A 126,308-nucleotide genomic window follows, 5' to 3' on the forward strand; every position below is an offset into this window, starting at 1 on the left:
TTAATATGAGCCACACGAACCCAGAGAGTTTGACCGTCTGAGAATTGCTCTCAACAATCTCCTTCCTCTGGATGCCTCAGAGAGATTAAAATGTAAAATACTCACTGACCACCTCAAGACTGAAGAGATTGACCCCTAAAGTAAGTCTAGCCATCCCTTTGCAGACAACGCTGTACCCCCTTGGTAACCCTCAACTTACAATGTGGACAGACCCACCAGCTGATAGATAGCAAAACTCATGGATGGGGCCAAACGTTGTAAGCTGTGACAACCAGAGGCGTCTGGATGTGTGTCCTCCATGTGGCCCCTTAGTGAGTATGTTGGAGCAACTAGGAAGAAAAGTTGAACTAGAGAGTGGCTTACATGTGTCTGGCCTGTAAGGAATCTCTCCCATGACCTACACTCCAGTTTCCAAAGCTTCATTCATCCCTTCAGGGTGCTCTTACCAACTCTTTGACCTGGCTGACTGGCAAGAGTATAAGCTCCAAGTGCAAGAAGACACCACCAGGTTCAGCAGCAGCTCAAGTAGTGAGAGGGAAATAAAGATCAAAGTGCAAAATAAAACCTCAAAGTTTACCATGGGGATGGCAGAGCAGACAGGATGGAAGCCAGAGCTCATTAAAACTCCCCTCACAGCCCAACAGAAGAGGTATTATACATCATGTTGACCACTAAAGGGCCGCCTTCACCATTTCCCCAGCATCTGAACCACACCGGTTTCTCTTTATCAACCAAGCATTTACTTCAAAACGTCTCAGTCTAGCTGAGCACACACATTCAATGGAGGACCTCCAGAAGAAGTAACCTGAGAGAGATACCCTTGCAGTCATTGCACCCTGTCTGCCCAGTTCTACTCCTTGGGACTCAGGGACTAAGACATGGTCTATCAGAGTATCGTGTTCACATCCATTTTGTCACCGCCAGCAGACATTTACAGCCTCTGTGAGGTTTTAGTACAGCAAACGTTTGGATAAGAAGAGGGAGTGGGATGACACATCACTACCTAAAGATCACACCAGATAGGAGTGGGAGAGTGAGAAGATGCACTCTGAGAACAGCCAGTGGGTCTCTAACTATGTCCCATACCTATGGACAGAGAATGCAGAAGGGCAAGCCTCTCTCAGAGCCACATCTTGTGTAGACCCTAAGAGACAACAATCTATTCCTTGCCGCGACCTGAGAGTAGCATTCACAAGAGCAAAACCAAAAAAGAGCTCTCCCTTTACACCCATGAGATTATATTGTGGACCGACTATGATGACCAGCTTTACCATCCAGGAAATATTTTCCCAAGATAAGGAGCAAATATTGTATTCTTAGAGGAACGGAAGCTGTTTGACAGAATTATTGCATTGGATGCAGAAAGCGGGGTGGAAGACCACAAGTCCCTCAAAGAGCAGATCTCCTCCTGGCCCGGCTGAAGTAATTGACCCCCTGTCAAATAAAAGGCAGGCTTATGGAGACATCTCCATAAGCCTGCCTTTTATTTGACAGGGGGTCAATTACTTCAGTCCCTCCACCATAAAGCCCTTCCGGCTACTCTCTGACCAGGGCACACATTTCAATAGTGGAGATTGGGAACTACAGGGGACCCTCTCTTCACTGCAGTCAGACCTACACGCTCAGCTTGCCTCAAACAGATCAAGTTTAACCCGCCAATTGCTCCACATTTTGGAGGCTGTTAGGAGAGGGAAATAAGGACACTCGAACAAGCTTTTAAAGTCATCATCAGGACGCAGTTCATCATTGAAGACGTCCTTTAGACTGTGCTTATAGAAATTGAGGGTATCCTTAATTCCTGCTGATGGGGCTGGGGAAGTATCACAGCTCCGGGTGGGGAGTCAGAGTTCCTCAGCAGATGTCGGTGGAGCCATAGCTAACTGCTGGCGACCACTTCTGGAGGAGTTTCATCTGATTCTTCTTGCCCGGTCCTTCAGATGTGACAAAATGGCATTGTGACCTTCCAACAGGCTTTCGACTGATCAATCAGACTCTTTCTGCACCTGCCGGTAGACTAAGGAGTGTGGAAGTAAAGTAGGAGAACGCTCTTACAACCCGGCCAGTATACAGCATCTGAAGCATTCTGAAACTGCCAGACTGTTAAAGACTTGATTTCCTACAGAAATCTGGGGGCGGCTGTTACAGCACCACAAGGACTATTCCAGTGGTAGGCTCCGCCTCCATCCATAGAGGGGTAGGTTGAATAAGACCAAAACTTGTGTTACTGTCTTTCTTTGACCGATGTGTGCATCCATTGAACTTTAAGTAGATTAAGTTACAAATGTATATGGTTTATGTACAGTATATTCATCTCTTTTAGGTCATTCATTTCTGCCACTGTTGGACATGATAATTAGGCCCACTTAAAAAAAACTGCAGTGTCTCCTGTGTTAGCATCCTCCTTTGTAGCGTAATGTCACTACATTCAATGGGCCTCTGTCATTGCCCATTTGTAAATTTGAGTATACATATTTTGTATGGAAGTTCTATCAGGTACTATGCCCATAGGATAGTATTTATTGTATTCACAGTCTGAAGTCTTGAGGGTTATGTAACGTAATATCTTCATTGTTGCCTAGCTGTCAGCTATTCCCTTTCATCTGATGATTAAGTTTAGGTAGCTGGCACCATAGTGGCCTCATGGTTCCACCTTGTGGCAGTTCTAGGAATAGCGGTGGTTGTCATTTGGTTCCTCACAATACTTGGGTTTATTGGTGTCCATTTTGTTTTCATACTTTTCGAAAAACCAAACGCACACACAAACTGCAACGGTCCGAACACCCTGTCTAGCCAAACTCAGCAATAAAGTTTTACTTACTGGAACTGCTGGATTATTTTCGAGTTAACCAGTCACTTCACAGGTGAGGTGGTCATTTTTTTCGCAACCTACATTTTGAAGGAAGCCACTGGCAGCCATCTTTTTTCTTCAAGGCTTCTTTCAACATATTATACTATGACTTTATATGACATTTTTTTTACATACCATACTGAGACTTTTTTTCAACATACAATACTATGACTTTTTGTGTTTTGTTTGACATACTATACGATTACTTTTTTGAAACATTGTTTTTTCTTTACTTTCTCAACGTACTATTATATGACTTTTAGGGCTTTTCTTGGTGTTTTTTTTACGCAATATACTATAACTTAGAAGGGTCTAAACTATGGCTTTTTCCCTTTGCCAAGAGGATCATGCGATCGGTAGGCTGCGTCCATGAAGGAGTGTGCCCCTCTGTGTCTGTCCGCGGCTAATCTTGCATTCTGCTGCAGCAAACTGCGTTACATTTTTGGTGCCCAGTTACGGCTGCTTGCTCAAAGACCTCTCATGGTTGCAGTGATTCACACTTTTTCAAAACACCCTTCATTGCGCACTGACATTGACTGCCTGCTGACTGCTCACTCACTACTCCGGCCACCGCTACTGATAACACAGCTGAGTGCATCTCTGACATCCCCATCCGCTACTCTGTGCCCACATTGGGGGGATAACAATTTGTGTTTGGCTAACAGCTGACAGAGAAGAATGAGGGGGGGAGGGGGGCTAACAGCTAACAAATCTACCAGTACACACACTTCTGCCTACGTCCAAGCCACTGCCAGAGACAGATTGCTTCAGTGGGTTTAATTTTTATTTTGGCAAGGTTGTATGAAGTGTATTATATGATGTCATCGTTCAATTGCTTGCACTGCTTGTTTTTGAGTTTGAAGTGTGTTTTTAAACACTTCTCACCCCATTGGTTGCGTTCATCTCCAGTTGTTAGTTTGCTCACTTTTATTGTTTGTATGGTGTTGGCCCACCGCTAACATTTCCCCGTCCAATGAGTGACCAAAATACTCATGCTCAATGGAGGAAAGCAGGACATCTTTACATCGGGGAGGGTGAAAACACCATCCTCTTACATTCTTGCATGAAAAAAGACTTTAACTATCAATTGATTATCAAAATAGTTGGCGACTTTTTTTCTGGCGATAGACCGATGGCCCAATTATTGCAGCTCTATAAATAAGCAACAATAAAATACAACTCCATGTTCAACTCCAATTTGCCAGACGCATCTTAATACATTGTATTCTAAAGAAATTAGGTCCTCATTTTAATTGAGTTATGGTGATTTAGTTGGTGATTCTCAGGTTCACAGGCAGTGTGGTGATCCCCAATATGAGGTTGGTTGATCCATAAGGATCAGGCTTGCTTTTCTAATCTAAGGGGGTAGATTGATTCCAAATCAAGGTAGAAATAGGTTTGTCCAACTGCTTAAAAATATATTTGGGTATGAATATGGGGAGAGAAAGATTTGTCCAGCGTTCCCCTTGGTATGCTCTAAACGTACTTTAAAACAGTGCTTTAAATTAACTTGTGACAGATTGGCGACGGCAAAAGTTTCAAGTGCAATATCAAAGAAACTACACTATGATATTTGTGACATTTTTATGACTATTTTGATTATTTCAAGGCACACCATCACTTTCTAAAAATATGGCTAAGATACAATGTTTTTTTATATTCTTTTGTCATTCTAACACTTTTATGACTATACTATGACATACTATACTTGGAATCTTTTTTATAGTAGTATAATATTATACTAAGAATATTTTTTAATGACATACAATATAAATGATTTAATCATTTTATGGCATACTGTGACTTTGATTGTACACTAGTGTATCATTTGTATAAAAATGTCAAAGAGCTATAGTAGACATGCTATATTATTATTAAATATTATTATTTAATTATTTTAAATTGTGTATGGTATACTATTACTATAACATTTACTATAACATGACACACTCTTGGGACATTTTTATTATAAATGTATTAATTTGTATTATTGTCGGCAAAGGCCTCATACGTCCAGAGATAAACGTAAAAGGTTATTATTTTTGGAGAAACTTTAAAAAATGGTGTTTTTCTTTTCTCACAACGGAGAGGATATTAAATGAATACAATAAAATAATAATAAACAGTACACCTAGGTAAACAGTTTTTTTTTTTTTTTTTTGCGTTACTTGCTGTGAGCTTTTGTTTGAATAACTAGAAGTCATCATAAATCTGCCATCTGTGCCCTTCAAAACAAGCGCTGGTCCACACAGCTTGAATGCAAACACAAACACACGCACACACACACACACACACACACACAGGTCTGCAGACGAGCAAGGTTGCGTGCCTCATTGCCTGGGTTTGAGAGTTCACAGTAGTGAGCGACCACAGACAATGTAGGTCATCGAGGGCCAGAGAGCGGTTTGCATGAGTGAAGGTGTGTGTGTGTGTGTGTGTGTGTGTGTGTGTGTGTGTGTGTGTGTGTGTGTGTGTGTGTGTGTGCTATTTAGAGAAGCTCCATTAACAAATAACATCTTGGCACACGTTCAACTCAAACTTTCACATCAGGTCTTCTGTCCAGCTGCGGAGTCAAAGCAGGACGCACAGCTCGATAATGGCCTGGACGCTTTCCAACAGAGGATCTGTTAGGGTGGGCGGGGGGGCGGATTGAACTCATTTAAGAACAGTAAAATAAAAAAGGACTCATGACTGATTGACATTTCTTCCCCATTTGCAGACACAGAAGTCCTACTTGAATTCCTTAACTTTTGTACTTTGCCTTGCAGAAACATGTAGTTGCTGTGAGCCACATTTCCCTGTCAGCACTCTAACAACAACGCATGATGTATGATGAAGAATGAAGTGTAACGTACATTGTGGTTTGCGCCAGCATCTCTCGCTGCAGAGTGGCTTTTAGTTTATCTTACAGCTGGCGAGGCCAATTATTACTTAACCCCATAAAACAATAAAACACTATGACACGGTTAGTGGCTGAAAACACTATAAAACACGGCTATAACGAGCAGGTCTCATGACAGTGTAAGCTGCAGCGCAGGTTGCACTTGGCACATGTGCAATCAACGTGCTATGTGTAAATACATTACACATGCCGTATACATCGTGGATTAATTACACATGAACGAACGGCCTGCTTTAATCCTATTTATATGCGTTGATCAGCTGGCAGGTTACTTGAATTGTGGAAGTAAATGGGATTTTGTTGATACTGCTCACAGCATTGGAAAATTACATTCATCGTCTCTTCGATGAATCTCATCGACATTGAGATTCTTCTTCTCTCCTGTGAACAGAGCAGCTGTGCGAGCCAGAGTCCACACCACCCTTCCAATGGGATGCCGTCATTGACCACAGGCGGAGGGTTATGATGGCGGCGACAACTCTGCTTTGTAGCCTTGTGCTGCCCTCCATGTTGCACCCAACCTCCACAAACTGTTAGCTCTCCCGCTGCCGTTTTCTCCAAATAATCCTCCGTCAACAGTTTTCTTTGGGACAATTCTTCCTTCTATTTTTTTTTTCTTTCTTGGAAGTCAACTGAAAGCTGTAATGGTGATTGAGTTCTGAGGATTATCCAAAGTAACATAGACTGTAAATAGAGATGTTGGGGCCTCAATTTCCATTTTAATTTTTCAATACTGTGTGCACCACGAACATGACATCTGTCATCGTTGTGTTGGCGTGGCAGCAGTAATGTCAGACACAAAATATTATATCTGTAATTCATGTGAACCGACCGTTTACATATGGGAGTTCCAAATTCATTACAATTACACAAGACACGAGATCTTGTCTAATTCCCTGCCAACACCATAAAAACATTGTTTATATGGCTATCAAAATATTAGGGCCGAGTGTAATACTAAACACTTTGAGCCGACCGATGAGAGCAGTCGTGATGCCGGGGTCCGCGGCGTAATGATGATTTTGAACAATGCCACCGCGCCGCCATTCTCGTTTCGCATACATTATTGTGCTTATAGGCCAAGACGTGCGGAATGCTTTCAACTTTTATGATGCAAAGTTGTGCCAAGAGTGTTTTTTTTTTTTTTTTCTTCCCCGCCGCTTCCCTCCGAGGGGATTTCAAAGGGAAAAGCAACACATGCTGTCATTCATGTCCGGCCGTTCAGATGGACCATTACACTCATATCAGATCGCCGTGATTGATGTGCCGAGTGACGGAACAAAATAAATAGCGAGCGCAAGTCTGTGAAAGATTTGCAATGCAGTGCGTTAATTAACGAAGGGCTATACCAATTAGGCGCCCATGATTGGTGTGTGAATGTCATTGCAGTCACGCAGTTTGGGACTCGGCGCAGAGTAACACCACTGTTTACTGAACACAAAGAGCGTAAACAAGAGCTGGCAGCGAGTACACTGGCAAGTGTAAATAGCTGGGCTTTTCAAAGAATTCAACCATATCTCAACAGGGAGAGAAATGTAGTTAACGAGTATATTATTATTGAAATATTACCGTTGAAGGCAAATAACAAGGAGGGCTTCCTTTTTTTTTTTGCACCAAGAATAAAAATCAGAATCTGCTTCATATAAAACCTTTTCGGCAATAAACTTGAAATATGTGGAAAAGGTGATCGAGCTTTTAGATGCCAGCCGACCAACATAGCTCAATTAACTGGTTTTTTTTTTTAAATAGGATGGTATAATGTGGAGCTCCAGCTCAGGACATTAATTGGCAAACATTTTGAAAATGGATTTGAAGCATTTAAAGTTATTTTACAAGCTAAATGCCAAACAGTCCTTAGTTTAAACTTCTCAAGTGTGAGGAATTCATGTTTTTCATGGTTCTGAATGATGATAGACTAAATATTTTTGAGCTTTTGGACTGTTTTATAGAACGTTAGCGTTAGTCGCAGCCCAAGTATTAGTAGTTCCACAGACAGGATACCAAAGAAAATCAGAATCAAGTTGGTGTTGCAGGTAGTGATGTTCACATTTTAGGTCAAAGCTCAGAAAACATAACCTCAATGCACAGATGTCGTAAAAAAAACTAAAAACACCTTTCAGTTTTAATGCAGCTCTGGAAACACTGAACCAGTCCAGGTAACAGGAGAGAGCACGCAGGAAAGAATGTCTGTGGTTTTGGCCTCCAGATATGTTTATCCCGGTGTTTAATCTGCTGCTAATTGTAATAATATGTTCCCCACTTTTTCCCTTTCCTTTTTTTTGCTGTTGCACAATTTGACTCAGAGAACAAACACTTCATTAAATCGGATAGACGATGTTAAGTAGTCAGTAATGAGGTGAATGTTTGAAGAATAAAGCGATAAGGACCCAAATGTTTGGTTCACACACGTAATTATGAATTTATTGACAAACGTGACTCGGGTCGGCTGTGGGACCAACTGACAGATGGGGGTCTTCGGTTTACTTAGCAGACCTCCTGGTCCTCTTGTCCCAGGAGAAGTTTGCTCCGTAAGACTTCACCCGGGGCTTCGCGGTCCTCTTCTCTGTTACATCGTAGCTCCAACCTGAAGTAAAAACATCAGGGTAAGTGATGGGGGGCGAGAGCGTCACGTATATTCACTTTGGATGCGTTCCAAACACAATGGGGTGTTTTGTAGACATCAACAGGCTGTGTGAAGTCAGAACTTCACTAATCACTCTCATGGTGCAATAAACAGAGAAAGCCAGTTCCTTTGCTTCGTTTCAACAAACTTTCCCAGATGGTTCAGTTCTCGGGACTCAAAGTGAACCCTCTGTTGAGCTTTTGCTGGACAGAAAACTAGAGCAACTGTGTTTCACCTCACCAGCGCAGCACTGTTGCGATCCCGTTAGTGCATCAAAAAGCTACCGCTTGATTACGTGTCTCATGAGACGTCTCTGCTGCCATAAATGGATATAAAGGTGCCGTTTTACGACTCATTATCACCTGATGTCAATCCGGGTTTGAAAGGTTTAATAAGGTGCGAACATTGAAGGCACGTTTTGTACACCGGCGCGTTTTTTCTTTTGTGTGCGGCAGTATTTTTTTATTATTATTGTTGTTTTAGTCGCGAGTGCTTTTATACAGAATGCAAATATTGCGCCGCGAAACCAGCAGCGTGCCTTCTTTTCCCGGAACGAGGTTGATTGTTTTTCAGAGCTTTTTCACCACGGATAAGCGTCCAAACTAACGGCGTCCAACGAATTCCTTACAACCTCGACAAATAGAGATCAACGGCGTCCGTTCTTGCCGAGGGAACTCAAATTCACGAAAAGGAAACGGCGATAGTTCAACTTGCAACGTTTTTTTTGTGCCCGAAAAGGGAAAACCGCTTTTTTTTGGGTCACCTATAGCTTGAAGGAACAACCCTGAGTTGTACCCATCCACGCAAATCGGTTTGAACCTGCAGTAGAGTATTTTGCATTTTCTTTGTCGTTCATTAGTTACGCCGCCGGTGTGTAAAAGTATATATATATATATATATATATATATATATATATATATATATATATATATATATATATATATATATATATATATATATATATAAGTATATATATTAAATGATACTACCAATATCCCACTCATGATGGTCCAGTGCTCCAGTGATTTGCATTATGTAAGAAGCTGTACCTGACTCTATTTAGCATCACAACAGTAACAAACTACTACTACTAATAATAATACTACCAATACAACTAATAACATTTTTAAATCTTTAAAAAAATAAATAAAAATAAATAAATTGTGGTCATACATTTTTATGAAACTTGAAGAACTGTGCGTGTGTGTCATTACTCTGTTATGTCATTTTAAAACTGAGCCGGTTGGCCAGGAGGAGCAGAGGCATTGCACTCACTGTTTACATTTAGTCTCACTTTAAAATGTCTCCCTCAAAGAATTTGGAAGATTCTTGAATTACCATTTTTCTCGGCGAAAGCGACAGCATCTTCCTTGGAGGAGAAGGAGAGCACCATGTTGGACAAGGGATCCGCCCTGAAAGGCCAAAACAGAGCCGTCAGCCATACAAAAAGTCAAAGCATGCGATTATCTGAAGGAATATTTATTTCATGATCCAATCTCATTCCCTGTGTCATGTACGTGGTGTAGAAGCTGTACGAGGTAAGAGGCTCTTACGTTGAGGCCCAGCCCATCAGCGGGTTCTCCCAGCGCTCCCTGGTGTCGAAGTCCATGCTCCACTTCTTGGTGCCGTTGACTCCCGACTGCATGGCCGTTTTGGCCGGCACAAAGATGTGAACCGTGCGCGTTTTGATGTGCTCCTCTGGGGCTCCAGTCAAGCTGGTGATGTCCTGAGGGACAGACGGAAAAAGGTCCTACTGTAAGAAACTGTGCTGAGGCTGACAAGCACCAGGAATTAAAAAGGGGTGGGCGATTTGTTTTGAGGGTTTTTGCAATATCATATCACCAAAAGATTATTTGGAAATGTGTTTAAAAGTTCCAAATACGAATTAAAAAAGAGGGCCGTGCCGACATGCGTTTTGGGAGCAGCAGCTTGCCCCATGATGTAAATGTCAAATTGGAGTCAGCCATAATGAATACTTTAAACTTTAATGGAAGAGCCAAGAGGGAATTGGGAATAAACACATGAAAGACTTAATGAAAATACAGTGTAGAAGCTGTCAGATTGTGCAAAAGACACAATATGGGCATTGCGTCAAGAGAAAAAAGCCGCGGCCAAACGTGCCGATGGGGATGCAACCGGCATTCCGCCCATCCCTAAATCAAATATATAATATTATTAAAAATGGACATGTTTTGTTTGTTTTTTGTTGCAGAGCAACCGGCGGTCTTCCAGAAAACTGACTTTGGTTTGACTTTGTGACCGATGTCTTTTTCCCTTCCCTGCACCGAACAGGAGGCCATGCAAAGATATATGTGCGTGTTTGTGGAGAAAGGTCATCTGACAGTTAGCTTGCAGGTGTTATGAAATACAACTTGAAGCTCTGACAGCATGTCTTTAGTGTCAGAAAAATGGAGTTCGGAAAATGCTCAGTGGCTATAAAAAGTACTCATTTATTATCAATCTGGAGAGATTTATTTCCACTTTTTAAAGATAGGGTTCAAAAATAGCTCAAATACATGCTCAGTGTCAGAAAAACAATAAAACGTGAAAAATCCAAAGAGTACTATTTATAGGTGTTGTAAAAAAAAAAGTTTGGATTGTATTTTTATTGTTTGTTGAGAATTTGTTCCTCTGCCAACTACAAATAAACCTTCCTGTGAACCTGTCAGTGTGATCTTTTCATTTTTTTACATTCTTGAAAAATGTCCATCAGTGTTCAAGTACTTCTCTGAGGCAAGGGTTCAGTGTTCACATTTTGGGGTTTTATACATGAAATGTGTGTACAATTTCAGTATAACTGAAGAACAGCATTTTAAAAACAGAAAGAAACTATAGCATAAAAAATAATAAAAGATTTAAAAAAAGTTAATGCTGGATTCAAAAGGATAAATACAATATAATAGCCATCTTTATGCTGTTTTTTTAATTAATACTTGAGGTGATATATTCCACACCATCAGAAAGTAGGCCAGCGCGACAAGAGGAGGAGGAAGAGGAAGAGGAAGAGGAGGAGGGGCCTATGGGTGTACTAAATGCATATTCCTGAGCAACTGGAGCCCCTTCAAGCTCCTATCAAAGATCTGGTCCAATTCTTCAGGGAATTAGCAAACAAGCAATGGGAAGTCGGCGACAAAACACAGACCAACCTCTCAGCACGCAGGCACCAGCCACCCAAGACTGAGGGCTTTCCAGGGCGCTCTCCTTTCAATGAGAGATTTTTACACATTTCAATGGCCATTACAACTTCAAAGGATCAAATTTTCATCATTGTCTGTCTTCTGCCAGTTGATTTGTAGAGGGGAGGTCGTTGTGCGTGAACTCCACACAAAAGCCTGCCTACCCTTTTGGCAAAGGAGCACCCGATGGTATTTAAGCGTAGTCGTTTGCACGTCCAGTTGCTAAACTCTTGCTCGTTTCGGGGAAACATCTTGTGCCATGCTCGGAGGCCAGACCCGGCAGAATTTAATCATAAACGAGATCTGCACGTTGAAAAGATTGTTAAAATGAAAGGGAAAAAAACGAACAAAGGGGGGGAGGGAGGGGGATGGGGGGGACTTCACAAGTGCTTGGTAATTATTTCCGGCTGCCCTATCTACTTAACCTTAACAATTCCTTCTCGTCACAGAGAGGAGGAAAACATGTTCCTCACCCAAAAGGGGGTTGTGGTGGACAGTTCATGACACAATATAACACAGGACAGAATGAGTTGCCGGGTTTTTTCCAATCCAAATTTTTTTTTTAAACATTGCATTCTGCGGGATTTGTGTTTTTAAAAAATATATATTTTAATGGGAAACGATCAAAAAGTGAAGTTAGAAAAACTTCCTGAGAGTTTTGGAGGAAAGACAAGAACCATTAAAATACTTTACGCACGTTGGACCATAACACATTTGGAGTTGTGACTCAAGTACAAAAAGTACCTTCTGAGTTGAGGTAAATCAAATCTGCGGTCAGAAACGTTTAGCGGCTCTGTTGTCTGGTGTCTTCTGGGGGGATGGATGCATGGAAATCCCTCTCCGAGACGCATTCGGAATTACACCCTCGGGATTAGCAGGGCAGACTATGGTTACGCGTATGTACGTTACATAAACCATAACTGACACATGAGGCCCATGTATGGTGAACTGGCGCAATAATTTGTCCAGATGTAGCAGGCCTTAAATCACATCTTAGGCGTGGATGAGCACAAAAGGTCCTCCATGAATGAGGGAGGATGTGTCAAAACAAAAGCTCTGCCAAATCACTGAAAACCCTCTGCTCATTATCTGGCATTGTTTGCTAAAATACGAGTCTAGACTTCTATGATACTTGCATGCATAACACTGAAAGCCAGGAGGGTTATCGGCATAACAGACTCACCCACAATACCCGGATTCACAAAGAGAATGATTGTGACTGGAATGTGGTGTGTTCCCAGGAAGACTAGAGAGGGCCATCACAAAAGGAAAACCCACACGGTGGGCACTTTTTCTTCTGCCATGTACAGGAAGCAAAATGAGAACTATCAAGTTTGACACTATTCACAGGGCCTTCACGGGGCCCTACAATACCTGGCTGGGCAGGCAGAATGCCGGGCTTAAGAAAGGGGGGACAAGGGCTGGCAAAGTCCCCGTCACGTGAAAGCGTGTCGATATTTCTGACACCTCCAGGCTACGTGCCAAATAAAGAGCATAGGGACTTGTTGCTGTGGGGCCGCTGGGCCCACCAGAATGCTGAGAGCTGGTACCCCTAATACTCCCAACCGAGACCTGAGCTGGAAGATTTCTGTGTAAACAAGATTCAAAGTCCTCGATGTGCGTCAGTGGTGAAACATTAAGGAGATAACTAGATATCAGGTGTCAAAAAGCAAGAAAAGTACAAAGGAGAGCATAACGACTCGTTGTCTTAGGGTTAGATTGTGAATAAAACCACCCATTTTCATCTTGCTATTCATTTCTCCCTTTACAGAAGGGTCCTACATATTTGTAAATAAGCTGTGGTGTGAATTATGAAAATCAATGGTGATGTTTTTTTAGTTGACAGGATGTGATGTCCAACTTATTCGACTTGGTGGAATCCATTTTAAATCGTCGGAAAACCATATGCTTTAATGTGACAACGGGTGAATTGAAACTTGGGAATGAACAGCGCAAACACAGAAGGCTAATGTGAATAGAACCCCCCCCCATCACATCAGCCATATAAATATACTGATTTAAAAGGAATACACTAACATTTTGGGAAAAGCACTTATTGGCGTTCTAGGTGAGAGTTAGATGAGATTCCACTGATATTCAATTCAGTTTATTTTGTATAGCCCAATATCACAAATTGCAAATTGTCCTCAGAGGGCTTTACAATCTGTACACATACGACATCCCTGTCCCAGGACCTCACATCGAATCAGGAAAAACTCCCCAAAAATAACCTTTCACAGGGAAAAAAGGGAAGAAACCTTCAGGAGAGCAACAGAGGAGGATCCCTCTCCCCGGATGGACAGATGCAGTAGATGTCATGTCTACAGAATGAACAGCAATACAGAGTTACATAAACACATTACATGAATATGACAATGTATGTCTGTCCATTAGGTGTGAAACAGCGGGCAGGAAACGGGTAGCTAAGCATAAAGAATGGAAACAGCTCCGTCCAAGAGTTTAAACCAGACTACAGGGCCGAAGTCCTACAACTGAAACCTACACATTTGCTACCACTTGACAGCTTTACTGTTCATTTCTTCTCCGCTCCGATCGCCACCAGCTGTCTGCTCCGAGCGCATCCGCCATCGCAACACTCGCAACGCCCACTCTGCTCTTATAACATATGCGTGGAACCGTGTCAGCGGCCTACAAGCATACGATCGAAGCACCGCGCGCACAAGACACATTTACAGGAAAGGTGTAAATCTATACAGAAAGAAACTAAACTGTGGCTCCAGAACGTCTCGAGCGAGGCTTTTCGGTTTGATCGTGGAGGCGAAGGCATCATCAGCTGAAACAATTCGTTTTGAAAGAGCGAGGGCCAATAGGGAAACACCCAAACACAACTACATCCACACTAACCTCCGTCCATCCGGGTGTTTCAGCATCGTTTGACATGTATCACATGAACGTTCACGTAGGCTGGGCGTGCGCGTGACGGTGTGAACACGTGCAGTTGGTTTAGTTGCAGAAAACACTGCGGAGGATAAACGGCGATGGCGAAAAGTGGGACCAGAGATTTCTTCGCTCAAACTGTTGCTGCCAGTCATGTGATCGGGGCGTGACGAATCCGGGAAGCACACATCGCGACTGCTAAGACCCAATCGATCGCCCAAGTCATTGGTTTTCAAAGCTTTAAAATCTGTGAATGTCCCTGCAGTTAAAAAGGGGTTTTGAGCGCACAATAGACATCATCTTTTTTTTATTCATGTATTAATTTGACTCTGTTGGATAAACAACAATTTGGGCACTCTGGTTTCTGTCTATTGGCCAACCCTATTGTCATTTAATTTCTGGATATATTGTACTTGTGTGATGTGATGATTGGGTATTTACTCCGTAGAGTGATGCAGGTGTGTCTACATACAGATGTACAGGATATGTGTGTGCGCTTAGGTACGTATATGGAGACGTCTGGCTCGGCGAAATGAGGTTGTTGTCTGTTTGTATATGTTAACATAAAGATGAAAAACAATGGAAATATCAGTTAAAGCACACGTTTACTGTGTTACGTACCTGTCAATAGTGTTTTGCAGGAATTTCATATATAATGAAAACTAGACGATCCTTGAGGAAATGGTAAAGTAAAAACAAACAACCAGAAACATTTTGATGAAAATATCCAATGCACAGGCAGGTCTGAAAAGCGGTTCCCACTGGTGTACTTTGGCTAAACGTGGACAAGAACTTCAAAAACAGGTGAGTATGAGGACCTGGTCTTCTGAACACCTTTTCTGCTCATTCACTTAGTGAGCGGAGGAGCTGAATATCTGTTCCACACAATTACCCGATACTCCCTTTGTGTTTATTTCGAACAAGAGGATAATTTCAAACCTAAAATAAACCCCTAAGAAGGAAATTCACATCTGTTCTTGCAATGATCCCGGCTCTGATTAACTTCAATAAACCAGAGAAGTGAGACTTGTGTGAGGCAGACGTGAAGTGAATTTATTGATTTAAGATTATTTGAGCCATCAATGAAGGAAAAACGCCAAACATTCTCTGGTTACAGCTTCTCACATGTAAGGATTTGCGGTTTTTTTTAATTACTATTAGAAGCTAAATATGTTTGGGTTTTGAACAGTTGGTTGGACTGAGCAAATCATTAAAAAAAGATATCACCATGGTTCAGGAGGTTAGTCGCTATTTTCAGGTTGTTTTTAATCAACAGATTAGATCAATGACGCAAATATCCCAGAACATTGTCCTTGAATTAACTGAGAACACGCTGGTGCTGGTGGTCTTGTTTTTAAGACTTGTAAGGGTTTACAAATCTAATCGGAGGCCTCCCGAGTGTATTCCTGTTAGTGCAGTTACTAAACAGACAAACAAATAAAGGATGTTTGTGCATGACTGGCTCAGACAAAACATTTCTAGCGTCACTACCACAGTGGTATGGGTAACGGTGGACACTGTGACACAAGTACAGTCCAGTTCATCTTAGCACGAACACCCCCCAACCCAACCCCCACATGCCAAAAATTGCGCCTTGGCAGCCAGGAGGGGTCACGAGGTCAGCCGAGCTGAATCATGTTGAGTCAGCATGTGGTGAAAGCCCAAACACATCACCCTTAACCCCCCACTGTCGAGCCCACACCCAGACCGAGAGCCTCACTCATCAGCCTCGACCGGTTCCCACCTTCAGACCTCTTTGAAGTGGAGAAAAGCGTGCCAATTACTGATTGGACATAGAGAGAGGGGGGGGGGGGGGGGGGGGGGGGGGGTCTCTAATAGAAACAAATATTATGTTGCTTCCCTCATGTGTGGGAGTGGTTTAACACTGGAGAACGCAAAGCAGCTGGCATGAGGGTCATCTCAATTCTCACATTACGCATACCGGTGAAGAATCGGAAAGGAGAGGATGGGGGGGGGGGGGGGGGGGGGGGGGGGGGGGGGGGGGGGGGTGGGGGGGGGGGGGGGGGGGGGGGGGCGCTTGTGAACGCATTGACTGCAAACACACTTGTTTGTGTGTGCTGGGCAGCATTTCAAAAGACGCCGCCAGTTCGAGTGTGTTTTCATGGCTATTCATTGTGAATAACCCCAGAACTATCATGGTTCATCAAACAAACGAAAAACGGATCATGGTTCAAAGTTTGTCTTATTTGAGGACGCGCTCATCCGCTGCATCTCATCTTGGCCTGTTAGACGGACAACCGAGCAATATGAAGAAGGTCCGACACATTGACGCTCTAACGATTCATTTATTTTCATTGTTAAATCAATCGATTATCCTACCGGCCGCTTAATCGTTTGGTCTGTAGGATGTCAGCAAACGTCAAAACATCACAACTTCCTCGACGTCTTCCACGCTGACGTCTTGTTTCGTCTGACCAACAGTGCAAAGACGAAAGATGCGTTCAGTGTGTTCGCTTTCTTTTTTGTTGTGGCCGACAATATAAACGGGTCAGGGTAAACATTAGAAGCCACTTCTGGATTGGGTAGGACAAATCAGAAAAAGAGTGTGAATAAATTGGAAGTGTAGGCAAAGTAGCGGGTCCATTTTTATCCGCTCCGCGAGGACGACACTTAGCTGCCAGACACTTCCTAAAAGTACCCGGCACTGACGGGGTCTGAGGAGTCCTCTTAAGAGGCTTAGTCTCTGTGGAAGAGAGTGTTAACGAATGAAATACCATTTAGTGGATGATACATAATAAAGCCTCTTGTCTGGCACTCTTCAAAGACCAACATCCTCTGACCCGCTACTCCAAACTTGAGCCGAGGGGAGATTTTGCATAAGCGCGCCGCCGAATGAGAGGCCGGACCAGACAAAACAGACACTTAAGTTGTCTATGTTGTGCGACGGAGGGAGGAAGGGTGGGAGAGGAGGATGAGAGGGAGGGTTGGGGGGGATGGTGAATGTAGTCTGCTTCACTGCAAGTAACTCTGTGTGTGAGGCCAGACAGGCTGATAATATACACTTAAAACAGTGTGTGCTTGAATATATCCTCATAGTTAGGGTAGTTTTTTATTTTCTTGTCTTTGTTGCATCTGCACTATTATTTTCTCGCAATAGACAAATGTGAAAGCAAATACCCGTTCCAGGTCGCCGTGGTCAAAAGTATCCTCCTACTTTGGCCAGCAACACTCAAAACAATTCAGTGGAAATTGAGTTTTCAAGCAAAACTTCTGTGTCTAATTGAAGACGCCTGACCGAGCTGATCTTGAGAGGAGCCGGCTCCCTTTGAGCGATTGTGCATTCGGGGGGATTCTCTGATATCTTCCGCGCGATGAATCCTGATCGACGGACTCGGGGCTCTTTCAATCTGATTCCAATTTAGGCCTTTGAAAAACGACTGGCGACCTGCCTTCAGACACAACAACGTTGCCGCAATCAAACCCCCGACATCTTTTGTCCAGATGTGTCACGTTGCCGCCTGATCAAGCGCTGGGCTTCGAACACACGGGAAACCAAAGATTTCAGATGAGCGAAACCGCAACACGCCGAGCATCGGAAGGTCCTACCAATTTAATGCTCTCCGTCCCGGTCTACCTCCCTTCTTCCCCCCGCACTCTAAGAACTGTCCTCCTCTGTCTCGTAAAAAAGCCCCTAGTGCCTTTAGAGAACTCTATAACAAGGCTTCACGAGCGCTTTAAGATTATGGTGTTGTCTTTATGTGGAGAGGGCGCGCACTTGGCCAAGGCCGAAGCGGGAGCGGGGGGCTCAGACACTCAGACGCGAGTGGAGGACATCGTGTTATGGGCACACTAGAGCAGCTGCCGGGCTTATAACAGCGGTCGTTTCGGCAAAAAGGGGACCCGGGAGCGAAGCGAAAGGCCCGACTCTAATTGAAGGAGGTCACAGACGTTTCGTGTAAAGCCGTGTATCACTGGCCAGCCAGCCGGACCCTGGGAGCTGCCCAGCATGCTTAATCAAACAGTAATTATGAACAAAGGCAGGTCGGCGTGGGCACTGTGGGGAACAGCTTTGGGCACAGGAGCTCCATCACGCAGGTCTTTTTATTCATCATCATTAATGACATTCAGACAATGCCTGCAAAGATTTTGCGCATATTTGAAAGCGCACAAAAATCACAAACTCAGCGTTAAGTTTGACATTTGTATGAGGAAAGCATATGAAAGCAGTTGTTTTCAATATTTAATCTGCCGTTTTGTCCGGGTCAAAACGCACAAGATATTTTTCACGCGAGACAAACACAAGCGACACATCCTCATAATTTAGAAGCACGCAAAAAAAAAGAAGGAATTTCTGATTTAGAAAAAATTACTTTAAAACTTTTGTTGTTTTCTCAGGTCACATTTTTGAACACAAAATATGATGACCTTTTCAGAAGATATGGCAAACTTGTATGAAAAGAGCGTTGTTTTCATGTTTACTTGGTATACGGTGGTCCAAAATTCCCTCTTCTTTTAACGCCAGTGTTTGTCTCCACTGAGGGAATTAACGTGCTCTTAATCCGCTAAAGGCTCCACTACGGAGACCACCTAGTTGCTAACTTTGTCTATCTGCCGTTTTCTGTTGGACAGGAAGTGTGCAGTGGGTTTCACAGAGCTTTACTGCCAAAACAATGAGCTGATAAACACACAAAGCTGAGAAATGGGTCTCTGTTGTTATATCCCTGGAAGTCATTTGATCCATCGTTATGAAAAAAATATATACTATGATTAAAGCCACTTTAATGATTTATCAAATAGTAGGACAGTCTCTTTTTTGTCCGCAAACAGCCGCGAAATTGTTTACAAGTCCCATTAAAAAGAAAAACTTCTTCCCTGGATTAGCTCACATTATTGACCCGCGAGAGGACTCCTGCCCTTCATCGCTTTATTTTGCCTGTAATAGAGACGGCCTAACACACTGCGGAGACGCACGTTCCTGCGAAGGTGTGCATTTTTTGGTGACAGACGAGACCTAAGGACAAGATAACGGGTGTCGCAGAAACATCCAGTCAGATTTTTCTTTTTTTGGAGCGAGTTCAAAATATCATTTACCCAGGCCAAAATGCAACCTTGTCCAAATGAGGTTATTCGGAAATGTGCACGATAGAGAGCGAGGGGACAGCGTGCAAACCCGGGGTAACCTCTGAGCGGATCGAGACCTTTGTTTGATTGGTCGAACCAGAAAGCAATTCGTACTTATTGACGGCCTGATGAGTGACTAGTGTGATGACATATACGCCCAATGCCCAAGAGGGAGAGTGCTCTCGTTGCCCTCTTCCATGTGAGACGGGGCCCACTGTACTGTAAACAGCTGAGGGCCTCTCTTTTTTGGCCCGTCTGGGTGCGCATTAGAGCACTTCCCGCCGTCGCCAGCAACAGCATGCCACAAAGGAACCTCTGTGGCCGACAAACACTGAAGTGGCCACTGTCTTTTTTCTTCTTTTTCCTTTTTTTATCGCGAGTCTCAGGGTGTCTCACAAACTTTTTTCCATGCAAGCTTCTTTTCTTTCAACCCCCTCCTCATTTTTTTTTTTTTTTTAGAGGCCCTTTTTTCTCTCTCTCTCTCTCTCTCCTCCCCTCTGCTGTTCCTCTCAGTGGCCCCTACTGAGAGGACGGGACAGACACTCCGCTCAGCCAAAGTTTGTCTGCCAGTACGGTCAGCTTTGGTCTGGAACAAAAGCGTACTGACGCTGCCCACACACAGAACCCCCACCCCCCACTCCCCAAACAAGTCCACAACAGACTCCCACATTCTCCCCAAACTCCCTCTTTCTCCGCTATCTCCTTCATTCTTTTAATGACGAGGCGTTCACTTCAAAAGATCATTCCTTGTTTTGAACGGTTGGTAACCTTGGCCACTTCAAATGCATGCTTACCGATGTTTAGGCGGTGCTTCACCACTTAATGAAAAGAGGCCCAGAGGACCCGGTCTGATGAAGTATAAAGCTATCCACAGCTGTACCACATCATTCACAGAAAAAAAGAAGAAGATAATTCTGAACTTTTAATCAAAGGATGATAGGAGTGCCGACAGAAGATTAGTGGGAGCTGCGAGCACGCACAGAACTACCTATAATAACTTTTACCCTCATATTGTCACAAACGCCTAATACAAGCTCATTTTGGCGGAGTTTCTCTTGTAACTATTTTTCCAGGAGGGTAATTGGAAGACAGCAGATCAGACAAACATCTATCTGTGCGTCACGTTGACCTCAGAGGGATACTCACCAATTTCTCATCAACAATAATAAGTTGCGTGTCTTGTCCTGGTTTCTCGGCCAGCCTTGATGTTGATGTGCTTGCAGACCTGAAAACCATTAGATGGACGTTACACGCCAAGCACAAACTGTCAAAGGCGGCCCAGAAACAAAAGAAGTACATTACACAAACAAATTGCACTCTGCCATCCCCCGACCATCTTGGAGGCAGCGGCGGCGGGGCGAGGATACGGCGAACATAAGAGACAAGGAGGGAATCCCCCCCGCCACCTATTAGTTCTGTCTGGTGAATCTCTGGCAGACTCCCGCTCTCATCCTAATGACAGGACGTGCTTAATGCTGGCCGTGGTCAACTGGCAGGCGAGGACTGTGTGGCTCTTTGTGAATGTGCAGCCGTGTCCCGTCACAAAACAGCAACGTGCCATCGAGGCTCAGCGAGTGAAGGGCCGCTCCAGAGAATCACTTTCCAGATAATAACCCTGATAAATCGCAATTATAGATTTATTTGGATTGTTTAATTACCCCGCCGATTATCTCATATTTGAATTTAAACATAAAGAAGAAAATTAAGGATCTTTGTGACAAACTTGGTTTTCCGGTGTGATATTTATTATATATTCTGTTCCCTTAAGTCATCGCTTGAATGAATCCTTGTTTTGTGCACTCAGGTACAGAAACATGTTTAATAGATACAACTGTATCTGATGATGCTTGGATGACCAAAATGTACAATAGTTTCTGTGCTGAAACTTTGTTCATCAACTGATTAATGAATGGATGGAAAATTACTAGATACCACTTCTGATCATTAGTTTTAGTTCCATTTAAAGATGAGAAAACAAGAACGCCAAATGTTTGTTGGTTTGAGGTTTTTAAATGAGTGGTTATCTACGACTTACATTTTATGGTATTATCAATGAAATGTTTAGCGATTTTGACTGCCAATCCGATAAATGCATAATTTTACAAGGCTATATATAATATTTGAGAAAGCAACCGTTAACCAAAAGAAGATGAAAATTGTTATTTGTATTATTACTCAACGGGCAACAGTTTGTCAAACTATTTGCCCAACTATTGATCTTCCTTGTACCTTACTTCGCCATAGTCTTAAACGCCATTGATATCAGCCAACAAACCGTCAAATCAAATATTAATTTCTTAACATCGGTATATTTATAGGCGCACCAGGCCGTGAAATCAATTTTTAATTCATGCATCTTTCCGTTAAGCAATGCAATCAAACCCGTCATCTGAAATGTAGTGACCTCATTGCACGATGTTGCCAATGTCTAAATATTAAAGCGGAGGAGGCCTTGTATTGTGTAAAGAGTGTTTCACATTGTTCAATTCTGTAAGCCTGCAAGTAAACAAAAACATTCTTCACTTCATAGGTGGCTTGGTCACCATTTGGGGGACCTCTCTAACGGACAAAGAGACACTTTGTACTTTAAATGATTGCTGATGTCTGGAGGGCCAAACGTTTGACTATATGCTGACTAAAATTAAATATTGTAATATTGTCAGTACATCAATAAAATATAATATGGTGGCTAATATAGTTGCTATTGGTTTCTCAGACAGTATATACAGTTGAATCATTGTATCAAAAGTTATGGGTCGTATCTCCCCACATTGCCTATAAAAGGTTTTGAAACAAGTATAGATCTCTTGTTCCGAACCAATTTACCGCAGCTCATTTCTGGATGAGTCAGAAAAGATTAGATAAGACCTTTTTTTCCCCCTGATACTGTGGGGGATGTTTTAGAGCTGCACGGGACACAGGGTGGGGGATAAAGTAACATCACAGATAGTACAGCTTGCTGGAGCATTAGCCATGTGTGCAATAGTGTTTAGGTCACACAATATGACGTGGCCTTTGCTTACCATGAATGAAATAGGAATATGTCCAGCTACGTAATATCTTATATAAGACCAACTGTTACCCACAATGCAGAGGCGCATCTGTTACTGCAAGAAACACATTGTGTCTAAACCTAAAAACCGTAGACTGGCTGTAGGGCTAGCTGTGACTTAGCAAGTCAGACAGCGTGACCTTTCCGGTGAGGTCCGTTAGAGAGGAAAGTCCCCGTATGTTGGTCGCGGTCCAGTCCAGCAGCACACGCAGTGAGCAGCGTTGACTGTCGTTTGGCCTGAAACTGATTTATAACGGCTAAACCTAGCTTTAGCTAACTAGCTAGCTAGCCTAGTGCTGTAAGGACACGGGGTGAAGGAGACAGTCGAGTCACCTTAAAGACGTAACGCACGAGCAAGGACGCAGCCTCGTATGTAAACTCACATATCGAGCCTAAATAAAAAGCGAAAACCTTTAACGTGATTTATTTCAGTACTTCACCTCCGGCTAGCTTGGAGTCACTTCCTAGCCTGTGACCTGCCACACACACTCACACGGCCTGCTTGCATCGTCTTTGGTCGACACTTTTCCAACAAAATGACTCGCACGAAGATAAAGTTAATAAGCACTTCATGCCGAATTACCTGATAGGGTTCAGGGCCAATTTAAACGCTGCATTGACCACAGATGCACGTCCCAAACCGAGAAGTGACATTGAGGACGCCATGATTGTTGTCAACAATGACGTACGTAGACCGCGGAGGAACAAACCGAGCGAGCGAGCTGGCGGGCGAAACAGCTGGCTGAGAGATGGAGGACTGGTGCCAGCAGCCGAGATTACTTTACATGGATGCCTTACATGCAGCGGGACATGTCCAGACATATCTACCGTCTATTTACGCCAAGGATGTTTGTTTCATAGCACAGATAACGAGGAGGATGGTGTTAGTGGAAAGAAACTCAGCACATCCATAGGGGAATTAATTTTTGCTTCAATAATAATAATACTTCGAATTTATATAGCGCTTTTCTAGAGACTCAAAGACGCTTAAAAGTACTGTAGAAGGCTTTAGAAATCATCTTGGGTTTTATCAACCCTTTTATTCTCAACTTCACTTTTTGCTTGGTTTTCTATCAGACTGTGGTGCAAATATGTCTCATTGGTTTATTAAAATAAACCATATTGTTATGCTTCATTAAATAATAATAATAATAATAATACATTTATTTATATAGCACCTTTTAAAAACAGAGTTTACAAAGTGCTCTACATATAAGCAAGGTAAAACATAACATTTATGTTATGTTTTTACCTTGCTTTTACCCGTATAAAAGAATACAAGTAAACATTTCAGAAAATACATGAGGCAATGAACACAATAGAGGAATAGAAAATTACAAATACAAAATAAAGCAGAACAGACAAACTAAGGACGACATCACTTAAAAGCAGTTCTATAAAAATAGGTTTTAATAAGTGATTTAAAAGAAGCTACTGATTCTGCTAGTCTTATCCTTATATTTATATTATAAATTGGTTTGATGAGTTTCATTTATTATGAGGGTTATTCCACCTGATTGTGTAACTGGTTTATGAATTTAAAAATGCTAATCCACAGTTTATGGGGTGATTGTAAGGGCCATTATTGACTGTATTGAACATTCTATACCGCTGGTCTTCAGTGTTTGTGTCCGCAGGAGTTAATACTTTCCAAACTGTTTTAAGAAATATTATGTATACATTTATTTGCCGGGTTAATGACTCAATGAATAAACAGAGTTTAATACTTATACCAGTCTCAGCTGTGGAGGTAGTGTTACAGCTGTCTCTTTATAAGTCATTGGTCAGTCTATGTATTTTAATTGTGCTTGTGTGTTGTTCTGTTTGGGGACCCTGAGTCTGAAATAAAGTTTGATTGAATAGCCTAATGAACCCAGAGATATAAAAGGATTGATTCCACAGTATAAATAATATTTCAACAATCTCTCACGGTAGATCAATTTATCTCATCTCACGTGTACTTTGCTCAACCCTATTCTGCATGTAGATCTACAAATATGATTTAGGTCCCAATTTGAATTAAACACATCTGCATTTGTGACACGCTTCACTACATGTTATTCCTAAAGGAATAATACAGCAGGCAGAAAAAAGTATAAGGAAAAAACTTTTATTGTTTCACTCTTCATATCTGTACAAATACCATCAAACTTTGTATGTACATATGACATTTACATAAAAAATACAAAACTATATATTCATAACAGAATTTTGTATTTCTCTTGTGATGTTTGAAAATAAAAATGCATTCTGGAAAGAAAAAAAAACAGAAACAAAAAAGGAACAAAGTGATGACGTCTGATATAGCGAAAGAGTACTGCAGTACGTTAGTCCTATTTTAGCTCTGCGAGAGCAATATGGAGCACATTGGCAAGAAGACAGCACACAAAAATGTTAATGGCACATTGTTTCCAAAATAATCAAGTATTGTCCAAAACTTACCTCTGCTCTAATGTGGTCAGACAAAATTAACGCTATTGAATAATGTCAAGTTATCGTCTCCGTTCGGAAACAAATCTAAAGGGCTGAAGCTAAGAAGTAACCAAAGAAATAAAAAAAGAAATACAAATAGCTTATTTTTAGTTGTTTTTTTCTCTTCCATTTCATCACTGCTGTGTTATAACCTTTTTTTTTTTTGCAAAACCATTGAGATAATCCCTTTGGTCAGTTCTCGTGAGTTGTAAACAAACCGGAAACACTTCTGTACATAAAATGATTGATATATTCCCAATAAATAAACACACAGCCTAAACATGCATTTACGTATGTGTGACATAAACATCTGTGATAGAGATTTGACAGGAACAAGCATATTTTTTACAGCTTTAGGGAATGCAATTTACAGCTTGTAGAGAGGACTTACTTACACGGTAACATGACAAATAAATAACACTGCTTCTCTTTGGACAAATATATTTCTTCATGATAAAAAAAAGAGAGAAAGGAAACTCAAAATGGACAACAACAAATATGGGGGAAATGAGTGGTAACACAATATATCATGGTAGATAGTAAGCCTGACATTGTAAATGTATAAATTATAAAACACACAACAACAACAAAAAAAGTATAAATAAACATCTAGCAGACTGAACTATATGTATACTTCCTTTTTCTTTAAAAAATAAATAAGCATACACATAATGTACAGTATGGACATGATTCCTTGCCCTAGGACGTTCCCCTAGTGACTGGGGCCTATCCATCCAGTATAGAAGATATACGGACATAGGCCATGTAGGCTGAGTCCTCATCTTCCTCATCCGCCTCCTGGTCTTCTGTAATGGCTATATGGGAGAATATATGGTAGCTGTTGTATGAATATGGACCACGACAGTGCAGAATATCAATGAATGTTCTATTTTTTTCAAAAAGAAAAAAAAAGCTCACAGCAAAGCCACTGGCACACAGCCTCCCTTTCGTTTCTTTATGTGTGTGTATGTGTGTGTGCTTTTGCATCTCTCTGTGTGTGAGGAAGGGTCTGTGCGGCTTGGCATCAACAAACACTGTGGCATCCTCAATCATGAAACTTAATAAGTCAGGGCTGAAACAAGAGAAAAAATTGTGGGGCGATAGAAAATAAGGGTGCAAGGAAAAGGCTTTGTAGGGGAAAGGGGTTGTTTAGGGAGTCACAAGGTGGGTTAGGGGGCACTGGATGGGCTCCAGTGGCTCGGTCTCTTTTGGGCATGATTCCCTGAAAGCAGACACACACGTGACCCAAAAGAAGAAAAAAAAGGAAAGAAAAAGGTGCTCTTGTGTTCTCGGATTTGCTAGTTTTCCTTTGCTCCGATTGTTATTTTCTGGCTCAAATGCACAAGGAGGAGCACTCTGTGTCACCGCCTGACCTTAGCAAGCAGGTCAGAGAGCAGCAACACAGTTCTGAGGTATTTTCTTTTTTTTGCACAGAAGAGATTTACATCGGACACGTACAAAAAAGAAAAAAGAAAAGAAACCCACACAAAAGCGAGAGCTAATGACAATACGAAAAAGAAAGAAAAGAAACAGGCAGTCCCTCATCAATGCAAATAGATTTGTCATTTCTGATACACATTCTGGTAGACAATACATTCACTGGAAACAGCACGCACAGTAAAAAAAAGTTAGCTGGTGAGTGTCTTTTTCTAACGGTGAGATGAGAAGGAGAGCGTGGTTCTGTACGAGCTCACGCTGTCAAAGCATCACATTTATATTTAGTTCATGAGGTGATCATAAAGTTGGTCCCCTTGGATTCCGCCGCATACCATATAGGCACATCACATCAAGGTACTCAGTGGTGGGGGGGAAACTAACGAAGAGGGAGACACTCTTTGACATATCAACTCGGAATGTAAAATGTCGATGCTCCCTTTCGAGGCTATCGTTCGTTTTTTTGATGGTTTCCGCCAAAGTAAGTCCAAAATCCATCGTCTGCGTCGCTAACGTGGCACCAATGTTACAATCACCTCATGCACCCTGTATGAGCGGATTGAAAAGCCTCACTGACATGTGAGTGAATGTGTGGTGAATGTCACAAGAGGCAAGGCATTTTGAATTGATTGATTACAGCCAGAAGCAACCAAAAAGGGGAAAAGGAAATAATAATAATGATAATAATAATAATGCAAAAAAACACAAATACACCATTACCATGAGATTAGCAAATGCGACCGTGGAATTTACAAGCTGTAAAAGATATGACCACTGTCATAAAGATAAGATTATTTATTTAATTTAGAAACTGCATGAGATTTCAGGCCAACTAGCGTGACCATAACTTTGATTTTTAAATATTAGGATTGTTCCACTGCAAACCAAATGTATTATTTGAGTTAGCTTTTCCCAAGACTCCTAGTCTTAAAAGTCTGCTGATCTACAGCTATATGCTTTTGTTTGCTTTTACCTCTCGGTTGTTTTGTTTTGCAGAAGATTTTAATAAAAATAAAAAAACTAAAGAAGAAGTCAAATCTAAAAAAAAAAAGAAAAACACAACAAGAACACAAGAACAAAAGGCAGCGACAAAGACAACGTCATGCAAGTTCTTCTCTTCCCAAGTCCTTTTCTGCTTGCTTAAGCTGTGCTTGGTGGTGGTGGTGGTGGTGGGGGGGGGGGGGGGGCAGTCTCAGGGGAGGTTTGTTTTGATGGGGAAGCAACCTGGAATATCGTCATTTTGCTTGGGGGGGGGGGGGGGGGGGGGTCGTGGGGGGATGCACTCTCAGGGGAGGTTTGTAACCTCAGGGGGAAAGCAACCTGGAATATCGTCTTTTTGCTTGGAGGGGGGGGGGGGGGGTCATGTGTTCATTTTCTTTCATATTTCTGTTGCTTTTCGTTCCCTACTTACAGTTGCACGATCCCGAGTGCTTGACCTCCAGCAGCACCCCCAGAGAGCAAGCGGCCTTTTTCATGGCGCACTCGCTCGGGTACGAAGCGTTGTCGCTGGCGCACACCGCCTCGCCCGTCCTGCTCTCCGGGCAGCTCTCGTCACACAGCGAGCAGCGGCCCCGGCTCATGCGAGCGTCCCACAGACACTTCTTGCCCCCGCTGCACTGGATGTCCTCACACGACTTGGCCTCTGGAGAGAGAGAGAGAGAGAGAGAGAGAGAGAGAGAGAGAGAGAGAGAGAGAGAGAGAGGAAGGAAGAGGAAGGGGGAAATCTTTGATTAGATGCTTTTCAAAGCAGAATCAGATGAATGCGGAGGGGGAGGGTAAAGTAAGGTTGTGTCCTGCTTTCTGGATAAGAATCCATGTGACTATTAAATAAATAAATATTAACTTTAAGCATTTCTTCATGGCCCCCAGCACGCCCCTGTTTTGCCCCCCCCCCCCCCCCCCCCCCCCCACCCCTCTACTTCCCTCTCTCTCCCATATGGGATAGTGCTGCCAACATCAGGAAATAATAAGATGTCTATCATTTCTTGAGCAAACACAAGCAACTACCAAACCAAACCCTCTCTATCTCTGTCTCCCTCTCTCTCTCTGTCTCTCTGTCTCCCTCTCTCTCTCTCTCTGTCTCCCTCTCTCACTCTCTCTCTCTCTGTCTCCCTCTCTCTCTCCGAGATCCCCCTCCTCAGTGGAATGTTGGCACACACAAAAAACTACCAGGGAATGACTGCAAAGCTGAAGCAAATGCACTCAAACCAGCAGTCAAAGCCAGGGGCCGAAGCCTCGCACTCTCTCGCGTTTCCATGTGGCAGACTTACTGATGCACTTCCCCTCGTACGCCACTCCGATGGACCGGCCGAGGAGACAGGTCGCCCGTCTCAGGTGGCACGCGCTCGCGTAGACGATCCCGTCGTTTCCGCACAGGTACTGCTCGGGCGACGTCACCTCGGGGCAAATCCGGTTACACGTCACGCAGTACGCGCTGTTCGTCTGGTCCACGACGCACGTGGAGCTGCCGGGGCACAAGACGTCGCGGCAGGTTTCTGTGGAGACAAAGAAGAAGAAGAAGAAGAAGAAGTTTAGACGTGACAACAAGTACGACAAGTGGGGAGAGGTTACACATCGCGCGTACTTACTCTTGCACTTCCCCTGGTACTGCACGTCCAGGTCCGGATGGCCTTTGCATTTGGCCTTGAGCAGTGCGCATTCGTCTTTGTAGGTCTTTCCGTCTGAGCCGCAGACCGGTCCTTTCCAGGTGATGTTGGTGCAGTCCGGTGCGCACACGCAGCGCGGCTTGCTCCTCCTGTTCATCTTGCACCTCTTCCCGGGCCCGCAGTCAACATTATCGCAGGTTTCTATTAAAGAAAAAAGAAAAGAAAAATCCACGTTGGGTTAGGTGATGCTGGGGGAAGATGCTTCGCTTCGTGCGTAAAAATGACGCATAAAGTGCGGAATCATTGATACGCAATTCGGAGCGCGCAAAGATCACCGCTTTTTTGGATTTGTTTTAAGCAAGAGTGACTTGAGGGTGTGTATTGTGAAGATAACGAAGGGAAATGAGTGCACCTCCACCTTTGCAAGGTATGCAATTGGGAGCTCCGCCATTGAAGATCATCCACCTAAAGAGCGTGCTGTTGGGGACGTCCTCTTCGGTCCAGGACGTCCCCAGTCTTCCGCTCCGACAGCACTCCTCCCTGCTCATCCCGGGCATGTAGAGCACCTGGCACCTCCCGTTTTTCCCCTGCTGCAGCCAGCAGTTCCCAGCTGTGAACAGAAGAAAAGATTAAAAATCGAATGTCGCACGTCTGAAGCCGCTGACCCAGACGGACTAGACACACACACGCATGCAGCCATATTATCCGAGACCCCCCCCCCTCCCTTTCGCCCTCCCGGCTGTATTTTGTCTGACATTTTTTTTTCTTTTTCAGAATTTTTTTTTTTTTTTTTTTTTTTTTTTTGCGAGACAGTTAACACTTGCCTTTCCCATCTGTGACTGACAGCCATTACAATGCAACCACAAACCCCCCCAAAAAGTGAGAAGAATCTATCCTGGGGATGGGGGGGGGGGGGGGGGTATGGGGTTGTCCTTTATTCCGAGAGCCTCCTTGTTATCAGCGGGCAGAAAGTGGAGCGTCTAGACAGCGTTAAATAGCAGCCAATCTCCTTCAGAAAGCCTCGGTTCTTTAGCTCTGAGCACACCGCCTCTCCAACGGAGAACAATATCCCAGACAGACAACGCCTTGCTTATTAACACGTCAGTGTAAAGTTGATTTTAATATAAAACAACAACACACAAACAAATGAATAGTTATCCCATTTCTTGCGGTGCAAAAAAAATAAAAAAACACCCTTTGATCCAGACTACAGCAGGATGTCTGAACCGACAACACACACACACACGCGCGCGCGCGCGCCCATACACGCACACACGCGCATGCCATGAAGTGTTCACGAGCTGGTGTTGCTGCTTATATCGAGGACAGATTTCTATGATATCTATTTGCACTACAAGCTCCCGAACGAAATGCTATGTGCAAAAGTATCCTCCTTTTCTTTTGTATTAAAGATGTAAAACTGCAATCCTCCCCCCCCCCCCTAAAAAAAAAAGCTTCGTTTTTTTTTTGCACACGGACACACTGCTGGGTAGGATTTGTGCTGGGTAAAACATATTCATAACACTCCCTTTTAAAGAACTCACAGTGGATGTTTCTAAAGTTGTCGGAGACGGCACCGCGAGCCGCTGTCGCGCTCATCCAGAAGTATCGGCGCTCAGGTGGGGAGCGCGCAGAGCCACGAGCACGGCGTGGCGGCTTCCACGCGCGTGCCAATAATCTCTTACTTTGAAGTGGCCCACATACGGCACCTGTTTTTGTATACGCTCACGCACCGTCTGGTGCACAGAGAAGTTTTTTTAATTTTTTTTTATCCCTACAAAAATAATAATAAGGAAACTCACTTTGAAAAGTTTCTCGGTTGCAGAAAGTATCCGTGGGTTTTTGTTGCGTGTGTAAATGTGTGTGCGTGTGTGTGTGTGTGTGTGTGTGTGTGTGTGTGTGTGTGTGTGTGTGCGCGTGTATAGCTGACAGCACGTCGGAAGTTTTAGTTCTTCTTTTCTTTCTTTTTTTCTCCAAAACGAAAAAAAAAAGAAAAAGATGAATGAAAGAAAATACTTGAAGAAAGCTTACCGTCAACTTGTTGATGTTCCATGAGGTGACAAAGCCATACGAACAAGAGAAAAAAGCCCGGGTGGAGGTGGTGTTTCAGCATCCTGAACATGATGGAGAGACGCGAAGTGAGCTACGTGTTTGACACAGGCAGCGCAAAAAGTAATCTGCTTAAGGTGGCAGTGTTGAATAAGTGTCAGTCTGAGAATGCAGCCTCTCTTTTTAAATCTATAAGGGGTCTCGGGTTGACTGTCTCTGGTGGGCGGTCTCCTCTTCTGTTGGGGGTGGGGAGGTTTTCTTTCCTTTTTTTTTTCTTCTTCATTTTTTTTCTTCTCTTTTTTTTTTTTTTCCTTTGCCAAAGTTCTTTCAATCCCAATCAGGTGACATCGTTACGAGAAACTTTCTCTTTGTCACAATAATCGGAGGATACTGAAAGCTATAAATGGCTGAATTTGTAATAAAAAGAAGAAGAAGAAGAAGGAGAAGAAGGAAAAAACGCCGCACTTCGTAATGACGCGGCTTTTGCGCGGAAATAAAAGCACAAACAGAGACTGTGTCAAGTTGATGTGGATTTGTGTTTTGATGGAGAATATTATTATTACTGTTTCATTTTTTATTAATTGGTTATCATCGTGTCACGCGGGTAACTCGCTTTTACGCACGTGCGCCTTTAAAGCTGTCATACATACAACAATATATATGAATATTAATGATAATAATAACAGCCATAATGAAGGTCATTTTGTACTCATATATCAGAGGCTTTGTTACCGTCTGATCAAACGGGCCCACAGCCAGCACGCCTCTCCGGTCGTACAGTCAGTCCTTTAAATTAAGGGGCACTATTTGTCGGTAACTGATATATTCTTTTCCACCAACTGCAGACAAAAGTGTAAATCTTTTGATAAGAGTTGCCTTTTTGGTATACATCCGCGCCCTCAGACAATAATAGAATTCATAACAGTCCCGCAGCCGCGCGGCTAATATTAGAACAGACAGTTGTTTGGGTTTCTCTCCCGGGTCAAGCTTTTAAATATAATCAAACCTGTTTCCGAAGAGGCTTCAGACAGAGGAGCGCGGTGTTGCGTTTCATTGAATGAAACACACACACACACACGCACACACACACACACACACACACACGCGCGTGGGGGCGCACTAACACACGCGCACACGCACGGCTCTCCACTCACTGACGCAAAGGCTGAACTCCGTCAGAAGTCCTTGCGCGACCTCTTCAGCGGAACTCTGGTTACAGCTCTCCGGAGTAAAAGAGCAAAGTGTGAATCAGACACCGGGGAGTTCATTATCTGTCTGCGGGGAAGAAGACACTGCAACCCGGCTGCGTTCTTCTTTGTGTGTGGCTATATTCCGGTGAAACGCCACGACAAAATATGAGAATACATGCAATACAACCTGTGGGCTGTGTTCTGAGACAGATCATACAAAAAAAGCAAAAATAATATAATATATCACCAGTTTGTGTTGCATCCATCACACTTGTATTCATCTTGTTAGAACTTGTCTTGCACTCACTTTATTTTGATTATTGATTTGATTTGATTACAAACGAGCATTAACACAAACAGAGGACTAGACGTCACAAACAGAAAGTGATTCTCCAATAAAAAGTAATCTACTAAAACACAGAATGTACGATGAAAAAATATCATCATTCAGTATCATACACGGTGCAATCATATTCCCGCTGTTACGATTCAGCATAGGACCCACCCATCTGCTCTCATCTGACACCCAAAGGGAGACGCTTTGAAGCCAACAGGTCACCTGCAAACACAAAGGTTTGCAATATTTATTTTTATTCAAACGTGTATACCTCAGTACACAGAATATGAAACTGCACTCTCGTGAGCTTCTTTTAAATGATCTTGCGGCAAATATCGGCGCACGTGCGGGCCCCGCCGTTCTCGGTGCTGACGCGCAGTCACACCGTACACCGGGGGAACTTTCTGCTGCAGAACGCACTCTCGAGGACGCGCTTTCTGGCCATGCGGTGATTATATTATATCCTCGTGAAATGTCTGAAGATTTGACAATGTGTTGACGCAACCAGTCAGTAAAAAACGATCCGTCCGAGGGGCGCATGCTGCACTTGAATGCCACACTCGAGGAGGTCCACTCTCCCAATTCGGCTATTTCTAATCTGCAGTGAACATTTGGTTATTGTTTATGCCATGTCGTCGTCCCCCACTCCTCCTGCCGTGAGTTAAGAATTGAAAACAATAGAATGTCAAATTGGTGACCATAAACATTTTATGAGCAAAACCAAACAAGGAGTGTGTATAAACCTTGGCATGCAGTTTCCATGTTTGGGAATCATCACGCCGTTACCTTTTTTTCTTTTGACAAAATCTACACAAATGTTATGAGTTATGTCTGGCAAACGACGCAGCGTCTGTGGCTTGTGTCTCTGTGTGTGTGTATTGTGTGTGTGTCTGTGTGTGTGTGACTTGTGGGATCAGAGTCTTTGTGGAGTCGGAGCTTCCATAAAAACACTCCATTTCTGCCTCCGCTGTATCAAGTTTAAAGTGCTGGCTGCGCTCCCTCTGGAGCCATTAATGGCACCAGCAGCGGGGACAGGCAGTGCTGCGAGTCCCAGGCTGCGCAGCTGACTTTTGATCAGAGGGACCCACGCGGCGCACGTTTTGACGTAAACTGTCGCGGATTATGACGCAGCAATGATTGGTTGATGCTAATAGGGGAGGATATCATTTTTTCATTTTATTTATTTATATATTTTTTTGCGCTAAAAAGCCTCAAATTCCATTCTGCTCAGAACATGCATGACAACATTATTGTTTTACATCAAATGAAATAAATGAGAAAAGAAAAGTTAATGACACATCTTTTAAAAAGGATATGTGTAAAAAAGAAATAAAAATAAGGATCACAGTCACGCCAAATAAAAAGAGACAACAGTTATCAAATCATTTACTATGACATCATCTTTTTGGGTGTGTGGGGCGGGGGGGGGCAATGTGTGAGCATTCATCCCATTGTGCCACGGGTCAAGTTTGTTTGGCTGTAACTGCCAATCATCTGCGGGGATGAAAGGTGTTTTCACACACTTCCCCACCTGTATCACATTTCATCAACTATGGAAAAAGGCAAAACAAAATAATATGTTACTTATTAGAGATACATCGCATATGTCCATCCTGCCAAAAGTGAATGCTAGAAAAGATGCTGCTAGTTGGCCCGTTTTGAAAAGTAAAGGCAATCATTCACACTCCGACACAGTCGAGGGACGGACCAACCAACCCGACTGTGGCAGAACGCGACAGTCCAAACAACGCGAGGAAGTTAATGGAGTTTGAGAGGGGAATTAAATTGTACTTGTGCGTTTATTTTGGAGGATAAGTGGTCCGAAGAGAGTTAGTTATTACAGGAGAAACACAATCCGAAAATGGGTCTTAATATATTGATTGATATGAGGGGGCTCGAGTCATCGCCAGAGCAGTGGGAAAGCCAACTTGTCATCTGTATCATGCTGCCACCTTGTGGAGAAGGTCCGCCAATACACATGAGATGTGAATGAACCTGTTGGGTGACACGCGTCCTCTCCGACACGTTTCCCCTCTGCAGCGAAACGATATTAAAGATGAAGCAACTGCTTTGAGTTTTTTTTTTTTTTTAAACGTGAGATCCAAAAAAGCCAATCTTTTTGTTTTTAAACGGTTTTCTGAAATTGAATAGGCAAATAAAACATTAATCAAGAAACAATCATCTGCAGATAATGAAAACACAATATGCTACTGAAATGTACACACCTGACAAGTTGTGCCACTAGTGGTAAACAAAAAAACTCATCAATAACAAAAACAACAGCTATTCCATTGACCCATATTGCCTCTAATTTTTTCATATTATAAAACCCAATATGAACGATAATCATTTTATCTTACAGAATGTACAGTACAAACACAGCGACAGATTTCACTCGTCACAGGATAGCTATTGTTTCGGCAAGAAAAAGCCCCGAGTGCCAGAAGAGACAGCAAAGCAGTTTGTGCTACGCATTTGCATTATAAAAAAAAAAAAAATGCTATTTCTCAACCATGTTGCCCTGAAGTGTTCAGAGCAAAAGGCACTGGGTAAATTAGATGCCTTTACAGTGTAAAACTAAACTTCATCCGCGAAAAAAATACAGTTCTTACAAAGTCAGTGCAGAACAGCAACCAGTCAATGTACAGTCCACAAAGCTAAACAAACAAAACAAAGTAATAATAATCCCCTGTAACAAACAAATGGAACCCTTGGACAGAGGTCCAAATGCTAGTTATCCACAAACTGAAAAGCCTCCATTTAATCAGCCCGACGTCCAGTGATTGAGCCGCAGTCCGTTTGCAGAAGCAGTGACGTGTTGCCAGTGTTCCTCACTGGTTACGATCCAGTGAGGAGAGAAGGCTGTGTGTGTGTGTGTGTGTGTGTGTGTAGGGGGGGGGGGGGGGGTCTCCTCAGCTCACAGCACCTCGTCTACATGCGGGTGGCTCTGCTCGTCTTCATCGGCCTCCATCTGAAGCTGCTGGTACTTTCTTTTGAAAAACCCGAACTAGAAAAGTAAAAAGGGATTCAGTTTACAAGTCAAGATTTCTTTTGAATTCATAGACATGAAGCTGCGCATTTCTATGAAAACACAGATCGGGTTTATTATCAGTGTTATTCTCTATGAATATTCACTTCATCCTGTACATCACCTTCCACAGCAGCCCAACGGCCAGAGCCAGCAGCAGCAGTCCGGCGATCGCGCTGCCGACGATCACTCCCACTGGAACGTCGGCTTTCTCTCCGGGTTTGCTGATCGTCACCACCACCTGGACAGAGAGGAGGGCCGGGGGTCATGGTCTGTGTCACGCCTGATGCCACATGACACTACGCCCACTCCGACAGAAGTCTCTCCCTTCTTCAATCTTCCCCCGATGCGAAGCACGGAAATCTTACCGGCAGCCGCTTGAGGCCGATGACGAGCAGATCGGGGTTCGGGGTCTCGACGTCGACATCGGAGGTCAGCTCAATGGTCTGATAGGCGGCCTAGCACAAGTGAGAGCGCCATTAAAATTAGTTTAGTCGATGCGAGCAGACAAAACAACCAGCAGTAAAGAAATATATCAATAAACATGTATCATTGGACATATATATATATATACCGAGATAAACGTGCCACTCCAGATCCTCGTTTTGACCTTCACGAAGTACTCGCTTTTAGTTTCCGTGTCCTTGAGGATGCATTTGATGTACTTGCATTCTGCGCTCTTGCAGTCCTGCAAGTTCAAAAACACAACAACAACAAATCAGTACACTACAACAGTACATTACAGTGCAATAATAAATTAAAAAAAGACTTTTATTCTGCATCGGGGTTATTTAAAAAAACAAGACAACAATGTACGTTCAACTTTTTGATATTAGTTTAAACTATATGAGTTGAGCTGATTAATGAGGTATACAAAGGAGAGGTATTAATACAATCTTAACTAAAATAAAGTAAAATATTCAACACATAAAACATGAAGATGAATAACAATGAACTCAATGATTCATTCAGTTTGATAGAAAATATAAAGCGAATGAATATGCATCAAACCACAGATATAGGAGAATATAATATAACATCACTGTGCAAAATATTTCACCGCGTTATCGAATCGCAATATTGAGAAATGAGCTCTAGGTTTAGTAGTGCGCCTCGCTCGTGTCTCAACGTGAAAATAAGTTGACATAAATGTGCGTCGGTGAGAACATCTGACCAGCTTCTCCGTGCCTCTCAGACTCTCCTCGGAGAAGGACGCGGTGTGGCTCTTCACGCCGATCTTCAGAGGATCCACCAGGCCGCTGGAGTCACAGCTGACGGCTCCGCCCTGCAGGCGGAGAGTGTTCTCCATCACCACATGACACACTTTGCTTAAAAGTCAAAGACATTTTCTCTTTTTTTTTTTTTAAACTAAACTTGGCTTTAGATATTTATTTGTGGAGCGTCAGATTATAGAATAGTTTTAAAGTCTTTAATGTTTGAATTACAGCTACAACATTAACTAGGGCATTTATGAATGCATTTATAAATGTATGTATTTAAACTCTTTAAAAAGCGCCTGGTGTTTGGTGAATCCCGGTAACTCACTGCTTGCGTGTCCACACCGGTGACATAGAGGAGCGGATTTCCACCTTTCGTGGTCACCGGCAGAGCGATGGTCAGATACAGGAGGCTGACAGGGAAGTTACTTGTTGAAACCTTCAAATGCAATTTGTTTTAATTGATATATTTCTTCATAACGAACACATAACAAATACAATGAGGAATTAGATTGCGACATTCATCAATCGCACCTTCACAGTGAAGTTGAACTCTGGGCCGATGTCATCGAGGCTTTTCACCGTTGTTACCACGGGAACGGCGGCATCTGCCACGTAGAAATTGATGTTGGACTGCCTGGGACCAAGAGAGCACAGCGATCAGGAGTTTGATCAACGGTGCGATTAAAATGAGGAAAAAATAAAACACAAAATGGAAGTAACAAAAAGCGGAATCACCTCGATAAAACAATGCCCGCATCATATCGCACAGGAATGGACATGTCCACCGTGTTGTCTGCAGGTCTTTCCTCTTTACCATCACTGTAGAGAATTAGTTTAAAAAAAAAGAAGAAAAAAAAAGAAGGTACAGAACAATATCACAGAGTTGACCATTTTGATTAACAGTCACAATCTTTTATTGCATTTATAACTATATAAGCGTACCTCTTGGCCTCAAACTTCACCTCGGCTCGGTTTTGCAACTGTTCAAGATTGTAATCGAAATTCATCCGAAATTTCACCTGCAATTGAATGACAGTTAAACACATTTGCATGGCCAAAAAGAAATCCGTTCAAAAATATGACTATTTGTGTTTTTCTCGCACTTACCTCTTGGTCTGTTTTTAATGCCGGGTATCCCACTTGGCAGGTGACGGTCTGCGTTTGCGTTGCGGTGCATTTGACTCCGTCCGTCTGTGAATCCATAGATCTGAACAGTAAATAACTGCCATGTGGCTTTATCACACAAACAACACGTGAGGGGGACGGGGAAGTGCTCACGGATTTGGTGATCATACATTGATTTAGGGTGTGATGTGCAACTTTTTCCACTCACGGGAGGGAAGACAGAGGAGTAGAAGAGGTTGCCCGAGTATGTCGCCAAGACCTGAGTGTTGTACGCGTTCTCCTTCCTGTTCTTCACGACGACATTGAACGACAGCTCCTGGTTGTTGGCGCTGACCAGGACGGGAGCTGAGCTGCAACACAAGAGCTCGGCTTACAGTATCGGAACAAGAAGGAACGTTCAAAGTGATCTTTCCCCAAAGTTCACTCAAAGATGGGACCCACCGTGAGCTGTGGGGGATTTATTTGTATTGTTTTAAAGATTGTCGGCATTTGTCTTTCTTTTTTTTCTTCTTCTCATCAGCATCCGTAAATACAGTGGAGACACGCTGTACCTGAAAATGAAGTTGACCGGACGAACCCTAAAAAAGGCACAATACGTCCTTTAGCACAAAAACGCAACACGCGACCAAATCCACAGACATTAAAACTCCACGGCAGCTACAAAACCACATGCGATCACTGCACTTTAATATTAGCTGGTCAGTACAGCCTATGGGAGGTGCTTTGAATGTGTACCACGATGTACAATGTCAGAGTAAATATGGGATGGATCAGGGTCGTCGAGAATCATTATAGCATCTGACTTTGATGTAAACAAAAAATCAGTTTCACATCATAGTAATTCAAGCCCCAGGAAAAAAGAAACCTATATGTATTAAAATAGTTAAATATTTGTGACGAAGTAAGCAACACTTAAAAGTTAAAGTTCAGAAGAAAAACAAACATTCTTGGGTATAATTTATTGACTGTACTGTTCTAACTGGCAGACAATGTGATCTGTGTGCACTGAGAGGGCGTCGTGTGTGCAAAGTTATGGGTTGGTAATCTTCTTCAAAAACATTTGTTGTATTTGTTGAAACTTTCATGACATCAGCAATCATTAAATCAAATGCTCTGACAAAAAAAGTATCATCTGGTATCTGTGACTGTAAAAAGACTGAATGAGGACCGGATTAAATAATTACCATATTTGGAATTCTGAGGAGTGACTTAGAGACGTAGCCCCACCCTAAAGCATACTCTGCTACCAGATACTTTTGCAATCAGAGGAGTCGCCCCCTGCTGGCCAGTAGAGAGAATGCACGTTTTAAGACACTTCCACATTGGCTTCACTCGGGCAGAACCAGAGGTTGCCGCCTGGTACTAATAATAATAGCCATGTTGGTTGTGTTGACGTTCATAATGATGATTTTGGGGGAGTGCCTTCGAAAGGGAGGCCTGAAAGGACCTGAAAGGGTCTGCAAGCAAGCGCTGCTAACTTCTTTCATCGGAAAAGTATTGGCAACTCTGGGCCAGGTTTTTCTGTTGGATAGTGTTTAAAAAACGATCACCAACCCCGAGCTTTACGATAATCGATTATCCTCGCCTCACAAGGGACTCAGAGTAAAGCAAGACAAAGTCACAAGCAGCATTATTTCTACAACAACAAAAATCCTTTATCCTGAAGAACCAGTACCATCACACAAGCGAAACCATGAAACATATAGTATTATCTTGTCTTTACATCTAAACTGTACATATAAATGGACAGTAAGTATGACAGGTTACATCTTACACAAGCAAGGTCAGTGATTCTCACCTGGAAGCTTTCGTGTCCGTCTTCACACTCAGCACCAGATCACTGACACACACTTCGTCAGAGCCGCAGTCTTTTGTGAATGGGACCTGAAAAGGACAACAGAGCAGCAAACTCACATCACATGAGGGGAATCCATTATCTATTTACTGGATGGACTTTAATCTTGTGGCTGGGAAACACAAGCTCACGTGACTTCACTGAATCACTTTAAACGTTTTGAAAAGCCAGTAATGATCACACACCGTGTCATTTTAAATGACCGCGCAGACGATTCTGCTACATAACAACTACGTTTAAAGTCTTCGTCCCCTGATCGGTTTCCTGTGGACCTTTTTGAAGACCAAAACAAAACAGCGATTCAGAGAGGTGGTGTACTGTACAAGTCACTTACAAAGAACTCCCAGGCACTTGGAGACGACATATCGAGGACGGGGTTCACATCTGCATTCTGCTGCTCAATCTCTACTTTCAGACTGAGGGAATTGACAAAGTCTGGCGCCTCCTGTTGAAGAAACCATACACGGACAAATCAGCTGGTTATATTCCAAATACCTTTTTTTGGGGGGAAAAAAACAACAAAGAAATATGAAGTAATATCTCTACATGCCTTATGTCTTATTTGCTGACTGCAAAACAGATGATTTTCATCCCTTACCTGAACATAAACCTGGTAGTCCAGACACAGGGGCGCAGAGGATATTTTTGCTTTTTCTGTGAGGAGGCGTTCATTGTTCTTCGTGAACAGTCCTCTTGACGTCACTCGTGAAGCCTGCAGGTCAGCGTCCAGAGTCAGAGTGTAGGATATATCTGAAAGAAGAAGAGTGCGATATTTCTTTAACCTTCAGACAGTGCTGGGCTAGCTGTTTCGCCTGCTTTCAGTCTTTGTGTTATGCTAAGCTAACCAGCTTGTGGCTCTTGCTTCGTATTTACCGTACAGACACGAGAGTGGTTTTGATCTTCACATTGACTCCCGGCAAGAAAGTAAACAAAGCAAAGTGTATTTCCCAAAACTGTAATTCAATTTCCCAAAATTCAGGGTTGTGGGATCAGGACGACGCTACTTGCGCTAACCGCAAGAGCAAAGTGGCGGCGATTCGCTAGCCAGTGGAGCACGCTGGGAGTCACATGCACCAACATGGGCGCACGGCCAGACCAGCTACGGAAAAGATGAAGCTTGGATTACAACAAACACAGAGGGAGAGGGACTTCATTCTTTTCTCAGGACGCCACTACTTATACATCCTTACATAGCAAATAGTTGTTTGCTGAATTTAGCACCTTTAAGTAACAGGAATCTACTTATTCTTGAGAAGGGGTAATCAGATTTACCAATGGGTCCCACGGGCTCCTTAGGCCTGAACGCAGCTCTGAAGCAGAGGTTGGTGTTGAAACACGTAAGCTTGCGTCCATTAAGGTCGCAGGGTTTGTTGAAAATGTTGATTTTATTGGGGTTGAAAGAAGCTTTAGCCGAGACGGACGCCACTCCTCTGGACCTAAAAACCAAGTACAGTTTTAAATGATCACAAACATCCTTGTCGATTCTATGATATAATGTGGCCAATCATGACATTATTTACCCACTTTCTGATCACTCACACTTTATTACAGGTTGCCAAACTTACCAGAGTTGCACCACTTTGCCATATGCGCCAATGGAGATGTCAGGGATCGTATCATCATTCAGATCTTTGTAGCTATCTAGGGACCTTCCAAAATACTGCATCTGAGGATCCAGTTTGGAGCCAAGGATTCTCTGGAAGAGATTATCAACAATGATCATCGTTCAAAATAAATAAATAAATAAATAAATAAATATATATATATATATATATATTATATATATATATATGAGATAGTTTATAGTTTGTTTAGGACAAACGGCCTTCTCAGTCAGTCAGATACGAATTCCTCTCCGTACCTGTGAGAACTGTTTGTTTAATGCCTTCTTCTCCCCGTTGTAGATGTAGATGACGCCTTTCCCGTCGTCCTCTAGCGGAGCTCCAACCACAACGTCATTGTAACCGTCCAGGTCCAGGTCCGGAACGGCAGAGATGGCCATCCCAAAGCGCGCGTTCTCAGTCGGGGGCGGACCACTGAGGAATCCTTGCTCGTTCAGTATACCCTTCAGGTCATTACAACAGAGAATACGATGGATATGGCGCTACAGTTCCTTTCAATTCGAGAAAACTACAAATTAAATCCAGCTTTGAGAATATCTTTACGATAAGAATATCGCCCGTTTTTTTTCACCTTGGTGACAGAGAAGAGGTAGACCCTGCCTTCCTCTCTCTTCAGATCGCTCATGAACATGGGCGCACCAACCAGCAGGAGGTCCGTCACCCCGTCTCTGTCCACGTCCAGGGGGCACAGGACGCTTCCAAAGTACGACCCAATCTAGGACAAGTAGCAGCCGTTTACTGGCGAGGAGTCTAATTTGTTTCGACACGTACAAAAGTAGGTTCCAGGGGGACAAAAACGTGAATACCACGTCCCTCTGTTGTCAGTACCTGTTTCCCTCTCTCTGAGTCGATGATGGCAGGTTGCTTCTGGGCGTTGACGGTGTAGACGATAACTTGTCCGGAGTGGTTGGAGCGAGGTGCGCCGGCCACAAAGTATTCTGTGAGCCTGTCGCTCAGTGTGGTGACAGAATAACCTGAAAATGACCGTAAATACCACATTTAAATAGCCGACATCTGAATTTGGGACAACTTTTTACTTAAATAGTGGCAACTAAATGTATTCAAGTACTGGTCTCTATAGAGCATTTCCATTTTGTTATGCTACTTATACTTTTTGCTCCTCCATTCAATTTTTGTATTCTGTTTTATTTTTTATAATTAGTAGTTCATTTACACCTACACAAAAGGTGTTGACACACACACACACACACACACACACAAACACACATTACTCTGACGAGGCAGGCGTAGGCTGGGTGCAGCTATTCTGGGAAGTAAGCGATTTCACTAAACTCTATAACAAGAAAAATAACAGGGTAAGTGTTCCTGCTTCAACACGTACAATGAGGTCAACAACAGCGAGACCAAGAAGAGCGGTTTATACACGCCTGTGTATATATATATATATATATATAATAAAAATTTTTTTATTTATTACGACAGGCACCAAACTATGATGTTTGTACGTAGTTATCAGGTCTACCCCTGCAAATTACAACATCAAAATGCTGCTTATACTTAAATGAATCAGGAGTAACAAATCAGTAATATGATAATAACAACAACAACAATAAACTGACAGTCTGCAATCTACACAACTCATATTTTTGATACTTTATGTAATTTCTTCTGACATATTTGTGTACGTTTACTTGATTTTTTTTAACTTATGTAATATTTGGAATGCAGAACTTTTTATTGTTGTGTACATTGTAACATGTAATGTTACCATAGTATTTACTTTTATATAAATAATTAGTGCATAATCTGAACACGTCTTCCACCCCTCTACTTAGGCCAGCCCTTTTAACAGTGTCACTGCAGTAATATGCATCTGAACGCACAACGCGTGTATTTTAAGTTTAATTTAATTAATTATAATTTTAAAGGGTTCAGTAATTATCCTAACAATCCAAAAAGGGAGATAATGTATGGTGTTAGAAATGTTACAATATATATATATTATATATTTAAATATCTGGTAGCTCTAACCCTGAAGCTTCTACTGAATATTTCTATAGAATAATCAGAAGAGATGCTGCAAACATCTTTCTAGGAAGTTCTGCCTCTGGTACCGGCGGTGAGCCGGCTGAGAAGCTGGCGATTTCAACCAATCAGTTCCCACTTGAAAAGGCCACAGATCTTTAGAGAATAGAGTTTTGTTGAGATTGTACATTTGTACAGAAACAAGGCTGAGAGGGTGGCTGCAGGTTCCAGCAGCCACCCTCCGCTAATGTGTGGTTTCATGCAAGGATTTTCAAGGAACCGGATCAAAAACGTAAATGCAGAGGACAAACTGTAAATGCATACCCAGTAATGAGCTGTGGTTTCTGTCTTGTAGCGTTCCCTCAAAGGCCGAGAAGGGGAGAACGTCCGCTTTCGACCCCTTTTGATGGACGACAGTCCCGCTCCAAGCATAGGCCCCCACTGCTCCCAGCATCATCACATCCTTAAACGGCACAGGTCAGAGACCAGTCAGCGTATAACATACCAACACAACCGCGGATCACAGCATTCGTCTTTTTGGTTTGGGTTTTGAAATGCATCAAAAACGGACGTTAGTCCACAGAGTTTTCCCCAGTAAAAACAAAGGAAATTATGAAAAACCACAAAAGGGCGGGCAGTGTGAGAACAGAACATGTCAATAAAAAAAAAAAGGGCCGCTGAGAAGGCCGCCTTGGTGCAGCTGTTGTGAAAGGGGTCGCTGGTGCGACTCCGTGACCAGCTTCATTGTCGTTTGAAACCCGCCGGCGGTGTTTTGATAGCTGCAGGGGTTACTGTTCTCTATTTAATCAGTATCACGTATTTTCATAGCTTTGATAGCATAGACCTGTGGCCCAGTGGTGTATGAGTCTACATGTGGAACATGACATTTATTCCCCCGCAGTGTCAGAATCACCGTATGTGATGTGTGGCAGAATATAGATTAAAAACAGACAAACATTATATGTGCCGGCAAAATTCTTGTTGATGCTTTGGCCTTCACACTGGACTTCCTTCTTCACGCTTTCCCACTAAACCACGTTCCTCATTGGTTTTTGATTGAAAAACAAACATTTAGAGGCAGCGCTCCGTACCTGTTGGCTGGCGTAGTGAGCGCTGAATCCGACCTGGGACATCTCCATCTCGAAGTTGTCGCCCCCTTTCCCGGTGCCTTGTGGGAACAGAGAATCGTGTCAACGCCAGAATCAAGTGCAGTGGGGCAGATCCAGAATCAGACAAAGTGAAAAAGACAGACATTTCCTTTTGATCTCTCTTGGAAACTTCGGCTGTGACCGACATGTTGTGACTCGCTTGGGTGAGGAGCTTTGGAAAGAGGGTTTGAAGGAGCATGCGGTGTCAAGTAAATTACACATTACGGGCCGTGCAACAGCAAGAGGGGGAATATTCCCATCATGCACCTTCTATGTTGAAGATTCGGCTCCCCAGTGCTCCCGTGATGGTGGAGAGGGCCGCCTCTTCCGACACATTGAAGAAGTACTTCTCTTTGGGTATGCTGGCGATGGACTTGATTTCTTCTATCAGGTTGTCTGTGTTGATGTTGTTTCTGGTGTAATAACCCAGGACCTAGGTAGAAAAGATGAATGAGGAAACACCACAAACTCAGGATAGCAGCGAGAAAACAAGGAATGGGTCCTGTCATGCCCTCCTCCTCACCTGCCTACTCCCTCTCTATCTCTCTCTTGGTGTGTAGGTGGCTAATTGCTGATGTGAACCTGGTGTGCTGGAGTTGGGGCTTGATTGACCAGCTGCCTTCAAAAGCTCCACTCCTGCTCTCAGTCTGCGCCGGACTATAGACTCAGTTCGAGTTAGTTTTAGCTGCCGCTAAGACGTAACTATTTAGATTCTGAAAACGTCCTGTTGATCCCATGTCCTAACCGTGCCTGTCTTCTTGCTCAGGACCAGCAGCTGGATTATTGCCCCGACTCCAGCTCCAGAGTTCTGCCTGCCTGTCTACCGGCCTGCTTACGCTATTGGACATTTCCAATGAACCTCTGACTTTAACTCCCATCTCAGCCTCTGTGTCCAAAACCTGGCCACCTTAACAGGTCCAGGTGAAAACATTAAACACATCCAAACATCAAACCAATCAGAAATGTATGCACATGTGAGATTTTGGCATAAGAATGATTATCAGATTATTAGAAGTGAACTAATGGCAGCAGGGTCGCCAGGGTTCATTTTACAGTCGTCCCACTGTAATCCACTTTACATTATATTACTGTAATAATGCAACATGCATATTTACAGTAATTTACTGCATTTTCTTGATTGGACCCTAGAATACTGGCAGCAGAGTTGCCAGTACATTATTTTTTTTCTGCAGTTTATTTACTGTAAATGTAATGTTACTGTTATACTATACTTAAGCAATAAGGTTCGAGAGACAGTCCATAATGTCCATAATGTCCTGTTCAAGGCTTTGCCTAACAACACCCTTGAACAGGACGTTATTGACGATACAGTAATGCCACGGGTACCTTATTGCTTTTATAATACAGTTGCCTGCGACATTATAAATAATAAGTAAATAGTAAGCTCCCTTTTAGCACAAAATAGATGTAGCCACCAAATGTTGTGTATCGCATTTCAGTAGCCTAGAGAAAATAGTTCCCGGGACAGCATTAGGAACAGCATTGGGAACATCACTTTTGTTAGCCTAGCTAGATCTCGCACCATCTCATTCATTCACATTGCTCATTTTGTAAAAGTTGACATTAAAATAACAAAAATGACAATGGGACACTAACTAACGGCCGCGCAAAATCCACCTGTTATTTTGAGTGTGCACTGATATGGAACGCTCAGATAAATATAGGACTTTATGGCGTTTCTCAATAACAGGTAGATTTTGCGCACATACACACACACACACACACATATATATATATATATATATATATATATATATATATATATATATTTATTAGGTACTGCTCGCGCATGAAGTACGTCTTAAAGGCGTTACGCAGCATTGAAACAACCAGTGGATCGCAGCATGAGGAGCGTCCTCATGCTGCGATCACACCAAACGTGTTGCGAATATTCGCAACACGTTTGGTGTGATCGCAGCATAGGAAACTACAAAGATGGCGGCGGGGTCAATGTAACTGCTTTATTGTTTCAGAGGCTTTACAGACTAAAAAGTCCCCTGCACAGTAAATTATAGCTGTGTTTTTTTTTTGTGCTAGAACTGTTTAGAATTTTTTTTAAACAGATTTATATTCTGTATGTTAACTTGCTGATGCTTGAATTTTGCGCATAATGCGATTGATCGCAGTTAATCACAGAAAAACATGCGATTAATCGATTAAATTTTTTTATCTTTTGCCCAGCACTAATATATATACACATATATATATATATATATATATATATATATATATATATATATATATATATATAGAAAATTGGTAGTAAATGGCAGAGCATCACTTACAGCGATACCAAAGCGGGTGATGCCTTGCTTCTCGCACTCGGCAAGGACATTTTCTCTGAAAGACCTGTCGTGAGACTCCCCATCGGTGACGACCACCATCACCTTGGCGGCGCCTGGTCGACCGCCGTTGCTTTCATGGAAACCCCACTGACTGAAGAGAGAAGACAAAGTGGGCACTTTTGAGTTACTGTTTGTGGTTTTATCATTAAAAAGAAATAATACAAATTGTGAATAAGAGATTTTAAAAATGCAGAACGAATGGAACAGCATAGTAATTATGAGGAGAAGAAGTAAACAGATCAAACCCATGAGTAAACAAATAACCAGATATGCAGAGAAGGCCGTTTTACTGCAGCACCAACCTGGCGTATTGGATGGCGTGGAAGGTGTTGGTAGAAGAACCGTACATTTGTGTGATTCTGGACACCGCAGCCAAAACCTCATCTTTGGTTTTAAACTCGTTGAGTTTGAGTTCAAACTTGGACTCGACGCCGTACTGAATGACGCTGACCTGGCGCGATGAAGCACAGACAGCCGTCAGCACAATGACCACGAGGACATCCCCTGCTTGATCTATCCTTGAATCTCCCCGTGAATGAGACGTGACGTTACCTGTGTGCTTTTGGGCCCGATGTCGAGTGCAGGTATCAATTTCCGGAGGAACTCGTTCATTGGAGCCCACGGGTAAATGCTGTTGGATCCGTCCAAAACTATCACGATGTCCATCGGCCCTCCGCATGCTAGAGAGACACATAGTGAAACATTTGAGCAGTGGTGAGGAATGGAAAAATATAAATATACATTTAAATACAGTATAAAAAAATAAATGCCGATATATACAAATACATACATACACACACACATATATATATATATATAATTACATATAAATATATGTATATATATATAAAAAATATATATGAATGGAAGTATAATAATATAAATGCATATACATAAATATATATAGAAATATACATATATAAATATATACATATATGTATAATACATATCTATATATATATAGATATGTATTTAAAAAGTCCTATCTTACACTGGATGGCAGGAGAGAAGGCGGGTTGAGGTTGAAAGAGGGGGCTCAGTCTTGCACATATTCCTGGGTAGAAGATCTGATCGCCACAGCGTTGTCCCCAAAGAGGGCCGCACATCTGTATCAGACGAGAGGAGACTTTTAAAAGCTCCCAACACTATCTCACATCTGGGCTCAACAGTGAAATGAATAGTTTTTGATTGCAAGTTGGACTTATGTCATATTCAAAGTGTTGTGGTCAGTGCCGTGGCTGAGTGCGACACTGCTTGCTGCTGCAGCTATTCACCAAAGCCGCAGGCACACCTCTTTCCACAAGGAAAAAAAGCACTTTAAGTGAATTTCAAAAAGGAGGCCACGACTTCATCCAGGAGTCACTCAAAAGGCTGCGTTACTAAACATGCACTAACAATTTCAACGTTCCACCAAAGCTGGTATCATCATAAATCGTACCATCAAACCATTGACTGCAGGCATCCGGGTCAGAGTCAAACCCAGGCACATCTCGTCGTTGACGTTTTTAACATCGGGGATACTAACGGAATCTGTGGATGACGTGTCAAGGACAACAAATTAGCTCTCACATTAAAGTTCAGATTGTTTGAATCTGGAATGTACACACTCATCATGAGCTGTGTGAACAAAACAACACGAAGAGAAAGCCAAATGTCTGGAGACCTCCTGGATTTGTTTTAAGGCACTGCTCTGCGGAGGCATTTTAAGTGCACGGCCAATGTTTGGTGGGAGAGGTCAGAGGTTAAACAACAAGACACCAGACTGTGTATACCTTGAAGGTCGAGCTTGTCACAGCTGTTTCTGGAGCCCGAGACTTGACACTTGTAAACATTCCCCTTCCTGTTTCGGCTGAAACCACTCCACGGGGCGCTGACCAGGAGCCTGCAAAATAAAACATTTCAAAAGTCTCATCGCTGAAGGTTCCTGTGCGCAGTGCTCGGCCGTCTGCCCGCGCAGCAGTCCGTGAGACTCATCCACAATCCTCCGATGCGGTCACACAAAGTCTAATCTACAGATGCTGACTCGTGGTATTTGCTACTTTGAAAACGTCACCGCAGTGGGCCGATCGTAACGCCAGAGCGATACAGAAGATCAGCATTAACATCACTCTGGAACAGGAAGTGTGTGCCAACGAGTCGAACGTGTGATTCGTTTAATGTTTTAATAAACGGCAAACAAGTTTCTACGAGTTCACAGACAGGAAGAATCAACTTCAAACACTCTACCCCCCCCCCCCACACCTATTTAAGATTGAGACCAAATTCAGAACCACCGGTGAAGGAAATACGTAAGACCCAATAATGCCATGAAGACGGCCTCTTCCCCACAGTGTCATCACTCTCCCCTCCCCCCCCCCCCCCCAACAGGGTCAAACAAGGTCAAACGAGTCCAGACAGTGACAGACAGTGACTCAGACCACATACAGACGTCCCTGAGAGGCTCGGTTACTGTTCACTGAAATGTTGCTTCAAGCGGGGCAGTGATGGTTTGTGTGACGCGTGCTCAGGTCAAACAGAAACAACGGAGCAAAACTACGCGTTTCTACAGTTTTGTACACCTTGGAGTCTTTGTTATTCCATGTTATTCAGCAATGGATGAATTTATTATTCATTACATTTTGTATTTTTGAGACCAAAATAGTAGTGGTTGCGCTGTATGGAAGATCATTATTTGATTGAAGTACAAAATTTAATAAAATAAAAAAAAAGGTATAGTAAATAAGTAATCACACAGTAAAAGGTACAATCAAAATTTTTCAAAAACTTCAATATCATGTAATCGGACTGAATAATTGCGCACTGGATTGCAAAAATTATTGATATTGCACAGTGGCTACGTTGGATTTATATTGCACATAATTGCAATAAGTGACTAAAATACATTTCCTGACAGTCTTAAAAAAGGAAAAGAAGGGTTTGGAGGACTTTGTGGAAAATAATCTTTGTGAAGAGCCAAACTAACAGCCGAGTTAGCATCTCTTTTTTTTTTTTTAAACCATGGTGTCCGTTGCCAAAAGCAACAACACGAATAGGTGGCGATTAAGAGAAGCAATGGTCGGCTCCAACGTCGCCACCAGTTCGGGCTCAGTGGTGGTGTGGCATAGCACAGTGGTTTGCAGAATACCTAGACACTGCTGATAAGCAGGTGCATCTCTGCACGGCGACACGCCTTTCATTTTCCAAAAATAGGCACTTCTACAGGAAAGGAACGTGACACAAAATGCACAAATCAGCTGAAAGATTCAGAAACATGCCGGTTGCTTTACACCAACAACTTGCACAGCCTTGAGATGTCAACACTGTAGACTAGAGCATATTTGGGGTTTTTTGTTCTTCTTTTTTTGCAGTCAACAGCTTGAAACTCAGTCAGTCTGGACCAAGACTGATCCCTGTGAAGAAAGTCCACACCTTGTTTTACCTGGAATTCCACCCCCGGCCTGGTGCACAGGCTTGTATTGACGGGTTGGCCCTCTGAACGTGTGTCTGCACCTTGTTTGCTCGAGAATAAAACTTCTCTCTGCGTAACATTCACGTACCCTGCGGATGTTTATTATCTTCTGCCCCTTTACTGCTCTTTCAAAGAAATATTAACTCAATGAATGATTAACCGGATTGCCACTTGAATGCTTTACACCGCACCATGGACAAGACACATGTTTGTGAAGGAAATGCAAAAAATTAAGCAAAGCATCAATACCATTTGCCTTGGTGGTTTGTCGCTTGTTGGACCGCGTAGCCAAACTCCTCCTCCGCCAGCCCGCTGAAAATCTTGGCGCCTGCGGTGCCGACATTAAAGGAGTGTGAGGGCCGGATTCTGTCCGCTGGTGGAGAAGAAAGAGTTGCATGACAGTGACACTGAACAACATCAAAAAAAATAAAAATAAAATAAATATATATATATATATATATATATATATATATATATATATATATATACATACACACACACACATAAAAACACATACATACACATAAATATGTATACACATATACATACATACATATTTATATACACACATACACACATATTTGTATGTATACATACATATATATGTATATTTACATAAATACATATACAGACATATATACATATTTGTATAAATACATATATATATAAACACATATATACATACACACATACAGTAAATATATGTATGTATACATACATATATATGTATATTTACATAAATACATATACAGACATATACATATTTGTATAAATACATATATATATATATATAAACACATATATACATACACACATACAGTAAATATATGTATGTATACATACATACATACACACACACACATATATATATACACACACACACACACACACAAAATGCACAATACTGATATATACAGTATTTAGCATTTTTGCATGGCTATTTGTGTATCTGAAAGTCAAAACAAAACTGTTATCAGGACTCTGGTTGTTTATGGGGAGAGGTTTCATGGTTTACCTTTCAGCATTCAGCAACAACACCAGCCATCCAGACTTCCTCTTTTTGAGTGAAGTGGGTGGATTTTAGTGGCTGAATCATGTACCTTTTTTCTTCTTTTTTTTTTAAACCCACATCAGCTTGACTCATGGCAGCTCACTAAAACCGGACTCATCATGGAGTGTTGCAAATTGCCACAATAGACACTGCGCATCCCGGAACTCTTGTGGAGTATAGATACTAAAGTGAGTGAGTCTTCCTGCAGAATCACACACACAAGCCCGTACAGGCAGAGCTCAGCTATCACCTCCCCCCCCCCCCCCATCACCCCCCTCTCCCCTCCCTCCCAGCAGGCGGAGGAATGTGGATGGGTGCTGGACTCGAGAGACCTTCACTTGCACAGCCTGCCTACCTGCAGCACTTTGCTCTGCAACAACAACAAAAACACTTCCAACTTCCAACATGCAAATGAAACGTCTCGTGGAGTAGTGGGCATCACACGCCACGCGATGCACTCTGGGACATGAAGCATTCTATCCGTGTGGGTTAACTTTGGATCGGGAGCGTGTACAAAAGCAGGGTGGAAAAAAAACACGAGAGGTGGACATGTCCAAACAGATGTGTGTTCAGTAGAAGGCTGCATACCGGGGCTGCTCTGCAGGTGCGTGTAAAGTGTATTAAAAAACCCATTTCATAATCACATTGAAAAGTCCCAAACAAACCGAGGTTATGAAAACTATATCAGAATCTTCGCATTTTCGTTTGGCGAAAATGATTTGCGTCTTCTTCTTTTTTTTAGTTGTACTCTTCGGGAGGATCGAGGCTCAAAGTGTGAAGAACAGAAGTGAGAACTTACTAATGATGATCACGGTGAAGAAGACGCTCCGCCAGGAGAACTCCATCGTCGTCCTTAGAGTCCATTAGGTGTGAGCCGATTGAATGGAGCCGCACGCACTTGTCAAAGTCGTGGCATGCGCAACGCGCTGGGAGTCGGCGGCGGTGACGCGCCGGACGCGTTCTCTAAATAAGGACACGCGCTCTGTCCTCTTACCTGCCGCGACCCACACTTTGACCCCCCACACCCCGTAGGTGTGGCCGCAGGGCGTGAAGGGAAGGCTGCGAGTAGAATCGGAGGTGGTTTAAACAGTAATCTACTGCGTGAGGTCGTCATTCCGGAGCCACAACATGAGGACAAACAACACTTAAATCAACATGTTTTTTTAAATTTATTTTTTATTCAGCCATGTTACACAATACAATAAGTATAGCCTATATATACAATCTAGTATATGGCTGAAAAGGCATGGGCAGAAGCATAATGTTTATATAAATCCTATACATTCTTATCAATTTGGCTACCCTCAAGATAATAAAATATATATAAAAAAAGAGAAGAAAAATACCCCCCCCCCCCCCAAAATAGTTTGACAAATAAAATGAAAAAATCCTTTTGAAAACCAAAAATTTGTTTCACATTCTATGTATATGTTAGCATTGATGCATAATGTATTCCAATAAAATAAATCAACATGAGACTTGTCTCGTGTCTCATCCTCCTGAATAAGTTATGTATTTAGAGACCAGTTGAGAGACAAGAAACAAAAAAAAAAATATATATATATATATATATATATGATATGAAGAAACAATAGGTATATTATGAGATATGTTAGAAGAATAAACAAAGTTGTTTTTTTTCCGTCTCTGGAAGCCAATGATTTTTAATTGGACCATATGTGTTAAGGACTTGGGCGGGATGGTGAGCGAGTTGAAGGGCATTTCATTTTTAATCAGTGGTTTCATTCCCAAAGGCTACTTTGGAAAGAAGTTTTGTTGCCGACCAGACAGATTATTACACCCTATGATGTCACATTGTTTGGCCAGCACGTAACTCCAGTTCTCAGTAATTTCAATGTTAACATCAAAGGGACACTAGACACAAAGTTTAGTAGTCACTGGAGATACTGAGAAACTGTGTGTGTGTGTGTGTGTGTGTGTGTGTGTGTGTGTGTGTGTGTGTGTGTGTGTGTGTGGCTCTGGAGGAAGTCTGTCTGACCCCAGTGACATCATCTTAGATATTTTTAACAGAAAGCCCGCATTGTGAACTGAGGTTGTGGAATTTTGAAAGATGGTGGGCATTTACCGGGCCGGGAGGAGGTCAAACTAAAAGATGCTTTTGTGGGAAATATAGAGTTTGCGCTTTTTGAGCTTGAAAAATGGTCATTCTAAAAGTCTAGATATTACTCAGAAGTCATTATTGCAGATATATGACAATACTAAAGAAAACTCAGAAGTTATTCCTTTAATTAGATTTGTATTATTGTTTGTATTTTAAGTGGATAGTTTTCATTACATTTTGTTATAGATTGCTACTGACTGTTTTACATTACATGGAGGATGCATGAAATTCTTCTTTGATATCTTTTAAGAAATCTTAAATATAATATTGTGCACCTATATAACAATGTTTGCAAAAAGATGTACCTCTACAATAAATCAATGTCTTTGTTGTTTTTTAAATTGTGTTTTTTTCCTGGGCACCAAAATATCATCTGTTCTTACATAAAATAGTACAAGGAGAGCTCGAAACAGGACAGAGCTAAGATCATTTGTGCCTTAAACTTGCATTCTCCTTAATGGCCACCAGGGGGCGACTCCTCTGGTTGCAAAAAGAAGTCTGGTTGTATAGAAGTCTATGAGAAAATGACTGTACTTCTCTCCTGATTTATACCTCTTACCACGAGGTAAATGAAAACCATCATCCATTTCTAGGCTTTCCGATGCCGTGTTGTCAGCTACGCGATTAATTACTTGATTCGATGGGTTCGGGGGGCCCCGGGAGCAACGACGCACAACCTCATTCAGCAGTTGAACCCGCACCTTGAGAATTAATAATGAGCCAGTAACAAACAAGCATTCACAATGAGCCAGTAACAAACAAGCATTCACAATGAGCCAATAACAAACAAGCATTTGTGTGCACGGCGTGCGGTGACGCGGGTTCGGTTCCCAGAAGAGGCCGACCTTCTTTTACGACAACAGTGTTGACCCGAACTGCTTTAAGAAACCAATCCATTCACATTTCAGAAAAGTGTTAATTAAAAAAAAAAAAAAGGAAAGGTAATAGCGCGTGGTGCTACTTAGACAAAGCCCCGATCCCTCCCTCTGCCTTCAAGAGCACGCTGCATTCCTTCATCCGTACACATTCTTGGCCTGAGAGTGTGCGGAGCTATCGGGAACAATCTGAGGACGGATCTTCAAGGAGCAAAGTCTGCGCTGGGTTTTTCCTGGTCAGGTCGGTGACACAATGGGGCCGTGTGTCATTCAAAAAATCCCCACAGAGGAGGGCCGTGAGTCATGTGACGTCTGGACACCATTCACAATCACAGGACAAGCCGCTGTCTTCTTCTTCTTTTTTTACTGTACAATATAATAAAAAAGGGGGTTTCCCACTTGCTCCTGTTGCCATTGGCGTGTTTTAAATTTTTTTTTTACAGTTTTTCTCTCCAGGTTTTGACTGGATTCATTTGGAAGATGTACTCTACCTGTGCTGGATGATCTACAAAAAAACAGTTTTCACCGTTTCTATGAACGCTGCTCATACTGAGTTTTAGGTGTCGTGTTTATTTACTTTTTATCTTTTTAACAAATAACACAAGGTTCACCAAAGTGTTGATCATAAAATATGGACTTCTATGTTACATTCCACTCATCTGGTTAAAGAAAAAAAGAGAGATAGAGAGAGGTGAGTGGACTGCAGCAGGAGCTAATCCCTCTCTCACACCCATCTGCTGACCAATGGGAAACTAAGGCCCCTGGTTTTCCCTGTCGCATTGTGAGCCGGACCAGTGGGCTCAGAGGGGGCTCACGAGTCAATGACTGCACCCAGACACGGTGGTAACGTAACAGGTGGGAGAAGCTACTGTCCTGTCACATGACCCACTCAACCCCCCCCCCCCCCCCCCCCCCACACACACACACACACACACACACACACACACACAATTTGTTTGATTTGTATGTGCAGTTTTACCCACAACCCTCAAGGGAAGCTCACAAAAATGGGAGCATGACGCTGCATTATTTTTCCGCGTTATAAATTGGCCAGCCAACGGTTTGCAGATTAAGATATCTGTGGCGTGCTGTGTGCTTCCTCGACATCCGTTAATGGACAACACGCACTCGCTCAAATCCTTTCTGTTTCCCCAGATAAGGAACGAAGATGCTGCCGTATAAAACATTTACGGTAAAGAGCGCGGGGATCGGCCCTAGAAACTGGCGGATGCTAACAGTTTACGCACCGCGAGCTCTTTGTGTGTCCACATTGCTAAATAAAAGTAGAGCGACACAGTATGCTTAAAACCTGATATCTCACATCTAAAATATGACGGGACAACCACGCTAAAGTATGGCACCAAGCTTTGGGACTTTAGTTTCTGACACCCGGCGTGAGAAGGTTTGACGCACAGAAAAAAACGTCCCGAGCGGGAATGGAACCAGCGTCGTTGTGTTTTTTTTGAGGGGGGGGGGGGGGGGGGGGGGGGGGTTTTAAATCGGGGGCCTCAGTGGACTGTACTTCTGTTGAACATGAAGGGAACACAGATCTCCTATCACGGAGGAGAATGCAACATTCCTAGATGTAATCAGAAACCCGATGCTATTTCATCATTAGTGTGTGCCAGGTGCTGGTGAATTGTAGCGAGGAAAATAGCTGTGGTGCGTTCGAGGTCATGGGCACGGGTCAACCGCCGAGACACTTTTCAAGGCCGCACTAAACAACACTTGACACATTACAATTCATCCTTTCTTTCTATGGAAAACGACTTGACCCGCATGATGGGACTGTAAATAAGTTACTCCTTTATTCAATCAGCAAAATCGATCAAAAAGTCAGTTATTTAGATTTTCACTAAGTTGAATAATGTATTAATTAAATTTGTATATTATCCATCCATTTTCAATACCGCTTATCCTCATTAGGGTCGCGGGGGCGCTGGAGCCTATCCCAGCTGACATAGGGCGAAGGCAGGGGACACCCTGGACAGGCCGCCAGTCCATCGAGGGCACATGTAGGGACATACAACCATTCACTCTCACATTCACACCTATGGGCAATTTAGAGATCAATTAACCTGCAGCATGTCTTTGGACCTAATTTATTTAGTTATGGCCATGTTTAGAAAGCCCCCCCCCCCCCCCATGTAAAATAATGTGTAGTTATTATTGTGAAAACATTATACAGATGTGTTGTTACTCAACTTCGCCAGTAGGTGGTGGCAGAGGCTTAAAGATCATGTGAAATTTTGTGTTACCATGTTTGATAGAATTGTTGTTAAAAATCGTAAAACCTGATTAAAATACAATTTAAACATTCGTAATGACTCACTACATATACATCCGAAAGTCTGACGTTAACTAAAAAACTAAATAGAAACAAATTATTCAGTTATTTAAAAAGAACTGCATCTACATTTGATGTTTATGTATACTCCTAGAATGAATTATCAACAAAATCAAGATCCATGTCATCAAAAATGACCATAAATTAAAAAGTAAATATTCATGATGTTTTCATTGACACACTGATGGTATCAGGAAATAAGACCATAAGCTTAACATAAGTTAGAACTACTATAAATCTAATGTATTAAGTGGTTCCGGTGTACCTAATAAACTGGTAACTCAGTGTAAGTGCCTGTGATTGCTTCACAATGAAACCTCTGGCCGTACTCAGGATGGACCGCGGCTTACATCTCTTTGCACCTCCAGAAGGCTCGAAGACAAATCGGGCAAATAAATAATAATCTCACATTATAAAGAATTTATTGCAGGCAAACAATACCATAAATAATATGTACAAACTATGAAACAACATTCCTTTGTAGGGGCTTCATGGATTGCTGGTAAACAGTCTTTCTGTCTTGGGAGAACTGTGACTGTGTTACAGCTCACTGACCGCCGATTCTCAGAATTGTGGACATTTTATTGAATACTTTTTAAAATGTTGACTTTAGCCCCATAAAAAGGTGTGTGTGTGTATATTTAAAGAAAACAAAACGTTTTGTTCATATTCACTTCCCAGTTTGTGACTAAATCTAAGTATTTACTTCTCGCAGAGTTGCTGACCACTTAAATGAACTGCAGCCGGACTAACGAGTGAATAGCCTGGAATATAGTGTTAAATATTGGAAATCTGACAAGAGACACTAGGACCTCATGCTCGAGGATGAAGGCTGTATGTATATGCATTGCGTATGGAATAAAGCAACCGGCCCTCTACAGTGCGTTTTACATGAAGATGATGCATCTCTGACAATGAGTTGTGGCCTGTACTCTATATGCATGGGGCAATAATTAGTATTTCACAAATTATGCACACGTTTGATGAATCTGCCTTTCAGAAAAAAAGAAGGAAAAAAAACACAGCACACTATTTCTCTCTTGGCATTTTAGTTTAGGCGTAAAGGAATTACGTTTTTAAAAACAAAGAGAACATTCATGTCCAAAAAAAACACCTTAATACCTCGAATATTTTGAACAATTCAACCCTGTTGATTGTCCCCATCCTCTAAGTGGACGCCGACTGAGAAAACTGCGTCAGAAGTGCAACTATAAACATCTTTTTCCGTTTAAAAACACTTGCTTGCAGTAAAATGAAAGTTTGAACCTATCGGATGCTAGTTTCCTTTGCGTTTTTTTCAACATTCCAGCAGGTTGGGGGGGGGGGGGGGGGGGGGGGGGGGGGGGGGGGGTATGCGCCTGTCGGCTCTCGCAATGGATTCTCACTTGCCGCGTCATTGCTGCCGTTTCCTCTCGGTTTCTAAACAAAAACTCTCAAAGGCTTCTTCCATCTCGGGCTCCATCTCGTCTTCGGAGTCGTATCTGTGAACACAGCAGAGCGAATGGATTTAGACGAATGTGCCAGAGAGAGCGAGAGATGGGGCGGGGGCACATGAGTGAGCTAAACCCTCTTTCACATTCAGCTGCTGACTAAACTGAATCAATGGCTGACCCTGTTGCATTGTGGGCTGCTCAAAGCACATTCACCGAGCGCAGGGGCCCACAGGTGAAGTCGCTATGCAGTCACGTGACCAGAGATGCTCCGGCACGGGGGTACGGGTTGAACTTTCACAGGTGTGAGACCAACACAAAACCATAATGTAGGGAAGAGTCACCCACACAATGACTGTGATATCAGACAATAATAATAATATTTATGGTGCACTATAAGCAAATAACACTTCACAAGCATCCCATCCCTATTTTATGTCGTACTTTATTGGATCTTGTTTGCCTAAAAAAAACATTTTGATTTAAAAATATATATATATAATACCCATGACTATACTAAGTAAGTGATGTGTTCAGTGTGAAAATTATTGTATCTGTGAAGAAACTTCCCAATGATTTGACTGTCGCCGATTCAACTAATTTGGATTATAGCTTCAGATGTTTATACAGGTGCCCAGTAAAGTAGGTGTCTGTGACCTCAAAAAAAAAAAAAGACCCATCTGTGTGGTGTCAACCCGCATTATATGTACTTACATTTCATCTTCGTTTCCATTTTCTCCATCCAGATCGTGGAAATAATCCTGCCGGTCCAGGATCTCTTGGTATTTCTCAGCGTAATCTGTAAAAAAAAAAAAAAAAAAAAAAAAAGAAATAAAAGAAACTGACGTCAATGCACGAAAAAAAGAAAGAATAGCGAATCACAACTACTTTCCTTTAGAGAAGGAGAGCATTGCTTTTTCTGTCAATCTAACAAACATCTTATTCAATGTCTGAGAAGAAGAGGAAAGGGGTCATGCCTAGATGCTAATTCATAACAATTATTTGTGTCTGAAACTATAATGATGATAATGTAGAGTGGAAACATCCACGATTAATGACTCCCCCATTTCCTTCCCAGCATCCTTTACTTATGTTTAAAATAAATAGTTGTGTAATTAGAGAATAATAAACATAGCAATGCTTTTAAGAAAAACACTTTTTACCTGACATCTGTTATATGAATATGAAGTTGTCTGTATACCGCTTCGTGTTGCAGAATCTATTTCTAGTTCCAGTCGTACAAACAGCTAATCGTTCATTCTCAAAACAGTCTCGTATAAAACGATGAACAGCTTAGAGTTAAATTTATAAAACAGATTAATTTTTTAATACAGTTACTAGGGTTGTCACAATACCAAAATTATAACTTCGATACGATACCTTCCATAAGTATCATGATACCCGATATCAGAATTCGATACAATACCAGAAATCGATATACAGTAATACCACAAATACGATACTGGTATATTTATCTATAATAGTAATAAATAAAACATCTGTATGGTTCCCTTTTTACCAGCTTGTTCCTGCCCAGCCTTTTGAACACTTAACAAATGTTAACGTTAACTTAACGGATGTGTAGGCCTTTTGTCTGTATCTGACCAGATGAATACATAGTTCCTTCAATAAGTATGAGAGTTACATAATGGTACAGATGTGTGTTTGAGGGGAAACCCCCTTGGTCTGAGTGGCTTTGAAACAAGTTTTGCAGACGTGTCTCTGTCTGTCAGTGGGCTTTCCTTCACTGTCTGTATGTCAGTGGGCTTCCCTTCACTGTCTGTCTGTCAGTGGGCTTTCCTTCACTGTCTGTATGTCAGTGGGCTTTCCTTCACTGTCTGTATGTCAGTGGGCTTTCCTTCACTGTCTGTATGTCAGTGGGCTTTCCTTCACTGTCTGTATGTCAGTGGGCTTTCCTTCACTGTCTGTATGTCAGTGGGCTTTCCTTCACTGTCTGTATGTCAGTGGGCTTGAAGCCACGTCTCCTGCACTTGAAGCCACGTCTCCTGCGCTTGAAGCCACGTCTCCTGCGCTTGAAGCCACGTCTCCTGCACTTGAAGCCACGTCTCCTGCACTTGAAGCCACGTCTCCTGCACTTGAAGCCACGTCTCCTGCGCTTGAAGCCACGTCTCCTGCGCTTGAAGCCACGTCTCCTGCGCTTGAAGCCACGTCTCCTGCTCTTGAAGCCACGTCTCCTGCGCTTGAAGCCACGTCTCCTGCACTTGAAGCCACGTCTCCTGCACTTGAAGCCACGTCTCCTGCACTTGAAGCCACGTCTCCTGCACTTGAAGCCACGTCTCCTGCACTTGAAGCCACGTCTCCTGCGCTTGAAGCCACGTCTCCTGCGCTTGAAGCCACGTCTCCTGCGCTTGAAGCCACGTCTCCTGCGCTTGAAGCCACGTCTCCTGCACTTGAAGCCACGTCTCCTGCACTTGAAGCCACGTCTCCTGCACTTGAAGCCACGTCTCCTGCACTTGAAGCCACGTCTCCTGCGCTTGAAGCCACGTCTCCTGCGCTTGAAGCCACGTCTCCTGCGCTTGAAGCCACGTCTCCTGCACTTGAAGCCACGTCTCCTGCGCTTGAAGCCACGTCTCCTGCGCTTGAAGCCACGTCTCCTGCACTTGAAGCCACGTCTCCTGCACTTGAAGCCACGTCTCCTGCACTTGAAGCCACGTCTCCTGCACTTGAAGCCACGTCTCCTGCACTTGAAGCCACGTCTCCTGCACTTGAAGCCACGTCTCCTGCACTTGAAGCCACGTCTCCTGCACTTGAAGCCACGTCTCCTGCACTTGAAGCCACGTCTCCTGCGCTTGAAGCCACGTCTCCTGCGCTTGAAGCCACGTCTCCTGCGCTTGAAGCCACATCTCCTGCACTTGAAGCCACATCTCCTGCACTTGAAGCCACGTCTCCTGCGCTTGAAGCCACATCTCCTGCGCTTGAAGCCACATCTCCTGCGCTTGAAGCCACGTCTCCTGCGCTTGAAGCCACGTCTCCTGCACTTGAAGCCACGTCTCCTGCACTTGAAGCCACGTCTCCTGCACTTGAAGCCACGTCTCCTGCGCTTGAAGCCACGTCTCCTGCGCTTGAAGCCACGTCTCCTGCACTTGAAGCCACGTCTCCTGCACTTGAAGCCACGTCTCCTGCACTTGAAGCCACGTCTCCTGCGCTTGAAGCCACGTCTCCTGCGCTTGAAGCCACGTCTCCTGCACTTGAAGCCACGTCTCCTGCACTTGAAGCCACGTCTCCTGCACTTGAAGCCACGTCTCCTGCACTTGAAGCCACGTCTCCTGCACTTGAAGCCACGTCTCCTGCACTTGAAGCCACATCTCCTGCACTTGAAGCCACGTCTCCTGCACTTGAAGCCACGTCTCCTGCGCTTGAAGCCACGTCTCCTGCGCTTGAAGCCACGTCTCCTGCGCTTGAAGCCACATCTCCTGCACTTGAAGCCACATCTCCTGCACTTGAAGCCACATCTCCTGCACTTGAAGCCACGTCTCCTGCGCTTGAAGCCACATCTCCTGCGCTTGAAGCCACATCTCCTGCGCTTGAAGCCACGTCTCCTGCGCTTGAAGCCACGTCTCCTGCACTTGAAGCCACGTCTCCTGCGCTTGAAGTGCACTTGAAGCCACGTCTCCTGCACTTGAAGCCACGTCTCCTGCACTTGAAGCCACGTCTCCTGCACTTGAAGCCACGTCTCCTGCACTTGAAGCCACGTCTCCTGCGCTTGAAGCCACGTCTCCTGCACTTGAAGCCACGTCTCCTGCACTTGAAGCCACGTCTCCTGCACTTGAAGCCACGTCTCCTGCACTTGAAGCCACGTCTCCTGCGCTTGAAGCCACATCTCCTGCGCTTGAAGCAACGTCTCCTGCACTTGACGCAACGTCTCCTGCACTTGAAGCCACGTCTCCTGCACTTGACGCCACGTCTCCCCAGCGATCACTCGCTGTGCGGGAGTGCTTGGAAGCCCCGCCCCCTTGCGTGCAGGCAGCATGACAGGGAGCGGAACAGTGCGTGCGCTCTTATCACGCGCTATTTTAATGAAGTATCGATACTAAAAATATGCAAAATCGTATAGTTATTAACGTACAGGTACCGCCGTACCTTTTTAGTATCGATACACCGTGCAACATTAATAGTTACTGGTATCAACACAGTTATCATAAGCTATCGCAGGAAGAAGAACAATTGAGTTTTCAGACATTGTATTTTGGTCGACTAGCTTTTCTTGCATGTGCGTGAACTACTTCACATTAATCTGGTGGGGATTCTTTACCCAACGCCAGAATGACCCGATAACCCCGCGAGACATTGAACTCACCTGGGTCTGCTGCTGTAAAAGGAGTCCCGTCTTCTGTGTAGAACGTGGGCTCATTCTGAGGAGGGAAAAAAAATTCAATGAAAAAGAAACAAACATGTAGCGAGATGGGGGGGCGGGGGAATCCGGTTACGGTAGTCGACGCTCACCATGAAGTAGTTGGGGTCGTTGTCTGGCGTGGCGTTGCTAGCTGCTGAGGCAGAGCGGACTCTGCCCCAGTCGCTCGATCTCAACTCCACCAGTTTCAGAAGCATCTGTCTGACATCTCTGGTGACAGATGAAAAACACCCATATCAAGAAGTATGAAAAAAACGTAACAACAATATATATTATTGATTGCTTTTGTCAAAGAATATCTAATTTTCCAAAGTGTTTTGAAATATGATTGTCTTCCGACAGATTTCCAGCATGTTTCAAACGTTTTATTTTCTTTTTCATCTAAAGTTACCTTTAGCATAAACCTTACATAGCAGCTGCACACAAAAGAGCACACACACAAACACACACACACACCGGCTGCAGGTGGCATCCAGTAGAATAGTTTCTATTCTTCGGATCAGTTCCTCCATGTGTGGTTTTCCACTCTCTTTCCACGCGTCGTCCAGGATGGAGCCCGTCAGCTGTGAAAAAAAAAAAAAAAACACATTCTCATTACCGGCCTGATACAAGTCTTCCACCCAAGTCTGTAAAATGTTCTAATTGAGATTCCAAACCTTCAGCAGTTTGACGGCGCAGATGAGATTTGCATCCACAGGCTTGGAGAACAGACTGTTCATCAGGTCTTTCAGAGCAATGAGGAGGATAGCGGCTCGATTTGGAGGTCCTTTCGCGCTCTTTACCTAAAAAAAAAGAAAAAAAGAAAAGTAGAATGGTATGAAAAGTAGTGTCCTGGTGTTGCAGCAGCACCAGACATCCTAAACGCAGGCAGCAATTCAAGAAGGGCGCCGCAGAAACAAACACGTGTGACAAGATGAAACGTGTAACCACAAATATAGTGTTTATAGGTTGGTTAGCTCTTGGGGGGGGGGGGGGCAGCTCTATAAACACCAAAGTCTCTCCCCAACTTACTGAGCGACGAGGAGTTGGAGTGATGAAGTTTCCCCTGATTGCTGTTGCTCTTTCAAAATGAATGAGACGCGGACAAAGTCCTCAATGACGTCCTCTGGGGGCATTTACAGCTGTCAAGTATTGACTCAAACGCAGCTTACCCATTTCACGCCATATGCTACTTCCCGCCACTTTGGGAACGAATATTACAGCGACCACGAGGAGAAATTGCAGATGGACATATAAAATAAAAGGAATTCACATTACAGACACCATAACTGCCCATCTGTCGTAGGCAAATCTAACAAATGTATTAAATTAATGCATTTTGACAACGGTAGGAATGACAAACATAACGCGGTCTCAAAGAGAACCTCTTACCTCCAGATTAAGATAGAGCTCCCCCAGAAAGAGCACGAAGGAGTGGAACTTCTTCTGAGTCTCCGGGTCTCCTCCAACCGCTGCATCCCTCTGTTCGAACTGTGTTCGACATCTACGACAGACAAACAGTCTTCCTCTTATTTATTGGAACTTTGACCCGAGCATCGGTCCACGCTGCTTTGCCTGTAGACCTGAGCGGCAGTTTGTGACGCAAAACATTTTTCTGCTGCTCGTGTGATACCGCTTCAACCCCTTTGTGAACCATTAGCCGAAAAATCAGATTTAAAGAAAAGATGAGGAGATGTGTATTTATTTATTTTTTTCAAACCCCTGATGAAAACCATTAAATCCAACTAGACAAAAATAAATTACCTTTTCAGGAGAAGCTGACGAAAGTTGCCACTTGGCGGGCTGACATGGAGATGATGGGACAGGTAGTTACACAGCCGGGCACCAGTGTAAGCAAAGTTAGGAATGGCAGTAGACTGCAATGAAAAGTTGTGTTTTTGGTCAGAAACACGTAATATTTTGTTCCCGTTGATGTCATGTTTAGAAAAGTCTGGTTTAAAAAATTTAAAAATGTAATAAACACAAAAAGCTAAATAAGGACTGATCCCTAACCTGTGTGTAGATCAGTTCCACCAGCTCGTTCAACAGTTCTTCAGTGGTGACCCAGGAGTTGAGCATGCCAGTTATGTGTTCCACATCCAACTCAAAGGACCCCGGGGAGGAGCTCAGGTGGCCGAGGAAGTCTGCGACCGTTTCAGCCAAGGTCGGTTCATCGTAATAACCTTCGCTGTCGTCATAAAACAAGGGGTCCTACAAAAAGAAAATCACAATAAATATATACACGAATAACTACATCGAAAAAAATCCAGAGCCACTTTGTCTTTCTATTGCAAGGCCATTTATCATTTAAAATCGTATTCAAATGCAATGAGGGATGCGCAACTGAGACAGTTCCTAACTTCTCCTTGGAAACGAACGTCAGAAGTGAAGAGAACCATCACAATACAATGCCATCTGTGAATTACTCTTACTTCGTACGAGCTCATTGCAGAGGGGACGAACTCTGGGGCACTGGCTGAAAGCTTCGACGACTTGACCACGGAATCCACTTCGTTAAAACCTCGGGGGGCAGGCGCACTGTTGGCATTTGCACTGTGTTGGGGTTTGCTCTGTCTTTTAAAATCTAGGACGAAGAAGAAAGGCGTTGTCAGTCTTTGTTTTGTGCGACACTACTAATCACACTTCAAAAATGTAGTCTGCCACGACAAACAGAACAAAATACTATGCAGCACTGTCCTGCGGTGCACACAAAGCACAACAATTCAATTGGAGAAACTGATGTTAGTAGAGTGCAGGGACGCAAGACAGCACAACACACAGTACATAGATGCACATGAACCTAGTCACAACAGGGCCTCCGATTGTCAACACATCAGAATGCGGTAATACGACACTCTCTACCATCTCACTTCCATGTTTTTTAGTGCCACTTCAACAGAAGTGAAACCGATTCTTCCGCCTTTTGCTTAACATCCAGGTTGGCTATGGGTTTTAGCTCGCCGGGGTAAGACCGCTTTAAGTGACGCACGTAACTAATCAGCTGTGTGACATCTGAGCGGGAGCTTTATTTAGCTCACACGTAACAACAATCACGACAGGTGCAATGTCGCAACGCCAAAAAGTAACGGCTAGCTAACATTAATGGTATTTGAAAGCTAGCTAGCTCGCTAATTACGGCACCTGATTTAGGACGAGGTTAAAGGATCAGACCCGTCGGGAGGACTCGTGTTGCTACTGTTCAATTCAGCCAAAGACAGCTTGCGTCTCCGAGGAGGCGTTTCAACGTTAAACGAAATCGAAAGTGATGTGAGCTCGTGCATTAGCCGCTAGCTCGGTCGTTGTTCGCTAGCTTGACGGCTCCATACCTCCACCGGCGACGGAGTCGGCCGCGCTGATGTTGTTCTCGGCAAAAGGCGGGGAGGTCTTTGGCTGCCTCAGCGGTTCCCTTTGGTTAAAAAGCACGGCTTTGGTCTCCCCGCCGTCCTCGGGGTTGTCAGCGAGCCCGGGGTCCGCGAGGAAATTTCGGGTTCTCCCCGCTCCGGGAGCTCGGTCGAAAGTCTCGTCCATGACTGCTCGCCTCGCTCTCAAAGCAGCATCAGAAGAACAAGAAGATTAAAAACAATACCGATGCAGAAATGGCGTTCGCTGCCTTTTGTTTTTGCGCAGCAGCCGTTGCTTGTGTTTAGCACAACAAAGCACGACCTATCTCTCTTTCATGATGGTTTTCTCTTATTTCCCTCTAACGGCGAGTATCGGTGTACACACAACTTTTATTTTGTCCACTTCCTTTCACAACAAACTCGCTGTGGCTGATTATCCATGGGAGTGTGTGATAACCAAATAAACGGCCTCCCTCTAGTGGCGTGGAGTGGAACTACGCTATAAACGATGCAGACTGGAAGTACAGCACGGTGTCGTCGGATTTTGCATACATATTACTTCATACGTAAAAGTCCTGCATTCAGAACTGTACTCGAGTACTGTACACAACTTATTGTTTATTCTGATCAGGGTCTCTTCATTCTCCTCACAGGTCAATTCTTCCCTTTAGAGAAATAAGTGTGCAATAAAAACAACATTAACTACCGTTTTGCTTTTATAATTATTATTTATTGTTTTTTATGAAAAGTTAAATATCTCCACCCTAATCATTTTCGTACTGTCCCTAAACAAAAAGTATTACTAGAGAAATTAACGTTAAAGCACTCATCATGCAGAAAATGTTTAATATTTTTCATATTGTATCAATTACATGTGTGTATGTAGCCATTTTACTGTTGTAGTTGCTCGAGGAAGTAGTTCATAAGATGATTTAAATCAAAAGGCTGTACAATGAAAATTATAAAATTGTTGTGGAAGTATAAAGAAGCATATATTGAATACTAATTTAGGTATTTTCATAAAGATTTCCTTCCTGACAAACATTCATTATAACCTGCTGTGGAGAGGAAATCTGTAAATCAAATCTGATCACATTATATTTAATAATTCACCTGTTCCAAGTTATCTTAAAACATCTTATCGGCTACATGATCTCACCTCATGTTGTTTTGTGTTTTTACCTCACTGGTGGAGAAATAATAAACCTCTTGATTTCCATTTTAGTTAACTTGTTTTGCCTTCGGTAACGGTCACATTTATTGAAAGCAATCTTCCGTTTTTTGCCTTAAAAAAATGAAGAAAAAAAACAACAACGCAGAATTGTTTGAATTTATGGAACTCCTGCTTATGAATGTAAAGATTTCCAGAAAGAAATATATGTAGACAACATCAATTTAACATGGTTAAAATACCTAATACTGTTTTAAAATATGTTGTGCATATCACATTTAAGATTATGGACCTGTGCAACCCCTTTAGAAGTGTCTCTCTCACCCCGCACACTCGTAGCTGCCCACTACAAACATGTGTTGCACATTCATTAGTTGTTTCAGCCTCCAGTCATTTTCCACTTGTTTCCCAAAGCTGGCTCACATTATGCCACGGAGAATTCCTGTTGCCAGAAAAGCGGAGACCCACTCTGATAGACTGATTACTGCCCCTATTCCCTGTTATTGCTGCTCCACATGCCAGTGTCTTTAAGGGGGTTCAAACATTCACAAATGTCAGGAATGCACAAGGTGACACATGGTGTTAAGAGGAGAAAGGGGGGTCATGTGCACACTTGTCATGTGACCTTTTGTAAACAAATCAAGGCACACGCAATGCTACTGTATGTGGGGTGTATGTTTATTCTAATGCCCAAATCAGGAGGTACGGTTCATCCTCATGACGCTGTTGCGAACCCGGGCCTCGGAGCAGAGAGAGAGAGCGAGAGATAGAGAGAGAGAGAGAGAGAGAGAGAGAGACGGTCATGAAACACTATCCCATATGTTGCCGGTGGCCCCGACTGTCATGGGGGGGGATGCACCAACGGCATTCCTCCGCGTTAATCATTGGTCGTCGCGGCCCCTTGAGCGGTCGTTAAAGGACGCCGCCGCCTATAAAAGGGAACGCTGCCCGGACTCCTGCGGGGGTCACGCGCTTTATTCTTCTTCTTTTTTTTGTTGTCGCGGACCAATCTGAAGTCCCAACTGCTGGACGCCGACCGAGATGCATTTTGGGAATTCGTCCCGACCTATTTGTTTATCCACGCGCCTCCTGCTGTGTGACGGGACACTCGGGAGAGAGAGAGAGAGAGAGAGAGAGAGGGGAGGGGTTGGGCTGGAGGAGCACGTGAAGCCCGGAAGGAAGCCTGTGGTGTTAATGTTCTCCCCGTGTCCCTTTTGATCTGGCATGAGGCAGCTGTCATTGATTAGTGTGTTTGCAGATGATTACTGAGGGAAGTGGGTGGTCAGACACAGGTCATATCTCTCATTCACATGTTATGCCTACTCAACACACACACACACATACACACTCCCCTTTGAAAGGCCCTCCGGAAGCCTGTTTGGCAGTAGTGGTGCAGACCAACATGACGAAGGTTGCTCGCGCTCTCAGCACCTTCGTCGCTGCAGCTCCGCAGTAATCGGCTGGTACGATATTAGGAAATGGTGTCAGCATCTACTGGGCCACACTAACGGAAGTGGCCTCCCCCCCAATGTGTTGTGGTGGGTCTGCGTGTTTGGGAACTAATCATTAGCGCAATGGTTGCCACATGGAATATCTGGCTCGTTGCCAGAGATAAGACTCACCGTGAACCTGAACGTTCGCCGGTGTTTCTGACTGCTTGTGAGAAAATGTTCCCCACCGGCAGGTTTTTTTTGTTGCTGTTGTATATTCTGAGGAAGTGAGACGAGCGCGTCGCAGAGGAGAAAAAAAACTGTATTTTATTTCCACGTGACAGAGTTTCCTATAAAAAGTAGAGAATGCAAAAGGATGCTCGCCTTAGGTGTCCCCCCCCCCCCCCTCCAGTTAAATATTTCACAAAATAAATAAATCATTACAATACAGTCAAAACGCAGTGGTTAAGTATCAAACATTTGCTCTAAAAGTGTCGCGTCCGACGTTGTTCACTTGCTGTCGTGACCGACCGCCTCCTGCATCTACCGCGGTACGCTAGCCGGGACGTCCACGTTGCACACACATATTAGTCCAGTTGCAAACTGTTTGGCACAGAAATAAACCCAGGAGGAAAAAAAAGGATAAATATTGCATCCCCGTGCCACAGAAAAACACAGATATCATCATCTCGCACCAAAATAAAGTCTCAACCAGCAGCAGAGGCCGTATTTCTTTCGTTCTTTCTCTCGTTCTTTCTTTTTTTCTTTCAGTTGTTTGTGCCTGGTTTCCAAACGAGAGATTTCTCAGCGTGTGTCTTTTTATTTTACAGCTTTTAATTATTATTTCTTTCTTCCAGTATCGAAAAGTCTGTGTCCAGTGCTGCATGTCGTCGTCGTCCTCCTCCTCCTCCTCCTCCAGTCGGAGTCCCCGACGTTTCACGCCATGATCGGGAGGAAGTGGGTGGCCGTGTTCTTCCTGCGCGTCTTCTTCCCCCTCAGCGGCTTCCCGTGGACGTTCAGGCCCACGAACATCTGACGCTTCTTGTTCCTCCACTCAGCCGACGCGTACGTGTTGTAGCCGTTCTCCTCGATCCGCTCCTTCAGGGTGCAGTCGACGCCGAACTCTCTCTGCAAGCGGAAAGGTTCAGAGTTATAACCCGACCCGTCGTTTACAGCCGATCACAGGTCATTTGATGGTGCAAATCAAACCGCTCACGGTAGCTCGCTTATTCCCTGAACTTCCATCTACATCGCAATGTATAGAAATCAACCCGGCGGCCGGAGGAGTAAAGATAAGGAAGGCCTCCTTCGATAAGGACAGGAGTGTCCAACACTATCACTATCTCTATCTCTCTCTCTGGAGCATCACGATTGACCCCTTGACCCGGATACTAACCGCTCCGTACAGCTCTCCCCTCCTGCTGATGGCCAGATAGTGGTTGCTGTTCAGCCCTTTGATGGCCACCACTCCCACGTCCACCGATGTGATTTCCAGAATACCTATGGGATGCAGCAGAAAAGACACGTCACGTCAATGCGCGCCGGCATCCGACAGCTGAGCTGCCGTGTCATTTTGCACGAGCGGAGAAAAAAAGCAGAACTCACTGAGAACAAATCACTTTTTTTCCCAGACAAATGGAAGACAGAGAAAGGTGATAAAAAAAAAGAGTTTAATCTTCTTTTCTGTTTTGCCCCAACTCATCGATGCTAAGATTATAGAAGAATCAACACCCTGGGACGAATCAAGTTTTATTTGACAGACAGGGTAACTATGATATGGGCAACATGTTGCGTGCTCATGTAGGAATGCGCAGTTGTGGGAATACTGCATATCATTTTTGGCGATATTATGAGGCTGCTTTACAGCTTGCACCTGTGCAACAGATCCCAGCTACACAGGCCGTTTAGCTGGAGAATTAATAGGTGGATTGTTTACGTCCCGCGAGTCCCAATGCGAGCGATCCGGGCTCCTCACCTAGGCTATTAGAGGGGGCAATTTATACCACAGTTAACGAGGGCATTCCTGGGCCGCAGACAGCTGTGGTTATTTGTGTGGCCCCGGTATCAGAGGTCAGAGAGATATAACTTCCTAATGTGTCCTTTGACCACAGAACCCACTTGTCTCGTCCTACGCGTGCGTGTGTGTGTGTGTGTGTGTGTGTGCACAAACAAGCAAGTTAACCTCCCCTGTTCCCATGACATGTTTGAGTTCATGCCTCCTCCCTCCCCGACTTCCTGCAAGCTGTCGTTATTTCATCCAGATAAGCGCGTGCACACACACACACACACGCACACACACACACACACACACACACACTGATGACTGTTTGTGTGTCGGGGCCCTGCTCCGCTGTCAGACTCCGGGGGGCTCTGAGGCCGCACAGCCTGGTGCGTGAGTGGACAGCGGAGGGCGTGCAGGTGTGCAGGTGTGCAGGTGTGCTCCCCCCCCCCCTCCTCGTAAAGACACAGTGGCTTCCCCTCCTCGTCCGTGAGTTTCTCCACCGTATCAGTTTTCCAGTTCAAACGGTGGCACCTCGGGGCGGCGAGGAAGTCCGAAGCGTCCAAAGCGTCTTTTTTTTCTTTTTCGAGGGGACTGTGACACAACGGCCATTGAAGATCTGAGAGGCTGCTGGTTCCTTTTATGGGATCGGGTGTCGGTGTACGGAGCGGGGATGTAAGACTATCCACGGCGGTCCTCTGGCTGCTCTGTAAACATGGGGAGGGATGAAAGGAGGGAGAACAGAGGAGGACAGAGGAGCCATGACAGTGAGACCTGGGGTGGGGCGAGGATTAGTAAGGCTGTAATGATCACTGATCAAAGTCAGCCACCGGAGGCAGGGGCGAGACGGGGGTCGTATGTACACACAGCGGAACACACGCACACACACACACACACACACACACACACAGAGCTGATATCATGGCAGGCGAGGGTGCACTTGCACGCGAAACCATACACAAGCTCCATTCGCCGCTCTCCCTTGAACGCTCCACAGGTGGCGAGCAATGAGCGGCTGGCAGCGAATGGGAAAAGGCCAACCCCCCCCCCCCCCCCAGATATGACGACTGTTCTTGGTACGGGGGTCCATATGTGTCCGGGTTTGGCCGGAAAGGTTTTCAGCAGCAAAAGGTGCGTCGGTGGTGAGATGGAGGCGCACCACGCCGGCGTGGGGGTGTTTTTTCCCCATTGGGATGCAAAAAAAAAAGAAGTGTTTTGCAGCTTTTATTGTTTCTCACTCTTACTTTGCTCCTTTTTTAAAGAAAAAGCAAGAATGTTCAGGAGCAGCACGACATATTCATTTTGACAGGTGAATAAGGATGTACATTTTTCATTCTAGGTTGCCATTCCCATGCAGAAAAAAATTGGGGCATAAATGGAATAAGGGATCACACTGAGGGTATTTACAAAGACGCGGTATTTACATCCACCCTCCCCAACCTCGGAGGGAGGCTATACATCTCTTTTCCTCAAACCTCCATAAAAGCACCATCTGTTGTTCTTTAGGCCACTGTTTTGATTAAAGAAGATTAACTCTGCACAAAGAAACACACATTCACAAAGATATATTCATGTCCAGAAGTGTCTTGCACAACCCGGTTTCCCCAACACACACACACACAGACATATATCCACACACATACGATGTTGCCAAGACTCGCCCTCTCACACCGTCACAGCCGCGGTGAACCGCTCGAACCCCTTTACCGCTAATCCGTTGCCTTACTTAGAGATATTGCACCCTGAGCTGCAAAGTTCACGCAGATATAGCTACTTAAGCTGACTTTAACACAACCTTCCTCTCTGTAACCTCAGCACAGGCTCCCAGCGGGCTGGAAAGCCATGTGGGACAGTTTTGCGCTGGCATCCCCATAAAATCTGCAGGAGGCATGGATGCTGGCTTTAACAGACAGTGAGCCCGGGGTCCTCGCAGGGGCCACAGGCAGCACCCAAAGAAAATCCTCCACGTCCCAGACACCTCTGGGACACAACATGATAAGTAATATAGATTTGTAATGTGTCTTTTCTTTGCAACTTCTGGCTCTAGAAAAAGGCGAGCCATCCTTCACTCATCGCCAAAAAAAACTTGATATTTTCTCACTTCAATGGACCATCGAGGGTTCTACAAAGGACGTCAGCCCTGGGATCATGTCCAGCCCCAGGGGGCCAGAGCTGAAGACCCAATCTGCCGTTGTGTAGTATCCTTTACCGTGAGAACCTGATACGGGGGGCACATAATCCACACACAGTGTCCTCAGACCCCCCCTCGGGACACAGCTTTTTGATGGCACCAACCATTGATACTGAAGACGCGCGGGCTTTGATGTGGCCACAATGATGCTCATCCAGTGTCATTCATGAACTTGTGCCTCCAGAGAGAGTCCCCTATGTGCGCTCCCTTTTCCCACTCCCTCCCCCGACACTCAGTCGGCAGTAACTCCCCCCAAAAAAGAAAAAAGGCAACAACACGCTCTTAAAAATGAGACGTTTCAGGAGGTCAAACAAAGAAGACAGGAGGCATAAATCGTCTGCCAAAAGTACATAAAGTTCAGGGCGAATTCACACGCCACTAATACGATAGATTGAGTCAGACTTCTTTGTTTCGCAACTCTGAAGAAACTACACACAGAAAAACTGGTTCTTTAAAAGGTTGTGTGTGGTTTCACGGAGAACCATCAACCACTAAATAACCATATTTCATCTATTGGATGGTTCTACATGTTTGTCATATGGTGCTTTTGGATATGAAAGGATTCCTAATTAATGTTTGAGTTATTTGATGATGAGGGAAACATTTATTTTTAAAAGGTTCTTTAGAGTACTTTAAGTTCAGAAATGGTGCCTCAAAGAACAATTTATTTTATGGCTCCCGTACCGGTTCTTTGAAGTTCACTTTGAAGTTCCTTAAATGTTTTCTTTTAAAGAACCGTGTCAGAAATTGGTTGAAAGAACCTTGGTCTAAAAGGTTCTTTGTGGAACCGGAAATGCTTCTTCTATGGCATCACTCTAAAGAACCATTTTTTGGTTCCAGGCGGCATCTTTATCTTTCTCGGTGTCCCTCTGCTACCAACGTATGGGCGGCAGGAAAGTCATACACTCAGTAAATAAAGTCGTCTCAGTCATGACCTTGTCAAAACAAACATATCCCCCTGACATTCCCCCCCCCCCCCTCCCACACACACACACACACACACATTGATTGAACGTGTGGTTTGAGCTCTCCCAAGAGGAACATTAAAGGGTTCTGTATACACAGACTGAGGTTGGGAAGGGGGGGACAGGTGGGAGAAAAAAGAAGCTGTGAGAGATGTATATATTTGTGTGTGCGTGTGTTTGTGTTTGTGTGTGTGTTTGTTCGGGTGTGTGTGTGTGTGTGGGTGTGTGGGAAATAAGCGGGCACATGTGTTGTCGTATGTGATCACACACCCGCTGGAGCATGTGAGTGCCCGCTGGCTGATATAGGCACACACACGTAGCTCTGTTGGGAAATGCTGGGAGAGACACACAGAGAGAGAGATTGAGAGAGAGAGAGACACAGAGATAGAGAGAGACACACATAGAGAGAGCGAGAGAGAGAGAGACACACAGAGAGAGAGATTGAGAGAGAGAGAGACACAGAGATAGAGAGAGACACACATAGAGAGAGATTGAGAGAGAGAGAGAGGCCAAAAGAGTCTAAAAGCATCAATGAGACTGAGCATATCCTTCAACCCCCACCTCCAAGGCCTGTTCTCTATGTGGTTGGTTATCAGCGCTGTTTACCCAGGGCTGTGAAGACTGTCTGATAATGGCCGGGTTATCTGCCCCTGGTCTTTTTTTTCTTTTTTTTAAGCCATCTGAGAGCTACCATCATTGTGTGTGAGTGTTTGGACAGGGGAGATATCAGCGGGACGTCTGCTTTAAAACAAAACAAAACAAAAAAGACAAATCCAATCGGGGCATCGCCTCATCCAAGCTAGCGGGCCGGCGGCCCTCAAAAATGAATTATTTTGATTTCAATTAAAATCGTGCGTCAAGTCGTGTGTATTCAATTTATATATTTGTGTTGGTGGTTTTTCGGTTTAAAATAACTGAACATTTTGACAGAAACGTTCCCAACTTGAAGCAATCAACAGGTGCTTTTTCTTTGTTCATAAGTGCAACACTCCAAGGACGTGAAATGCTGCCGGGAGCTTCGGCTGCAGAGGTTAACGCTGGCAGTTTGAAAGGTGAAAACTGTGGTTTTAAAGCTCAGATGAGGCTTGGTTTGTGTCACATTAAACTTAAGCTACAGCAGAGATCGCCTATGAGGTCTGACTCCTGCTTTGTTTTTGTTTTTTGGGTCTATCTTTGTACATTCATCCACACAGCTAGAGCTACTTACTGAGGGGGTCATCCTTGCTCTTGGTTCCGTTGACCTTTCCGTTCTTGTCGATCCTCAGGAAAAACTTCTGGAAGGAGAACAGCTTCCTCCTCCGCATGTCCCCTTGGAGGTGGTTGTAGCTGCGCACGTGCCTACCCTGCGCCCCCCCGGTCCGACCCAGGGGGCCCCCGGTGGCCCTGGGCCTGGAGACGACCTCAGCCTCAGAAATGTTCAGCGGGACCCTGAGAGTCCGCGGGCTAGCGAGCCTCAGTCTGTCTCTGCGGAGCTGGTGGCATGCCGCGCCGGGCAGGGAGGAGGACAGAAACAGCAGCGTGACCAGGAGTGGCAGAAGAGATGGGGGGGGGGGGCGTCGTCGTCGAGGACCTCAGTCTGGAGCCGGCCCCGCGACCGGAACGAGCCCCCAGCCCGGCCCCGGAGCAGGACGAGGCAGAGGCGGCCTTACTCCCTCCAGCAGTCCATCTGATCATGGTAGTGTGCTGTGTGGAGGACGAGAGGCAGCCTCGGAGCCTGGGACATGCTGCTGGGGGCGAGGTGAGGCTGGGAGGGCAGGCAGGGGAGCCCTCCGCGGTCCAGGCCGGGCGAGATGGTCCCCCTGCAGAGTCCGGATTCCGAAGCACCTTGATGGAATCCTGAGATCCCCTATTTGGGATTGTGGGATACTGTTCAACAAGCCACCGTGTTTCAAGCTGGTATTCCGCTGGCTTCTCTTCTCCGCTGTTCAAGGTTAAAGTCTTGATAGTTTTAGAAAATAAATTAGCCTAAATGAACAAAGATTACTTAAAAAAAATTATATGTATATATATATATATACTGTATTCCAGTAACAAACCTGCTTCCCCACCTCCCTTCTGTTTTTTTAACTCGTTCTAGGTTGTTGAGGCTGTTCTTGGCTGCTCCAGTGTGACCTTTGTATTTCCAGGTGGAAAAAAAAAAAAGAACAAAAAAGGAAGGAAAAAAAAATCATATAAAGTTCACTTGACCATACAGGTAGAAAGTTTGCCAATGCGTAAAAAATAACTCCTTAGTTCCAGTGGAATCCCTCAAAACAGAAAAAAGAAGCTGCACCACACACTCTACCTTTGCCTCGCTCCACGTGTGCAGGACAGCATTTTTCAGATTTCACTGTGAGGAGAAAAAACAGGGGTTGAGACTTAAAGAGGGACGCTGGTCACTCCGGGCGCATGTCAGGTAATCCATCTGTCCTCTTCTGTTGCACCGCTGCTCTCTCCTCATCTCCCCCTCTCCCTTTATTTCTCTCTCTCTCTCTCTACTCCCAAATGACTCCACCTTCAAGCAGCATCGAGGTAACGGTCCGGGGAGGTCTCTCTCTCTCTCTCTCTCTCTCTCTCTCTCTCTCTACTCCCAAATGACTCCACCTTCAAGCAGCATCGAGGTAACTGTCCGGGGAGGTCTCTCTCTCTCTCTCTCTCTCTCTCTCTCTACTCCCAAATGACTCCACCTTCAAGCAGCATCGAGGTAACGGTCCGGGGAGTTCTCTCTCTCTCTCTCTCTCTCTCTCTCTCTTGTCTCGGGGTGGGGGGTTGAGTGAGAGTTCTTCGCCTCCTGTTCGCCAGCTCCTCTCTCATGAGGAGGACTCCCGGTGCGATCTCCTCACCTGGAGGCCGATCACAGAGAAATGACTGGTGTGTCGCGTTGTGTACTCTGTTCGTTATTTGATCCCTCCCTCATTTTCTCAACTCCCCCCCTCTCCCACATATGGGAGCAAGTACTGCTCTGCATGTGTGTGTGTGTCTGTCTGTCTATCTGTGTGTGTGTTTGTGTGTGTCCATGCCATACGAGCACATCTTAACTTATGAGAGTGGGTGAGCGGTGATAGCAGGGTTTATCTGAGTCGATGCAGCAGGGCAGGAAGAAGCCGTCTGGTTGTGTCGGTTCAGTCCCTTTTTTTTTTTTACTGTGTACACACGTGCCGGCTCTGGTATGACAAATTGAAATGGACCCACTCATTCCTCATTAAAATTAAGGGATGATCCTGACAAGTGGCCGTCCTCCTCGATCCCATCAGATAGAAATCATATTAAGTTACTGTTTGCCGGTTCTAGTCTGGAAGCCGGGCTTAACGCCGTCATCTTTGCCCTCAAGGCACGCCGCAATGCAATAAAGCTCTCCCGTTTTCACTCGGCAAGACCTCCACCTTCCTCGGGGGGGGAACTCAGGTGTCCGAGTGGCCCTCGGCCAACGAGACTCTCCTTCTTTCTTCCTTTTTGACGAGCCACTCGCTCCTCGAGGCGAGGTGGATGCGAGATATTCAAGGTATGGTCGCCAAGTACACCGGACCAGAACTTGATTTTCTCCTATTGAGTCAACGGCACACGAGTTTGGAAGTAACACTTCAGACACGGATTGTGCAAAGAGGGCTGCAACCCAACAAGCAGCAAGACATTCTGGGGCTTATTAGGAGGATGGATGATCAAGAGCCGTGTAGTGACATTTCTAACAATCTAGCGTGATAAAGGAAACTTGTGCTGGCCGTCTTATCTGCTCCCCCTGATCCTCGTGTCTTTAATGTCGGAGCCCTGTGCTGTTCCTCACTCTCCTTGCCCTAAGTCAGAGCCTTTTTTTAGTGCCTGCTTTAATGTCTGTCAACGATCTACGGCCAGAGCGGCGGTCTGGTCTTAACTCTGGTCTTGGCACAGCTTTATCTGGCGATACAAACAAAGCTATCTTATCACCGCTTCCTTTGTGGTGTCCCTTCCCGCTGTGATAGCCCTAAATCAGTGCAGAGGAAACAGAGCTGCGAGGAGCAGGCATCATTCGTATGGATTACTGTTGCAGCAATAATAGTGGAGTCCGCTTTTTTTCTTTAAAAATAATTCATTTGCAATACTTCAAATAACTTAAATGGTAACTATAATTTAATCAACATTTAAATGTACATTTCTTGAGCTACATTCATGGTTTCGAACTTCACAAAAGTACAATTTGTGTTTTTTTCTAAATATTATACATCCACTTTGTCCGGAGTCTCTCTACAAATATTGTGAGAAATAATAGATAAGGAGCACATATGTACCAAACGCAAAATCGTCTATTTTAAGTAATTGAATCTAGTAGAGGGATTGTGTTGTATTTCTCTTCTTGAAAATAAAATCTCCCACTACCAAATACTTAAATAGCTGTGTGGTTTTTACTTTCTAAAGTCATTTAAGTGACACAATTAATAAATAAATGAATACATACATACATACATAAAGATTAAAAAGAATATTCATGAAACATGTTTCAGAAAAATACAATTTTACCTTGTTATGGAGGACACTTTGCAACTTGGAGTCTTATGGAGTATCTTCTGCTCACTGGTCCTGAGCGCTGTGCTTCCCATAAGCAGCGTGAGAGCTAAACGGCCGTGACATGACTCGACTGACTGCCTTTGAAATGACTTCACCCTGATGGCAGCTTCTCAGATCGAGGCGTGTTCAGAGACTGAGGAGTCTTAAACCGCGCAGATACACTCTCGGCCCTTAGTGTTCTCTCCACTAAGACAGTAATGTCCTCTGTAGTTGCTTCAGAGGAATGTCGGCCTGCAATGATGCTGACAAGACTCGCAAGATTTGCAGGATTTCTTTTAGAGGCCAAGGAGCAAATTCTTTATAGACGTAGCCCTGCCTGTGTTTTTTTCCCCTAAATGCAATATAAGTGAGATTTGCAGGGGTCTGGATGTGGACTCATCTCCCTCCCTTCTCTACAGCTGTATCATGCAGTGTATTTTTATAGATCCATCCCTGAATTGCATTTCAAAGTTCAAAACAATAGGAAATAGAAGAGCCAAATGTGCTTCTGATCCCTCCCTACAGGCTGTGGCTCTAGCCAGGTTCTTACTTAAAAAAAAGTAATCGCAGTAACGGCAATGAAAAGTCAAATACCGGAAATTGACCCGCACCAGCGGAGATTTGATTTCACACAGTACCAATTGCCAGAAAGAAAAACGAATCAAGGACGGAAAAACACATGGGAGGATTCCTTTTATTCCTTTTAGCGTGTAATGTAATTGAACTGTTTTCTTTTCCACATTTGTCAGGTGTCGTCGACTTTTGTTGTATTCAGAATGGTAATAGTGCTCAATGTTGAAGAGATCACGTTTACGTTTTCATTTGAGTCACAGGCAAGCGCAGGAACAAGTTAGTGAAATCCTTGTGTTTTATGGTCTTGTATGTTGTGTACACATTTGAGACACCTTGTAATCACAGATCTAAAAGGCACTTCAGAGATGCAATTTACGGACTTATTGTCAAGGTTGTTGAACGACATCAGAACCAAATAAAATGCTGAGTCTCATTAAAAGTCACTGGTAAAGGTCCCAATCTGTCTTTCATTTTGAAGGCATACATTATTCGCTCATTACAGAACCTATCGACTGATCCCTATCGACGACCTTTGAGTTTCTCTGGCTGGCATTTCTTTCTCTTCCTGTAAAAAGCCATGATGGCATTGTTGCTCATGCAAGCGAATCCGTTTGTTCTTTTTCTACTGCCGCTGCCCGCCAGCATAACATGTATCACTTCCTGTGTGTCATGATTTTCTTTTCTTGATAAGGACCTGCTGGACCCCAAACGTTTGGAGTAGCAAAGAATTACTCAAACTGGGGTTAGTTTGAAGCAGTCAATACATCAACCGAAGCCCCCCCCCCTCCCAGTCTTGACACTAATTGGCTCTAAGGCGTTGCAAAACACATACATCATTCAAACACCAGCGATGTACGCCTCAAGGTCAACGTAAAGCACATCTCACCAAACTAGTGGTTGAGTGGCAGCGATGTACTGGTAGTTCTGTTAGCGGTTATTTGTTTGCCATTAGCTGAAACCCCCCACCCCCCACCCCCACTGTGTCTTTGGTGGCAGACACACAAAATGGTATACAGTTCTGCAGCAGAATGCGAGATCAGCCGTGGACGGACACTGAGGTTCACACTCACTCCTGGAGCAAGCGCATAATCCTCCCGGCGGAGACAGTAATGGAAACAGTCAGCTTGTTACTGAATATTAACAATTATTTAGCAGTTGCTTCTTCCTGATCCTCGTGGCAGCAGGTGCATCAACGCAATCTGTCTGCCCAACATACTGTATCGCATTAGAGAGCTGAACCTTGGAAATCCACCTATTCATGTCATGTGTCTCTGATTTCGCTTGGCCTCATTTGAAGTATATTGGCCCCTCCCTCTTGGTACACTATCATTAAGCAGATGTTTTACAAAGAAAAGCACCACTCTCCCGAGTTACTTCAACTGAAATCCATATGTGGCCCACGAGGGAGTGAAACTCACGACTCACAAACAACCATACTGACCTATGGGAACCATGTGTTTGTCTGTCTGCATTCCCTGGGGGCCGCTCTGTGTGTGCTGGGTCAGAGGAGGCCGAGGCTTTAATAAAGGAACAGGCCTGGTACGGGGATGCCAGTCTGACTGCCTGGGGACATGCAACCTGATGGGGTCCAGATGAGAGCCACCAGACCGGACTGCTCCCTACAAACCAACAGCCAGTTAGTGCACGGATCCACTGCCTTCTTCCCTGAGCCTCTCTTTGGGATATGAGGGGGGAACCGCCAGATTAAAGTAACATTCTCCATTGGTACTTCAAAGTTTATTAGTGATCACAGGGATATGTGTAACCTCACGGTCCAAAGACAGGACATGCAAACGCATGCTCGACTCACACTGGAGGCCTCTTTCGCCTCTTTTCTTTATGTTGGTCATCAAATGTAAATATTTAATATGTTCCTGGCCGATGTGTTGGCGGGTGTCTGGTAACCGACAAGATGAGGTTGCCGTTTCCTGTATTATAGGGATCCATAGATGTTCGTCATGTTATCTCCTGGACAGGCACTTCAGTGTGGGTTTCAGCTTACTGACTGGTCGGTCGCTGGATCAGCTGATGCACTGCGACCGTCTTTCTCGTGACATTTTACAACCAAACTTTTTAATACAACAAGTGTAATAATAGGCAATTTGACAATATATCCTATGAGAGAATATACATGTCAACCACCAGGGGTTTTGCCAAACTGTTTATAATGTTTTAATATCTCTGGGTGAATTAGGCGTTGCGGGCAAAGTTGCACATCAATGAGCAGGAGCGCTTTATGTAATTACTGGATTTCTAATAGTTTTTACATAAATGTGGATAGAAAGAGGGAGAATGACAACATTCTCTGCTCAGGTAGCATTACACCTCGATATATTTACAGAGCAAATATTAGTTTGCTGCTATATGAATGCTCTGAATCCCAGAACCCTGAAAAAGCTTGTGTCGTCAGGTATTTAATGTTCTGCATTAGCCAAATGCAGCCATTCCTGTGTGCTTATTTTACCTGTTTATGATGGTTTTGAAGACACTGTATTTTATCGTGAAACATATTGACATATAGAAGATTGTAACTATATGGACTGCCCTTAATAATAAGTCTAAAATACCACATGACTCATAAGAACGGATCAATGTGCTAAGTTGTTTGTGTCATTGAAATAGATGTATTAATATATTTTTCAGATAGCTAATTTGTTCATTTAAGTCCAGTATTCAAACAGTAAATAAATACACACGTTTAAAAGTCCAACATTTACTGAACATGTGCTCCATGTTCACAGAGCTCAACTCGCACGGCAGCAATTTGGTGCTTTGATTGTCTTGAAAGTCCAAATTGTAAAATGAATTGCCACTCAAACAAAGGCAACTTTTATAATAATTGTTTTGTTGTGGAACACACAAACTCAGTGCTACATCAACAGAATACACAGCTGAAAGCTCGACTGCTTTTGGTCTTCACCACTTAGATGCCAGTCGGGCGTGCTTTCGCCATTAGGCCCCTAAGCCTTTGGAGGCAACATCTGTTTGCTACTGTTGGCATTGTGCAGACAAAGTCTGGAAATTCCACAAACTTGGAAGTAGCCACTGCACTATTGAATCCAAACCCACAATTGTTTGGCTTTAGAACACTTGCACATTGTATTGCACAAGCTGTTAAAAGTAATTAGTAATTTAGGGCCATTTTTGCTGCAGGAATTCAGCAGAACCAGGTCACATCCACACTTAGTACAAATGACAGTATTTTCTCATTTTTATCTTCCACGTGACTTGCTCATTGACTTTCAGTTGGGTTATGTATTAAAAAAACACAGAGGGAAATGTTGAAACATTTAAGAGCTATAAGATAAATTTGCTAAGAAGCCCGAAAGTCTGTGACGCCAGGATCGGATATTTTCAGGCATTTCCTGTGTTTTATGTTTCAATCACTTCTTTCCATTGTGCAACACACTGTGATGTAACACAATGAGATGTGGTTAGGTAATACGACTGGATGGCGTTTGCTCTGTCATGATAACACACACACACACACACACACACACACACACACACACACTGCTAGTTGTAAGGACATCAGGCTCCACATTGACCCAGTATTGTGTTACTCCTTCCATTACTGCTGACTCTGGCTTGAATGATAGCAGCGGGGCGCACGAAGCGAGGGCAGCGTCCGCCCGTGTCATGTTATCTGGCACAAGAGAGAGACTGGGAAATCAGACTGGGCCGGCCGAACCCGATCCATGAAACGGAGCCCGGTGCTGCCGATACTGGTGTTACACACATCCAGCAGCATGCGGCGCTCTCAGGCCAGAATTACCTTGTCGACTCGCAAGGTCATGAAGCAGCGATGCAAAGAAGGGTAATTACTGTTCTTGTGCACATTACATTCACCTTTTATGTTGGGATGGATGGAAATAATAAAGACTTACCAAAATGCATCATACCAACACTTTAAAGATACTCAAAGGATATTTTTAATTTCATGTCTCAGTTACAAAGCAGTTCGGTCGCAAACATTTTGTCAGTGGAGGCGTGAAGTACAATGACTGGTAATGCCTGTACAACATGATACAAACACAGTGGCCATCTTTAAAAAAATAATAATAATGATAATACCTGAGAGGGATGACCTGCAACACCTCTTTCTCATTGGTCAATCTCACACCAGAGGAGGCGCACCACAGGTTCGACCACAGAGCTGTGCAGCTCCTGCAGCCAATTTGAGTTAAAATTATCGACAATTGTAAAAAAATTACTATTAACAATTTAATAGAGGTCTAAAAAAAATATCTTTATTTACATTATTTTTTTTTGTTTTTTTTACCAGCTCACTTTGATATAAAAATATCACTGGTAAGTTGACTGAATCATCAGCACCACAAATATAAAAGGACCAGAGAGATATGTACTTAAGGTTTTTTACTAAATAGAGAAGCTGCACACTGTACCTCGTACTTTTAATTTATCAAAACTGTGTAGTTAGTTATACTGCGCTTTCTGATGTGTTTTGTTTGCTAGTAATTTGACTTTCTTTTATGTTTTTGTTATATATTTTGCACCAGTTAAATCACATTAATTTTGCACTTTCCTTAAACGTGCTAGTTAATATATATATATATATATATATATATATATATATATACACACCTTTTTTTTTTAAGCGCTAACATTTGTAATAGTCTGAATGACTATTCACCATCAGTGTTGTGACTGTAATCTTGCTAAACTTTTTATTTATTTATTGAACATATTTTATGTTTTTTATGAAACCTAGCACAATCTTCACTGGATAATGTTACAAAGAACAATTATAATGATAATAATAATAATAACACAACAATAACATAGTATTACCTATGTTTTACTTTATTATATATATTCGTTTTTTTTGATAAATACTGATGATGAATAGACATGCAGACTGTTAGAGCTTAATGGTCATCAAGCCATGTTTTTCATATATATATATAGCAGCTGTACTGCTTCTTATAGCACTTTGGTTTTTGTCGTCTCTGTCTGTGGATGGCATGGCTTTACATCAGCAAGAGGACACAGTACGTATTACTGTGGTTGGGATGTGTCCATATTGTAATATAGGTGGGTGTGCAGGCCTGGCTATGACCCACAGGTGACACAACACTGTCTTTGGATCGACCTGAGAGAGCAGCGACCCAGCAGCTTCAGCTTGTCACAGAAGCGAGAGGACATGGTGTTCTTCCTGCAAACTGGACCTGCAGTAGAAGGAATAGGACACACAGGTCACATGAAACACTGCATTACAGATGATATTTAGTGTATTTAGAGTGATTGTAACCAATAGGTCTGTCCCAATAAAACACAAGGCATATTGTTATGTCATAGAAATTGCATCTGTGTGTTGATAGTGAACCTGCTAGGCCAGACAGATAAAAACAGACGGGACGCATTGAGCCGTGTGTTCAAACCTGTGTTGGTCTTGCATTCCTGCATGTTGCACTTCCTGAGTGTTTCTGGTTTGGAGATCTTCTCACAGAGGCTGTTTGGCATCACGGCCAAATCCTGCTTACTCACACAGTTGACTTCACGCTGCTGCTGACCCCCACCACAACTCACAGAGCACTGCAAAATCACACGCAAAACAGAATGGTAATTTTAGTCCACAACGGCCAGCCCAGTTTGTTTTCATTGCGAATAACATTTTAGAAAGGGCCTCAATGTCTCGAGGTACTCTCGCTCCCGTGTGACTGACCTCGTCCCAGTCCTCAACCATCCAGTGAGTGCAGGGCTTTAGACTGCACGACTCTGTGCCGTTGGGCCTCAGTGTGGCGCTGCAGCGATGGGGCTCGGGGCAGTACACCAGCCGCTCCCTGACGCCTTCGCCACAGCTGCCAGAGCACTGAGAAAAAACACAAGGATTCAAAGGATGTATCCAATTGGAACTCCCTGCATGTGCAACTGTATAGTATGTGGATTTGTGGGTCTGGGTATGTCCTGAATATCCTCAATGTTGTGGAAATGGTTGCTTGAAAATGGGATCAAATCTTATCTTTAATAACCCGTAAACAGACCACTTATCATTCACAATTAAAAAGCAATTTACATAATATGTAACAGTAATTATCATTTTCAACATTAGAGGGTGATTTCCCTTAAATTACAAACATATTAGTGGCAGATAGCTTTAAGCCAGGGTTGGACTTGAGAAAAAAATGAAGCATTCGCTAGATAAAAAAATGTAAGCAAAAAAAAAAACATAAGCACAGCTTTGACAATTCTTTTACAACGATAGCAGCACTAGCTACAAAAGTCGCTAAATCTAGTGTCGGCAACACTCCCCCCAAACACAATGAACATAAACAACGATCTTGGCTATCGTTAGCACTCACAGCCGTCAAGCTAGCAGCGCACAAAAGACAACGATGACGCGGAACGAGCGTACTAGCCGAATTAAGTGATTGGACGAGCTCATTACAGCGACAACCACAGATACGCGATTTCTTTCATTGCATTTTTGTTTTATTGGTTGCCGTCGGTATCTTAAGAGAATTTCAACAAATGTAAAAAAAATGTGGGTGAAAATGTTCAGGCTGGATAAAAATCTAATCTAAAATCAAAGCAAATAAAACCGAAACCATCTGCATAGTTGCAGTATATTTACATAAACATGTTTTCACTAACAATGATCACGCTAGTAGCAATATGAGTATGAATGGTTTATTGCAAAAGTTATGAAACGGAAAAGGGGTCGAGGGGTGAGGGATTTAGGGATGTAGGGATGTAGGGATGGGGTCGAGGGGGAAGGGATGGAGGTCGAGGGGTAAGAGGTAAGGGAAGAAGAGGGGGCAGAGGGATGAAAGAGAGGGAAGGTCGGCGGGGTGCGATGGTTGGTCGGTGGTGTCCCTGCGGCTGGGGAGTGGAGACTCGTGGATGGGAGTAATGTGGATGGTGTGCTGGATTAAGTACTTAAGTGAGCTGCGTTCGAGGCATGGTCGTTGTTCCCGAACTAAGTTCTGTAAAACTCCATTAAGTCTTTAAAGCTTTACCAAAAAAATAAATTATATATATTAAGATTTGACGTGTATAATGTTCTTACTTGTCCCCAGGGTGATGTACTCCAGGTCATACAGGGCTTGTGGGGGCAAGTCAAGGTGCTGAGAGGTCTGCTGGACGTGGCCTGGCAGTGGAAAGGTCTGAGGGGACGTTTACTCTGTGAATCGACACACTGGACTTCACGGTACCTCCTGCCCTCCACCGTGCAGGAATCCGGACACTGTGGACGACATCGCGGCGCGATAAATGGCTCCGAAATACACGGCGAGTGAGAACTGAACTGACAGACGCAAACCCATTCCGTCATGTGCAAAAGTAACGGACGAAAAGCAGAATTGTAACTAAGTATTAAGTGTACCTGTCGGATTCGGTGACTGGAGGAAATCTAACGTTACTCACCTTGCTCCAGCTGCCACTGTGCCAGGTGGCACAGGGCTGCAGGTGACATGTGCGTGCAGGCTCAGGTCTCTTCAGGCTGGCACAGTCCTCGTCCTTCTGGGAGCTGCACACTACCGTCCTCCATATCGCTCCAATCCCACATGTTGTCGAACACTGGGGAGGAAGAGGAGATTTCCGATTGGGTTTATGCGTGTGCTGATTTAAAGTGACATGCGAGGCAATAATATTGTAAATTGGATCAGTTATGGAATGTCATAAAACCACCAGAAGTTCTTAAATAACTGTACTTGATGTTTTACATGTTTTAGCCGGATAAAAGCAGATACCTTTTCATGTTGAGCCATTAACATTTAACTGCCGCTTTTATGCAGTTGCAAGCGGGGCAGGCTTTTATAAACCCTCCTTTTTTGCTGCCAAACAGCTGACTTTGATGTTGTCAAATTTATTCCATACGGTGCCCTAATAATGCGTGGCTCATTGTTGGTCTCCTGCATTTTCTATTAAAATATTGCCTTTCTAAATTGACACTCAATACCCGCATAACAAAAAATTGTTGAAGCACAGGAAGAGAGTTTTAAATCCCCACTAGCAACTACAGTTGCGTGCAATAAAAAAGAACCTAAACAACTAAAGAACCATGCTGTGATAGATTACACAAAATTCAGGTATCTACACAGACTTTATATAAGAAATGAACACCGTTGGTTAGCTGACTTTTTTAAGCCTCGAGCTCTGCATTTTGGCCAACGCCATCTTGGTTTTTGGTCGTAGCCATCTTGGTTATTTTGCAACCAGACATGAATTGAGAGGGTGGAGCTAAGTGTAACCAATATTTTCAGGCGACCACAATGTAACAATTAACTTCCATGAACTGAAAACACACTGTGCAAGGGTTAAAGTGGTAACACGACCAGAAAACTCTGTGGTAGCAACCTGTCAATCACAAGGTAGGTAAATCATACTCTGCTTTATGGTCTATTTGACTCCAAGTGGATCATAATTTACTAAATGAACATCATGCTGTATTGAAGAAGACTTGAAACTAGAGATTGAGACCATAAACTCAAGTTTACAATGTTTACTTTTCAATTGAGAAGTAGATGGATTTTCTCATAGACTTATTTTTTAAACCAGAGGAGTCGACCCCTGCTGGTCATTAGAAAGAATGCAAGGCACTTGCAAGTTTACGGCACTTCCGCATTTACTCCACTTTTCACAACCGTGTTGCCTGATCTGCAGAAACATTTTCAATGCTTTCATTTCAAAGCAGTCAAAGCATGTTTGGAAGTGAAGATTTTTCAAAGTTATGGTATGCCCTGGAAAAAGGCCAGCGTTGATGCCCTGTCTTTGGGCTACGTGCAAATGTACTGGAATGGTTCTTCATAGAGCAGGGTAATATGGTGGTAAAATGTCTGTACCCACCTCGCTCCAGTTTCCCACAACCCAGAATACATCCATGCTGATTGGCTCTCTGGCCATCAGGTTGCTTTGGTCACCCACGGAGCTGCTCATGGGACTCTCCGGTCGCTGGCTTTGACCATTGGAGCGGCTGCCTTTGGACCAGGAAGAGGGCTTTTTGGCACGAGTGGCAGGACCGTTTTTCTTGGGCGTCAACGCGGGCTTCTTCAGTTTAATGATCGTCACCGTGGACTGGGGTGACGCCGCAGTAGTGAACGGTTTCCACGCAGTTGTGGAAGGAGGAGCTTGTGTCGTGCGGATGCCAGCTTTTGACGTGACTGAGCGGTACATGGGAGGAGTCAGGGGTACCCGGTGTGTCCGCGGGCTGTATGGATTGATGCGAGGGGTGGTGTGGGGGTTGGAGGAGGGGTAGCGGGGAGTGGTCCTTGCCCATGTTTTTGTACTGGTATTCGGGGTGGGGTAGGCACCAGTGGCCACTTTGGTTGTGTGCATGGTAGACGGACGTGTTTGCAAAGTGGGAGTGATGACTATTTTTGGTGTCGGCGTGGTTGATTTAAGAGGATTTTTGAGAGATGTGGCGACGTCCAAGTCAATAATGCCGGCCTCCTCTTCTTTTGCCCTCTCTTCAACAACGTAATCGTACCCGGGGGTATACATCATCACATTTGGCGTACTTCCCTCCTCCTCCTCCTCCCTCTCTTCTACTTTTTCCTTTTCCACGTCAGTTGCTTTTCTGTCCTTTCCAGCAGAGGTGACTTTAGATGGGAAAACACTTTCATCCTCATTTATCCGCTCATAACCATCCGCGTCTACGATTTCATGGATTGCAGGCGTTGTTGAAAGGGCCATGGTGGTCGGGGTGAAAACGGTCGTAGTTCCTTCGGTGGTGGTTTTCTTCCACACGGTGACGGCAGCAGTGGGTGCAGTTGTCGGTGCAGCTGTGGCAGCAGGCCTCGCAGTGGGAGCCCAGGTAGCTTCGGGATTCTTGGTGGGCTGGCTCTTTGGTGGGTAGATGCGCCGGTATTTAGGAGCAGGCCCGGGACGTCTACGAAGACTTGAGTTAGGGCAGCTCTGCAAAGCGCACAGGGATCTGGACCGAGGCTTGGTCGACGCGTCGCACGTCTTCTTGGGTGTCAGCGCACACGTGACCGTGCGTGAGCGAACGCCCCCGCCGCATGTGACGGGGCACTGCGAAGGAGGAAGAATACGAGGGAATGTGTTAACTGAGGTGAGAGAGCTACAGGGAAGCGAGAACAACTAAAGAGTAAGAATTAGTGAAAAACGTACCTCCTCCCAGTTGCCCGCAGCCCATTCCTGTCCACAGGGTACGTCCCTGTTGCATGGCACCACGGGTTTAGGTTTGAGCAGATGCTTGCACTCCATTGGGTGAAGCACCCTTTCCTCCCCAGAGACCGTACGGACACAGAGCACCGTTCGTTTCCGAATCCCTTCTGATCCACAGGTGACTGCACACTGCTGCCAGCCGCCCACCCACCACCTGGGCAGAGAGGAAGAGACTGCTGGTGGAAGGGATTTGATGGCCTTCACAGATCATAACGGGGACCACATGGTAATCCTTTGAACAATGTGTAATACTTTATTTCCAATGCATTAGCGGGTTTTAATGTGTTTTTGAATACCCTGTTTGAAGGAAAACACACGATTTTCTCCAAATTTGACCGAAAAGCCTAAAGTTCTAAACTGTGATATGTTCTCGAAACACAAGCAAATGTGGAAGAACTTAAAAGAAAAAAAATTGTCTTTAACTGGAAAAATATTGATTTAAATCAGGAAGTATGTCATCAAATAAGAAGTAAACAAGACTATTATGCGGAACGGGCCATTGATATAAACCGTTGTTTCTTGACAGCTTTTATTATGTTCTATGAACATATTTAAGTGGTGACCAACAGATTAATGAGGTTCTATAACCGGCCGTGAAGATGAAAATATATAATATAATTGGTTAGATAGCTAGTTAGTTAGCCTGGTGTCTCCCCAATAATAGCTAAAACCACAGTACAATATGTTTTCAGGTCAGTGACAGAATAAATAAAAAAGTTATAGAGCATGTGAGAGCAAGCACCTGGCAGGACAATCCATATTCTTGCATTTTCGGTGTCGGTCTTCTGGATGCCCGGCCTCGTCACACAGAGACTCGTCCACAACCCCTACGTCCACCTCAAAGCACCGCGCAGGCTGGTGCTGCTCACCTAAAATAGCCAGAAAGACAGTCTTTGGTGACGGCCCCCGACATCCTACAACCACCACAAAATTACGGACCTGGAAAATCTTTTATTCCCGTCAAACGCAACACCGACCTAAGCCGCAGGTGGTGCTGCAGTCCGTCCACGCCCCGTGCCTCCACCTGTAAAGGGGCTCGATGACCTCATTTCCTGTCTCCTTGGTCTTCTTGATGGAGTACTCGTACTTAATACCCAGGTTCTTCTCCTGAAACAGCAACTGTAACACCCGCATGAAGAATTATGCAGAGAACCGTTTTCATCAGTGAATGTTTGACTCTTTAGTTTTGATTCCAGCATCTGTGTCTTTGAAACGACATTTTATTATTGTATCACATTGGCAACGCTCCGATTGCTTGTTTTTTCCTTTAAGTCTCTTTTCTCTATCCCTGATTGGTTGAGATCCACATTACTGATTACTTCTACACATCTCAGAATACGGACACATTTAAAAACTGTAAAAGAAAACTAAAACATCAACTCCCTTCGGCCACATTAAAACCGACGTATCACGATGGCCCTACCTGCAGCATGACCGGCCGCTTGGTGGGTCCCGGAGCGGTGAGGTTCTCCATGTTCCCGCTGCGCTCGTAGTAGAACGTCGTGCCGCCGGCCACGTACTCCCCGTTCCACTGGATGATGAAGTTGCCGTTGAGGAAGTAATCCTCCGACGTCACGCTCCTCAAAGCCAGGAAGTTACCCGCCTCCGCCACTTCCTTCACCAGGATGTCCCGCGCCCCCTCGGGTATCACACCCACGTCCACGTACCCTGGGAGAGTGGAGAGGGGAGCCGGAGTCACGGCGAGGTAATGGATGGCCCACCATGGCTGCTGCTGCCGCGCTCTTACATCCAGGCTACCAGACAGTTTCCTCTCTGATCTTTAATGGAGGGTGGGCTCGGTGTGTGGGGGTGGCTGGTGTGTGTGTGTGTGTGTGTGTGTGTGTGTGTATGCATTCGGCGTGGGGGGCACTGCCCTGTCTGTGTTTTTTATTGTGTGTGGATGGGGGGGGGGGAGGACGAAAGCAGCTATGAGTCGGTCTCTGGAGTTTAATGATGTTTGTGGGAAGGTGTGTGTGTTTCTGTGTTTGTGCAGGGGGGGGGGGGGGGGGGTTGCCCTCACTCCAAACCTTTTGAAGTGCTAAACATCTGGGCCGGTTATCAGGAAAGGATGCTGTGCGGGGCGAACGCACACAGACGGAGAGAAGAGAGGGAAAGGAGCAAGGATGGGCGGGGGTATTTTGTATTGCTTTAGAGCTTTTTTTTCTCTATTAATCCGTCTTTGCCGCGTGCCGATTGTGCACTGGAGTTACACTTTACCCAAGCACAGTAAAATCAGGGATGTCAGTCTGCATGCGCACACACACAAACACACATCAGCCAAGTACAGCAGGACGAACAGCTGCACAGTGTAGACGAGAGGGCTGCCATGACAACAAAGGAACAACACAATGGCGTAACACTAATGAACTGTCCTAAAATGACGAACAGCCCCCCCGGCCTGTGGACATGAACTTAGAATTTACTCTTCAAAGCCTCCCCTCATCAACCAGTGGCTCATTTTGAGGTTTTAATAAGTGTGTCAATGCTTTCATCTGGGTGATTCAATTGGTTTCCAGCTGCTCGAGCACCCCATGTTGCGTGAGAACTCACCGAAGCCCTCTCCTCCGTCGAACGACTTGTAGACCGTCTCGCAGCTCGTGCCGTCGCCCAGGCAGACTCCGCAGCGGTCCTCCTCGGCGTTTGAGTCGATGCCGTAGTCGCAGCCGACCGCCTACGGACGTGGCACACGCGCAAACCCATATAGGACAATAACAACAAAAAACTCCTCCTCATGATCATCACGCTGCAGCTCGTCTCATACCCTGCTCCGCTATACCCTCCTCCCCGCCTCCCTCTTTTAGTCTCTTACCCAGCCACACTACCTTGCACACTCCGTTGACGCAGATGTTTCTGGACACGTTGTTCATGAAGCACGGCGTGCCGTCCGTCACAGCGTCGAGCATCCTCTCCGAAAAGTACTCCACGACTGGTCGGCAGTGCAGCTCGCAGGGGCTCGCTGGAGGTTAGGATGGAGAAGAGGAGGACATTTTTTGATGGGATCTTTTCTGACAAACAAACCACTTGTGAGCCCGATTGAATAAAAAGGTTTATTGTATAAAACTGCGGGAATGTGTGCAGTAATGCACGGACCTGTCGCGTGCTCCTGCTGAGATACAGCAGACGGATGGAGCAGCCGCATCCTCGAGTGGCTTTTCTAGTGTAAATGCCGCCCCCTGCTGGGTGACATTTGCAATCGCATGTCCGAAGCTTTGAGCACTCACTTGGGTTAGCCACAGGGATCCACTGGTAGAGCTCATTGTGGTAGGGCACGGTGTCAAACTCGCTGCACAGCATCTCTCGGAAGCTCGGCGTAATCTGCTGGCAGGGTTTGGTGTTGCAGGTCCGGTAGCGCTTCCTCTCCCCCGTGCAGTACTTGCCCCCGAACTCCGGTCTGCGGAGAGAGAGAGAGAGAGAGAGAGAGAGAGAGAGAGAGAGAGAGAGCACAGCAGCGGCGCTCTGAATCAAACATCAGTTCCCCGGATGTCATCCAGTCGTGGTGGAAATTATTCAACGCACTCGGATCAAGAGTCAGCTCTCTTACTTGGGGTTGCTGCATTCCCGCTCTGCGGACTGGACCCCAGTTCCACAGGTCCTGGAGCAGTGAGACCAGGTGCTCCACTGGCCCCAGCCTCCGTTCACCGTCTCCGGGAGTTTACCCACGATCACGCACTCCCCCGAGATGCACCACTGTAGCGAGAGAGAGAGAGAAAAGAAAGACACACACTAGTAATTCCTATTTCCATTCTATTTAATACCGGCGGGCCTCGTATCCTAAGTCGCGCTAACCACCTCCACCTCCACCCCCACCCCCCAACCACCCCGACAAAACCCACACCCCTAGCGAGACAAAGCAACTCGGGCACCACCCACCTTCTCCGGTCCGCAGCGGGTGCCGTCTATGGGCGAGTCCAGTTTGGAGCGACAGGAGCCATTCACCGAACACCAAAGAATCTGGCACATGTTCTGAGGGAGAAAAAGACGCATGTCCACAAGCAATGAGGAAAACGAGACCCTTTTTCTTAAGAGGATTTCAAACATTTTCAGTTGGCGCGCGAACACTCACGTCGACCTCGTGGCAGAAGGTGGCATTGGAGCCGTACTGGAGCTGGCACTGGTGGTGCGTGGTGTAGCGGATGCCGAGGCGAGCCAGCGGGGTGGTGAGGTCCCTCTTGGAGGGGCGGTCATCCAGACAGAAACCCCAGCCGCGACTAGGACAGAGGAACGAAGGCGTGATAGTGAATGTGGGACCTTTTTTGAAAGAAGGATGAAAAGGAGCGAAAGGGGGCACAAGGTTTGAGGTACTTGTTTGCTTTGAACATTCAGCAAAAAAAATGTAAATACATATTAAAAGATTGGTGCCATGACAATTCAATGAACATGCTTCCCATTTGCTTTTACACCGCACTGCAATCTCGTAGCCCAGTATTAAATGAAATAAAGTGACTCGCTAAACTGTCACAAAGTTTGGTGGGACGGAGTGAACTCTGACCTCTGACTTTGCTTCAGGCGGAAACCGAGGAATTCTAGAGTTCACTACTGTCAAGGTTTTCAAGAAGAAACAATGAGAGTAAAACGTTTAAGGAAACTTCTCCAACGTTTGCCTTTTTTCACTTTTATTCAAGATTTTTAGAGCTTCGCATGAATTGCGCTTGCTCGGCATTTGCACCCTCGTCACGGTTTGCTACACATGAAGGTCTGCCGAAAACTTTGTTCCAACACACCCTTTTTGAAAAATGCATTAAAACCAATTGAGTCGTGTCGGATTCATAATTTTTGTTTTTTAACATTCGTGGCTTCAGATTAAAAGTATGAAACGCAGCCTTACTCGAGGAAGCGCGTGATGTATTCTTTGGAGCAGGAGGACCAGGTGAGCGGCGAGCTGTCGTACATCAGCTGTCTGGACATGATGAACGGGTGCCTCCCCTCCAGCTCGCAGTCGTTCCCCTGACCGTCGTGATAGATCCCGAAGCTGTGCACCAACATCAAGCAACATGACCATTAGTTATCATAATCAGATACTGCCATCTTCTGATTGAATGGACACTGAAGCTACAATGCTCTGGTTTAAAAAGAAATTTGATTAGACCAAGACTGTGTACCAGTAATCCAAATCAAACTATTCTGTCCACTATTATTAAAAGTAAAACCTACACCCACATCACACCAATGTCTGGTCACAATACGATAATGCTGGGAGATTTAATGAAGCAACTATATTTTCCTCTACAGTCTTTGTCCCATCGCAATTTCATTCCTTTTTAAAAAAAAAAAAAAACAATATTTAATTATTCGGAGTGTTTTATCACAAGTCCACACACAGACACGGACCTGTGGCCCAGTTCATGAGCGACGGTGAAGGCGACCGGCAGTCCAGAGTCCTCGTTGATGTTGCAGCTGCGGTGCGGTTGGCACATCCCGGACAGATGGGACAGACCCAGGGTCTCACAGGGCTGGTTCCTCCCAGCACAGATGTCTTTCCTGGAGAGGAAGTGCAGGGTCATCATGTGCATCATTGCTGTCCTTTATCTACGGATGAAGCTGACCTAAGAGCGCACGCGCGTCGTGTGCGTGTGTGTGTGTGTGTGTGTGCCACTCGCCTCGTGACCAACACAGCCACGTCGTGGTGAGCTGGGTGCGTGTCACTCTGGGGGTTGAGGTTCTTCTGCCAAGCGCAGAAACTGGCCAACGTGGTGTCCGCATGGTGAACGATCTTCAACCCTTTCTGCAACGGACAGCCGGGTTAGAAATGACACTCTGCACATCTTTGGATTTTGATTTATTGATTTTTTACATTATGTCATTTGAGAGCATCTCGAGATTCTTCTTTTGGACCCCGAAGACCATAAGGTCATTCTTTCAAGGGGGATTTAAACTGAGCGCATTTCCAGCAGGGCAACCAGTTCACTTTCACTGAAAGTTCAGGATGTTTTTATTTATTTTTTAAGCCAAGAAAGTTCTGCAAATAAGGTCCGCTGTGTGACATTTTATCGGGGCCAAACAATGCTGTTTTCATCGCCAGTCCAACAGGTTCATGTTGAACTTTGTGTCAATTTACCAGTCTGTCACGCTGGTTGGCCATACGTGGGAGACTGGTGTAAATCAAGGCGAGGACCTAATGTTCAATGGGGCCGGAGACTCAGTGTGCACGGAGCTCGAACCGCAGTTAAGCTATCCGGTTGATCGGGACCTTTTAATTAAAAGGGGAAGTCACCAGCGATGGTAAGCCTTAACAAATGCTTCATCAAAGAAAAGAAATCCCCGACGTCTTCAGGGAAGTGTTACCTCGTCGCCCTGCAGTAGAATGAGGCGAACCAAGATGACGTGGATGGCGTTCCCGATGCTGGCATCGTGAAAGATCCCAGCCACCTGTCGACACCGAAATCATTCCCCAATAAAAGTATTTAAAAAAATGTTTTATATAGATATGAAGAGTTCAATCGGATTCCAGCGCCTCACCATGTTCATGATGGTGAAGATGTAGGACTCCACGTTATCGCTGCCGTGGTATTCTATGAGCTTGGCGTCGGCCACCACCATGGTCTCCACCCAGCGCTCTCTGCTGACCGAGCGCAGCCGGCGGGACTGGGCCCGGTCCTCCCCCCTCTGCTGCTCCCTCTCCCACTCCTCCCTCTCCCTCTCCACCTGGACAGAGTCGCTCGGAGCATCTAGAGGGCGGACGACGGCAGACATCACTTGGGTTACACTCAGGGTTTATCCTGGCTTGACACGAGGCAGCAGATGGAGGAAAAAAGACAAAAAAAAGCTCACAGGCGTCTGCAGTTGCACGCACACACACTTTCAGACACACACCTTGAACTCCGCAGGGGCTGGGTGTCTCTTTGGACTCGACGCTGCGCTTGCTTCTCTCACTTCCCGTTGCAACTCGTGGATAGACGATGTGAGGCTGCGCAGCGCCCGCGGGATCACCGGGGGACTTCTGGACAGGTTCGATAAAGTAGTGTCCCTCTGGCAGCGAGAAGAAGCCTCTCTGAGGAAGACCAAAATGAACATGCAGCGAGTTATCGTGAGGGACATGAGGCTCTGCTCAGTCCCAGCTACGGATTGTTAATAACGACTAAAAATATGACTCATTTCATCTCCAAATCGTGCCTAATGGAGCCTGCAGTAGCACTCACTTGCTTGAAAGCATTTACAACAACAAATGTCCATACAATTCAGTAACTGCGACTTCAAAAAGAACTTGAAAAAAAAAAGGTGTACTGAAAAGAAAAGTGGTAATCCCCTAGTAATTTCAATCTCGGTGGAATCCATCATTAGTCGAGAGATCTGAGCATATGTTGTGCCCGAGGCACATTCTCCGCCTGCCGCTTCTGCAGCAGCAACACAAAGACGTTTTCCTAAAGTATGCCGTGCGTGTTCTGGCTTGGTGAAGACGGTTCACTCGCCGACCGACGAGTCCTGCTGGCGAAACGCACACACACACACACACATGGACGAGTACTTGGATGGAGCGCCCTCCCTCGCACACAGGCGCCCCCACAGGAACACACAGAGGCACGTAAACAAACAAAAAACTCCCGACTTTCCCTTCTAAACCAAGCCCAATGGGAATGTCTCAAATCCAGATGAGTGTTTGCAAGTTCTAATCATTTGTGTGTGTGTGTGTGTGTGTGTGTGTGTGTGGGGGGGTGTGAGAGAGAGACTAAACAAGCCCAAACTGTTCCTGCATGAACCCCTCCCTCTACCCTTAAACCAACTTGCAAAAGCCAGAAAGAGAGAGAGATGCCAAACAGATGGAAGAAGCACAGCTGATTGAAAGAATTTGACTGTATTTTTCTCAGCAGGGATTTTGCATGTTTTCATGCATCCAGAAGATTTCTATTAAAACGCAATTGTGCATTGAATCGAACGAGACCAATGCCAAGTATTCCCTGGAATATGAACGTTGATGGCACCTGATTCTTAAGAGCTCTTCTCTGTGTTTTTGGAGCCAGAGGCAGATGTTAAAAACCAGGTCATGCAGTGCTTGCAGTTGTGGTTCCCCAGGGTGTTTACTGCTGTAACTCACTCTTCATCCTGACACGTTTCTTGTGTTTCAGCTGCATTCATTCAGCAGGCTGCAGAGCTCTGGCTGAGTATCATGTGTCTCCATTCAGGGAGTTCAGAAAGTGGAACTCTAGAGGAGCACTCCCTTTGGAAGGAATACATTACTCCACCCGTAAAACCAAACCTTGTCAAATAAGATGGAGTGTCCACAATCAAATACAACCAAACTGTTCAGGCTTGTTATCGGTGTTGTCGAGACAACCTAAACCGAGACCAAGACCAAGACTTTGATGAGTCTCGACCAAGTCAAGACCAGAGTGTGTAGAGACAAGATCGAGACTTTGATGGGTTTAGACCAAGTCAAGACCAGAGTGTGTAGAGACAAGACAGAGACTTTGATGGGTTTAGACCAAGTCAAGACCAGAGTGTGTAGAGACAAGACAGAGACTTTGATGGGTTTAGACCAAGTCAAGACCAGAGTGTGTAGAGACAAGACAGAGACTTTGATGGGTTTAGACCAAGTCAAGACCAGAGTGTGTAGAGACAAGACAGAGACTTTGATGGGTTTAGACCAAGTCAAGACCAGAGTGTGTAGAGACAAGACAGAGACTTTGATGGGTTTAGACCAAGTCAAGACCAGAGTGTGTAGAGACAAGACAGAGACTTTGATGGGTTTAGACCAAGTCAAGACCAGAGTGTGTAGAGACAAGACAGAGACTTTGATGGGTTTAGACCAAGTCAAGACCAGAGTGTGTAGAGACAAGACAGAGACTTTGATGGGTTTAGACCAAGTCAAGACCAGAGTGTGTAGAGACAAGACTGAAACTTTGATGGGTTTAGACCAAGTCAAGACCAGAGTGTGTAGAGACAAGATCAAGACTTTGATGGGTTTAGACCAAGTCAAGACCAGAGTGTGTAGAGACAAGACAGAGACTTTGATGGGTTTAGACCAAGTCAAGACCAGAGTGTGTAGAGACAAGATCAAGACTTTGATGGGTTTAGACCAAGTCAAGACCAGAGTGTGTAGAGACAAGACAGAGACTTTGATGGGTTTAGACCAAGTCAAGACCAGAGTGTGTAGAGACAAGACAGAGACATTGATGGGTTTAGACCAAGTCAAGACCAGAGTGTGTAGAGACAAGACAGAGACTTTGATGGGTTTAGACCAAGTCAAGTACTGGTCTTGAGTACTGCAGCGCTGCTTATTTCATACCCAAGATAACCATATATATATATGTATATATTTGTCAAAACTCTGAATAAACAAAGCAATGAAGGAGTTTTCAACTGACTCAGAGCGTGGCCTTCAGCCAGGGGTCCCTGAGTTGCCGTGGACTCATCCACAAAGCATGCAGGCCGACATGTCTGCTGGGAAAGCTCCCCACCGGACCCGTGCAGAAACACGCTCGGCTTGGTTTCACCGTTGCTCTGTATCTCATCCGCTCGCTCTTCTTTGCCAGGGTCAACATGATTTAACCGCAAAAAAAGATTGTTATTTGTGATCCATATAAGGGCAGATGCTCTGTCATCACGTTGTCTCCTATATGTGAGAACGTCCAAGTGAGTCCCGGCGGCGAGAAGCAGCTGGTGGGGTGCGGATCAACCGGGGAAGGAATGCTACAGAGAGGCCCGTCCAAACACTCGGGCCGTGGCTCTGCGTGATCTGTATGATATGCATACCAAATGCTTGTACAGTGGGGGATGCGTGCAACCCTTAAATCCCCCACGTATAGGTCCCGCAGGATGTCTACGCTCCACCATCAAAGACAACTTGAAAGGATACCAAATAGGACTGGCAAAAACAGGGGATTGCTATTCTGCAACCGTATTATTATTATTATTATAACTTTTTTTCTTCTCGGAATCCCAAAATTCAAGTTGCACTTTTGCCACCTCTGCTCCCTCTGCCGCCCCCTCTCCTCCTCGTCCTCGAGGAAACGCGTTTGGGTGCGAGGTGCCAGAGCCAGGGGAGGTTACCATGACACAGGTCTGTGTTCTAAAATACATCGGCCATGTGGAACTGCTTTACTTCTGTTTCCTGCTTCTGTGGGTTTTTGTAGTGCTCGCCAACTGGGTCTGGAATAAAGGTCCCTGCTGTTACGCAGCCCGCGGCTCTCGGCAGAGATTATTGGGACACAAGGAGAGGTGGGCGCGGATGGTGCTCCGAACAAATATCCTCCCACAACCGGTTTGTGATAACTTCAGGTTTCACGACGCTTACATGCCTCAAGTTTGTTTTTTTTACTTCGCAAGAAAGTTTTGCCCGTGAGCTTATTTAGCTCCTCGGAGGTCAGAAGACATTATCTTTTGTGATTTTGTACACTGTGAAGAAACACGCATTTAAGCGAGGTAAATGCCGACACGATGGGTCTGAACTTGCATGAGGCTTTCTTTGTGCCGTGCCTCGGGGATTACTGCACTGAGAGAGCCTCGGCTTCGCTTGAATCAAAAGTTGTTTTAGTTTTTTAAGTTTTTAAAAAAAAGGCACGCCAACAGCAACCTCCATCCCATTACTGCAGTCCTCACAGTTTCACATGTACGGTGACGAGCGAAGGGCTTTGTGAAGAGATGCGATCACCTGTCGAGTAAATGTGGCTCCATTTGTTTAAGCAAGTGTGACTTTTGTTTTCTCCGCTAGAAGTGGGAGTTTAACTGGCGCTAATGAAGTGGCAGAAGGGACCACATCGTGGCGTTTACGGCCTTTAAAAGTTCTTCATCCTGCTCCGTATTCGCTTCAGTGACACAGACATCACATGATCTGCACGAGAGGCGGGTCATCGGAGGGTTATTTGGAGCGAAAGCCGGAACGATTCGTCGATAAATCTACGAGTGTATTGACAAAAAAAGGGAGTAGTCGTTTCAATTATTTTTCCAGGCAAAATTCCTCCCAATCAATGCAGCTTCCAGCTTCTCAGATGAGAAGATTTGCTGCTTTTGTTTGTCTTATATCTTTGGGTTTTGGACAAGTTATTTGGAGACGCCACGCTGATATTTTATAGACGAACGAATTAAAAAAAAGAAACCGATGAGACACATTCATAGATTATGAAGATAACTACACAGTTTACATCAAATATTCAGGAATCTCTGACAGATCCCTTTTTGAAGAACTGCCCTCCTAACTTTTGTACACCGATGGTGAACGATGTCTTTTGTCGTGTTCTTTTGCTGCTGCTTCCAGGGAGTAACTCCCGTCTACATAAACAAAGCATTATCATGCATCTATATTTTGGAGCGGTCCATCTCTATCTGAGGGTGAATGACCGTCTCTCTCTCTTCTCTCTCTCTCTCTCCCTCTCTCTCTGTGGTATTAGCTGCTGTAAACCATCTTCCACAGAACAGGAAAAAGAAAATCAATCAGAGGAACATGTCGTTGTGGTTCTTCTGGTGGGTCGGAGAGAAGGGACACACTGGAGCGTTTTGTGGATGGCAGAAAGAAATAAGAGGGGAAAAAAAGAAAAAACATCCTCCGAGCGCGGTAGGTTGTAGATAATTGGAATTCAGAGTGACACAAGACACGTTTCAAACGAATGCATTTACGAGATTTGGCAGGAAGAGTGCAGTGCAACCCACACAAACATAACAGGGAAGCGGGAGGCAAGACCCTGCAAGGAGAGGCATTCCTGCTGTGACACAGTGAGACACGAACGCCGATGTGTTCTCGAGGACTGAAAAGCGGACACATCGCACACCGAGTTCTTCCCTTTCCACCAACCTCTTCCCCGTCTGGTCGTCTCTCACGAAATATCGGTGTGAATGGGAATGGATCAGTAATCGTGTGCCGGAGGGGGTCTTTTGAGCAGCTCTTATTTTGGTGAAAATAAAGCTCCTCAAAACGACTCACACTTCTTTTCCTCCTGAAATGTTCATGTGACGCTTCTCGCGACTAGAACTCGTCATACGTTGAGCGGCGTCCTGGTCTTTCTGTGGTCCAGCTGTCTTCTCTCTTTTGTAGTTTTGGACGGCTTTTGGGATTTCTGACGCATTTAGAGACAGAGAGAGTGAAACAAAAGGAATTCTCTGAACAAAAATGGTATGGCCCGATTTCCTGTCTCTCCAGCTGGCAAACCTCATTGTTCCAGACTATGAGAAAAAAAAGGAAAGTGGCAAAATATTATTGAATCCCCGTCTCAGCGTAGAACAAAGTAGCGCCGCATATCCAAGGGTGTGTGTGTGTGCAGAGAGAGTCTCTGCAGGGTGCAGCGACGTGAATGAATGAGGATGAAAGTACAGAGGGGGAAGGAAACCCTACGAGAGACAAAGGGAGACAGACGGGGTCTCGGCGACCTGGAAGCACCGTCAGATGGAAGGGTTCGCTCAACAGCCAGTGACTGCCTCTCGAACCACAAACCGGCTTCCTCTTTTTTGTGTGCATTAAGAACAACACATTTAGGGTGGGAGAAAAGCTTCACATGGGACCGATGGGGGGTAAATTGGCCTGCTATGGTCGTGAGACCATGTGATTCCTTACCAAGCCCTCGCAGGTGCTGATGGCAGCGGTTCCTCGCACGCCGGGGGCCTCCACCGTGCCAAGGAGGTGGCAGGAGCTCCCCCCGGAGCGGCGATGCTCGGACCCGCCGGCGGTCCCGTTCCTCCTCTCCAGGACGTAGTCGCTCGAGAGCAGCCGCTCGTTGACGGTCAGGTTGAACACCAGAGAGCGGCCCCCGTGGTCGACCTTGTAGTAGACCCGTCCCTCCAGACCGAGGGGTCGGAGGTCGCGCCTGACTCGACCACCCTCGAAGTGGTGAGCCAGGGAGTGGGAGACGAACTCCCCATCAGCGGTGGCTTTCACCGGGTGGACGGTGGACACGTCCGCCTGGGACAGCCGACCTGCAGAGTGAGACACCATGGAAAGGGGTCGTCGAAAAAAAAATGGGCGATGCACCGGTTGCATTTTACGTGCACGCTGATATTCACATGCACTTTGAACTTTGCCCAGTCAATTCAATTCACGTACGCACAGACCCACGCAGCTCCCTCGTCGCGGCCGCACCGCACTGACCTTGTTCTGCAAAGAGGGAGAAGAGTCCGCCGGAGTCGGAGAGCTCTCCGCGGCCGGCGGCGGCCAACGTGAAGACGACGTGCAGCAGAGAGAGAACCGGGCGCTCGCGCGAACATCGCATATTGCACGGGACCGAACTCAGACCGCCGCAGAAAGAGTCCCGGGCATCGGGGTTCCCGGTGGCGTTGGAGGCGACCACTTCGATCGTGCGCTGCACCGTGTCATGACATGACGTGGACGCGCTCGGATGAGGGACTGGGAGCCCGCGTGAGCGTGGTTTAAAAGAGGGAGAAAAGCTCCGCCGGCTTCTGGGGGAGGAGGAGGAGGAGGAGGAGGAGGAGAGGAGGAGGAGAGGAAGAGTGTTCTCTGGGCTGCAGCGCCTGCCTTTTTCTTCTTCTCCTTTGCTGGAGGGGTGGGTTGATTTGAACGAGGAGCACACTGTCATGTGTCCAGACTTGCACCAAAAGCCTGCACCAGGACATTATTAGAGAAAAAACACTGAGGAAAATTATTTGGAACAATTTGTGGGGAACTTAATGGTTTCTGAGAGGAATTATAGATCCACCGACAATATTTTACTGTAAAACTGCAAAAATCCAAAATGGTGTTTATAAGTCCACCATTGTAGGGCTTATATTCCTCCTATGGATAATATGATCAACTTTATGGCAGCTGTATCAGCCACGATAAGATGAAATACCTCACAAAAGGAAGCTATGAAAAGGTATCACTATACCGTTATGTATTTATGTTCTGTATACAAACTGTCTGATACAAATGTGCATAGGACGGTTTGGGGAAATGAGCAAAATAATACTTTCAAATATTTGCATTAGAAAAAAAATAATGTTTGCATTCCATGAAAACAACAGACCAACCCTGTGCCAACGTGTGCATTCTTTAGTTTGTATTTGAGGCCAAGCGACACATATTAGACAAAGTTTTTTTCTACGATGCCATTAGAATTAGATTCGGGCTGCAGGACTTTGGCGGATTCAGGGAAACTGGACCCCAAGAATCAAGTTCCAAAGTAGACAAGCGTGTCCTGATGTTAACACTGCTCTGTGGAATAACAGCCCTCTGTAGGACATTATTTATTATTTCCAGAGAACATTAAAAGCCCCCGTGAGCTACGGCACACTGTAAAGGGCCTTTTCTGAGGCAAATCCGCCCAGCAAATACTGCTGTGGTCCAGTTATTTATCCATGGAGCAGAAGGAGACACAACACATTCCCCCCTTCATTGTCCTGCTCCGTGGGAGACACAGAGGCAGTGAACTCACTAAACTTGGCATCTGATATTTATATATATATATGTGTATATTTACTTATTTATATATATATATATATATATATATATATATTATTGTAAAAATAAAAAAAAAAGACTGCTGATGGAGCAGTGGCTTTTGAACAGGGAAATGTTTGTTTCTCAATTTCCAACATGAATGGCTAACACTGGGGGTCCCCGCCACCCCCAACTTCGACCTAATAAAAGCAACAGTGTTGCATTCTGTTGTGTGAGTAGTTTTGTGTCGAGGTTTAAAGATACAAAATACATCTATTTCAAACCAACAAGCTCTCCCTTAATGGAGCTATACCACGCCCTGACATTAAAGGACAAAGTCCATGTTGTTGGCTGGTGTTTTACTCCACATCTGGAACGTCTACCTGCTGCAAGAATTGCAGGCCCGGGCCATTAGCCTATAACAATAATCGGTGACGACATAATGCTTAATTGCAGCTATCTCGTGTCAAAAATATGTATTTTAGACATGAATTGCATCATCGCCGAGTGTTTCGCCTTCTAATCTTTACCCTGACTGACCCCCCGGAAGTCCCCTGTTACAGTAATGTGCAACAGACTGTGAAATGTCTGGACCTGGAACATAATCAAGACCCTTTGTTCGTCTGAGGTGGGAGAGAGAGAGAGAGAGAGAGAGAGAGAGAGAGAGAGAGAGAGAGAGAGAGAGAGAGAGAGAGAGAGAGAGAGAGAGAGGCCTCATTCCTCATCAAGGCCCATGTCATGTTTAGCAACATGAGGTTGGCAGTTGTTTCCCAGCGTGGATCAGTTTCAGGTCAACATATTTAGCTCGGTTAGTGACCGCTGCTCTCAAACCACAAGAGAACCCGGAGATCAGAAAAACAATATATATATATACAAAGTTTTTTTTTGGCACTTATTTTATTATGTTATAATATAATATATAACTCTAATATAATATATAACTCTAATATATAAATTACTCTTGCTATAAGGCCCACATATGTTTCAGCCATGCTGTGGTCTTCATCAGTGGATAGAGTTGACTCAGGGCAAATTTCTCCAGAAACTCCAGAAAAAATAAGATAGTTTAAGAAGCATAAAGATCTCAAAATAAAAGCTCTGCGAAGGACAACCCAAGTTATTTCCCCCACCAAAGCGTGCGCAGAGGGCCACGTGTCCACGGGGCGTGGGGCGCGCTGCCGCGGCGCTACTCCGTGAACTTTGTTCCAGTCGTAAATGGGCGTGTCTTCTCGCTGGCGTCCTCTTGAGTTACACTGCTCGAGGAGGAAGGACATGGATCCCAGTCTGACAGGTACGGCGAAGCTGCTGCCTGCTGAAACTAACCCGAATACCCCACGCTGGTACGAGAGAGCGGTCCGGTCACGGTTCCGTTATTCGAATTGTTCGTTCGTGTTGACAGGAGGGCACGTGACACGCGATCGTGTCGCGTTAACCGTGCGAGTGTGCGCGTTTCTGTGCGGTTCCCCGTGACGCCTGGTCAAATCAATGCGGGGTCAGCGTTCTATTTAGTCTGCGTCACTCCACACTTAACCCCCCCCCCCCCCCTCCCCCCCTTCCCCCCTTCCTCCACATGCAGGGCTGCTCCACTCCTGAGCCACTGGGCTGATCCTCCTGACGCCTCTGCGTGGGGAAACGAACACTGTGGAGATGGATGACTTCTGGACTCTGGCCCTCTGGGCTCTGAAGATCTGGCTCTACCTCATCGTGGGCCTCATCATGGTCCCGGCCATGTTCGGCTTCTCGCTCGGCGTCTCCGAGACCTACATGACCATCCTGGTGAAAACCTTAGAGGTACTGCTGTTTGTGTTGTTTGTGTGCCCCCCCCCCCCCCCCCCCCCCCCCCCCCCACACACACACACACACACACACACACACACACACACACACACACACACACACACACACACACACACAAGGTGTAAAATGCTTCCAAGTCCTGCAGATTCTCGGTCCACATGAGACATGCCCATGATTGTGTCCGTCCTCCTCCACAGTGGGCCACTCTGAAGATACAGAAAGTATACGCAGAGGAAAGGACACGCAGAGCCTCTTCATCTAATGGTGAGTAGAGATCTAAATGTGGAACTACATGCTGTCACATCCGTCATTGTGAAATATTGAGCGTTGCTCTGCTGGATCCCATGAGACTTTTGTGAGAAGCCGGAACGGGCGTGTCGCAATCGTCTGGTGGAGAGTTGAAAGAGTTATTGATTTACCTGTGTTTTTGTTTCTGCATATAGATGCAATTCCCTAACTGGTCACAGCCCTGTGAATAAATGGCAAATAATAACAATGATCCGCCTTATTTGCACAGCACCTTACGTAACGTGAAATGCAGCTCAAAGTGCTTCATGTGTACATAAATAAGCATTAAATAAGTATCAAACTAGAGTACCTTGTTTCCTATCTCACGATGCAATTACTTGCCCCCCCGTCCCCCGTCCCTCCCCTCTGCCCTCTGCCAAGTCCAAAGTAAGTCAGAGATGAGGCAGAATGAGTCGTCCTCTCCAGGTTTTGGACTTTGCCTGTGATCCGATTTGATCCGATGATACGGAGTCCAACTCTTGTTAACTGTTCTGGGATCTGTTTACCGCAGTATCTCATCGGGGATCTAAGTCCGCTTTGTTACGCCGAGCGACTTGTGCTGCACATCCTTATGTGAAGCAGAGCGGCCGTTTGTCTTTCACCCGCTCGGAGCCGGCTTCATGCTTTGATTCGTTGCAATCGTTTTGTTTATTTAGCTCTTGTGTTTTTGTTTTTACATAATCCTTAGATGTCCTTCCAAGAAACACGTCCCCCGGGTGAACGTTGATCATGCTTCGGCCACTATTGACACAATCTTGAGAGATATGGAGAGGCTGATTTATCTTCCAGGCTCGTTGTTAAGATAATGATTCTTATCAGATGATTGAGTTTGACTGTGTGTGTGTGTGTGTGTCTCTGTGTGTGTGTGTGTGTGTGTGTGTGTGTGTGTGTGTGTGTGTGTGTGTCTGTGTCTGTGTGTGTCAGGTCTCATCGAGAGGGAAGATGGCTCAATGGAGAAAGAGTTGGAGGAACTCCGACGCAGTCGCCCCAAACCGCCAGTGGGCGGTGATTTCACACTTAGTGACTCCTTCTATTTCACCCGCCGAGGAATTGAGACCATTGTGGAGGATGAGGTACCGTTTTCTTTAATGCACGTAAACGGTGATAAGTGTTAAAGCGATTCGGGATTCAAAATCCAATAAAATGTCTAAATCCAGGTGACGCAGCGGTTCAGCTCGGAGGAGCTGGTGTCGTGGAACTTGCTGACTCGCACCAACGTGGACTTCCAGTACATCAGCCTGAGGCTGACGCTGCTCTACGGCCTCGGCATCGTGGTGAGGTACTGCATCCTCGCCCCGCTCAGGTACGCACTGAAGGGAGGGCCCTGCAGGCAGCAACAATGTCACGGGTTGAGTCAAAGCTCATGCGGGTGAAGGTTTTCTGAATCATTTGTTCTGGTAAACATGATGAAATGGAGGCCCATTGAGAAAAATGAAAGTGGTGGTAATGCATAAAGATGCCAAATTATATTCTGTTTATAAAAAAAAAAGTTTATTCTTCAATCCTCTAACAACCTATAAGACTATGATTAATGTATTTTTGTGAAGGCAAACATTTTAACCACAGTTGGAGAAATAAAGTCCCACTGAAAGAAATATTTGAGCGGGATTTATATAGCATCCCTTGAATTTGATTGGCCGCTAAAAAGTGGGCGAGCTCAGAATGTAGGCACTATCCTCTCCTCTCTCTCTCACACACACACACACACACACACACACACACACACACACACATACACTCAATCATCTGATAGGAATCATTATCTTAACGAGCCTGGAAGATAAATCCGCCTCTCCATATCTCTCAATGTTATGGATGGATATCAGGATATTATTGGTTGAAATCGATTGGTACTAGTTTACTAGAACAGGTCATATTTTGTTTTCCGGGAAGAAGAAAAGATGATTGGGTTAAAAAAATATACAAAGACATTTTATTTTTCTGTAATTTCTTTGCATATATTGTTGAACAATGCACATGATCATTGAGCTTATATTTGTATTTACTTTGGCTTAAAGTTAGTTTGACCTTTTTGATATACCTGTTTAATGTGTGTCTGGCTATTCTGTATTTTCTTATGTGTATGAGTTGGGGTTTTTTTTACATTCTTTTTTTATTTCCACTTTCTCCAGGATAACTCTAGCCTGCATTGGTCTCACCTGGTTGGTCATAGGAACATCTGCAGTTGGACTACTCCCAAACTGGAGGTGACCACGAACTCTAACCCCACCAATAGAAGTCATATTCCATATCTTAACATATCTTAAAACTGAAGATGGTTCCCTTCTAATCTTTGCTTCTTTACTTTGTGTGTGTTCAGGATGAAGTTCTGGCTCAGCGAATGGGTCCACGTGATGTGCTACCGGATCTGCGCTCGAGGACTCTCTGCCACCATCCGCTATCACGACAGGTAAGGGAGCCCCGCCCCCCTTCGAAGCGGTCCGAGCAGGAACGCCGTCTGATGTCCGTCTGTCTTCCTCCTCCCTGCAACAGGGAAAACAAACCCCAGAAGGGAGGCATCTGTGTCGCCAATCACACCAGTCCCATTGACATAGTGATCCTCTGCAACGATGGGTGTTACGCTATGGTACTCCCTTTTTTTTTTTTTTTTTTTTTGTTGGAACATTTCTACATCTATGGGTCGTTTATTTTCTTCTGTGCCGCCATAACTGTCCAAATGCGATCACCAGGTGGGGCAGGTACACGGAGGTTTGATGGGAGTCCTCCAGAGGGCCATGGTGAGGTCCTGTCCCCACGTCTGGTTCGAGAGAGCAGAGATGAAAGATCGCCACCTAGTGACCAAAAGGTGTGTTTGTTTTCCTTTTCTCTCCAAACTCCAGCACTTCTTTTCAGGCTTGTCGTTGCGGGCCTCTCTCGCTGTGTGTGTGTGTGTGTGTGTGTGTTTGCCCTGACACTGGTTGGCATGTGGAAAAAAGAAAAGAAAAAAAACAGAATTAGAGTGTCCAAACAAGAACAGATCCGTTTTGGAAAGTTGCTACTGAGCTGTGACTCACGCGGTTCGGATTCAAGCGTCTCACCGTATCGCCACGGAGACGCTCCCCGCTGGTGTTTGATGTTGTTGTCAGACGTGTTCAGGAAAACTGGTTTCCATTACCCCCCCCCCCCCCCCCCCCCCCCCCCCCCTCCTTTGTGCCTCTTTCCAGGTTGACGGATCATGTGAACGACAAGACAAAGCTCCCCATCTTGATATTTCCAGAGGGTAAGAGTGACCACGGAAAGGGATGAGCGTTACCTCATCCACGGCAGGTTTCATCGAAGATTAGAAGGGTTGTCACTTTAGCGCCCCCCGTGCCCGGTGGCGGTCCGGCCAGCCGGCAGTGACGGACGAGCAGCTTTTCTTTTCGCTTTTTTTTTTTTTTTTTCATTTGGTTTTTGGACTGAGCGCACACGGACTCCGTCCCCCTTTTAACCCCCATGTCTGCTGTCCTTAGGAACCTGTGTGAACAACACGTCCGTCATGATGTTCAAAAAGGGGAGTTTTGAAATCGGGGCGACGATATATCCGGTGGCCATCAAGGTATTCCGGTCCTGTCTGCGTGCCCACGTTCAGATGTTCGCGTGTTTCAAAGCGCACTTCCTCACTGCACTTCCATCTATTTTCTCTCAGTATGACCCAAAGTTCGGAGACGCTTTCTGGAACAGTTCCAAGTATAGCATGGTCAGTTACCTGCTGAGGATGATGACCAGCTGGGCCCTGGTCTTAAATGTCTGGTACCTGCCGGCCATGAACCAACAGGTGTGTACGAACACCTCCGCCCCACCTGTACGCATACATCCATCACGGTTGACTGATTGTTGTTGTTGTTGTTGTTGTTGTTGTTGTTGTTCTTCTGAACTGGCAGGAGGGGGAAGATGCAGTCCAGTTTGCCAACAGGGTGAAGTCGGCCATCGCTCACAAGGGAGGGCTGTTGGATCTCCAGTGGTAAGACTCAACCTGTTTCTTTGTTCGGGAGCATCGTTCTTCTCTTTCTAGAGACTATGAAGTTCAGGTCGTTGCTTAGTGAGACAGTTCACCCCCACAATCCAAATGTTTCCTCGTATCTGTCGTGCTCTAAATCAATCTAGATTGTTTTGGTGTGAGTTATAATATACCAGATAATTCATATAAAATAGTCCCATTTATGGAAGGAGACATTGCTGTTGAGTTTTTTCAAATGTATTTATATATACTTGTGATTGATAAATAGCACGGCCGGTAAGAGGGAAAATATGTGTTTTTGATTTTGGGGGGTCGGGGGGAGACTATCCCTTTTTAATCTGTAACTAAGAATGGTGTTTTAACAGTAAATGTAGTCATATCACAGCTGGTGGGTAAAGAAATATTTTACTTAAGTTACAAATTCCCCTAATGTTTTTTTGAAAAAGTTTTCCAAAATAATTATAACATCCACAGGCAAATCCTTTTAAAAAAAAAAAATGTAAACACCCTTTAAATTAATTTCTTCGCTTGACAGTGATATTCAATGACATCAAACACAGGTGCTTAAATGGTTAGCGCTGCTCTCAGTTTGCCCTCACACGGTTGCCTCATGCAGGGATGGAGGCCTGAAGAGAGGGAAGGTGAAGGAGTCGTTCAAAGAGGAGCAGCAGAAGCAGTACAGCAGCATGGTGGTGGGAGACGACAGCAGCAGCAGTGACTGAGACGGACCCCCGCCCTGTGGAGGACACACTCTCACTGGAAACCCCCCCCCCCCCCCCCCCCCCACACACACACACACACACACACACACACACACACACACACATGTTCTCACTAGCTGGGCCTGATGCCGCCAAGTGGACTTTTAAACCCACTGTGAAACCTCAGGTACAGCCAAAAGAAGGGGGGGTGGAGTCTCAGCGATTCACAGAAAAGTGCAATATTGAACTTGACGAGGAGCTGATCGTGAAAAGGGTGGTGGTGGTGTGGGAGTGGGTGGGGTGGGGTGCACACTCCTTGTTGTTAATGCTGCAGAAGAAACCGGAGCCGCTGCAGCGATTCGAAACCTGCGACTGCGGGACGAGCCGTTCAGAAAAACTGGATTCGGGAACGCTCACGGGGCCGGTCGACTTCATTCACGTTGATTTTTCTTTACAACTTCTAGTGTGGACCTGGACACATTTTTGGACGCCGTTGTGCTGTTTTTTTTTTGGACATTATTATCATTATTTAATGCAGAGTTGATCTGAGATGATCTGGATTTTAGCATTCAAATATTTTTTTAATGTCTTTAGCTCTTGTAGTGTTGTATTGCAACACAATTAACACTGAGCACCCACATGACAGTTTCGACTGTTTGAACAATCTTTCATTGTTGAACTTAACACTGATATAGACATAATACACTATTTTTTTGGTGGGGGGGGGTTCTTCAAAAAGGAAACTGCACTTTTTTTGTTGAAAGTTTGACCCCACACAGAACTGTTAACATGACATGGACACACGAGACACGAGGGTTTGGCACTTAAATAATACACAAGAACATCGAGTGTGCAAGATAGTTCATTAAATGTCCACTCGAGACGTGGCGGCCTCAAAGGAGAACGCACAGCCGAGACTTTTTGGATCTCTCTCCAATGAGCGCTTCTCCTGAAGTGTGATCCTCCATGCTGCCGTCTTCCTGTGGGCTCCCATCTTTGGCTCCTGGAAGCAAATGAAAGATGGATTTAAACCCCTCCCCCCCCCAAAAAAAAGAAGGGCAATATACGCAAAAAATGTACTTGTTAGCATCCTCACCCTCACTCTCCTCAACTCCCGGCTCTGTCTTGTCCTGGATGTCCTACGTGGAAACCAAACGCCACTTCAATCACACGAGCAGCGGTCCCATCGCGGCCCGCGGCCCTCTCAACCGAACTTGATGGCGGTACTCACCTGCAACAAGTTGCTTTTGTTTTTCTTTCTCTCTTGGAGTTCCTGATATCTGCAACCACGACAGTACGTTTTACGTGTGATCGACAAGAAAACTCAGTCTAAATTATTTACAACGGTCTTGAGCGAACCGGCCAGGAGAAAACAAAAATGGCATGAAGCAATATTTATGAGCCTGATTAGTGCCTCTCATGTGTATGTACGTGTATCAAATTGCTGTCTGTTCGGGCCGTGTTAATGAACACTCTTTGCAATAAAAGTCAATGAAGCTGCTCTGTGGCAAATTCTTCTGTGGTTTGTACCTCTATGAATACAATGCTGCTGTTTTTTTCTCACTTATCTTTGAAGGAACGGTATGCAGGATATTAGGAGGATATATATATATTTATGTATGAGCCTGATTAGTGCATATAGCTATATACTGTATATAATTACATACATTTCCTGTAGCTGTAAACGCATCATTCTAATCTAAAGGAAACATAACAATCCTCAGTTTCAGGTGCTGAGACACACTTGCGAATATTATTCTACGTTTGCAGATAAATCCACCTGTATCCTACACACTGTTCCTTTTTACAAGTGTTTTACAAGTCTCGTGTTGACGTCCCTGTTACGGGCTGTTCTGTGGGTCACAGCAACAGCGTCGACATTCCCACTTTGAACAGGCAACAGGACCCCCGGCGCACTGCCTTCCACGCACCGTTGCAGATAGGAGTCCCTGTTGGCGGGTTTGGTCTTCGTCCTCAGTCCGTCCTGCGCCCACGTCGTGCCGGGGTCCACTCCCACCCTGCCTGCAGCTCCAGAAGCAATGGGCATCTCTGCTGGAAGAACTAACAGTTAGACCGATTGCAGTGAATCCAAAGGGAAGTCTCAATCATTTGGCTGTAACTCTGCTGCGGTTGTTACAAATGTACTGAAAGTGGAGCTTGCCTCGCAGTATTTTCATTCACTTCGTAGTCCCCTTGTTGTTGACCGGCTGTTAGCTGTGTGAGTAGGGAGTTTGTTGTTGTATCCGTGGCAACAGTGTGGCCATAGAATGGAACAGCAGTGACGCCTCACGGGACTGCATGGCATCTTCTTTACTTTATGTGGAAGTCCTGTGGGCCGTTATCTAGCATTCTTTCTTCAGTTTATCCATTTGGTTTTAAAAAATGGTAGCTGAAACAATTATTCATAAGCTTTCGCAACACATTCGCCTATTAAACCCTCAAATTCTCTCCTGTCTTTAAATCATTTTATTTACTAATTGTGTGTGTGTGTGTCGATGTGTTTCTAACTCCAGTTACATATTTCCTGACTTTCTTCTCTTTTTTTTTTAATAATACAAAATGGGACTTCTGGGTCTTCATATTTTTCCCCCTTGGATCACATCAATGATGATGCAATTCTCAGTCTTATTCCATGTACAGTGTTTTATTATTCGTCATCAACAAAGAAGCTTTTGAGGAGCACTTTATTCTCAGTACCAAACAAACAAATGAGACCATTTCTGACGGCAACAGAACTTCAGCATAATACCGTTGAATGCTTGAATGAATCAGATATTCACAACATTCATCAATCATCCATGCTTCAGATTGATAACCAGCCCAGCTATCTGCAGGTTTCAGGGACCTGTATGACCCCGACCACGGCCCTTGTTAGGATTCTTCCTTCTCATCTCCGTGCGTGATGATGTAGCAGAGGGACTTGTAGTCGATGTTGCCAGTCGGGTCGATGGGAGCGAGAGCGAAGGCCTCCTCCACCTGCAGTTTTTATGAATTATGTTTGCCGGGTGAAGATTATGATCTCAGAGAACAGTTTCAGTCTGTCACAGTAAAAGGTAGAAATCACAAACCTCATCTGCTGTGAATTTATCAGCCTGATTCATCAGCAACCGCTTAAACCTGGATAAACATTGTAAAAGATGTTACGGATAATATGGAAAAGAGGAATATATGAACAACCTGCAAAATAATGACTAAAATCTATCTTACTCATCCTTGTTGACAAAGCCCGTCCCATTGGGGTCAAACAGTTTGAAGGCAGCAAGTATGGTGTCTTCAGGGTCAGTGCCTGGGAGGGGGTGAAGAAAAGCATTGAAAATATATATCCTTTTTTTTTTAAATGTTATCAAAGATTTGTTTGATTATCAGTTTTAAAAATCCCTCACCGTTTAGTTTCTCCCCAAAAAGAGTGAGGAACACGGTGAAGTTGATGGGACCCTTCCCCTCATTCAGCATCTCGTCCAGCTCCTCGTCTTTGACATTAACCTTCCCTGGTACACAAACGCACTATTTATATTTTATATTTGTATACAGATACATACAAAAATAAAAAAAGATAAAGATTAAGAAAATACCCAGCTGTCCATAGGTCTCCTTCAGGTCCTGTTTTTTTATGACCCCATCTCTGTCTTGGTCAATACATCCAAAGGCCTGCGAGATAAAGCACAAAAATAACAATGGTGAATAATTCAAATAAAATAAAAATATTTCTTTTGAATTTCAAGTGCAGGTAGGCTGATGGTCATTCATTAAAAATGACCTGGCCTTTCTTTCTACTCAGTGACAAGGGTCATAAGAGAGGGATTTAGTCATACAAACCATTATTAGTGAATTGTAAATGTAAAATGTCCTCTTTACAATCGGTGCATCATAATTTTAATTTGTGCATTTCCAAAATAACTTCTATTCTCTGTATTGTTATAAAAGTAAGGAATTGTTGCATCAATCTTTTATCGGGCTTCTTGTACAGGAAGCCGCTTCATAAGAATAGCCTAGGCTAATTCAGGCACCGCGCTCTCACTCTTCTCATCCTACCTCACCGACCGCTCTTACCGGGTAACCTGGAGAGGATCTGTGTCTGAGCCTTGTCCTCTGACTACTGGGGTCCCTCAGGGTTCAGTCCTTGATCCTCTTCTCTTCTCTCTGTACACCAACTCTCTTGGCTCTGTCATTCGCTCGCATGGCTTCACCTACCACAGCTATGCTGACGACACCCAACTGATCCTCTCGTTTCCCCAATCCGAAACACGGGTAGCAGCACGAATCTCTGCCTGTCTGACCGACATCTCTCAGTGGATGTCCGCTCACCACCTGAAAATTAACCCGGACAAGACTGAACTTCTCCTCCTTCCAGGAAAATGCTCTCCCACCCACGACCTAACTATTAACTTCAACAACTCAGTGCTGGTTCCGACTCCGACTGCCAGGAACCTCGGAGTGACGCTCGACAGTCAACTCTCCCTGACTGCCAACATTACCGCAATAACACGCTCCTGTAGGTACATGCTGTACAACATCAGGAGAATACGACCCCTTCTCACTCAGAAGGCGGCACAGGTTCTGGTCCAGGCTTTGGTCATCTCACGGCTGGACTATTGCAACTCCCTCCTGGCAGGTCTACCTGCTAATGCCATTCGACCGCTACAGCTCATCCAGAATGCAGCTGCTCGACTGGTCTTCAACCTACCGAAATTTACCCACACTACTCCGCTCCTCCGCGACCTTCACTGGTTACCGGTGGCCGCCCGCATCCGCTTCAAAACATTGGTACTTGCGTACCGTGCTGCGAACAGATCGGGTCCGGTCTACATCAAGGACATGGTCAAACCGTACACCCCACCTCGTTCACTTGGCTCGGCTTCTGCCAATCGGCTTGTAGCTCCTTCACTTCGAGCTAAACACTAAACAAAATCACGACTGTTTGCTGTGCTGGCTCCTCATTGGTGGAACGAGCTCCCCATTGACATCAGGACAGCAGAAAGTCTCTACATCTTCCGTCGCAAACTAAAAACACATCTTTTTCGACTATACCTTGAATAGGTAGCACTTAAATGCCGTAGTAGCACTTAAATGTCCCTTACCGATAGCACTTTGTTGTTTAGCACTTTAGTAGCACTTAAATGGCACTTACGGATAGTACTTTGTAGTTTAACTTTATTGAAGAAATTGTACTTGCTTGATTCTTGTTGTTCTGAGTTTGGACTCATGGTTTAATGCACTTATTGTAAGTCGCTTTGGATAAAAGCGTCAGCTAAATGACATGTAATGTAATGTAATGTAATTATGACAGGAGGAACACTGATGCCTTACTCTTAAAACTGAAGAATTAACTTAAAAAAAATTTGAAAAATGTATTCTCGGAAAAACTGAATGACTGGCTTTGGAAGAATTACGCTTTTAACTCAAAACTCTTCTGCATTGTGAATTTATTCTGCATGAAATCAAATCATCCGTGCATTTTGTTTTATACGGCCATGCAAGTTAACTAAAGGCATTTAGCCTAAAGGCTTGAATATTTCCATTTCCCTTTTTTCTTTCCCGTGCAAGGATTCGTAATTCAGAAATCACGAGTTCCCCCCCGAGAAAGGTTTCACAGGGTAGCTGTGTGTGAATGCAGCACTTACCTCCTTGAACTCCTGTATCTGGGACTGCTCAAACATGGAGAAGACATTGGAGCAAGACTTCTGTCCTCCCCTCTGTCTCTTATTGGAGGCCTTCTTACTCGCCTGAGAAGAAGAACACAAGCAAGTTAAGTTCACGCAATCAAGACACAATAACAAATGTCGTTGCTAACTGAAAGAATGAGCGTCTTACCATGTCTGTAGGATCATACGTGGACTCCCAGCCGAGATGTGATGCCGGGGTGGGTTTTATGTACGGCCCTTCTTATCTTCTACCTTCCTATAATAGCCTGTGGTGGGCAGCACAGTCCCTTACATGGACACGGCGGCTCTCTGTGTGTCACTGAAGGTGCCTGATAAGAAGTGAAGCAGCAAGGATTCCTCTGGGCTGGAAAATAGAGATAGGAAGAGCAGAGAGGAGGGGGGAGGGATGGGGGGGGTGACCTCTGACCATCACTCAACCGAATAAAGTTTACTCCTCAGAGGTTGAATCTGGCTGTGTGTGTAACTTTAATGTAAGCAGTGGCAGGCCGTATGAAGGGCAGTGGCTTTTTATTTTATTTTATAAGGCACCAGCATGCAGAAGGTTTTCTAGCATTTAGGGCATTCTATAGGCCATTGTATCATGTTTTCTCCATTTACGGGCACCGCGTTTTGTTGCTCCACCAGACAGGTACCTTCTTCATGTTTTCTCCACTCGAAGAGCGCCCTAGAGGGCACTTCCTTTCGCTTTATCCACTGGCTTCATCATGTGGGGAACCCTAGGGCACTTCATCATGTTTTCTTCACTGGAAGGGAACCCTAGAGGGCACTTCATAATGTTTTCTCCACTGGAAGGGAACCCTAGAGGGCACTTTATCATGTTTTCTCCACTGGAAGGGAACCCTAGGGCACTTCATCATGTTTTCTCCACTGGAAGGGAACCTTAGAGGGCACTTCATCATGTTTTCTCTACTTGAAGGGAACCCTAGAGGGCATTTCATCATGTTTTCTCCACTGGAAGGGAACCCATGGCACTTCAACATGTTTTCTCCTCTCGAAATGAACTCTAGGGCATCATGTGTTCAGTTTTCTCCACAGAAATTGCACCTCAGAAGGCACCTTTTTATGTTTCATCTACCATAAGGGCATCCAAAAGTCCACCAATGAATGTATATTTGATGTGCACTATAGGACTTTTGTAACACCATTGTGTAATGCTACAAATATGATTACCTGTTGTTCCAGCAAATTATATGATATCTCCCAGGGTCAGAGGGCAGTATGTGGAATAGTTTATTCTTATTTCCTCTCCGATTTAAAAAACTAAAAAAAACTGTAAATTGAGACTATCGCCACTGGTGTATTGAAAGTGACAACTTCCAAGACTTCAAGAAAAAAAAGTCATATTTGGCAGTCCAAAAAACAAAACAATAACAATATTTTAAAGTATAATAGTTTAGTTTAATTGTGCAATTGTATTTACAGTAAAGCCTCCAAGGCACATTTTATCACGTCATCATGCACATATGGAAAACCTACAACCTAACACAGAGTAGTAAACATACCATGTAAATATACAAGCAAGGGAATAATTCATTGCTCACAAACTGAAAGCACTACACGACAAAACAGTGAATCTGATATAGTCCCAGTCCCAAAAATATTGTCATATTCATGTAATGTGTTTATGTAACTTTGTAAATGCTGTTCATTCTGTACACATGACATCTATTGCTTCTGTCCATCCGGGGAGAGGGATCCTCCTCTGTTGCTCTCCTGAAGGTTTCTTCCCTTTTTTCCCTGTCAAAGGTTATTTTTGGGGAGTTTTTCCTGATCCGATGTGAGGTCCTGGGACAGGGATGTCGTATGTGTACAGATTGTAAAGCCCTCTGAGGCAAATTTGTAATTTGTGATATTGGGCTATACAAAATAAACTGAATTGAATTGAATTGAACAGCAGCCTTTACAAAAAACAAAAAAATAAGAATCCTTGTGTTATCATAATTTATCATCAATAATACATTGGCCAGTTAGGTTCATACCCAAACAAGCAACAGGCAGTGACACAGAGAGTTAAAGACACGTAGGTCTAATGCTACTAAAATACAGTTGCTTTCTTGTCTGTACATCTTCCAGCCGCGAGTGTCCGCTCCGCTGACTCGCGTCCCTTCGGAGCCCGAAAGAGGCCCGAGCCGCCGGCTGTGAGTGACACGTGTCGTCAGTGTTCTCAGGTCAGAGTTCTCGGGCTTTCTTCACCGCTATCCCAGCGCTCAGGGCTCCCTTTTAGTACTTTTCTTTTTTTTTTATTGTGTCAGCATGCTGGTGGCCATCTTGCAGGCCACCGCCGAGATGAGGGCGGCGCCGCGGCCGCTCCCCTCCTCCGACTGGATGAAGGTGATCTCGCAGTGAGGCGTGAGGTCCCGGACGATTTTGTGGAACCTGTCACGGAAACTACGTAAACACACATGTTTATTCAACAAGCATTCACGAACTTAAAGTGGGGCCAAATACATCTAATCACCATATTTAATTGGCTTGGTACTCCGTGATGGGGGGGGGTCCTCACCATGGGTGCAGCTTGTAGACGGATCCGTCGATCCCCACCGTGATCTTCAGGGCCTCCTGGCTGCGTCGCTCCCGCATCAGGTTGATGACGGCGGCGAGCCCCGCGCCGCACATGTGAGCGGAGCGCGTGGACACGCTCTCGCAGACCTGACGCACGATGTCGCAGTCCAGCTCTGAGGGCAGGACGCCCAGCGAGGACAGGATGTTGTAGATTTGTTTTCTGTCCCCGGTGTCACTGATGAGAGAGAGAGAGAGAGAGAGAGAGAGAGAGAGAGAGAGAGAGAGAGAGAGAGAGAGAGAGAGAGAGAGAGAGAGAGAGAGAGAGAGAGAGAGAGAGAGAGAGAGAGAGAGAGAAAGGTTTCTAGTTCCTCTATGTTCACGATGCATGACTATTATATGTATTATCAACTACTGCAACATCCAAATTCCATTAACACTGTTATACAGGCTTATCTCATCAGATTATATTTGTTTTGTTATAGTAATGTGATTTTCCCCCTCTGTGATTATGAAAATGCTCTGATTGCGTAGATGGAAAATGACTCTTTCCTATGAGTAATTATGTGTGTGTGTGTGTGTGTGTGTGTGTGTGTGTGTGTTATGCAATATATACTGATGGGAAAGAGTGTTGAGACACACACATATTTATATATACCAACTCTCCTCACCTCTCCATCTGTGAGACGTAGCGGGTCTCAAAGCTGCCACGTGTCTTCAGCAGCTCGGAGGCCTCGCCGTTAAACAGCAGGTCCTCGTTCACCAGCTTGATCAGAACGAGCCTGACCAGCTCGCCCATATACTTCCCGCTGATCAGCTTCTCGTACCTGCAGGAGGACGAGAGCCCCAAAAAAGGAAAACCAAAAAGGAGGAGAGAAAAAAGAGAGAGAGCAGGTAACTTAAAACAAACATTGACTGGAAGGGATGTGAACACGGCCTCGAGAAGAGGATGTTGAGAGAGCCACGTGCACGTCACAAAACACGCGAGCAAACAGCTGCCTCTCGAAAAGAAGGGGAGCGAGCGAGGGCGGCGACGTCAGCGCCTAAAAGGCTCAATGAGGCCGGGCGAGGCAGTCGTCTGCGTAAAAGGGGCTGCCAGTGCAAAAAAGGTAAACAGCCATTAGGCCAACGGGCAGTGGGGCAAGCAGCGGAGAGGGGTCATTAATCTGACACCCCCCCGACGCGCTGCCTGACTACTGACGTATGAGGGCTCTGGCCATTTACAAACGCCCGCAGGAAAAACAGCCGGGAGCTTAGCAACTACACAGAGGCCTCGGGTGGAAGTCAGGTGAGTATTGCCACGGAAGGGTGATTAATTCGGGAGAACAATAAGAGGAGGGAGGGTGTGTGTGTGTGTGGGTGTGTGGCACGCTTTACACTGCAGTCTCACTCCGAGCATTGAACACTCGAGTGCGCATGAAGTTGAAGGACATACGGAGGTCGCCGGAGCTTCCCCGCGTGTTTTGGACTGAATGAACTCACAGCTGCTGCCCGGGGTTAATCGAGGTCTCGTCCACCACTTTGTCGTACTCCAGCCGGAACTCCTCCAGCTCCCCGTTGTTGCCGAACGCCCCCCACTCTGTGTTCACGCACATGCGGCCCTCCTCCCCTTCCACCAGCTCCACGGTCTTCATCTCCTCCATGTAACACGCGTTGCAACCCGTGCCTGGGAACACAACAAACATTATTAAAAGATAGTACGTTATGTCGTCTGCAAAGAAAGCGCGGCGCATATCGGTATGTGCTTGAAAAGTGATCAGAACTGCTCACCGACAATCATCCCGACCTCGCAGCTGCGGTCCTCGTAGTAGCAGGAAATCATGGTGGCCACTGTGTCGTTCACCATGGCAACCACGTCCATCTCGAAGTCCTGAAACGGCAACAGCCAAATCGCACCCCAGCCGTGTTACAAATCAGCCGTTTCTGGAAGAGAGACTTCTAAGGTTCAGCCCACTCACCCCTCGTCTCTTGATGGCGTCTCGGAGCAAACCCACGATGTTGTTCCCCTCCGCCCCGGAGGCCTTGAAGCCTTTGGTCCAGTTCAGCAGGATGCCCTGTGGAAATAGGGAAGAAAAGACAAACAGGTTAAAAACGTCTTGACCGATCTCAGTTTTGTTTGGAGGCATGTCCGATGCACACAGGACGTCCCACCTTGTCGATGTCCTCGTGTCGTACAGGAAAGGAGAAGGTGAAACCCAGAGGGAGCTTCTTGTGCTTTATGTGATGCTTGTCCAAGAAGTCGGACATGCACTCTGCTATGTAGTCAAATAGCTGCAGAGAGACGACGAGGATATCAGATGTGGAGAAACTGCACCATAATAGGAGCTCATTTCTTTCTGAGAGAGCGTTTACAGAGAGCCGGACCCTCGAGGTCTGTTGAGAGGTTTAGTTTGGAGTCTGACCATTTGGGCAGTGCCCGTCATAGCATCCTCAGGAATGGAGTACATCTGGTTCTTGGTCTCCACCTTCCAGACCCTCTCCTCGTCCTCACCCACCTTCACGAGCATCACGCGGAAGTTGGTCCCCCCCAGGTCCAGAGCCAGGAAATCCCCCACCTCTGTCAAAACACACACTACATATGAACGTGCACGTACTGGCTTTACCTGCGCAGGTGATAATCATTAGGAGCATTATATCTGGGTGACTTTACCGAAGATACAAAAGTAAAGAAATAAAAAACAAATAAAAAGGGATCATCTTATGATGGGGTATCTACCTGATCCCTCGGGGGTGGAGCAGACATACGTTGGGAGCATTTTCACGCTGGCCTCTTCGTGCGTCTCCAGACGCAGCCCTCTGTCCATCTCGCGCTGCATCCTCTTCATGACTTCTTTGAGCTCGTCCTTCTTCAGCCCGAACTCTGACAGGATCTGCTCCGCCTGCGGCGACGAGAGACAAGGAGGGAGGGGATGAAAGCTGGCCAGAAAAGTTGCACGGTTGGGGACCAAAGATATGCACCGGATCCACGCTTACAAATATCGCTTAATATGACAAGATAATTGAGGTTTCAGTTTGGAAAACGGGGGGGGGGGGGGGGGGGGGGGGGCAACAAAAAGGAGTCGGATAAGAGACAAATGGCGTGCTACAGAAAGAAGAAGAAAAATAATCACTGCTTTACGATACAAAACTACCAAATGAAGGTTGCCTTTCAGAGTTCCACATACAAGCATATTTATATGTTCAGGACAAATCTGAACATCTCGCACAATCAAGCTGCTCAGTCAGACGGCTTAAAACCCACCGGTCCCCCTGGTCAGTCTTACCATGAGGATCTTATCGACCGCCGGGCCGTAGCTGCAGGGCATCTTCACCATCTGGACAGAGCTGACACACGGTCGCGGGTTTAGCTAAATGAGCCTCCACAAGTGTGTGCATGTGCGCGCGTGTGTGTGTGTGTGTGTGTGTGTGTGTGGGAGGAAGTCTGGTGTTTCTAGGCGTGCGATGAGTGTGTCTACCTCCGTAAATGTGTGCAGAGTCAGTGAGGTGTGAGTAGCACTGAATGGAAGCCTTGGCGGCTTTTATGCTCAGGTGAAGTGGGGCCGGCCCACCTGCCTGAGCAAAAAAAAAGAAGCTCACCCCATCTGGCCATTGAAGGGTGAAACGCTCCCCCCTCCACACACACACACACACATCTTAGTAGCTTAGACAGCTGCTGACTCGTTTATGCATGACCTACTGTATCACAATGAATCCTGTTCTGAACTATATCATGTTATCATGGTGGCAATTTGAAGGGTTTTACAAATAATAATAATTAAAGCTGCTGCAGAAGATTCCAAACCTTATTGTTTTTATATATGTGTTGAGTCCTCTACCTTATTGTGCTTGTCTTGAATTCAGTTTGATTGCTGCTATCTTAGCCGGAGGGATTTTTCTTGTTTTAAGGTTATATGAACAACAACAGCAGAAAAACGTAAAAATAAATCAGAATGTCACAATCCATCCATCCATCCATTATCACCCGCTTATCCGGGGTCGGGTCGCGGTGGCAGCAGGTTCAGCAGGCCGACCCAGGCCTCCCTCTCACCCGCAACACTTTCCAGCTCATTCTGGGGGATCCCGAGGCGTTCCAAGGCCAGCCGGGAGATATAATCCCTCCAGCGTGTCCTCGGTCTTCCCCGGGGCCTCCTACCAGTTGGACGTGCCCGGAAAACCTCTAATGGGAGGCGTCCAGGAGGCATCCTGACTAGATGCCCGAACCACCTCAGCTGACTCCTTTCGACACGAAGGAGCAGCGACTTAACTCCAAGCTCCCCCCTGATGTCCGAGCTCCTGACCCTATCTCTAAGGCTGAGCCCGGCCACCCTACGGAGGAAGCTCATTTCGGCCGCTTGTATCCGAGATCTCGTTCTTTCGGTCACGACCCAGAGTTCGTGACCATAGGTGAGGGTTGGAACGTAGACCGACCAGTAAATGGAGAGCTTTGCCTTCCGGCTCAGCTCCCTCTTCACCAAGACGGACCGGTACAGCGCCTGTTTTACTGCTGCAGCCGCACCGATCCGCCTGTCGATCTCCCGCTCCACCTTACCCTCACTCGTGAACAAGACCCCGAGATACTTGAACTCCTTCGCTTGGGGTAGGCAGTTTGCCCCCACCTGGAGGGAGCAATCCGCCGGAATGTCACAATGATCCGTGTTATTTCGCCGTGTGAAGGACTGACTATTAGGGTAGACAGTCTACCACAGAAGGCCTTTTAACGTAGCAACGCAGTTATGATTACATTAGATTTGGTTAATTATTCTGACCCAGAGCTCAGCCGACTGAGCGTCCGACACATCTAAACATGAACCCTGTGATCTGAACCCCTCGATCTTGTCATGGAGAAGAGCGACATCCAATGTCACCGGGTTTGCTCAATGGGGCCTGAGAGGGTTACACATATACGTATGTGCATTAGAATTAGTAACATATCTAAAATTAGCAACGCTGAAGGACCAACGACCCGCCAAAACAAACAATCCGCTGCAGGTGAAGCCTTCTGCGCTTATCAGCAATAGTGGTTTAGCTAAGAAAAGCTGCGAGGTTACACGGCGTCCTGATAGTCTGTCACTGACCTCAAGGCATACACGTTTATGTCAAAATTATAATCCAGTGCTGCTCATAACGTGCACGCTCTAGTCGAGCATGTAATACATTAAATGACATCTTCATTCGCCTTAAGTTTAGAAAAAAAAAATGTTTAGAGTTTTTTTTTTATGGAATCACACATCTCCTGGTTATTTCATTTAAGCTTGATGACACTTAGTGAGTCAAATATTGAAGCAGAAGCCGTCACGTCTTGGATCAACAAATATCTAAAGTTGTTCATTTTGCCAATATTTAATGGGCAAATATTATAGTTTAAATTCTTGACCTATTTACGTATGTGTATTTATCAAATGAACTGCTAATAGAGAGAGAGAGAGAGAGAGAGAGAGAGAGAGAGAGATGATGAATGGAAAATAAATGGATAAACAGAGAGAGAGAGATGGATATATCCACCTATATACTGTATATCTAGACAAAAAGACAGCCAGATAAACAGATGGATAGACATAAACATGGACACATAGACAAACAGACAGTCAAACAAACAGACAGACAGATGGAAACAGATAGACAGAATGACAGACAGGCAAACCTTTTGTTCTTTACCTTATCCATCGTATGACGACGAGGATTAAGTCCTGAGTGTCCTGCCGACCATCAATGCTCCACAGTGGAGATTCCCAAGTTTCTGCTGTTCTGGTGTATTTAACTCGCAAAGAAACGCTTGTCCTTTTATGGGAAACGTTATTATATTCCCAACACGTCTGATCTACATAAAGTTCAGCAACAAGTCTCGAGCACGTTTACATAACGGCAGTATTGCCAAGGCCTATATCTGGTGAACAATGAAGTGCTATCTTTAGGAAAGTAGAGCAGAATTGTTATCAAAAGATATTTTCAGGGTGAAAAGAATTATTCATCTTCATTCCTACAAAAATCTAATTTTCCTTCTATATATATCGTAAGGAGAGAGAAAAAAATAATTCATTGATATTCATTCCTGCAGATATATTATATAAAAACCTTTTGGATTTGTCTTCATGTGTTGCAGGTAACAGGTCCACTCAACATCCGCATCGGCTCCAACGGCTCCAACAGCCGGTTAAACAAAAGGAAAGATTAAAACATCGCTTTCCAAGCCCTCGTTCCAAGGATGCACATCACACATTACAGCAGAAAAAAAGATATTAAGCAAACCTCCCGTTGGCTGACCTTCTTACTGACCGTGTTACCTCGATATCTAAACACGCCCAAAACTAGTTCTAGGAAAGAACCCCCCCCCCCTCCTCCTGATGCTGCAGCTGTCCTGTCAACAGATCGCACCTAAACGCTCAGCGGTTTCCATGCCCAAACGGTTTCAATATGTTGCCTTGGAAATGAATTACAGGCACACTTCTGCCATGGAAAACACTTACCACTGAGTTAAGTAGTCAGAATTGTTAAATGGAGCAAGATTACAAGAGAAAACATCAATTGAGGGTGCCATATTCTTTCGTAAAAAAATAAAAAACCAACAAGGCCACAAAGAAGTTTAAAAGTTTAGACCCATTGTTATTATTGTTATTATGAACTACATGTTTGAGCAAGGGGTGACTAAATAATGATAACTAGGCTACTAATAACCATATTCTGCCTCATAATCAGATGCAAATAATTATCATTGATTTATATATACATATAAGTCCAATATTCTAATTGTATTCCACAGCTTTTGTTGTTTGGCGTCACACCAGCTTCTTTTCAGGAGAAAAACATTTTGGGATACCAACCCCGAGACAGACAGATTTTGAAATGAACGAATATTAAACAAGGACTTTTACCAGACAGCAGGGCGCTTGTAGGATTCAAAGAAAGGGGGGGCTAAGCCCCAAGGGGAGCGGCACTCTCCGGTAAAAAAATTCATATCCATTGTTTCTGACAGTTTATAGATTGGTTCAATCAGAAAGAGTGTGATTGTGCTCTGTAGTTTTGCTTGCATTTAGTATATGATAACACAAGTGACAGAATTTCAGGGTCATAGTGATATTTTATGCTCATTTGGACACTATCACTGAGATAAAGATGAACTAGTTCAGTGTCGAATATACCATTCAATGGAAAATGTTTAATAATCGTCTATATTAATACAAAGAATAGAGAGATGTGGATAGTTATTTCTTGTTTTTCGAATTCGCTCGTTCACACTCTCGCTCAATGGAGAGTTTCTAACTTCCCTTTCATTTGCCTCAAGTAAACCTGAATGTAAGCAGGTAACACTCGTTAACTACCGACAGACACATTCTGTAACTACCTGGACTTCCAGGTCACTTCGTGCATCATTTACTTTGAGCTCACCTCATTGGCTGTAATCCTGTCTGTCATTGAGAGTTACTTGGCAGAGAGAGAAAACCAGCGCAGGAGCCTCCCCAAGGTCCTAGTGCCCGGGGGGCTTATATCATAAAGTATGATGATAGGCTATTGGATTGTAATTTGAAGGGGGAGAAAACATACAAACCAGAACGCACGCACATATGTAGCATGTTAGAGTTATAAATAACGTGTCCATGTGAGAAACAATAGTTTAATTTAATGACATCACAAAAAAAAAAAAAAGAAGTAATTTAACCCACAATTTAAGACATGCTTAGTAACAGTTTCATAACAACATACATTACATTTTCAAATCGCTTCAGGATTTAAACTTGTGGTGGCACTGGCACTTAACAGTTTTATTTTATTATTATTATTAATGAAACAGTTATTTAACATACACCTGAACTATTGGGATCTGGGTGGACTACCAGTCACTGGCTGCAGTGGATTATTCTGCCACTTGATGCAGGCTACGTCCCAACTACTCAACATACTCTCCGTATCGGTCTGGTGGTTTCTCTGCCGCTGGAGGTTGTGCGTGTTAAAGTCTGTGTCATAGTACATTGAGATGTAACTGGAGGTGTGTCTGCATCAGAACCAGGTGAGCTCAATTCTCCATCGTTCACTATACATCCGTCCCATCCCTCCTGGAAAGTCTCTGAAGGGCTGTGGAGAGGTCTCAGATGGCGATGGTTTCCTTTATCCGTCTGGACCTCGGTGTGTCACCTTGCTTAAGGACCGAAGCAGACTTTGTCCAGCCTCTCTCATCATCCAGCTTCACAGCA

At 44.7% G+C, this 126,308-nt stretch overlaps 9 protein-coding genes across 12 annotated transcripts; 1 reads left to right on the top strand and 8 right to left on the bottom strand.

Moving 5' to 3' along the window:
- Window positions 1-8,144: 8,144 nt before the first annotated feature.
- Window positions 8,145-23,338, bottom strand: ndufs4 (NADH:ubiquinone oxidoreductase subunit S4). The gene is made up of 5 exons (XM_034541649.1): window positions 23,165-23,338; window positions 20,676-20,754; window positions 9,927-10,099; window positions 9,712-9,785; window positions 8,145-8,334 (listed from the first exon to the last, which is right to left on the bottom strand). Exons 1-5 carry the CDS (start codon window positions 23,245-23,247, stop codon window positions 8,231-8,233), a joined length of 513 nt encoding a protein of 170 aa, XP_034397540.1. The 5' UTR covers window positions 23,248-23,338; the 3' UTR covers window positions 8,145-8,230.
- A 1,338-nt stretch (window positions 23,339-24,676) lies between these two features.
- On the bottom strand, window positions 24,677-31,322 carry fsta (follistatin a). Of its 3 annotated transcripts, none has more exons than XM_034542671.1 (6): window positions 31,125-31,322; window positions 29,512-29,703; window positions 29,076-29,294; window positions 28,758-28,982; window positions 27,899-28,129; window positions 24,677-25,868 (listed from the first exon to the last, which is right to left on the bottom strand). In XM_034542671.1, the coding sequence occupies exons 1-6, from the start codon at window positions 31,213-31,215 to the stop codon at window positions 25,780-25,782; spliced, it is 1,047 nt and encodes a 348-aa protein (XP_034398562.1). In that variant the 5' UTR covers window positions 31,216-31,322; the 3' UTR covers window positions 24,677-25,779. The 3 variants fall into 3 exon arrangements, with proteins under 3 accessions (XP_034398562.1, XP_034398561.1, XP_034398564.1); XM_034542670.1 differs by having other exon boundaries at window positions 24,727-25,868; window positions 29,506-29,703; window positions 31,125-31,270; XM_034542673.1 differs by lacking the exon at window positions 24,677-25,868 and having other exon boundaries at window positions 27,891-28,129; window positions 29,506-29,703; window positions 31,125-31,270.
- Window positions 31,323-34,955: 3,633 nt separating this feature from the next.
- On the bottom strand, window positions 34,956-52,459 carry itga2.2 (integrin, alpha 2 (CD49B, alpha 2 subunit of VLA-2 receptor), tandem duplicate 2). Its single transcript, XM_034542164.1, has 30 exons — window positions 52,318-52,459; window positions 50,717-50,840; window positions 48,792-48,901; window positions 48,458-48,549; window positions 48,011-48,125; window positions 47,572-47,699; window positions 47,322-47,470; window positions 46,960-47,110; window positions 44,921-45,086; window positions 44,597-44,673; window positions 43,830-43,968; window positions 42,348-42,493; window positions 42,091-42,234; window positions 41,759-41,962; window positions 41,463-41,593; window positions 41,170-41,333; window positions 40,496-40,647; window positions 40,232-40,342; window positions 39,841-39,926; window positions 38,251-38,392; window positions 38,025-38,108; window positions 37,860-37,936; window positions 37,653-37,736; window positions 37,449-37,551; window positions 37,243-37,353; window positions 36,872-36,982; window positions 36,272-36,385; window positions 36,066-36,155; window positions 35,822-35,938; window positions 34,956-35,676 (listed from the first exon to the last, which is right to left on the bottom strand). Exons 1-30 carry the CDS (start codon window positions 52,361-52,363, stop codon window positions 35,587-35,589), a joined length of 3,558 nt encoding a protein of 1,185 aa, XP_034398055.1. The 5' UTR covers window positions 52,364-52,459; the 3' UTR covers window positions 34,956-35,586.
- Window positions 52,460-57,267: 4,808 nt separating this feature from the next.
- Window positions 57,268-66,411, bottom strand: paip1 (poly(A) binding protein interacting protein 1). The gene is made up of 11 exons (XM_034542112.1): window positions 65,970-66,411; window positions 65,076-65,227; window positions 64,657-64,854; window positions 64,408-64,520; window positions 64,036-64,147; window positions 63,321-63,446; window positions 63,121-63,227; window positions 62,757-62,874; window positions 62,611-62,665; window positions 59,007-59,091; window positions 57,268-58,343 (listed from the first exon to the last, which is right to left on the bottom strand). The coding sequence occupies exons 1-11, from the start codon at window positions 66,169-66,171 to the stop codon at window positions 58,256-58,258; spliced, it is 1,356 nt and encodes a 451-aa protein (XP_034398003.1). The 5' UTR covers window positions 66,172-66,411; the 3' UTR covers window positions 57,268-58,255.
- Window positions 66,412-69,521: 3,110 nt separating this feature from the next.
- LOC117735964 (fibroblast growth factor 10-like) lies at window positions 69,522-75,414 on the bottom strand. Its single transcript, XM_034540913.1, is given in 4 exon segments — window positions 69,522-69,713; window positions 69,982-70,085; window positions 74,948-75,284; window positions 75,286-75,414. Coding segments are annotated over 4 exon segments (762 nt in total).
- An 8,021-nt stretch (window positions 75,415-83,435) lies between these two features.
- Window positions 83,436-102,089, bottom strand: adamts12 (ADAM metallopeptidase with thrombospondin type 1 motif, 12). Its single transcript, XM_034542648.1, has 24 exons — window positions 101,969-102,089; window positions 101,438-101,796; window positions 95,770-95,947; window positions 95,416-95,624; window positions 95,242-95,325; window positions 94,557-94,681; window positions 94,288-94,437; window positions 93,785-93,928; window positions 93,023-93,167; window positions 92,830-92,922; window positions 92,501-92,646; window positions 92,181-92,350; window positions 91,782-91,915; window positions 91,510-91,630; window positions 90,383-90,627; window positions 89,937-90,078; window positions 89,702-89,828; window positions 88,903-89,113; window positions 87,619-88,803; window positions 86,197-86,349; window positions 85,841-86,017; window positions 84,497-84,643; window positions 84,213-84,366; window positions 83,436-83,999 (listed from the first exon to the last, which is right to left on the bottom strand). The coding sequence occupies exons 1-24, from the start codon at window positions 102,087-102,089 to the stop codon at window positions 83,884-83,886; spliced, it is 4,836 nt and encodes a 1,611-aa protein (XP_034398539.1). The 3' UTR covers window positions 83,436-83,883.
- A 2,389-nt stretch (window positions 102,090-104,478) lies between these two features.
- Window positions 104,479-111,017, top strand: agpat9l (1-acylglycerol-3-phosphate O-acyltransferase 9, like). Of its 2 annotated transcripts, none has more exons than XM_034542660.1 (14): window positions 104,479-104,546; window positions 104,832-105,046; window positions 105,250-105,316; window positions 106,265-106,413; window positions 106,498-106,643; window positions 107,473-107,547; window positions 107,661-107,750; window positions 107,834-107,927; window positions 108,031-108,146; window positions 108,505-108,560; window positions 108,793-108,878; window positions 108,969-109,097; window positions 109,204-109,283; window positions 109,897-111,017. In XM_034542660.1, the coding sequence occupies exons 2-14, from the start codon at window positions 104,903-104,905 to the stop codon at window positions 110,000-110,002; spliced, it is 1,338 nt and encodes a 445-aa protein (XP_034398551.1). In that variant the 5' UTR covers window positions 104,479-104,546; window positions 104,832-104,902; the 3' UTR covers window positions 110,003-111,017. The 2 variants fall into 2 exon arrangements, with proteins under 2 accessions (XP_034398551.1, XP_034398552.1); XM_034542661.1 differs by having other exon boundaries at window positions 104,503-104,595.
- A 1,835-nt stretch (window positions 111,018-112,852) lies between these two features.
- LOC117736346 (myosin regulatory light chain 2, atrial isoform-like) lies at window positions 112,853-115,731 on the bottom strand. Its single transcript, XM_034541629.1, has 6 exons — window positions 115,603-115,731; window positions 113,554-113,629; window positions 113,365-113,469; window positions 113,189-113,267; window positions 113,050-113,098; window positions 112,853-112,957 (listed from the first exon to the last, which is right to left on the bottom strand). The coding sequence occupies exons 1-6, from the start codon at window positions 115,636-115,638 to the stop codon at window positions 112,853-112,855; spliced, it is 450 nt and encodes a 149-aa protein (XP_034397520.1). The 5' UTR covers window positions 115,639-115,731.
- Window positions 115,732-117,884: 2,153 nt separating this feature from the next.
- On the bottom strand, window positions 117,885-124,641 carry LOC117736413 (hexokinase-4-like). The gene is given in 11 exon segments (XM_034541735.1): window positions 117,885-118,032; window positions 118,148-118,381; window positions 118,815-118,970; window positions 119,626-119,809; window positions 119,914-120,013; window positions 120,102-120,197; window positions 120,295-120,414; window positions 120,546-120,715; window positions 120,860-121,016; window positions 124,581-124,602; window positions 124,604-124,641. Coding segments are annotated over 11 exon segments (1,425 nt in total).
- Between the last annotated feature and the right edge of the window lie 1,667 nt (window positions 124,642-126,308).

Source organism: Cyclopterus lumpus, chromosome 9, assembly GCF_009769545.1.
Source record: "Cyclopterus lumpus isolate fCycLum1 chromosome 9, fCycLum1.pri, whole genome shotgun sequence".
In the NCBI taxonomy this organism is placed as follows: Eukaryota; Metazoa; Chordata; class Actinopteri; order Perciformes; family Cyclopteridae; genus Cyclopterus; species Cyclopterus lumpus.

Excerpts from the sequence above, each read along its gene's own strand:
- ndufs4 (XM_034541649.1), bottom strand. The coding sequence starts at position 23,247 with ATGGCGTCCTCAATGTCACTTCTCGGTTTGGGACGTGCATCTGTGGTC. Across the intron at positions 10,100-20,675 it reads TTATTGTTGATGAGAAATTG|GACATCACCAGCTTGACTGG; the intron begins GTGAGTATCCCT and ends TCTGTCCCTCAG. Across the intron at positions 8,335-9,711 it reads CGCTTTCGCCGAGAAAAATG|GTTGGAGCTACGATGTAACA; the intron begins GTAATTCAAGAA and ends TTTTTACTTCAG.
- fsta (XM_034542670.1), bottom strand. The coding sequence starts at position 31,215 with ATGTTCAGGATGCTGAAACACCACCTCCACCCGGGCTTTTTTCTCTTG. Across the intron at positions 29,295-29,505 it reads CATACCTTGCAAAGGTGGAG|AAACCTGCGATAATGTTGAC; the intron begins GTGCACTCATTT and ends TTTCTTTAATAG. Across the intron at positions 28,130-28,757 it reads GTACGAGGGGAAGTGCATCA|AGGCCAAGTCGTGTGAGGAC; the intron begins GTAAGTCTGCCA and ends CTCTCTCTCCAG.
- itga2.2 (XM_034542164.1), bottom strand. The coding sequence starts at position 52,363 with ATGGAGTTCTCCTGGCGGAGCGTCTTCTTCACCGTGATCATCATTA. Across the intron at positions 48,902-50,716 it reads ACAAACCACCAAGGCAAATG|GCTCCTGGTCAGCGCCCCGT; the intron begins GTATTGATGCTT and ends TTTATTTTGCAG. Across the intron at positions 39,927-40,231 it reads CAAGTGCCTGGGAGTTCTTT|GTCCCATTCACAAAAGACTG; the intron begins GTAAGTGACTTG and ends TGTCCTTTTCAG.
- paip1 (XM_034542112.1), bottom strand. The coding sequence starts at position 66,171 with ATGGACGAGACTTTCGACCGAGCTCCCGGAGCGGGGAGAACCCGAAAT. Across the intron at positions 64,855-65,075 it reads CTGCAATGAGCTCGTACGAA|GACCCCTTGTTTTATGACGA; the intron begins GTAAGAGTAATT and ends TTCTTTTTGTAG. Across the intron at positions 62,666-62,756 it reads ACGACCCCAACTACTTCATG|AATGAGCCCACGTTCTACAC; the intron begins GTGAGCGTCGAC and ends TTCCCTCCTCAG.
- adamts12 (XM_034542648.1), bottom strand. The coding sequence starts at position 102,089 with ATGCGATGTTCGCGCGAGCGCCCGGTTCTCTCTCTGCTGCACGTCGTC. Across the intron at positions 91,916-92,180 it reads GATCCCTGTGGCTAACCCAA|CGAGCCCCTGCGAGCTGCAC; the intron begins GTGAGTGCTCAA and ends CCTAACCTCCAG. Across the intron at positions 91,631-91,781 it reads GCGTCAACGGAGTGTGCAAG|GCGGTCGGCTGCGACTACGG; the intron begins GTAGTGTGGCTG and ends CCACGTCCGTAG.
- agpat9l (XM_034542660.1), top strand. The coding sequence starts at position 104,903 with ATGGATGACTTCTGGACTCTGGCCCTCTGGGCTCTGAAGATCTGGCTC. Across the intron at positions 107,751-107,833 it reads ACCATCCGCTATCACGACAG|GGAAAACAAACCCCAGAAGG; the intron begins GTAAGGGAGCCC and ends TCCCTGCAACAG. Across the intron at positions 108,879-108,968 it reads TATATCCGGTGGCCATCAAG|TATGACCCAAAGTTCGGAGA; the intron begins GTATTCCGGTCC and ends ATTTTCTCTCAG.
- LOC117736346 (XM_034541629.1), bottom strand. The coding sequence starts at position 115,638 with ATGTTTGAGCAGTCCCAGATACAGGAGTTCAAGGAG. Across the intron at positions 113,630-115,602 it reads AGATACAGGAGTTCAAGGAG|GCCTTTGGATGTATTGACCA; the intron begins GTAAGTGCTGCA and ends TTTATCTCGCAG. Across the intron at positions 112,958-113,049 it reads ATAAATTCACAGCAGATGAG|GTGGAGGAGGCCTTCGCTCT; the intron begins GTTTGTGATTTC and ends TAAAAACTGCAG.